General features: G+C 41.0%; 3 protein-coding genes and 1 non-coding gene across 4 annotated transcripts in view; 3 read left to right on the forward strand and 1 right to left on the reverse strand.

The window, feature by feature from the left end:
* Nucleotides 1-1,740, forward strand: part of LOC122396732 (la protein homolog) — a 2,217-nt gene extending 477 nt beyond the window's left edge. The window contains exons 2-7 of the mRNA XM_043395373.1: nt 68-421; nt 518-660; nt 739-823; nt 897-1,148; nt 1,232-1,367; nt 1,561-1,740. Coding sequence (XP_043251308.1) covers nt 68-421; nt 518-660; nt 739-823; nt 897-1,148; nt 1,232-1,367; nt 1,561-1,649 — 1,059 coding nt within the window. The 3' untranslated portion in view covers nt 1,650-1,740. The remainder of the gene's footprint in view (nt 1-67; nt 422-517; nt 661-738; nt 824-896; nt 1,149-1,231; nt 1,368-1,560) is intronic.
* On the forward strand, nt 1,413-1,492 carry LOC122397097. The gene has a single exon (XR_006259081.1). It is a non-coding gene; the product is annotated as a small nucleolar RNA U6-53/MBII-28 (small nucleolar RNA).
* Nucleotides 1,741-5,466: 3,726 nt separating the features above from the next.
* On the reverse strand, nt 5,467-110,009 carry LOC122396734 (neuroligin-4, X-linked-like). The gene is made up of 12 exons (XM_043395375.1): nt 109,895-110,009; nt 50,205-50,386; nt 27,909-28,237; nt 27,097-27,425; nt 20,354-20,651; nt 18,597-18,749; nt 17,599-17,799; nt 12,994-13,186; nt 11,450-11,891; nt 7,664-7,937; nt 7,219-7,365; nt 5,467-6,246 (listed from the first exon to the last, which is right to left on the reverse strand). Exons 4-12 carry the CDS (start codon nt 27,307-27,309, stop codon nt 5,600-5,602), a joined length of 2,568 nt encoding a protein of 855 aa, XP_043251310.1. The 5' UTR covers nt 27,310-27,425; nt 27,909-28,237; nt 50,205-50,386; nt 109,895-110,009; the 3' UTR covers nt 5,467-5,599.
* Nucleotides 31,630-33,862, forward strand: LOC122396735 (AP-1 complex subunit mu-1). The gene is made up of 2 exons (XM_043395376.1): nt 31,630-31,767; nt 32,124-33,862. The coding sequence occupies exon 2, from the start codon at nt 32,141-32,143 to the stop codon at nt 33,407-33,409; it is 1,269 nt and encodes a 422-aa protein (XP_043251311.1). The 5' UTR covers nt 31,630-31,767; nt 32,124-32,140; the 3' UTR covers nt 33,410-33,862.
* Nucleotides 110,010-144,179: the final 34,170 nt, after the last annotated feature.

Here is a 144,179-nt window from a genome sequence, read left to right on the forward strand (position 1 = left end):
TACATCTATGCATATAGCAGAAACACTAATATTGTAATCATGTTAGTAACAATGTTGTTGTTTGCAGTTTTACTTTGGAGATGTAAATATGCAAAGAGACAAGTTCCTCATTGAACAAACAAAGTTGGACAAAGGATGGGTACCGATGTCCATTATGTTAAAATTTAAAATGTTGGCTTCTTTGAGTAAAGATGCCGATGTTATATTAAAAGCCTTGGAATCAAGTGATCTTATAGAAATATCGGAGGACAAGAAAAAGATTCGTCGTTCTTTGGAACATCCTTTGCCAGTGTACAGTAAAACATATAGGAAGGCACAAGAAGCCAGAACAGCATACGTAAAAGGATTTCCATTGCACGATACGACTATAGATAAGCTGAAAACTTTTTTTAATGACTTTGAGCCCTATGAAAGTATTATCGTAAGTATCTTTATTTTATGCCTAAAAATTTTTGGTATAGCCTGAAGAAGACTGGTGGAAAAGTATTTAGATTTTTACAGTTTCCTTGTTTAACAGTTCAGAAAGTATCACGATAAAGAAAAAAAATTGCACTTCAAGGGATCCATTTTCATACAGTTTAAGACTCTGGAAGACGCGAAAGCTTTTATGTCTAGAGGAACTGTGATGTATGAAAATATTGAATTAATTAAAAAGTGGTCGTAAGTTGATAGTACTATATGTTACTTTGAAAAAATTATTTAAATTGTTTAAAAGTTATTTAATATTTGAATTTTTAGTAACGACTATAGAATGGAAAAAATGAAGGAGAAACAAACTCGTAGACAACAGAAATACGAAATGAAAGCAAAGAAAAACGAAAACGTTAGTATAAAAAAATTAGTTTAACATGTTTACAGTAGTACAGTACTCTATAAAAATGTTGAATTTTCGTTAGACGAAGGGAAAGGAGGATGAAGAGAGTGGAGAAGACGAGCACGAAAAGGACACTACACTACCTAAAGGTTGTGTAATTCATTTTTCCAATGCATCCCAGAAGTGTTCAAGGGAGGATATCAAAAACCATCTAGGTGGATTAGAAGCTAGTATTGCATTTGTTGATTTTAAGATCGGCGATTCGGAGGGGTGGGTGCGCCTTGAAGGGGAAAATTCTGCAAAGTCTGTGGTCGATAAAATGAAGGACGGCAAAGTGAGTAATTCAAATCTGTGTACGCGTGTTTCCAAGGCTTAAACATTATTTTACTATGTACATATGTTATTTCATGTCAACAGTTAACAATCTGCGACAAGGAAGTTAATTTCCGCGTACTTGAAGGCGAAGAAGAAGAGACGTACCTCGCGAAAGCGAAAGAGAAAATGGACATTTCGAGGCAAAAATTCACTAAAGGAAAACGTGCAAACAAAAAGGGTAAGCTGATAAAAGTGAAACAATTTTTCTCTATTTTTAATACCGTTATAATGATGTTCTGCCATGCTAATACTGAGGGATTATCTGGATCTCGCTGAGTTGATCTCTTCTATATTCTGAATATCGTTTGATTAAAAATTTTGCTTACTGCCGAGACACAACAAATATTTAGTTCGTGGAATTTATTTTCCAGGCCGCAATGGACAACGGGCTCAACGAAAAAGACGCAACAGCGAGAACAACGATGCGCTTCCTAACAAAAAGACGCACATCGACGAATGATTCGAGACGTGTATTTAATTTTTAAAAGCCAAAAAAAAAAAAATTCCATATTTACTCTTTTATGTATGTTAATCATATTTTTATTAAGCGGTCACACATGTAGAGTATATAAAATAGACGTTACACTGCTATTTGTTCAAAGTAGGTATCTATTTTAAGTGCATATTTTTTTGTTATACTTGACTTGAAAGCAGTGTATTATTTATAAGATAAATAAGTACAATACTGTTCATATTTGCAAGCTGTATATTATTTTATTAAACCGTAATGGAACCCTGAAAATATTTTTGCAATACCTGGCACCGAGAGCGGAAAATCAATGTAACGATTACGAAGATCGTAGAAATCTGAAATCGAAATATATTTAGAAATCAGCATTTTATTGTTTTACAGTGAAATTTACAAAGTTTGGTGATCTAACCTGCTACTTAAATTTCACTGTTACGTGCTTGATATCCCATTCACACAATTAACCGACAGTCACAATGAGTTGACAATTCGAACCATTTTTGGACAATATTCGACGAATTTATGTTACGGTGTATTGAAAGTGTCCGAAATCGACAGTACAATTACGCAACACCATGCATATTATGCCGCTACCTAAGTACAACGTTATGTCCTTAATGGTACCGATACGCTTCCATTACTTCGTGTGTCTCGGGAGATGCGTATAATTGATTAAATATATTAAAATATATTAAATAGACGTTACTTTTTTTTTATATGGCGATTGAAACGACACGACGTGACGTGGTTTGCTGAGGTTCGTAACGTTCTTCCTACAAAGTAAAGTTTCATAAATCTTTTAGTAGAACATTATTAGGTTATGAAAAATTTCATTTCTAATTTATTTCCTTGAATTAATGGTATAAATAACATGTTTTGTGCAAATATTGATCAATGCAATAAGGAGAAGAGCAAGGATCGATGTGATTTTATTAAAAGTCGTTGGTATAAAATTATATACCACACCATTTATGCTTTACAAATTAATAGAAAAGAGAAACAAGTACGTATATCGGGTGAATATATTTAATTGAACAAAGTGAACGAAAAATAAATGTCTATATCGGTTTTTGTTGCTCGATTTTTTTTTTAACTCGTCTCCAAGCATGATGACAACCGATCGAGCTTGAAAAATTTTACAAAGATGATTTATAATCGTGTAAACGTGAGCGTAATCCCGCCTTAGATTACTTGGTCGAAGAGGAAATGGTACGTATTAATTTAAGGAAGGTTATTTCCCGTTTTATGATTATATTTTGAGCACATATCGCGACCAGGACGATCGACATTTCCCACAAGTGCTGTGTGAGTCTCGTAGCTCGGGATCGTGAAGTTCAAAAGTTAATTATTCGATATTTGCGCATTAGTTTCATTAATTTTAATCTTGAGCTTGCACAAAGCACTTGCGTAAATACTTACGCGAACGCGAACTGGTCTTTTGGGTTCTTATCGATATCAGTGCGTAAATACACGTCTTTTCTTTTTTTTTTAACTTTATTGGCGAACGATGACATCGAGATGATAAGATAACGCAAAATCGATGGAGTATTTTAATATTCTTTCTTTTTTAACCGACAAGGTGGGTTCAGAGGTTAATGTCATTTGTTGAGATGACTGTACACGTTGAGTTGTTACTATCGTAACATGTAAAATACTTCACTTTAACGATTATTTATAAATAAGTAAAATGTTACTTGAAATAGGTATCGAATTTCACGGGTATATATAAATGATCCAAACGTAAGATAATGAACTTTGTTATTAAATATATCTGAAATCAAATAAGCTAACCTCAAAAGATCGAAAGATTTACATTCAATGTCGTAAGGTTTCTTGCGATAGGAAGTATTCTACGTGTTACCATCGCTTGACTATGTCCATTTCTTTAAATTTCTCTTGCGAATAAATGTTTACGCAGATGTTGAACTAGAATGTGTACATTAGTACACTTATGATAGAAAATTTGTTTGATCGACTTTTGCAAATGAAACATCTAACGAAAGAAAGTTCTCATATTCTCTAATGGGAGATTCTAGAGCCAAAATAAGTCGAAAATCAAGAATACCAATTTGTTGATGGAGGCTTCGTTAAGAAGTTATTAACGTTTAAAGTTCCACTCGTACTGAATTTTTTTCTAGAAAATGGGTAGGATTTCGGGGGTATGTGTATTGACCAAAAATTATTGTAACTGACCCCTGCAACCAAAAATAATTTTTTTAAAACGATTTGAAATTTTTTAATTTCGTCGACTTTCATACTTTCTCGAATTTTTTTCTCGGAAGTGGGTACGATTTCGGGGTTATGTGTATTCACCAAAAATTATTGTAACTGACCCCTGCAATCAAAAATAATTTTTCTAAACGATTTGAAATTTTTTAATTTTGCCGAAAAACTTCAGCACCTACTCGAATTTTTTTCTCGAAAGTGGGTAGGATTTCGGGGTTATGTGTATTCACCAAAAATGATTGGAATTGACCCCCGCAATCAAATATAATTTTTTTAAAACGATTTGAAATTTTTTTCGCCGAAAAATTTAGGCACTTACCCGAATTTTTTTCTCGGAAGTGGGTAGGATTTCGGGGTTATGTGTGTTCACCAAAAATGATTGGAATTGACCCCCGCAACCAAAAATAATTTTTTCAGAATGATTTGAAATTTTTTAATAACTTTTTAACGAAGTCTCATTCGAGAAATTGATATTCTTGATTTTCGTCTTATTTTGGCCTCTAGAATCTCCCATTAAAATTTCTCCCATAAATCGAATGAATTCTTTAGACATACAACTGCTACGGTGGTTTTGTTTAATCCGTAAATTTTGTTTACCAGTTTTGAGCAAATCAGAGAGATCAAATTGCTCGTCGTATCAGAGCATCAATAAAGTAGATCCCGTGAATCGTTATCGCATAATTTTAGTAATTTTCATAGCAACACGGATATAATTCTCGACTGTCTGGCTACAAATCGCGTAACGTAGATATTATCTAATTGATTATCTGTGCAAATTCGTGCACGACTTTCGGTAGTTAAAATAGAAAAAGACACAAACGACCTCGAAGTTTTTTAGTGTAAACAGAATTAGGAATATTCCGTGTGACTAATCGTCAGCTATACCAGAAATTACCCTAATTGTATGACCATCAATGCCTAGATCCTGGATGTCAGCTACGAGAAGAACACTTGATAGAACACTGATTGTGTTGTGGCGATAGGCCCGACGAGGAATAGTTATAATACTCTCTCGTGAATCCTTATAGTGTTTTGCTTACTTACAGTCAGTCATTCGCTTCGATTAGAATTTCATTCCATCGTAAACGCCCCGTTACACTGATATTCGTGACAAAATACGCATGTATCTCGCGAGGTTGCATCGCAATAAATTATTCTGCAAGACATCGTATCGACGATTATGAAGCAACATATCGATTTCCTTAATGTCATTATCGAGCCACGGAGGAACACTTTCATTGTTCGGCGAGATGGCAGTTGTATTACACATCGTAGTTTCTTTATTCTTTTATCGTTATATCAATTAGTTACTTAGCCTATATAAATGATTTAGATTAATTACCTTCCGATTTACTCTACAGATTCACTTCGACACAAACGTCACATTAAAACCCTTAGAAGAATAATCACACTCTCAATTCGGTTAAACGATACATTATCGCAGCTCACTTTCTTGCTCTGTATGTATATCAACAAACTATTTCTTTATATTCGGTGACTCGGAAGTAACTGCAGTTCGAAAGGGCCCGTCCAAGTAATTCCTCGTTCGCGTCTCAATTTCGATCCAAACATCTTTGTCCGCATATCATGATCTAACCAAAGACCTTCTATTCTTGCCAATTACTCCCTCAGAACTTGGACTCGGTGGTGCCCTCAAAGTCCACGAAAGTCACTCTTTTAGCTTTTGCGTTGCCCTCTTGGGGCAACCCCTAATGCTATACAGATATCTCCTGTATCTGCACGCGTTTCTTGATGGTGTTTGTGCCACCTGTGGTGCTCAGCGAACTGGTCGTTCTCGTGGGTGGTTTCGGTGGTATCGGATCCTTGAGGATGGCGTTGCTAGTCCCGTGGCCAAATTTTGGATCGTTTCTGGCCTGCTCGTTCTCGTCCAACGATTGACACTGATGCATCTGTTGGTGTTCCTGAATGGAAGGACTCCTCGCGAGGGTGGTGTAAGACGGTGGCGGTTCCTGCGACGGTCTCGGGTTCTCCGGTGCTTTTATGGATGATCTGGTTGTCATTGGGAGGGATTCTTGCCCGTTGGGCGTACAGTCTATCGCTGCCCTCTTCTTGTCGCGGTCCCTTTGATAATAAATACCGGCGAATATCAACATGTTGAGCACCAGGAGGATGCAACCGACGCCCACGGTGATGGCCAGGGCGGTGGTTGTGCTGTAGTAGTGTCGGGAGGCTAGTCTTTGCAGCAGTTCGGCGTCGTCCTCCGAATCGTCGAAAACGGAAGTGATGTCCTCTGCAATTACGTCTTCGCCCGTGGACGTGCTGCACGCTGTCGTCGACGACGCGCTCGTTTTTGTCGTCCCTACCAGCGGCAATGGCGTATACCACTCGTCTCGAACCGGACCTACAACCAAATACGGTTCCCAAAATTCGACATTAAAGGCTTTGATTTTAATTTAACTCGTGTAGGGTGTTCGGCCAATTTTTAGTAATTTTGTTTGACGCCCTACGGAAAAGTTGTCTAATACTTTTTTGGAGGTACTCATGAGCTCTACCTCAGAAAAAAGTTTCATTGAAATATATTCAGTATTGTAGGAGTTATAGCTGTTTGAAAATTGGACCATTTTGATGGGGTTTTTCTCACATTACGGGGTTAAGGAGCAACTTTCCGAATATTTTTCGAATTTCTATATATTCTCCATCAAAATACGCGTCGTTTGCCGCTTGAAACATTAAAATCCTCCAAATCGTTCAGAAGTTATGATGCTTTAAAGATACGCATGAAATTTCAGTGAAACATATCAACGGTATGGTCAGACATCACAATTTTCGGTTATGAATTTTTTTCTCGAAAACGCGTAGAATTTCGTGGATATGTGTATTGGCCAAAAATGATTGAAATTGACTCCCTCAACCAAAAATAATTATTCTAGAAAGATTTGTAACTTCTAAATTTTGTCGACAAAGTCCACCTTCCTGAATTTTTTTCTCGAAATTGCGAAGGATTTCGTGGATATGTGTATTGACCAAAAATGATTGAAATTGACTCCCTCAACCAAAAATAATTTTTCCAGAACGATTTGAAACTTTTTAATTTTATCGACAAAGTTCACATTCCTGAATTTTTTTCTCGAAAGTGGGTAGGATTTCGGAGGTATGTCTATTCACCAAAAATGATTGTAATTGACCCTCGCAATCGAAAATAATTTTTTCAGAATGATTTGAAATTTTTTAATAACTGTTTAACGAAGCCTCAGTCAAGAAATTGATATTCTTGATTTTCGTCTTATTTTGGCATCTAGAATCGACCATTAAAACTTTTCCCAGGTGTGGCCGAACATCCTGTATATCTGTTTGGTATTGAAGATTATTTTACCCGCATAAAAGTGGTCGCCCCTTTCGCGAAAGTGATGATGTCGCATCGAGACGTCGTCGTCGCCTGGCCGATGGAGTTGCGGTATCAAGTTGAGCCAAACTGCCATCTTGTGACCGCGATAGTGGCTTCTCATTCTTGGCTTCACCGCTAAAAACAATTGGAAATGTGCAAGGCAAACCCAAATTATGGATTATGAAGGGTTCATAGTGCAATCCTATGTGAAGTCAGGGGCGGTTCTATCCTATAACTAATGAAGTTTGACCCCTTATATCGATATCTTAATTCAAATAAGGTGATAAAAATAGGTAGATCATGTAATACACATTTTAATAAAACATTTCAGAGAAGGAGAGGGTTCCTTAAATCAGTACGTTTCACGTTTCGATAAGTGTAGATCCGCCACTGACGATGAGTAATAGTTCGAATCGTAAGACACGTAACGCACCAAATGTTAGGTACTGCTGCGTGCCAGTTTCATATTGTTCCCACGTGAGATCCTGATATCGTGTTTTCTCCTTCGGTGTGCCATAATCCACCGACTCGATTTTGTACGGCTCGTTTGGATTCCCGGTCTTCGCGAAATTCGTGAAATAGGTGAGGACTGCCTCCGCGACGCCTTGATCCTGACGAGAGTAATTCCTAGGGAAGAAAGGCCCGCCAGCGACCAACGGTAGCCCGAAAATATACGGTATATCCTCGCCACGGATGCTGCCCAAACGCTGGAACAATACATATCATTATACCCGTCAGTGGAACGTTTTGTCAATGATTTTTTTCCCATACAAGTTTTTAAGGTAAATAACAGTGTACTAGGGAAACTGTAGAACTCTTTCGAAAGACAAGAAATTCAGGATTTCCTTCGAAGGAAGCTTAGCTCGGGGGAACAGCTATGTTAGCGATTCGACGGGCCAGCTGCTGGAACTTGGCAATTGTAATTGCAAAGCGGCGCGTATCGTGGAGACGTGCCCAATTTTGTTTGTGTTCCACGGTACGCTGGGGTCACGATGCAATTCCCGATAATTCGCAGCGCAAGCAACTGAATGTAGTTAACGGTCGTGTTGCCCTTTCATCTGTACACGCGCGGCATCTTCCTGGATATGCTACGGATTTGTGTACAGGTGCACACGGACCTTCACACCCGGACGACAGTCGAAGAATATTTGGTTAATGTTCGGGGCTTCGTATACATTCGTATTGAATACATTAAACATATTCGCGTTCCTCGTTTCACGTTTATTGCAGACGAAGATATTGGAATTGTAGGGCTATGAATTGTATGGGTTGTATGATTGAATCAAACAATAATATTTAAATGGAGAATATTTAGTCTTTGTTGTAAGCATGAAGATATATTTTAGAGAACCGTTCGGTCTGAAATCGAAAAAGAAAGGGACGAACTCTTATCTTTGTATAATAAACACCATGAGTTTGTAGACCCCATGGCCAAGATAGGAAAGAAAGTTCAGACATATTATATCGTCACTGGATTTTTGTAACATCACGAGATGGTTAGGAAATTGAACAGAAGAACTAACGCGAATCACGGCACAATCGAGAGTTAATAAGTTTCGCCCGGGGGTTACAGTTAACAGCAATTTACTGCGTCTATTCACCATGGCGGTCAGCTGCGTAGACACAAAGCGAAATTTAATTAAACCGAGAGCATGTCGCGCGCGAAAGGCGGCCTGTTTAATAAGTTTTCTTTGCAACTTCAGGCATTGCCATAATCAACGCGTTCTCGGCGAATTTAGAACCCCGGTTGGGGTGCAGAATCGGCCGTGAGTTAGGGCCGCGTTAAGAACTGGAAAATAGAGGGGGGGGGAGGGTATAAAGAGCCGAAGAAAGAATGCGGAGGCTGGAAACAGCAACCTCCAGCGAAGGAAAAGAATTACGGATGGTAATTGGAAACACGCGAGAGAAAAGCAGAGATATTAATTTTCAATTAAATGAACAATTTGTAATCCAGTTTTATCGCACATTAGTCGTATGATCGATAGGGATTGTTGAAACTTCCTTGGGTGCATATTGTCAAAGTAAATGTGAAATTAAACATAGAAGGGAGCATAAATTATAGCAGTTGGTATATTCGTTGGATAGGGGATGATATGCCCTTTAAAACGAGTGTTTGAACGAGTCGATAGCTTTATTAGTTCGGGAGATATGATAATTTTTGTTTCAAGTCGAGCGTCAAAGTAAAAGTCAAAATAAACATGGAAGATAACATAAATAATAATAGTTTTTACATTCATCAGATAGGGGATCAAATGCCCTTTAAAACGAGCGTTTGAACGAGTCGATAGCTTTATTAGTTCCGGAGATATAGCGATTTTAATTTCAAGTCGATGCGGTGGCTAGTTTCGGAGATATAAGGGTCCGAGGCGTTTGTTTACATTCTTACTACGGCCTTGTCAAGGTCGTTGACCGGCACGTGACTCGGAGAAACTAGGTCACTCGGCCAACTCGGTCACGAGACACGTGCGAGAAAGAGAGGTCCGGCGCGACGCGTAAGACAAAGACAGCGATAGTCGAATTAAGAAAAATTACCTTTTACATAAATTATGATATCTCGAAAACGGAAAGTCTGATCGTCAAAAACCAAAAACCATTTCAAAGAGGATGCTTTGCCGCCGCTAACAAAGTCTTAATAATTAATAAAACACTAATAGTTTCGGAACTGCACGCGTCTAAAGTTTTAGTATTTATAATACGCGCGAATAGGCTATTGTACGTAAGCCGGACAGTGAGATAGTCGAAATTGAAAAATTACCCTTTCACATAAATTACGATATCTCGAAAACGAAAAGTCCGATCGTCAAAAACCAAAAACCATTTTAAAGGGGAGGCCTTGCCGCCGCTAACAAAGCCTTAATAATTAACAAAACACTAATAGTTTCGGAACTGCACGCGTCTAAAGTTTAACTATTTTTAACACGCGTTGTAAGGCTGTTCTGAGATAGTGGAGACTGAAGATTGTTTCCTTTCAACCGGTGATATGACCGAGCGTGATAGGTTTAGCGTAAAATATTAAATTAAGACGCATATTAAGAGATACAGTCGTTTCGTTCATTTAATTTAACCGGCTTTATGTTTCTATCGTAAACGATAATAGGGGATGCAAAGTACAATTGATGGCAATTATTGAAAGAGATTGATATTCGTGTATAGAAAGGGGGAAAGATTGCCGCATTAAATAGATGTAAATTTATTGTCGCACGCAATAAACAGGTATAAATTTATTACATGGATAATTAAGCGGAGCTGTCCATTAAAATTCATAGGCAACGTTGTCCTCATGAAATAAAATCACACGTGTTAATCGTAGTTAATCGACAGTGTCGGTGAATGCAAATTAAATACTTCGCATTATTTAAGTCACCGTTTAGTACTCTGCCGCGATAAATTACTTCCCCCATAGATTATATCTCTGTTTTTCGTTTATAAGTTCACGTAATAATTTTTTCTCGAAGACAATGGTCGACGCAATTCCCCAAATAAATATAGATAAAACGCGACGACTAATTCTAATCAAATTTCTGTATTTCAATTACGAAGTAATTCGAACGTGACGAGAAACAGTTTACGAAGCATTATTCTCAGCTACTTTCCACGGACTCGTTTTTATCGGCGATCAAAACTCACGAAACGATCGGCCAGTTATTTTCCCATCCCCGAAACGGCCATTAACGCGCGAAATCGACCAATCTTGGCCAAAAGTTCGCGGTAAATCGCCGGGAAGCCAATCTCCTATTCAAAAACCACCTCGTTCGCGTCGTTTCGGCCGGCAGGAGAAAGGAAGGGGGGGTTAAAAAGACGACTTAATATAACAGGAAATTTCGAGAATCTAACGACGAAACCAAGTTCAGTGGATAACGACGCGTTTAATTTACACCCTCTTCGTCGGGGATCTTCGCGGTAATGCGTCGCCCGCGAGCCGCGGGGGAGGCGTTTGATTAAATCAGTAGCTTCATTGTGGAGTCATGGGTAGCAGTTAAACAAGGACACGGCCGCGTCATGACGAAAACTCGAAGCGAACGATGGAATCTGTTGCCTCTTACTCTACTCTTATTTAACTTCTAAATACAACTTTCTTCCTCCGTGAATATTTCGTATCCTTCCTTAGAAAGGATCTATGGTTTATCCCAGTGTCTAGAGTCATCGATTCCAGATAATCAGATCGTCTATTGAAATCACTATTCGACGAGGGGGCACGAGAGTTAATTTTCTCACTGACCTGATAGCCACTGTCCTTCGTCTGATGGCTAAAATGGTAGAAGTAGGTCTTGGCTCCCCTCCTGGCGTGATAAAAAGCGATTCTCATGAGCGGAGCCACCGTGTGACCGTCGCTGAGCGCCTCCATCGTCGAGTCCCTTATGTTGATAGGATGAAGGACAGCCTTATCCCAGTCCGTGTACTCGTTCCTCACCGCGGAGAAGATCTCGTTCAAGTGGTAAACGTACGCGTTCCTGATGAACGTTCGTAAAACGCGATTTCTATGATCCTCTTCGAAACCGTACTCGATGTCGTTCGCGTTGAAATCGAGATTCGACTCCGTGGTGGAGACACCCAGGATCAACGGCACTTTGATGAACGTGTCACTGGCCCTTTCCATGTCCACGCCCGGATCTGGATTATTTTGGTCCACCGGCAGACCGGGTCCTATACGAGGCACGAACCTGCGACATAAAAATTTCATTCATCCTGGCGATCACAGGAGTTAACAAGTTGATCAACGCTCGGGGTTCGTTTTAGTTCGTTTAACGGGGGAACTGTATACCAGGGTGATTTAATCGACCGCTCGTCGCCCGGTAGTTATTTTGATGGGTTTAATTTCGTCCCGTTCTCGCGACCAGATTTTTATTTCCCGCTGATTTTTTTACAATACATCTGTCAGTATGTTCAGGGTGGGAAAAATTTTAACGGGAGATTCTGGAGGCCAAAATAAGACGAAGATCAAGAATATCAATTTCTTGACTAAAGCTTCGTTAAAATGTTATTAACAAAATTAAATTAAAAAATTTCAAATCATTCTGAAAAAATTATTTTTGGTTGCGGAGGTCAATTACGATCATTTTTTGTCAACACACATATCCACGAAATCCTACGCGTTTTCGAGAAAAAAATTCATTACCAAAAATTGTGATGTCTGACCATACCGTTGATATGTTTCACTGAGATTTTACAAATTTTATCAAATCGTTCTGAAAAAATTATTTTCGATTCCGGGGGTCAGTTGCAATAATTTTTGGTGAATAGACATACCCCCGGAATCCTACCCATTTTCCAGATAAAAATTCGAGAATGTATGAAAGTCGACGAAATTAAAAAATTTCAAATCGTTCTAAAAAAATTATTTTTGGTTGCAGGGGTTAATAACAATCATTTTTGGTCATAACACATACCCTCGAAATCCTACCCATTTTCTAGAAAAAAATTCGAGAATGTATGAAAGTCGACGAAATTACAAAATTTCAAATCGTTCTAAAAAAATTATTTTTGGTTGCAGGGGTTAATAACAATCATTTTTGGTCATAACATATACCCTCGAAATCCAGCGCATTTTCGAGAAAAAAATTCAGTACGAGCGAAACTTTAAACGTTAATAACTTTTTAACGAAGCCTCCATCAACAAATTGGTATTCTTGATTTTCGTCCTATTTCGGCCTCTAGAATATCCCATTACAATTTTTCTCAGGGTTGGCCGAACATATTAAGAATAATTTGATTTTATTTTACATCCTACGTTATGGTTGTTTTCGCCACAAGTCGTTATCTCACCTGATTTCCGGAAGTTTGACCGTCATGAGCTCGCGTAGGGAAACGCCGCGCAGACAGTCGGCGATATCTTCGTCGTTTTCCGTGGAGCATCCTATTTGATCCGCCACTTTTGTGCGTAGATCGTTTGGATCGTGAACGGTGGCCCACGGACTTAATCCCGAACCACTTGACAATACTACGCGATGAAATAGACCTGAAACACGCGTTTATATGCTGAAGCAGACATATTCGCGTAAATGTTACTAAAAATTGTAATCGTGAAATATTCACGTAGCATCGGAATTGGAATTTTTGAGTTAATCCCCATAAATCCATCTATGGCTTCCCTGTCTGTCACTAGTCTGTCAGTAATATTAAATTATTGATAATATTGTTAAACAAAACGAGTACGAATGTCAGCTAACTCGTCGATCGCGTCAAGTTATCAATTGTTAGCAATGGAAGATTTACATTGTAAACATACTGTGTCTCGAGAGCGGTTAGCGAGTTACAACAGAACCAACATTTAATTCCAAAGTACACGGAACTTCAACGATCGATCTGGCGCGCCTTAATTAATTAGCAACCCTCGATAACCTATCGGCGGGATCCCATTTCCGGTCCCTCTCATCATAAAACGGCCGTTGACTTCGTCTCTCGATCGCGATTGGTCCAGAACAGAAGGGAGAAGAGGCGGGGACAAATTATCGCGAATCGCTGGTTCCGTTCGAACGGAACAAAAATACGAAAAACGTTGTAAAACTGGGGGATCGAGGGGGCGAGGATTAACGAAAGAAAATGAAAGGAGTCGAGAGGACGCCGCGGGAGGAACTGTATACTTTCCGTTAGCGGGACCGGGAAAGATTAAATGCAAACAGAAAACCGGTGGCATGTAACGATAACAAGGAAGCTTTCATGATATTTGCGGATGACAACGGGAATTGGAAAGGTTCGATTTTAGTTCGAACAAAATGAAACGCAAAAGTTGGACTGCGGACAGCGTTTATGCGTCGAAAGAAACGCAAATAATATATGTATCGATGATTCCTAATACCTAAGTATGCAAACTTAGTGATATAAAAGAGAAGGATATTTATAATGCAAAAATTAGAAGTACGTTGCTTCGTGAAAGACTCGTTTAAATCCAAAGGGGATAAGAAGGACAGAATTTTCTTTGTCGAGGAAGATTTGTGGATAGGTAAAGTTCAAGAAACGTAGTCCTAACAAACGCATTCTGGGCGAGAATTACCTTGGAACGAGCCATGGGGGATCAAGTTTATGAGAAAGCTTTCTAATTTCGCAGGTTGCTCGTGGCTTCCCTCGCGGTGGATCGAAAGTAAATCAAAGTTCGAAAGGACGGTGGCCCGATATCGGAGCTGGGATCCAATTTATTGCCTTTATTCCGAATATTACACCGTTGTCTAGACCAGTTCGAGATCGCCTCGTATCTCTTGGCGGCTCCAACGAGCTTCCCGGAGCTTCTTATCGTTTCGTCAGCGCGATTAAACGTCGCATCCTGCATGCAAATTGCTTCATTCGTCCCATGAAAATTTTACAGCAGGCCATTGGGAACGTCGCGCGTGGGAACGTCGAGTCGTCATTACGCCTTAGAAATGTAGATTCGCCAAGTTTCGGTCGCGGTAACGACACGCGTGAAATACAAAATAACGGTCTCGGCTCGGTCACGTCTACCAGCATTATGAATCTTCCAGACGCGACGATTCTTGAGTCGATTTTAAACTACGGCCGACCATATTGTGCAGATATCAGATTATTCAATAAATTTTTCTTTTTGTTAGTCCAAAGGGACTTGAAGAGAGTTACGGTACAGGACAAAAGTATGACATTTCGAGTACATCTTTCTGTGAAAAATTCGTTTCCACGTCGACGGGTTTCATATTCTGTCATTATTCATCATATTTCGAGAAAAAGGAATACCCTTTTCCCGTCAGAATATTCGTAAAATATGTTTCCCGCCGGTTACAAGCACGGTACCAGTTTTCAGGCCAATTAATTCCACGTTTTAAGCGTACCATCTCGTTAAAGAAATTTGATTTGCTTTTCAAAGTACCTGGGCGCTGTCACGGTATACCGTTTAAAATAATAATCCTCAGTTTTGTACGCAATACTGTTCTACCTAATTTCTATTTACATACAGTTTTAACCCTTGTAAATTTCTGATATATTTATGAATATTTACGAAATACGTGGGCTGTAAGTTTCTTTGTATCTTTTATCGAACCTGATGGTTATAAAAAACTTTGATTTTGTAAGTTTATATAAACACTCTGTATAAGTTCCTACCAGAATTTTTGCCATTCGTTTGTTTTCAATCTTGATACATTCCAGCAGCGAAAAAACGTCGTTTCTTTAGTCGCAGCAGGTCTAAGATAAAGAAGATCGAAAGCAGGGGGTTGCTTGGGGTTTGTTCCGCTGCTTGGCTATTTTTCTGAGCTTCCGGCCGGACCGGAAACGCAGCAAACAGTTTACATCTTGAGAGGTTCTGCTCGCCCCGCGGCTAACGCGGTGTCTCCGTTTCCAGAGTGGGCGCAGGAAGCGACGAGCGAAACGGCTCCTCTTCTTCGTCCGAGGCTGCGGCTTTTATCCCGCTCGCTCTTCGCCTCTTTTTAATCCTGATACCACGAACGCCGGACGACTAACTTCCGGCGAACGGGAGAGAGAACGAGGGCTTTTCGATCCGTCTGTGGAAGCGCCGCTAGAATGCACTCGAGTGGGGTCGAAGAGCACGGAGGAAGTTGATGCTCCCGACCGGACAACTTTTACTCCGGTTCCCTCCTCTTTTTGCAACCTCAACGACCGGCATACGTCTGTTCGGCCACGAATTCCAGCGACGGGCCAGCGAATTCGTCGGAACTTTGGCTAAATTACCTCGTTGGTTCATATCGAAAGACCATGTTTCGCCTTCTGCTTCTTTTGTCCCTTCTCTTTTCTCCTACGTTTATCTACCACCCCCACCCTCTCAAGACTGCTACACTCGCGTCAGGAAATGTACGACTTTTCGAAACGTCTGATGCAGCCATTATTTTTTCTTTTGGTAGCAAATTATTTGCTGAATTCTTTGAATCTGTATATTCAGAGGATATTGATTATAATAATCTGACCAAAACTACCTTTTTAACTCTTTGATCTACGATTTAATGTAATTTTTCAAACGTATACTATTTGATTTTGATTAAATTGGATAAGGAATGGGCACGAAAAAAATAGATTTGTTTTACGAGTATCTTCGTGAATTTAAAAATTGTGGCCTCATAATTGTGAAACTTGACATCGAGAACTTGCGACGAATCAGACACGTAATTGTATGGCAAGGGGTTGATATGAATATCTCTTGATATTGGCGAAATACGACAACATTCCTCCTATATTTTTTGAATCGTGTGACTTTATTACGACCATAGTTCCATTTAAATGTACCACATTCATCATTTGTATCGCAATTTATAACATAAAGACGACCGAATGGACCTGTGGAGTTTCGTTTACGTGAATTCGCGTGTTTACATGATCACGGTAACAGAACATTAATCAGAAATTCGGCAGTCTTCGCTTCGTTAGAGCGTAGCGATAACAAAGATACATCGAGCAGTGGTGAGTAACATATGCACGCGTTAAATTGGCCCCAATTATGCATTGATTACCCGCTAACTCTGCTTTGGTTCACGGGCCGTTGTTCGTCTTCGGAGAGGAATAATGCTCCTGTACGTTGCAACGAGCCCGAGTAATAATATTATAACGTCACAGAATATTTACACAGCAGCCGCCGCGACGTTTCGCGTTTATTTTCACTCGATAATGCCGGTTCCCCCGTATCGACGTTGCCCGTTTCGCGTGCAACTACGGTCCCCCGTACCGGTGAATTTTAATGCCAATAAAAAACTACATTCTCGTTCCTCCAGGAACAAAACGAACCCACGCAATTTGTCACCATCGCGCTAGATCGATACACGCAATTTTTCCTCTTTCGTTCCCTTTCATTTTACGTGATGTTCCACTATCTCGATTGTCGGCTCTCGATGGTTTCCCGGGGCTAATCTCTCGCCGATTAATCTATCGAGCGTCGCGCGTGCTGGATCCTCTAATCGTAACCGACAGAGATATTTCTCCTCTATTCCAAATCGATTTTCATTCGGGTCCGTTTGTTATTGCACGGTCCTTCGTCATCCGCCGAATCAAATACCAGATTCAAGTTTAATCGACCCTCTTAGGCGCGCGATTCGTCAAATTTATCCAATTCCAAGGATCTAACCTTTGCATTTCGAACTGGAAATCGTAATAGGCCAGCAACTATCAAGATTAAATGTTTGCAGAAATATTAAGTGTACTAACAATTACTCGCAATTATCACAAATGTTACATTTGTTTTGAAAAGCCAGAAGATTGCATACTAAGTATTTTGTATTCTGAGTAAAAAATTTATTTTTGTTAAAATGTACGTGTGTTCGTAGTTTTGCACCTTACTGTACGTTCGTTTCGGGTCAAAGGTTCTCAATGGCTCACACCCTGTGCGTGGCCCCAGTTTGTTTACCCTATTCACGACTTTACCCCATCATTTTCATAAATGACAGTGCTTTTACGATATCTACGACTTGCAGAGCGTCTCACCTTTGCTGTAAGGGGCGAGCAATAGAAAATTCACCAACGCCGCGCCGGTGTCGTGTCCCAGTAAGGTGATATTGGTCGGATCACCGCCGAAAGCAGCGATGTTCTCCCTAACCCAACGCAGCGCCATCGCGATATCCTTTAAGGCCAAATTTCCGCCGGATTCTGGCGTCTTGTCCGGGTACGGACGAGTCCTCAGGAAACCTGGAACATCGCCAAGGCATCGTTGAACCGACGTATACACCACGACAAACGGAACCTGACAAATATTTTGGCCGTTTCTATTATCCTATCGAATCACTCCACGGTCTCCGATCTCCGTATCGCCTAACCCCTGTTGTTTCAGTTTACCGTTCTACAAACGCAAAACCGACGCTGCACCAGGAGGGAATACAACGTCGAGGTCCGTTGGTACTTATATCGCAAATGAAATCTAGTTTTTATCGAGGTACGTTTCGCAATACAGTTGTTTACGTATCGGACATTCGTGGGTGGTTCGATTACAGGGCATCGCAGCAAGTATTTCTACGTTACAGATACTGTAATTGAATACAGTTAGAGAACCGTGAAATATTAATCCCCGCGCAGATTTATGCACACGACGGCCGGGAGTAATTATTGCGTAGCAACGGCGCTCGTTTCTGGTACACGATTCAACGGAAGGAATAAATAACTGTTGCAAGTGTATTCGAACGACACAGATTATTCGTTCGTCGTCAGGTAAATTTCTTATTTAGTCGTCGTTTTGTTTTGATCGAGTTTATTTAACCCTATCTACCGAAACATGCAAATTCCAAAATGTTCTAAAATTCCTTTCTTTGCAAGAATGCTCTATCTGTATTGGAAATTAATAAATTTATTTGATCTCAGTAACACGTAGTATAAGATTGAACCCAACATTTTTGAATACCTATAAAGGACATGCATTTAATTAATATAATATTATTATTTAATATTGAACTCGATGTACATTCCTTGTCTTGTAAAAGCATGATGCATACCCAGGATTCCTAGTCGATAGTTCAGCGTGATCACTATAACGTGGCCAGCACTGGCTAAGACGGAGCCATCGTAGACGTTTCCTGTTCCCCATTCGAAACTTTCGCCATGAACGTACACCATTACCGCGTACGGAGCTGCTTCCCCACGAGACCCTATAAAAATTCACGATTTTTATTACCACAATAAATTTGACCCCGGTAAGTACCGATGGTGCAGAAATGGAATTCTGCTGACACGAATTTGACAAACATAAATCCGAATGAGAGTCAGAGGCGCGTGTTAAATCCTGTCGATCGATACAGAAATTACGTTGCATAACTTACATCCCTGGTCGATCGATTCCAAATTTAATTGTCGTAATAGAATCGATATTAATAATTTTGTCGAAGGTCCGAGTGTCTGGTTAAATTCTATTCGTGTTTCGTGCGCGACAGTAGAAGAGATAAGCGCACGGTCGGGCAAAACAGTAGAACCGGACAGTGCTTGAGCGGACCAGTCAGACCGTCTGTCTTGTAATTAGTTGCTCTTGCACGAGACCCCCGCTATAACAATTGCGATTACACTTGACAGTGTCGGGAGAAACGTACGCGAGGCTTGTCAAGAGAAACGTCACGGGCAAGAACGCTCGCCGGGGCGTTCAATTGTTTAAATTAAAATAATTCAGGACCGAGAAATTTCGGTCGAGAAGTCGTAGGATCAGAGGAATTAATTTCCCCTGGCAACGCGCCGGTGCGCAGATCATATATTTCTCACAGAATATTACCCCGACCTCGTTCCTTCATTTTCTTCCTTTGTCAGGGGCGATATTTGAATCGGGAATACAGTCGTAAACAATACAGTTTGCTTCAAAGTTCGAACGTTGATTCGCGAAGGAATGAAAAAAACATTCCATTCTTTCTCGCTCGAACATCGTAATTAAATATCGCTGCATTTCACACGGAAGCTTTGACGTGTTACGTGTCCGTAACATTATCAATGTCGCGCGGGAACGCGATCACTTTGTATCTTACTATAGACGAGCGTAATCGCGCATTCAACGAAAGAGATTTACCGGTCAATTGGCCGTCCTCGTTATGCAGTTTGGCGGTCTCCGTAATATCTCTCCAAAGTATCGTTAATCCTGCTTCCATCGCGGCTAAATATCGCTCTTTAATCGGCGGCTAAGCGGAAACGAGCACGGCGCGATTAGTACAGAACGTCGCTTTTATTGATTTCGTCGAAAATTGAATTTCTCTATCGCGTGCAATCCGTTCGGCCGATTTAATTCGTAGCGGATCGCGTTTGTCATTCGCGTTCACAAAACCGCCAAATAATAACACGAAACTCGCTAACCGATTTTTACGGATGCGTTCGAATAGGGAAGAACAGAATTCCCTTGCCTGTGTCTACCTTTCCTTATAATCGTAGAAATGCTATATTAAAAATTATTATTTTATTATTGCTATCAACACAATTTTTTGTTATACTGATATCTGACTTGTCATTCTGCGATATTTATGCGACCATTTTCGATCGAAAACACCCGGATAAAGTATGCTATATGCAACCAGTAGATTATAAATCAGAGATAAAATTTCCGAATAAAAACAAAGGCTTCAATTATATAGCGAAATAAATTTCACACCGAACGTATCAAAAAACTGTTCCATCGGTGGTTATCTATTTATTAGGATAGAACGTGGTCTCTGTTATGAACTGTTTGCATACCAGGTCGGTACAATTTTTAACAGTATATTTTAATTTCGATCATTCTCACCGCTCCCAGGTATGTATAGATTCAGAAAGAGGCAGTCCTCGCTTTGATTCATCAGGAGCATGCGTAACCGTTTCAGCTGGTGATACCTGTCCAGAGGCATTTGCAGCAACGCGGCCGTGTCATTGGTGACGTCTGGAAAATGTTGGGGGCAAACCGCGCCGAAGGAATCCGCCAGTTTGATACCGTTCCAAGGGATCGGCGAGATCGGTGGTCGAAATCGTAAATCCCCCAGGGGCGGCGCCGCGTATGGTATGCCTCGAAACACTTCCACCGGTTCCAAGTGTTTGTTGTTCAGCTCCTACAACACGAAATCGAACCTTACGCAACGATCTCTGTCAATTTGCGTGCAATAATATCAGGTAATTTTGTATTACACATTGTTCAATGCACGATTTACAATTTAGAGTCTTTTGCACAAATTGATTCCGCAAGGCGGTTCTCCAGGGAACGTGGCGTTTATAAATTCGCGCCGTTCGAAGTTGCATCGATGAATTTTGGGTGGTTAACGGCGACAAAAGTGCCTCGTTGCTTGAATCGACGCGCGGAGGTCTGATAGGGCGAACCCTGTCAGTAATATCTCTAACAGCCGCATCGAGTTAGGTGAAAATCCCGTATTTATGTACATAAACGTAGTTGGGATGCCTGTGTTGCCGGGTAATTACCTAATTACCTTCTGCGTTTCGATTATCTCTGGTTTACGAGAGCTTCACTGGAACGCAATAATCCGCAGATGCTTCGGCACGGTCGTGCATCTAAATAATCTACACGAGGATTTCTCGATTTCGCTCGTAAAATTGATATTACGAACTCGTTACGTTTTAATAAATATCAGCCGGGATACTCGCGCGCAGCTTTAATTCTCTTAGCGCTTAACGCGGGAAACGCCAGTCGGGCGAGTTCGTGTCACTCGTAGCAAATAAATGTTTCACAATTTTTGAAGAACATTTTCGAAAAAAACTGGCAACGAAAAGGTCGAGCGATATATCGCGCGGCAGTTCGTAAAATTTTCATTTCCCGTGTTTGAATTCGAAATAATTAATCCAGCACTCCAAACAGTTTAAATCGAGCGAAATTAATTATTAATCTTCAGTTGCTTTTATCAGGAATATCCGTATATTTTTTAAACGCTTGTTTACGAACATCGTTTGCGCAACGTTGGCGTAAACTCACTCGAAAATAACGATTTCCATATAAATATTGAACTTGTTATTAACGAATATACTCTTCAATGTTCGATCTTCTGAACGCAACGCGCGTTTAAGGTGCCTAGAATTCGTGCTAACGAAATTAGATAATTGCTTTCGTTAGATGTAATTGTACGGGAAAAAAGATTGCCGTTTGCTAGCTTCTTTGGAAGCAATTATGCCGGAGAGCTAATAAATCTCGTTTGGTACGCGTTGACGTTAATTGCACCTTCGGGTGCTGGGAGGAAAAGATGGTTCCTCGTCCTCCTTTTCTTCCTGCATCCTCCCATTGAGAACGACGATGGAGCCGCATCGACTTCAAAATCACGAATTCCCATTAACGAGAGGGCCCGTGATGTGACCGGGGGAATAATAAAGAGGGCAAGGGTGAATTAGAAAGACGTGACAAAATTTTTGCCCCGAGGCTTTATTCTTATACCTGAGCACTTTATAATTATGACATTCCCACTATGGATCCTGAAAGAATTTTTCATCGAACCCATTTTTCAAGGTTCCATAATATTTTAAAATACTATCACCAAATGGTACTCGGTGAGAAAAACTTGTAATTTCTATAAAAATATTTATACAAATATTACTTCGAACCTAGCTCAAATCCGTTTCAATAAAAAGTTCTTGTAAGAAAATTACATAATGTTGGAAGAAGAAACATGAGAAGATCAATAACAGAATGTTTTTAAATCATAGTTCTGTTGTACGTCGTTATAATTTTACCGAGAATTCCAACATTTTTATTCTAGCTGAAAAACTCGGTAAAAATATCAATTTCCAAAAATGCTATCTGTCGGGAAACAATGTTACAAATTTTAATTAAATAAAATAACGGAAATGGTATCAGAGGAATGTGATAGGCAAATTCTCTAATAACTTTTCGAAACGTCAAACGTGAAATATAGAGATAAAAGTTTTCTCTTGAAACTAACGCTTGCAAAATGATTTTTCATTACTATTGAAATCACGGGTATCTAAAAAAAATTGTTCGTGGTAAAAATCATAGCAAAAGAGGGAGCTAGAGAAGGACAGAGAAACGGGGGAAATATTAAAAAATTCCTTTCCCCAGTGGATTCGATCTCGTTTACGAGTATGTTTTTCGAGCGCGTTAAAAATTAACGAATTCGCCCGGTCGTCAGCGTACGTTCGTAAAAATACCTATGAAGCAACGGCGTTGATGCGTTATTTATCCTCGCGAGACCAACGATTTCCCACGTGTCACCACGATTGATTTCTGATACGTTGCTACAGTTCTTGATGGTTCGTACAGTTATTGTACTTTTTTTTACATTTTCCGCCCCGGGTTCCAAACATTTTTTTCATTCCGTAGCGACGATTTGCTCGAAGAATTTCTAATATATTTTCACATATCTTTCAACGCCACTGCACCCAATTTCTGATTTACTGCGAAGTATGCGCTATATAGCTCACAGTGCCATGACCCGTGATTAAAAATAAAAATATTGAACTCATTCAGAATATCGAGAACTTCAGAAATATGTATTTTTAACTATTAAAGCGTGGGATTAAATTCGAGACGAGAACGTGTGTAAAAATTGCTGTTCTAGAAAATAGTGCAACAGCTACGTAATCGTTCGACGCATGTTAACAGTTTGAATTTCGAAATTTCACGCGAGAAAAACCGCTCGGACCGCGGAAGCGTTAAAATAATTTGTTTGGATTGCGTTTTTCAGCACGGTCTTGCAAGCTTGCCAGTTACGAGGCCGTAGGTTCGTAAATATTTGCTCGGATCCGCGACAAAATATTTCACTCGCTGAAAATATGCTGGCAGCCGGCATTAACGCTATTGTGGAGGGAAAAAGGCGAGCGCGTTCTGTAACTCAGACTGCATAATGCACTTACCGACGCATGAACGCTCGACTGGCCGCACTTAAGAATTAAAGAGCAGATCTGGGTCACGGCAATAAATACATCGACTAGAAAATCCCAGATGCTGGTGCTTCGTTTATAGAGAAAACGAGCTGCATTCTACCGCTCCGGTTCACGCAAGCAATTTTCCGCTAATGCTTCCGTGAAAGAAGGATCGTACATACCGCCATACCATGAAATTACACTGTTTCGCGAAAATGTTTTAGATACCCTATCATCGTCGATACCTCGTAAATTCGATTCTTGAAAGAACGAGCAAAATTTTTTAATCGATAAGAAAATGCTGCAACATCGAAACTATCAGATACTGAAAGACACGGTGACGCTTCGAGCAATGTTAGTTAGGTATATATTTATAATGTCTAATGATTATAATTGTGACGTTTTCATTTGCAACGCGTTTTTGGTCGCCATGAAATCTCCGACTGCCGGCAGCTGCCGTGCGATTCCTCGTGTCGCGGACAATTGCCGTGTAAATTGCTAAACATTTTATTACACCGACCATTGTTGGTCGTTGTACAATGTTCATCGTTTGGGAGGCAGACGTAATATCATCCTGCCGTAATTATGGCAGCATTGCCTGCCGGCTATTATTATTGCCAGGTTGCTATAGAGAGTGCATATATGGAGGCTGTTTGAACGCCCAACTAACGCAGCTATGATTGTCCCGCGATTAACGTAATACCATCGCAAGATGAAAGAGTCCTGTTAGGGGCAGAGTTAGGGATCTGTTTGTTTTTCACGCATCTCGTCGTCGAACCAAAGCCCTAATTAGTCGGTCATTTTTCAACTCCCTGATACGCGAAGGGACTGCATCACCCACGAGTCATTATAATCCCTTTCAGGGCGCGAACTCTGCCCGAAAATCAGTCGCGGACAGATACGATCGTAATTCTCATTATCACCAGGTCACGGATAACTTTTAGCTCCGCCAGAGGGAAATATTCTAGCGCTGGAAGCTTCGGAAAAAATTGCTCGACCCATCCCACTGTCGTACAATAAATTGGAGAGAAGAAAGTATTTAAACGAGGGCCGCAGAGACTCGGGGAAAAAACCTAACGAGTTTGTTCGCGGGTGCATTCGCTGTCAACGAACGACTGCTTTCGATCGAAGCTCAGGAGTGTACAGTTAACAAATTTTTGTTTTCGTTTTATTTCAATTGAAAGTTCTATCGATGTTATTAAAAATCCCGGTGGAAATAAAAAAAAATCGCTGACCTCGAATTTCTTGACGTTCTGTCAGCAGGTACGGTCGATCGAGTTGTCTGGAAGCCATGAACGTCGCGACAGATAGCTTCGTTTGCACTCAATATAGAATCTTTGTTTGCGCATCGGTGCAAGCGACGACCGATGTAGCGAAACGATTGACACAACAACGTTCTCTCGCCAGCCGTACGTAGCACTCAATCGCGTGAAATGGACCGAAATGGGCGAACGAGAAACGACCGGTACGAGCTGCGCCGCGTTACGACGTAATGTAAAGGCCACCGGACGTCCCAGGCGAAAAACTTTTCTCGTTATCCATCCATCCGCCTGGGGGACCGACGAGACTAAAAACGCTCGGTGAATTACTGATTCGCAGTTCACCGAAAACGGCCATGCGTTCGACCTTTCGTCCCTTTGCATTTTTTTTTATTGCACGAAATATTCGTGCAACGAGCAGACCGAAGTACAGCAGAACTTCCATTATCCACAAGTCTGTCATCGATATCCAACGTAACGTTTTTTGTAGACTCTTAGGAAACGAAGGGGGTCTGAAATTACACAGCAATAATGATGTTATTGATGACTATAAAGAGAATGAGATGCGACCGGCAAACACGTAACAGATTTACGAGAGTAAATACACGAGTTGAGAGAAACTAATGAGTGACGAAATATAGTAAAATCGGTTTGCTACGGTCACTCGTTTCTAACTTTAACACGCGCGGATACCGCTGGCCGTGAACTTGGCTACCACGAGGCATCGATCCTCGGGCCAATGATCGATGCGCGCGCACGTCAATCGTTAACAGATGCCCAATTTCGGCGTCGAGCGTATCTTCCTTTAATTATTAATTAAAACGTATTAATTACTTCTCAAACAATTCTATTATTAAAATATAATTACTATATACCTATTAGTTTTAACTACAACCATTGGTTTCATCAAATTTCTTTTCTTTTGTCCACTGTAGGCTGCTCTTTGAAATCTATAATTTTAACTTTTATCCAAGTAAATGTACGCGTCCAAAATTCTTATTTTAAATTCCATTTAAAAGCTGCGAACTTTTTACTTTTAAAAAAAGATTTTTCCTTGGTACGGCGGGAAATTTACCGTTCCCCTTTCGTCGCGATACCGGACCTCTTATAAAATCATTCGACGTCCATCGATCCTTCCTCGTGTCGACATGAATATCCACTAAACGCAATTGATGTCTGCCGGCCGGCGTAGCGTTTGTCGCAGTAAACGTCAGATCGGCTTCGTGTTCAATAACGGATCGACATCGCGAAAATGTGACGCGGATATTTCGTTTCTAAACGAACGGGGGTGATTTGTCCGGCAATGGTGGCGATGCTCCACGACTTTCCAAAGATTCATAATTTCAACGTTGAAAACCTGTTCCTCTGTTCTTTATAAGTATTGTTAGAAACAATACCTTCCTCGATAACGTTCGTTGTCGCGGACCCGAACCAGCGAACATTAACGAGGGATCACTGTATCCTTTCTCTGGAATTTTTGTATTCATGTTTCCAATGTATCGGATACTCAAACTTTATCTAGTAACCGTTCCGTTCGATAATGTCCACCCTCCAGCCGTGTACCTAAAATAGTAAAAATCGATACACTAAAATATTCCATGAATACCACGGTAAAAGATTTTCGAGTGTAAAGTACGAGCACTTATCAGAAATTATTTATTCCATCGGACACGTGTTTTATGGTTAAAACACGGTCAATTTCACCCTGTCGTACGTTACACGTTTTCATATCGCTCGCTCGCAGGATTTAACGTTTTAAGCATGCGAATTTTATTCGCTGCTTGATTCTGTTTCCATGACACAATCTGCTCCACGCCCATGAAGCCTTTGATATTCCGTACGTACACGCATTATGCATTCAGTATGCAAACTAAGCCGAGTGTATGATGGATGCTTGTCGCTTTTTCATTTTTCTAAAGATATCCTACGATTCCAAGGCAGCCATAAATGCAATTTTTTTTACGTTGCTGGTTTAAAATACCCTTCGTTTAAATTTCAAAGTTGCAAAAACGACCACCTCCGCTTGTGTACTTATGTAACTTTTTGTTTTTAAATTAATATGTTTGGTCTAAACTTGCGTTAATGATCCTGTAGGGGGTTAAAGTGTAATAAATAGACTGCGGATCTTCATGCAAATTCATATTTTTATTAATAAAATTAATGAAATTGGAGCTTTGTAGAGGGTTGCCTCAACCCCTAGATATAATAATTCCTACCTTACTTTAAGTATTTCTTATATTCTTGCATATTAACTGAATTCTGTAGTTTGTTGAAAATTAACATTTCCCATAAATGCATAAACATCCGCAGTCTGGTAATAAATAAGCGTCTGATCGCAGTTCGTAATCGTGCACGGAACGTTCGGGGTTCGAAAGAATGGGTTCGTTGCAACGAAGGAAGGAAGATCGATACGTACCTGAAGAATTCCCCGTATCTGTCCGCTCTTAGTTTCGACGATCCGCGAGGCGTAGCGGATCTGCGAGCTCGCGCGCGACCCCTCGCAACCGATCTGAACGAAAACAGCTATCAGGACGAGGCAGCCCGTCAGCGACGCGGGGATCGTTGATCTGCTCAAGGACCTCGTGGCCAGCGGCCTCTTCCTGGCCGCCGGCTGGCATGGCAAGAGCATGACAGCATTTGCTGGCGGCCACCCGAAGCGACGCCAGAAGCATAACCGTGGAAGGTGACTTTAGCCACAGCCGAGGATCAGCTATGAGGTCGCAGAGTAGATCGTCGCAGGTAGCGCTGTATTTCAAAACGATACAACAAATCAGATCTGCACGACACAAATGTCTCTGTCATCTACTGTCTATGATAGGGGTGGATGTACCATGTAACTAACGAAGCTTTAGGTTCATGCAATCGTTTGCAATTTGATTCATATTTTGCACATTGACAGATTCCGTTCCCCTATTTACAAAGATATCAGGTATTCGATATTCGATATTCCGATATTGACGAGGATAACATTTGTAATTGAATAGAGAATAAATAAAAAACATGAATTGAACTTTAGACTGGAAAGATATATTTTAAAAAAATATTAAAACAAGACTAAAACAGTTCGCAAGGAAACGAATGTGAGTTTACACTGAATATCAACGAGACATTCCCCAGAACAATTCTAGAAAGTCGCTATGGTGCATCTTGCAGCTATAATATTCAATGCGTTCGAGCGTCATGGATTCCATACGCCCCATAACATCGGAAGATTGGACCCGAATATACCTCGGACGTGCTCGTCACCGGAAGGGATGGAAAAGTATTTCCAATCGTTGGACAGGAACGACTTTCCAAGCTATTCCATAGGCAATCCAAGACGTCGCGGACGAATCACTTCGTAACCTCGTTATGCAAAACGATGCCTCTGCGCGTCCTCGCGACTCTTATCCGGCCCTCCGTTTTCCTCCGTGGCGCAAGTTGAATTGCGCTCAAAACAACTCGCGAACGATAGAACGCGAACCAAGTCGAATACCGTCCAGCTTCGAGCGTAGTTCCGACGATTGGTGGCGGTCGCCTGTTCTTGGCGAAGCCGATGCAGCCGCTCTTTCTTCCATCTGAAACCGTAAGAATTCGAGCGTGAGACCCTGGGCGTCGCGTATTGGTAGCGAACGAAGGAACACAAGGGGACGATAACGCTGTGGGTGAAAAGAAGGACTCGTAGAGGGGCAGGTTGATCAGAGGGATGGCCCGCGGGGAAGGCAAGCTTCCTCGGAGTAATCAGTGGCCTAGCGCCGCGTTCCTGTTTCGACCACCTACACCACTACCCCCTAACGTCTAAACCAACGACGAGCGCATTTTCCCCTTTCCCCGTTTACTTTTTTACGCCCCTAACGATTCGGGATTCCAGGGTAATGCGCTCCGCGTTCTGATTCTCGGGAATCTCTGCTACCCGCGGGATAGTGGCCGCTTAGCTTGATAGCATTTTTGGAAGGTGTACCGTGCAGGCGTGTTGGAACATTCGTGCGCTCGCGAACACACACGGACAGGATAAATCTTTAAAGTCGCCAGTCTGGGAAAGGGGCGATGGATTAAACAAGACAGAGACGAAGCTGTGGTCGAACGACGATGAGGATTTGGCGCTGTGGCGGCTTCTTGCTCCACGGAGGAAGAAAAGGAAAAGGGGGGTAGGGAGAGAGTTTCGTAATATTATATACCTTACATTTAATCGAGACCTAAGTTAGAATACAGATTCAATCAATGTGTAAGGTAATCAGAGCGATAACCACTTCGCATCGAATCACTTTTAATTCAGACAAATCACACTAATCGAGTTTCGGTGTAAAATTCACACAGGACCGGGCCAAAGTGCTTCAATCGCCTGTGGAATTGCATTATATGAAAGTCATAAACTCTGGAGCTTTACCGTCGTAGTCGGACATTTCACCGCCACATCTGCAACCATTGGCTGATGTTGCACTTTACGAAACGGAACTAATGGCGTGTGAAAAACTTTCAACTTAAATTTCTCAAAAACGAAGGCCCACCGTGACAAAAGCCATCAGGGGTTTTTAATACTCGGTTCGACGTAAAACTTTCATATAATGTCACTTTAAAAGCGATTGCAGCACCTTAGCCAGGCCCTCGTCAGATTAACCTAGTTTTAACTAACGCTTCGAGCATGATTGACTATTCTATTTTACTTAATATAGAATTAATCTAATTTAAATTATTCAATGGTTGGTTTAATTTAATATAGAATTACAGTAAAGTTCGGATTATCCGAAATATTTTTCGACAAAATTAAACCATTTCAAATCGTTCTGAAAAAATTATTTTTGATTGCGGGGATCAATTACAATCATTTTTGTTGAATAGACATAACCGCGAAATTCTACGCACTTTCGAGAAAAAAATTCTTTACCGAAATTATTACCGAGAGATAAACAAAGAAACGTTTTATCTTAGAAGAAATTTTCTCAAAGTTACCAGTACGCGCAATAAATTTGTCTTCTTAGACTTTCGTAGATTATTCCACCCTGGAGATAGTTTCCATGATGGAACCTTTTTAATTCGATTCTTCGTCCCATCAGAGGGTCCGACGCTTCCTTGAAGAGTGAAAGCGCTTCATCCGGCGATTAGATCGAAGGAAAACATCGATGGAAGTCAACGCGTTTATAACTAAGTCGCACGAGGGATGTTCCTCCCCCCAGTCGAGGAATCGAAGTTCCGCTAATTCAATTTCGACTCTCAATTATCGGTCGCGTCAGATTCCCTAGGCGCCTCTAACTTTCAACCCTTGACGCGCTGTTCCCCGAAGAGGGTTCGACTCAACGATCGCCAAACGCGTAATACAGCCGCGGCGTTTCATCCCTCTATATTCCACCGTTTTATCTTCGGATTGACGTTTCATCCGCAAAAATCGACAGACCGAGAACCGGTAGGATTGCTTCTGTGCCCGCGCGTCAGTATCGGTCGCCGGGGAATAAAGCGAAAGAAACAGAACGACGCAAGAGGGATGACGGATGGAGGCAACGGAAGAGGAGAGACGAAGCCCCGAAACCGGCCAACGGGGAAACTAAATCGCAGGCGTTTTGGGAGAAATTCGAAATTCGATGTATGCTGGGTGTTTATAAATTATGGTTGCACAACTTTACATATAAATGAAACTCGCTGAAATGTATTCTAATTACGGTTGCGTGGTTCCACCGCTGTTGATTCACAACAATTTCAGTAAACAAGTTGTTTCGCCGCGCTTGTTATTATACAACCGTGTGATAAATTTCGTGAGCTATTATAAAAAATTCCCAAGAACGGTGATAGCAGGACTGGTCGAGTTTTCTTTTCCCGTTTCGAATCTCGATTTTATACTTCGGCCAAATGACCATAAAACGACATCGTAAATTGCGCTTTAATTAAAATCGAAACGCTTCGATGACTGTACGTAGCTCCCGGCAAGAAGAACGTGACAGCTGGCAGCGATCTGTTCCACACCACCTTCTCCTTTCTGTTCTCCTTCCGAAACGTGCAATCAAACGAGGTTTAATCAACCCCGGGTTCTTTTATAGGTGGTGCGTTCCGCGAAATGCGCCTATGGATACGCTTTTGCGCGGAACAATTACCAACTTCGAAGCACTACACTTTTATTACGTAATATCAATGACCATTGTACAGCTACGTAATATTGGAATATCTGCGCTATTTCCTGGAATTCGACGGTATACGATTTTTTTTCCCGACGTTGCATCACATCAAACATTGCATCTTTCTTGTTTAATGACGTTCAAATACGCAGTCTACTCTCTGTTTGACTTTGATCGAATATTATATTACATATTTCAATTTAAAAATGATTAAACAATAATTTACAGACGCGTTATTTCTGAATTTCGATTTTAAACCTTATCCAAAATGCAGAGTAATTTAATTTTAATAAATTCTAAATATAAGTATGTACGAAATTTTACTCCTTTATTTTCAGATTATAGAATTGAAATAACTCCTTTACTTTCAGAGATATCGCGTAAATGTATTACGTAGAGCCGTTCTTTTAGGTTTACGAGGAAGCATTTAGTATCAAATTTATTTTGCAAACGAAGAAGTAATTTTTTTAGTAGATAATTCTACAAAGAGCCAAGTTTCTATAGCGCTGTATTATAACCATTTTGCGTAATAACAAGGAAACATGAATAATAATATGAATCAGTAAATTTAAAGTAATAATAAATTTCAGGACTCGTTTCACTTAAACTATGGTATAATGGATTTAACAATTCGGCTGTGTACAGCTACGTTATTTCCTTCCGGAATCTGACTATTAAATTACCTTTTTTATTGCGATAACAAAGCCAGGATAATATCCGGTTATAACATTTTAAAAAATGTCTGCTACTAAATATTGTCACCTATAAACCGTTCGAATGACGCGAAGAAAAGCGGTCGATATTCAGCGCGAAGTTGGCAACGCATGCGCTTCGATAGCGCGAGGCGCGAGGCAACTTCAGTACGGTCCATAGTGGCAGTCGGAAAGTTGGGTGGGGAGGGCCTTTTTGTCAATAAAATCTCTACTCTATTTTTTCTCAAAAAGAAATTTTCTTCAATGTAAATAATTGAATAAACATCGTTCCTCGAGGAATTGGAAGGGCATGTAAGTACTTAAATATATATAACACATTTTCTATCTAAATTTAATTGACATACATTCGACTGTCACATTGTATCTTCTGTAAATTTTCTGTTTCTCGCGTTTGTTTTACATTCCTCTAAGCTGTTTTTACGATATCAAGTTATATTTTCGTTTGTTCACTTCAATTTTAACGCTTATATTCTCTGTTCAATAACCTAACCTCTATTAGACGTTATCGATTCTGAGAGATAATTCTGGTGAAGGACACTGTAGTTCCAATTCTAGTACACGAATTTTGTTACATCGAATCGCAAATTTGTAAAATTTAATTCTATATTTTAAGCAATGGTACAAAATTGGTTTTATATTCGTTGCAGTTTGATACAGTCTCAAGATGTCGACATCTGCAATATATATTTTAGATGTGAAGGGCAAGGTATTGATCTCACGAAACTATCGTGGAGACATAGAAACCGGGGTGATAGAAAAATTCATGCCTCTTGTAATGGAACGCGAGGAAGAGGGCAATCTAACTCCGATAATCCAAACTCTTGAATGTACATACGCGTACATAAAATATAATAATCTTTATATCGTTTCCACTACGAAAAAGAATGCAAACATTTCATTAGTATTTGTATTCTTGCACAAATTGGTTCAAGTTATGCAAGAATATTTTAAAGAACTAGAAGAGGAGAGTATAAGAGACAATTTTGTTGTTATTTACGAGCTCTTGGATGAATTAATAGATTTTGGTTATCCGCAAACTACGGATAGCAAGATTTTACAAGAGTATATCACCCAAGAGGGGCATAAACTTGAAATACAACCGCGCATTCCTATGGCTGTGACTAATGCTGTATCTTGGAGGTCTGAAGGTATTAAGTATCGTAAGAATGAGGTTTTCCTTGATGTAATAGAGTCTGTAAATCTTCTGGCAAATGCTAATGGAAACGTTTTGAGCTCTGAAATCGTGGGTGCCATAAAAATGAGAGTCTATTTGTCAGGAATGCCAGAATTGAGGCTCGGGCTTAACGATAAAGTTTTGTTCGAGTCCACGGGACGCGGTAAGTCCAAATCGGTAGAATTGGAGGATGTTAAATTTCATCAGTGCGTCAGATTGTCTCGATTCGAGAATGATAGAACAATTTCTTTCATTCCTCCCGATGGCGAGTTCGAGCTAATGTCTTACAGATTGAACACGCACGTGAAACCATTGATATGGATAGAATCTGTAATCGAACGGCACGCTCACAGTAGAGTAGAGTATATGATTAAAGCACGATCGCAGTTTAAGAGGCGTTCTACGGCCAACAACGTAGAAATAGTAATTCCAGTGCCAAACGATGCAGATTCACCTAAATTCAAAACTACCATTGGTAGCGTCAAATATTCTCCGGAACAGAGCGCTATAACTTGGTTTATCAAGTCATTTCCCGGTGGAAAAGAATATTTGATGAGGGCGCATTTTGGTTTACCATCCGTTATCAGCGAAGATTTGGAGGGTAAACCGCCGATTCAAGTCAAATTTGAAATCCCGTACTTTACTACGTCGGGCATACAAGTCCGTTATTTAAAAATCATTGAAAAGAGCGGCTATCAGGCTTTGCCGTGGGTACGGTATATCACACAGAACGGAGACTATCAGTTAAGGACAAACTAAACGTGAGTAAATTTTTGGTAATGAAAGATTCGTCTTAAATGATTCACGTTTTCGTAAATAATATAAAAGTGGAAGCTAGTCGGTATGCTATGCTTAGTATGCTTCCAAATTTTTAAATCTACCTTTATAGCTTTTGTAACAACTGATTGTGATCGATATGAAGATCGAGATGTATAGAGTATAATAAATAGTAATTAGTATTCCCAATATTGAGTAATCGTTTCTCGATATTGGTGCTTGTTTTACCGAATAATTTCAATACTTCATAGTTACGATGCTCTACAATATTTCATATGTATAAATCGAAATAATATTTTTAGAGAATTTTGTTATTTTAAATCGTGTGAAAATACAGAGTACTTAATTCATTTAAATATGTTTCATTGATGCCACTTTCCTCTTTATTATAGTATTAGTATTTTCTATATACAGGGGTTATTATATCGTTCGCTAAACATTATTTCGATATGAAAAGTTGTAAATATATTGAATACCATTATATCACAACACTTTCATGGAATTGTTAACAAATTAATAGACGTTGATTGTATTAATTTAAGCTCTAATAGTATTACATCAGATTTATTGTATATCAGTATGACAATAGACATAATACTATTATTACTGTATATCAATGTATTAGTAAAGTAAGATTTCAAAACAGGTGTATTAAATTTTTAACTGAAATAATATGTCTTCTTCATTATTTATCCCATGTATACTTGTCCCATGCGTATCCTCTGCGTACTTAACAAACTGTGCTAATATATCGTTTAAAATTCCAAATATAAAAATAATCAAAGAGATTAAAATTCCGGAATAACAGATCTATTTCTTCAAGCAGACGAATTTCGAATAACGGTAATTAAACTCATGAACTTTGAATCTAGTGGAACTTCGATTCGAACTGTTTGAATTTCGTAATTGAACTTATCGAACTACTCGCACTTTGCCTAATTCCGAATTAATCAAACTCTGAAATTCAACGAACTGGTGCTTAATTTCAGTTACCTCGCTTAATTCAAATCCGTCAGGAAGAAATTAAACTTAACGGGACCGGAGTTTCCATGCATTTTATTTGCATGCAATAAAAAAACAGCATTATTTACATGTTACGTACGCGTACTCGAATTTTTGTCATTCTATTTTCCATCTCGTCGTTACAGTTTAATATCATTAGCCTCGCTGCTCCGCGTTTTGCTGAAACTTGTAGGCGTATGCCCTCTGGTCCTTCAATTACAAGCTGGCACGATATGAAAGTAGAAGTCACGCTAACCGTGAAATTAGATCGAGGAAGTGGCTTTCAACGGCGAATTCAGTTTGATCGTACCGTAGGTTAAAAAAGAAAAATCTCTTCGAAAGAACGCGCGAAAGAGAATTATTGCAAATTCTTCGACGGCTCCCGCGAAGATTGATATCGTAGACGTTGCAACCCCCCGGTTTGGCGTGAGACGTTCGTCCCGGAAAGTCGGTAAATATTCCGGAAGAAGGTCGAACCGCGAGAAATAGACCGAGCAACGTGGAAAACCTGTTTAGATCGAAACGCTGCGTGGCTTTTTTATGCGCGCGGCTGCGACCCGGTCACGGTATGCAAATTTTCGAGGCGGCCCCGCAATAATTTTATGGAAATTTGTGGCCCTGCAAGGAATTTCGAACCCCCCCGAGCGAAAACGCATCTACCCGAAGAACGTGCAAGCGTATCGGAAAATGATGAGAAAGGGGGGATCGTCGGGCGCCCTGACCAGAATAGCCTATTCTCATTCATACCGGGAAAAGAGGCGGACTCTATATTTATCCGGTGTCCTGTTTTTTTCTTTTTTCGCCGCCTCCTGTTTATATTTCGGTCGACGTGGCCACAACGCGAAACTAGTTTCGTACGTGTTAGCGCATTACGAATTAGATACGCGGCTGAGGGCAGATAACGAAACATGGTCGGAAGAAACAGTCGCCGGCATGGTAGTTACAGATAAAACACTTTGGAATAATTTTACAAGTCCCGCTTCGTTTATCGTGCTCGCGGGAATTGTACTTTTATGATCTTACATGTGCAAATTAGGGGACGGCAGTTTCATTAATTATGCCATTTTTAACGATAAATGTAATACGAAACAGCAGTGTCTGGTTAACTGCGAGTCGTATATATTAGCAAAGGTCCCATTAACAAAATATAAACAAATTTCACATCCTGTTATTTATCCCTCGTACGGCGTAGCACGGCTTGTGGCTTTCCGGGCATTGAAAATCAACCGTGCTTTTATTCGCTGTATATTAGTCGATGGTAAATTGGGAATGTAACGTATTACTTTTTGTAGGGAAAATTGTTTTGCAGGAAAAACGATTTCGAAAACTCGCCAACGGCGTGCACGCGACAGAGCGTAATTAAAGTCGTGGCAGATTTGTATGACTGCACCTGAAAACAATCATTTCTAAACAAAACGTAAATGTAAACGGATGGCTTTGCAGTGATCGGTGTGCAGAGTATTCGATGTAATACGTACTGTGTCGTTTAAAATAAAATTTGTTCGATTTACGTTCGCGTTCGATGATCTACGACGGCGCTATGTGTCTTAAAAATCCGAGTAAATTCACCGACGTCAGGCTGTTCCACCCTAACATAATTCCCGATAAAGATAATAAATATTCTAAAACCGTCAACTGTTTCCTTTTTCTCCTTTTCTCTCTCGCGATGCTTCTGGAATTTATGTGTATCAATTCACGGCTGCGGCTGCTACGTCGGCTGGTATTTACGATAATGCATTTATCCAAAATTTCCGTTTTCTACGTGTACATTGGCGGTCTTCGGGGCTGTGATCTGATCAAAAAAGGTCGACGTATCCTCTGAAAGTTTCTTGCCGCCCAAGAGCAATTTTCAGGTTATCGGATATCGCACGTAGATGCTTGAAAATCTATATTTATATACAGGGAGAAGATTCTTTATTACCGGGATGGGTAATTTATAGTTGCTAGCCTTTATCGTGGCGTGGAGCTATTGATGGATGCGCGCTATAAATTTCACTATACTTTCTTTGTAGCGATGCTCCTCGTTTCCAGATAAATAGTTCAATATTTTCCCTTTAGCCGTCGTGATCAACAAAATCAAAACTAATTTACCGGGGTAGCGTGCACGAGACTGTATTTAAATTAATGTTATCAGACGTGATTGCTTCCTTTGTACGTTGCTGGCACGGCGGCTTTGAACAGCGTGTTAAGGCAAACCTTAATCCGAAATTCGTTAAAGGTTTCAACTTGTTGGTCGAAAATAGATTTTATTATTACGAAATCGCGTTATGGTCGGAGTGACAGACTAAAATTTAGTAATATTTACCACCTTGCTGTTATCAAGATTGCTAGATTTCCTAAAAATTAAAAACAAATACTCGTTTAAATTTGCTTGATCCTCGCGCAAGTCAATTTCGCAGATTTGTCTTCTTTCAAAGCAAATTTATCGCCAAAAGGGTGGTCGAGGAGCAAGTAATGGGGATGCGTGCAAGTAATTCGACAACTCGCGGTTCTTGTTCTTGTTCCGAGCGGCACCAGTTCCGATTGGACGTCGCATAGCGTAAGATTTCGTGAAATTTTGCCGAGAGGTCGATTTAAAAAGTTGCAGCCGAGATCTTGTTGCGAAATCCACGGGAGACGTCTCGCCGTCTCTGTCGCAGGATATTAAAACTTTGTCGTGAAATATATAGTGGCTGTCAACTCGACTGGATACGTACGTCCAGGGACGCGAGGGCGGCTCGAATAAAAATGTGACTTAAAGTATATACGCGGGGAAAAATGTATCTAAAGTTTTACGTCTGCCGCGTCGAGCCGGAGATTTCGCGGTCGTCGTACTCGAATTGCGTGCACGTCAAAATTTTTTACGGACATTTTGGGCTTCCACGCGGCCTGGAACCTTTAAAAATTTCAAATTCGTGCTGATATAATTGCAGAATTTAGCGATCCACTGAATCATTTGCTTTCTCCGCTGCTTATGTTTCTGATTGTGGTTAGTGGTTGATATTGCTCGAGGTTGTTGATTTGCTAAATTCCCAAACTCGGAGGATAATTTTATACAGCGGTTTGATAGCTTCGAGTCGTTTTCAGGGCGGTCGCAGTTTAATCTAAACCCAACCAGAATTTAATTCCGAATGGGAACAATTTAGCCGTTTAATCACATAAGCAATTAAATGGGGCAATTTGCACAAAGGTTCGGCACCGTAACGTTCCTTTAACCGAATAATGGCCTTTGCGGGGATTCGAATTAATAAATACGACGACGTTATGAAATGAACCGGCGAATATTAATTTCGGTCTAAATTCTATTTAGGCACGGGTAAATCGAGCATAGCCGCGTCAAACGATCTAGCTAATTGCCGGGCTTCATTGAATTACAGAAATATGAGTCGTAAAACCCGAAACAACTTCCAGGACTGGCTGGTGTACATACTTGCGGAAATATGTTCCGGAGTTTGCTGTTCGTAATTCAACTCGAGTTTATGTTCCTTGTGTACAAAGTGTTAGCGTCAAGTTACATCGTAGAAATACTCCGTTATGAATCTCGAAAGTTATTCCCTTCTGGGCGGAAGTGTACACCGTGCATACGTTGGCGTATCGTACGTGACGCGTGGTCATGTTTTACAGATCTGAAACTGTCAAAACTTTGTCAGCTGCTCCCCGTTTATTTGTCTTTGTATTACTGTGTTGCCAAAACTATGGTGCCTGTCCTTCTCTTTGACTAAAACATTAATTAAAGTATCAAACAACTAAAAGTTGTTTTAGACGCGAAATGAGAACCGACAAAATATTAATTTAATCAAAATTTGCTACATTCGCTGGATGTAGCTTCGTTTCTTTTTTCTCATTCTATAAAACTTACTGGATATGGATTTGATTTTAAAATCGAAGGCACATGCAAACGCGATATTAATTTTTAGCTCAAAATATCGCGAATCGAGAATGTCAAAGGCTCGTCGTCCGTTTAACGGGATTCTTTTGATCCGTTCCAGCCAAGTTCGGTTTAAAGTAAAATTAAACAAACTGGGACAGCGGAGAATATCAAAGAGTCAGACAGGGCGTGAATTAAGCGACGTGTACGTTTTACAGGGATGTGTTCTTGAGGAACACGTTTCGTTTGCTAAATGCGCTGCCGCGGCCACGATAAATAAACGTACACGTTTAAGTTTCAAACAGCGACCTGAAACGCGGTTACCAGCCGCAGAATGAAAGGAATTTATGTATGCGTGCTTGGGCGTGTAAAATCGGAGAAAATGCGGGCCGCGCGTGCAGTTTTGCTCTTGCTGCGAGAATTCTGAATTACAGCCGTTTGCCCCCGAAAAAACCCGCCCTTTCCTCGCGACGACTTACAGAGAAACGAGACCGCCTTGGAGGCGCGCGGAAAAATATTGCCGAAAGAAAACGAACTCCCTAATTTCCTGGATCACGGAAAGATTTATACGGTCCTGGAAATGGTTCTTGATTCGTGTATTATCGTGACTCAACCTGCGGTTTCGATCGCGAGCGGAGCTTTGCCTTGAAACGAGATTCGAAATCAGGGGATGTTCCGGGAGAAAGTGGAGTTTACCAGAGTCATTTAGGAAGAGGCGAGGCCACGAGTCGACACGGGGCCCCCCTTGATTTATCTTCGAAGAAAAACCGAATTCGTGAGACGGGTGTTAAGCTTCCACGATAGGGGGTCGCGTGTCTGGTTTCGAGGAGTGACAAGAGTGACAAAATGCCACCTCTTCGGGGGAGACCGCGGGATCCGTCACTGGCTTCGGGCCAATCGGGCTTCCTTGTTTTCGTTCCCCGACTTCGACGTCTGATTGCAAATTACATCCTCGGAGGCGGCGGCGTTACGAGACTAGTTGTCCCGCTATCCTCTTAAGAGATCGATGTTTCCCGAAGCGATACGTTTTTCTCCGCGAACCGCAGTCGAACGGAATAATCACGAACGCCCCCCTCGCGATCGAAGTACTTAATTCGGGGATTTTGGAAATTTTTGGAAGATCGTGGAAAGTTTTATCGCGCAATTGCTCATCTTAGATGCGAATCAAGTCTTCGAGGTCGGGTGAATATTTCAATTCGTATATTTACCGTCGACTGAAATGCATAAAACGAAATTAATTCTAAATGAAATGGTGTTAAGTTTGGCTATAATTCATAGACGTATAAATTAAATTTAACTCTTGGTCCACTTGAGTAATATGAGTATGATCTCAGTTCTAATTAAATTTCCTGTTAGTACAAGCTAAGACAAATGAAATTCTAATTAGGTATTCGTTAAGTTTGCGTTTGGTTTGTGGTAGATTAAATTTGTATTAGGTCGAATGAAGGTGAGTTGTACCTTAACTCTAATTTAAGAAGCATTAAGTCAAGCTTAATCTAGATTTGAACAAAATAATTGATGGACCGATACGAAGATTGAAATTGCACGCGAACGATCCTTAGAAAACGTTATTAAACTAATACGAGATTAAAATGAAGGGTTTCAGCGCGGAAATGTTGTTTCGTTTGTTATCGTATCTGTTAGCATTTCAATAAGCCGCAGTAATAGTAAACCGTAAAGGAAAGCGGCTTCGAACAGAAGTCAGGAATACTGTAAAGACTCCCCTTATTAAAAGAAGGGAATTGAACTTTCCGGTATCGTTCCAACTTCGTACAACCGCGTTCTTTTTCCTTTGTCGAACGTAAATACCACGATGCTGCGTGTAAAAATATTTTTCGTAGTTTCTCTTGCTAATGGATACGTTGCAACGAATACCCAGGCACCGTAGAACCCCGTAAAAGCTACGCCAACGAAAATATTCGTACAGTAGAGTATAGATAGATTTATTTCTTTGTACAAACAATCAGTATCCGAATATTTTCGTTACTCGCTGTATCTGAAAAGTCAAATTGCAAATCGATCTATTTCTCGACTGCCATGTCGCAGCAAACACAACCAGAAATTTTCCAGCGAACTGTTTTCAACCAATTCCTCGATAAGAAGACCTTCACGTGGCATGTGTCATCGTTAGGCGATAAGTGGTTTTGCAGATACAGCGGCGAGCAGGAGTGTGCAAACAGGTATTGCACGGGGTAAGAAAGATCAATCCGCGGTTAAGGGGATTCGGAACAGCGTCGAGCAATGTGTGCTAACCAGAGAAGCACTTAACTTCCCCGCTGTCGATTTTAATCTACTTTTGCAGAATGGTAAATTACACGCTCTTGTTACTATGCACAAACTGGCGGGTGCAATGACTCGATTCTTTTAGAGATGCAAGCAACGAGAGTTGGGGAATGTACGAGGCGATTGTAGCATCCAAACCAGGATATGCAGAAACTGTAATTCTAATGGAACTGTCCGATATTTTGTTTCATAAATCGTAGGAAAAGTAATGGAAAGGTTAACAGAAACTCAATATTTCAGGAGATATTTAATTATTTCAGAATATTATATCAAGTTGGTATTAAATGTATCTCCTATTCCTTTTTAATAGTTTCGATATTTTTAAATATAATTGCTATTATTCTTTCACATGGAATCACCCTTTCCTCGGTTGTATCATACTGGGACAGTTTGCGTGTCGTAAAGAAGTGCCCTTTAATCGTTTCGACCACAATAAATTCGTCTCGAGAAGCGCGCAGAGTTTCACGTTGCAATTGGATTTTTCAAAACACGACGTAACCGATCCGCAGCACTCGCGGCATTTGCCTCGCTTTCTCGAGGCAGCAGAACCACGGACATTGGGAAATGCAAATAGAGGGTAGTTTGGAGACGACGATGTCCCTTCGACGTTAAGCTCGGGTGGGTTAATGCATTCGAGTATCGCGGTGCTGGCGTACGCGCGTATGCAAATACGCAGCAAAGAGGTCGAGCGCAGAACACGCGGAACGCGGTAATGTCAATCCGTTGATTGTCGACGTTCCGACGCGCGTTATGCAGATAAATACGGCGCAACGACGCCCATCGGGCACGGCAATATTGCAAATTATACGAGCAGATAATCATTTCCGACGGCGTCGTAACGAATAGACGCTTTCCAACGACGCCGTTTCCAAAAACTTCTCAGCTTTTCGAGGTCATCGAACAGATCTCAGAGACCACTCTACGGGTGAAGAATTCCATATCTCGTGTACGAGCCCTCAAGGTTCCACAGGGTGATTTTAGAAATTGGTACAAGCTTTAGATCTCAATAATCGGAAGGTTAAGGAAAAACAAATTATTCATAGGAATAGAGAGACAGTATTTCTGGCAATTCGTAATCCTGGAAGGTTAAGAACAGAAGCAAAAATGTCGTTGAAATAAAATTAATACGTTGCGACTTCGTCAGTAAAATATTTTTGTATTTTAATTCATTTTTCATTGTCACGGACAAAGGATAAAAATATATTTGAGAATACGTTTCGTTAGATCGACGATTCAAATGAGAATTGAAAACTGAGAAGCGTGTCACTTGTCCCGATCTCACCTGCACTGAGTTTCGCAATGGAATGTACGAGAAACGAAATTTTTACGCGGTATTTTTTTTATCACAGCATCGAAGTTGAATCTAATAAAGGTTTGCAACGTTGGAGGGATTCATTTGTTTCCATTACCGTCACGGTCGATTAGTGGAAATTCCATCCAGGCCAGGTTAGTTATTACAGGTACGCTGCCAGATAATCGAACTTTAGATAAATGCAGCTCCAGCCGGCCATGTACCACCGTGTATATTTGCATGTATGTAAACGCCGACAAATTACCTACGCCCGAATAATGTGTAGATCCACGTTAAACATGGGAATTGTGGAGGGATCTAGCTTGCAGTAAATTTGCTAATAACCATCAGTATTCTATTGATACTTCGATTTATCAATTCGATCGATCCTATTCTTTATGGAAGACAAATTCTGTTTTTCTTTGTACCTGGGCGTATCATTGTCGACCGTTTGTTACAGTTCGATTTTAATACTAAAAAGCTGTTTAAAATTTGTTATTATATTCATGGATCAAAACAATATAAAAGAAACGAGAAGTTTTTACATTAGATCTTGGATTTATATTGTTCAAATCATATCCTTCAAGAAAATGTAATAAAAAATCGACTTTTTTTCAAAGGTTTGGGAGAACATTAACCCCTTGTTTTTAACCCATTTTTACATTCACGAGGTATTCGTAAAACAAATTTAATCAAAATTAGATAGTATAGGTTTAAAAAATTATTTGGAATCAAATTGTACGTCAAGGGGTTAAACGAATAGAATGAACTTTTCTTTATCTTTAAACTAGACAAGTTCCTCAAGCTACAAGTCGCTTTAGACAGCCGTATTAAATTAATTTACGTATGTGTGTAGGTTCGAGGCGAAGTGCACGTTTTGGATAGAACAATTTCGCCCTGAAAAGGGACGACAAAGATGTTTCGTGCGATCAACGCGTCGTAACAGGTTTCCGTGATCTTCGTCCAAGTACCAGGAGAAAATTCACCCCGTGAACGCACTATCAGAGGCACTCGGAAGCGGCGGTAATTAAATGGAGTGACGTAGCCGGGACTTTGCACGAAGGTTGTAGCTTACAGCGCGCGTAAGGTCGACGAACCGCGTTGCTTTCGTTGCACTTGAATGCATTAGCTCAGCTTAAAGTTGAGACGACGACGGCGACGTCTCTTTGCATTTGCATTTACTGCGGTGCCCACACGCATTTGCATTTAGTTACGAATCATTGCCGCGCGCCTAGGCGAACCGCAGAGATCTTGCAGCTTTTGATAAGGCCGGGCACAAAAAAACTTGAGCGTGAAATCAACTGTTCCTCGATAAATGTTTCGTACTTCATCGTGATAAATGTTCTACGATGATTTTTATTGGAATCTCGCTTTCCACGAGAACTTTTATGAAACGAGAGCTTGATATTTTTAAGCAAAATCAAATTTAACGAGGTTCATCGATTTAGTGGTAATTTTTGTCATTTTTTCGTAACAGTGATTTATAAAAAATAATCTTATTTTGGGAAAAGACTTTACGAAAATACCACGCGCAAATTCTGCAACATTTTCTGAATTAACTTAATACGGAGGATTGATTTCATTGTATATTCAATCGGGCACATTATATAATAGAGGTCCAATCAGTTCTCGTTACCAATATTGCACGAGAAATGCTCGAAAAGTTTTTCGAGTACGAACGGTAGAATGAATTTGTTCAACATAATGGGAACGGATAGAATTCCACGCTTCGAAAATTTGAAATAATTTTGCGTTGAAGTTTTTCAATATTCGACAGCAACCGCTTACGAATGTTCCGCGTTTCTTTAATTTCTCAAAAAATATTATTCTCGTAAGTTGCAGTGTTTGTTCTGCGAATGCAACATTGATCGGCCTTAATAATATTTTCATGGATAACTTTTTTCCGAGAATAAGTTGTCGGGATTCGGTATACTTTCTTTTCAGTTCGAGAGCGGTAAAGCAATTAATCAATTCCGCAATATGTTTTGGTATTCCGACTGTATTTGTTCTCTAAATAAAACGAATGTACCTTTCTAAATGGAGCCGCAATCAGCGTTCAAAGCGGTTATTGTTATGATTCGCTATTCGTGTTTGTTTTCTATTAATTCCGTGCACCTTCAAACACATTTTAGTGGCTGCATCTTGCGTTTACGAAAGTGTATTTACGCCTCTTATTTTCTACAGAGAGTGATTGTATTATTAATGCATTGACTCGAATCAACGTCTTCGGTGCTAAAGCTGCTTAAAATATAAAATAATAAATATCTCGATAAAATGTTCCGCATTTTCCACACTCTTGGCAAAATTAAATATCCAAAACGAGGCAAAATGCGTACCTTTCCTTTCAGATTTTTCATTAAAACTCAACGTGTACCTTTTAACATACTACACGAAAAACCAAACATCGACTCTTTTTGTAATTTATTATACGTTTCAATAAGAACTCTACAAATTATTTTCAACGAAGCAATCGTTTTTCGTAATTTTAATATCGCGTGCAACGGAATCGAATTTATTCCCGATCGGGAATTGTCATTTCGATTCTTTGATCCGTGAATCTATGCCTTTAGTTCTCTCTCTGTCTGTTTTCAATAATTTCAAGGAAATGATATTTTTTAATATCGGACGACGCACGGTTGTATTCGAGAAGAGACTTTCCATTTCAAGCCGTGCCGTGAAAGCTTTCAAGGCGGCTTCGAATGTAACGCGACATTAATAACGTTCCATTCGACCAAAGAAAGGAGTTCGAGATGTCGTGTCGCCAATATCTGTCGTTCGATTTCTAAATAACTGCCTCGTGCGCGAGGGTGGAGGGGTCTGGAACTTTCAGCACAGCATATTTCATAATTGTCAAATATAAAATTAAAAATGTACCCGTATCTCGTTAATATATTTCTTCCCTTCGTTCCCAATGACAGCGACATGGTTTTTCAGTAGCATGAATGTATTTTACGAAGTATCTGATAACTGGAAATTATTCCATTCGAAAATACGAGTAGAAATATGCACAGTAACATTTTCAGTAACCGTAACTGAACTTCGTTTATCGTTTAAATCATTATTACGTTCATGCGCGCGCCTCGCGAGTTTTTAGCATCGATTTTTTTTACGAAGCACATTTTCGAGTTATTTTTTCAGAGTGACACTTCTCAGAAGAAACTAATTAACTTAGTTTGCAAAAAGTAATACACTGTACGGGGAATATTCGATATACCAGAGAGAATAATCAATTTTTCTTGTATTAAATACACAGCAGTTTTACTGGCAGGAGTAAGTAGTAGGAGTTTTTATAGTAAATGGTAATTTTTTATTTTATACGTTGAGTATGCACGTCAACTGCATCGTCAATAGAGCGATTGGAATTTGGATTGACGCGAATACACGTCGAGAGCAGTTAATTGGTTAAGCGTACCTATCACGAAATAACTCGAGTATCCTTTGAAAAAACAACTGTGTTTTTTTATACAATTAAAAAAAAAAATTTGTTCCTATTGCAGTTGAGTATTGTGATTTACGAAACGGAACGTATATAATTATCAAGAGATCGACCACCAATTTACTCATTCATCTCGACTATTAGAAACACGAAACAGGGTTTAACGATTTAAGCTTTTACGCCAGGTAAAATTCAGTGGTCTTATTAAAATCTCAGTACGAGCTTCTTTTTCTTTCTCCCGGGCGTCGAACAAAGAACGGGGAACACGAAGGTATCGTTAATTAACTCCGTACGTCACGGGAAGAGGAAAAGTTCCTACTCTCGCAATCTCGAGCAGGGTCATACAGATTCGTACAGAATGTTTCGCGGTTGATTTTATAGCCGAGAACAAGACCGCTGCGTTAACGTCAAATTCGAAACGTGGACATTGAAAATTTGAAAATTCTCTCCGACTGTCTCGATATTTCTGTTAAATTTCACTATTGGCAGGCTACTACTTTTAATTAGAATCCAACAGGGGAACACTTCTGAACGCTTTGTCGGAATCTTCTGTGTCAATGAATATACAATTGTGTACAACAAAGGGAAGAGGCAGAGAATAAAGAATACTTGATAGAATTAATTGCGTTTTCCGTTAATTAGTTCGTCTCTTTTTAAAACGAGTGGAATCCTCGCATTATCGTTATGTCCTCGTTTATTCATTTTTATTTTTGGAATTGTATACGCTCGAAGAAAACTGTCGCGATCATACAATAATATTATTCTTCATAAAACTGTCAACGTTATATATTTTATTTTTTAATTAATAATAGGACAACTTAAACAGATACTACGCAATAGAACCCATGTTTATATGAATTTTTGTTATTGTTTTCTTACGTAGTACCCATACAAGATGCTGTTTATATTCCATTTATCGAGCACAGAGGATTCTGAATTGATTCCTGAGGACCTAACGACAGTACATAGATGCACAATACTTTTAACGAAGCTTAAGCGACAGTCTTAACAAAACGTCTTGATTCCTATCTAAAAGGACACGTTTTTCTACCCGGAAGCCAGAGGGTTGTTTTAATTGTAAGTACCTCGTGCGGTATCGCGAGGAATCTAACGTGACTGTGCACGCGACACGTTTCGACCAAACTCGTTGCTCGCGTGCATCTCTCAGCCCTCCGAGTCGATCCATGCCAGAACGAGAACCTATTTGCCTCCGCGAAAGTGTCCTAAGCAAGACTGGGATCGGTAGGAATCTCATTTAGTTTCGAATTTCCCTTCCATCGCGGGGGCAGAAAGAGACAGAGCGTCGATTATACCGGGCGACGCGACGATCGCAGTTAAAGCTACACGGTGTTTCGCAGTGTAAACGTAGGCCGTCGTCTCGAAACTACTTACATCCCCATCTCTGTTCCAGTGCCGTCTCTTTTGTCGATCCTAGTAAACACCGGCTTGTTTGACCGAAGGAAAAGTTGTCGGGCGACACGAGGCTCATCAACGGCCGTGACACAAGCTAAAGGATACGGGCGCGGAGGACGGCGACGCAGGACGAGTCCTTCGAGTTTCTTTTATTTCCAACCCTTTCTTCTCTCGTTTTTCTTCTTTTTCCCACTCCCATCCTCATTGCAACGACGAGTATTGTCCACTCGCGAACTTTCCCGAGCTCTCGTTCTTTTCGCCGAGAAGAGCCGGGATAAAAAGGAGAAAAGAAGTGGGAAGAGATTGATTGTGAGTCCGCGAGGCACGGACCGCGCACCTCTCTCACTTTCGCTGCTCCCTGACCCTTTCTTCGCCTCTTCTTGTTGCTTTCGGAGCCTCCATGAATTTATGATAACGTTTAACGTTCGATTCAGCGATAATTGGTACAATAATATACCGATTAGTTGGGAATTGATACGTTAATCGATACACTGTCAAATCCATCAGTTGCTGCATCGAATGCCGTATTAAAAATAATTGTAAAATATTTACGCGTTTTGTTTCTTCAGCCAATATCTCGTAATTTCTCGAAATCCTTGTTCTTCTCGAAGACAGCACGCGTAAGTAATTCAAGCAGATATATTTCGATCTCGTGTACTGTTCGTGCAGGTAAAATGTTCATATTTTCACCTCCTCTGTCACGTTCTTCTTTTTGCATGTCTCTTTTCCTTTTCCTTTTCCTTTTCCGCATATATACACGTTCAATATGCATGGATCTCGAGACGCGTCTCTTATCCAGCCTTTACTTCTTTTCTATTGTTAAATATTAATATACCTTATGGTCCCATGGAAAACATGAATCTTCGTGGAAGGAATACGAACCGCGTGGAAATCCTCTAACGCAATCTTGTAGTTTTTCCGCGACAAGTCGAAAAATAAAGAAATATCACAAGTTCATCGATCTTCATAATTTCTTATAAAATTACCATTTGAAGTACGTTCCCCTTAAGTTACATTACTTTTCTCCCGAGTTTATGGATTAATTCGGAGAATATAGGTCGTTGAACCTGTTTCAAAGTGTTAGGAACAAAGGGACAAACCTATTCTTTAGCTCCTCCAACGCGCAACGGATGGATTTACCACGACAATTCGAAAAATGTTAAGAGATCCTCTCCGCTATCCTAACCATTGACGTCGCGATCTCTATTTCTGAGAAAAAAGATAAGAACGAATGAAAAGCCCATGACCCTTATCTTGATTCGCCGCAAAGCGGTTTCATTTCGGATTGGACGAAACGTATTTCCAATATTCCGACATAGATCGATCCCCGTTCTCGACAATTTATTCCCCCCTCTCCTCCTCCCTTTGTCGTATCAGCGAATTAAATTACGCCGTGGAGGCGTCCGACCGTTTTCGTTTTTCTTTTCCCGTTGCTCCATCTTTGGTAATTTTCATTATTTACCTCGCGTTACGAAGGATCACCGAGACGGCCGCGATACGTCGGATCAACGGAAAATTAACGCGTCTGTTGGTTTTCTCTCGGAAGCCCGGGAAATCTTCCGTCGCGATGATAAATTGAAAGCAGCTTTTTGCTTGGAAAAAAATGAGACACGGAACGAAGAGCGAAACTATGGAGATATATTGGATTTTAAATATTCTCTTGCTCGAACGTTGACAGCGACTTATTGAAATTGATCGCGCTTCTGAAATTATTGGACAGGACGATTCTTTATCGAGAATGTTAATTTCTATTTTATATTACAATAGTAATGTAGAGTATTGACTTGTCATGGTACTCAAAAAAAGACCGTCTTCGTATGAAAAATAATATTTGAAACTTGAAAGACACGATCAGAAACAATTAACAGGAATTGTCCACGGAAAACCAAACTCGTTTTCACGACGATCGATATTGGCGATCGAACGAAGTTATCATTCAGACCGGAATAAGGGCCAATAGTCTGTAACTGGTAATATTACAGACGTAATTTCCTCTCCAGGTTTTCCTCCGTAAACTCCGGGAGACTCCAGCCCTCGCCAGAGAAGGGGATTTTCGGGAAGATGAGGAGATAACGTAAATTTATTATCCGGTTGTTTTCGATTCCGCCGGCTACCCTTACGGGATTTAACTTCGTTTCAATAAACGCAACGAGTTCCATCGCAAGCTTGCGGTTTATCAAGGAGGAAGAATATAATCTTTCGTTTACTGGAGAATCTAGTCCCCCGTTCCCGTTGCCTTTATGCCATTCAGTGAAAAGTGAAGAAACAGTCGGAGCTTTATGAACCAACGCGGGGCGTTTCCTTTAAACTTTCCTTATCATTTTCCCTCGCGAAATTGTGAATCTCGCATTCGTTATCGGTAATTCCGTGTGCTTTCTTACGTCGCTATCAGAAAAGTCGGAATAGAATAGTAATAGATAGGGGCATTAAATACGAAAAGTTGAAGAGAACTTTCAATTTATGTAGATTTAGTTGAATGGGACAAAAGAGAACGCACCGAGCTCTGATAGCATTCGTTTGGATTGCGATCTTAGCGGTCCCGAGCCACCATTTTAAATATTCTACGACGATTCTATGAAAATCTATTGCTCGAACAACACTTTGACAACTGATAGAACATAATTACAATATAATGACGGAAATATACACCGAAATTGATGAATTTCGAGATTCTAAAACTGAAATACCGGGAGTATTTTTCCGTGGCAAGTTAAACAGCAGTATTCGTATGGTCGTGAGCCAAATTCGAGCCTTGACTTCAGCTTATTGTTAGTCGCCTCTGAATATCTGTGGAGTAAAGCAGATAGTTTCAAGCACGGTAGCAGCATTGCACCAAATAAGTCTAGTCGTGGGCGTAAACTGTAACCGTTAACTGCATCGGTTGTAAACTTCGCTCGTAGTAAAAGACATAAATAACGAAAACTTCGAGCTACAGATAATGCAGCGGTTTAAATGTGTTTCCGCAATGCCAGTGACAAGAGATAACTGTAGAACGTTGCGAGCAGAAACGTATTGCATAAGTTGGACGCGAACACGACTGACCGTTACTCCAAATAAGTTTACTCGTCGCTAAAGATCGTTAAGCGTCGTTCATTTACTTTTTTTTCAAGAAGAATATTTGAAAGATATGCAAATCCTTGGTTCAGGCTACTCTGTCTCCATCTTAGGGTTACAGAGTGTTAAATGCGAAGGATTGAGATTGTGTAAAAGGTCCTGTGAAATATTCGACTATGCGTTCGAACGTTTGTCGTAAAGATCTGAGCATGGAACGTAATTTTCTATGGTCGTTCGACATTCCTGCCGGCGGCCAAACCCGACGAAGGAAGCGGCGAATTGCTCGGAAGACTCGGGAACGGCGAAATTTACTGCTGGATTCATTTCGGTCCGCGGAATAAATGGACACTTGTTTGGGAACGATGTAAGCTTGTGGGAAAAGACGTGGCTCCCGTGGTTTATCACCGAGGACAAACAGACCGATTAAAACAGAAATAAACGCTTCGCTTACCGGCGTCATGCGCGATTCATAAAGCTCCCCAAATGTCCATTACGCGTCATTAGACGTGTCAGACATGAGAAATAATCCGTGGATTTTACTTCGATCTTCTTGGGTACATTCGCCTCTGTTGAGAATTAAGTGTCCTTTCAGGATCTACAAGAGCTTAGCCTCCGGTCCGAAGGTTTCTGCACCTGCAAATGAAAGAAACGGACCGGTTATTCGAGAAAATGAGAAAGTAATAGTGATTTGTAATCAGAACGATTTTAACAATGAATAATTAAAGTTGTTAATAATACCGGTTGAAATATTCTTTCCTCGTTCTATTTAAATCTGAACGATGGGACGTATTTCACTTTTTATCTGAAATTCGATCGAATCGAGAAATAATTACTCGCGAGACCCTTCGTGCCAATTTCATCGGTTAAAGCAAAGACACTTGAAATTTAATCCGAATACGATGTGTCGGATACCGTAACGCGTCACCTCGAGAGCAAACTTACATTTTTTCCCCACCCTGTGTACTTAATCAATATTGATGTTGGATCAAGCTACAATTCATCCGACGTATTCTCCTTGCCTTATATCGGATATTGGAGAAAGTGTCAGGTTAAGCGTAGTTTACGACGGCCAGTAAAGGCGTAAAGTACTATAGGTGCACTCGGAAGGTAGAAGAACGAACACCGATCGGCGATTTCACGATAAATCGCGCGAACAACGGAATATTACATTAAAAACCGTCTTATATAACATAATGCGTAAGGCTCTTTCAGAGACTCAACGTAAACAGCTTTTCTGTAGTGCTTTTTAGTGCTATACGCCATTAAACACAATCATATTCCAATTTTAATTATCATTACATTACATGAAAAATGTTTCACACAAGAATTAAATGTTTACATCACCTATTATAGCAGAACATCCTAAATTTCTATATATTTTGAAGTACGTCGGTAATTCTATTACAGGTGCGCAGTGCCAATTATTGTATCGATTCAGCATCTAATCGTGTTCGAATGCCTCTTCCCCAGCGCACCGGGAATCGACGGCAATCGATATAATTATATACTTCTCCTATCCCCTTTCCCAGACGGACTAATTACCAATCGATGTTTTAGCAGCTTCGACCAAATATCAGATTCTAACTGCTTCTTTCGCAACATCGTTTTTGTTGGTCAGTTAATTTCTGCAGCTACCAGTAATGGTTTTTAAGATGAACATCGTTTCTGAGAGAGTTTCAATAACGCATCTCGAGTCGACGAATTCTCTGCGGTTACACCAAACGCAACAACGGCCACGAAAGGGCTCGGGGACCACATTGTCGATCGCGAAAATCGATCACAAGCCTCGTCTTCGTGCCCTCTCTCCTCTCGATAAAAACTTTCTCAACGACTCTTTTCCATCCTGCATTCTACTTCACGTCTTCCCTCTCCCTTTGTTCTTCTACAATATCTTTTATACTACGACCTCGTTTCCTCGAAGAGCTCGTACCGACGCGACGGTGAACAAGGAGAGCTCCGAGTGAACAGCTGAAACATTAAATTCTAAATGAAAAGGCAGCGCGAGCAGGACTTTGGACTTTCAGGTCGCGAAGACGAAGAGGAGAGGAAAGGAAAAAAGGATTGGGAGAAAGATGGAAAAGAAGGGACGGTGTAAAAGCGAAGCTGTAAAACGTGGACGGAATCCCTCGGTTGATTCACGGGCTCCTCGGCCACCACGGTCGAAGGGAGAAAAAATATTTCCGAAATACTTCGCCGAATCTGCGGGTTTATTCGACGTACGGCGCGAACGAAGTTGCCGACGGGACGTATATTTTTGAGAAAAGCTCGCTAAAAAATAGGTCGCCATGGGTACGTCACGAGACAAATCGATACGGATGTGAATCACGATGGATTGACGCGACCGAATAAAAAAGTAAATAGCACCCGATGTTTTACTTGTACTCTCTTTTTTCCCGTAAAGGCTCTAATTGAAACCTGATCGCTGTACAAATCCCCCAATCGTTACCAGCTCTACAATTTTAGCATCGTTCATTTTTATTCTGCAGTTTTTTCACAATTAAAATGTCTATTTTCACCGCGACGTTAACGACATATTCCATACACGTGCACAGGTTTTAAAAATGAAATTTATTTAAACAAAGAAGCACGAGGAATTACAAATACTCTGAAGTTGGAATTTTCTATGAACGATGTTGAGAAATCTTTTTTCTCTATTATTCATCGCCCCGCATGTGAATCATTATCCCGGGAGACCGACTTTCCCGTCACGAATTCCAAACTTCGCGGTAACACCTATATATTTCTTCTATACCGCGCTACACGCAATGCATACAGAAAATAGTACTTTTCTCGACAGGGAACTTTTCTATTGATAACAACTGAAACTACCAACTCGTTCGCGTCTATGTGTTTCACCGTTCTTGTATGGCTTTTCTTTATTGCGCGCCGCGAATGTGCCCCGTGTGTGAACGAGTTTCTCTGCAACGTTTTTGTGCGAACGGAACTGTTCCTATTCTGTATTGACGTTAATCATTGCTAACACGACGATTTACAGATTGTTCTTTCGAAACGTTACAATCCCCTGTCGAAAGGTTTTAGTTGGACAAAGGAACAGAAAGCCAACTGAAAATAATTCTCTCAAAAATATAATTGCTGTCGGTTGGCTTGGTATTTCTGTACCTGATCAATATCTCTTTAAGCGGTTTAAAAAGCTCTATTGGAAAGGTAGAAATATATAAAGTTATTAACAAAACTATTGTTACAAATTATTAATACCGCTTGAAAATTGGACCACTTTTATGGGGTTTTTCTCACTTTACGGGGTTGAGGAACAACTTTTCGTATATTTTTGGAATTCCTACATATTCTCCATCAAAATACACGTTATTTGCCTTTTGAAACATTAAAATTCTCCAATCCGTTCAGAAGTTATGATGTTTTAAACATTTGAATGTAATTTCGGGCCAGATGTTATATTTTCAGTAATTAATTTTTTTCTCGAAAATGCGTAGGATTTCGGGGGTATGTTTATTGACCAAACATGATTGTAATTGACCCCCACAGGTGAAAATAATTTTTCCAGAACGATTTGACAAAATCTATTTCGCCGCAAAATTCTAGCACCTACTCGAATTTTTTTCTCAGAAGTGGATAGGATTTCGGGGATATGTCTATTCACCAAAAATGCTTGTAATTGACCCTCGCAACCGAAAATATTTTTTTCAGAACGATTTGATAAAGTTTGACAAATTTCAGTGAAACATATCAACGGTATGGTCAGACATCACAATTTTAGTAATTAATTTTTTTCTCGAAAACGCGTAGGATTTCGTGGATATGCGTATTGACAAAAAATGATCGTAATTGACCCCTGCAATCAAAAATAATTTTTTCAGAGTGATTTAAAATTTTTTAATTTCGCCGAAAAATTTTCCGGGTCAGTATGGAACTTTGGAGTTTCATTTTTTTTGTTTTCAATTCTCAAGCCAATTAGTTTCGTTCCAGAGGTTGTCTTTTCCACATTTCGAACTATACTCTCGACATGTTGAAGGCACGACGCGAATTAATCGATGATAAAATGCAGGAACTATTTTTACGAGAAGAATGTTTCGCGGCGTCCTTCCGGTACCGCGCCAAGAAAAATTTCAGGAAGTTGGAAATCAGTCGTGTCTTCCGGCCGCGTTATCGTGGAGGAAACCAAAGGGGGTGGGGGGTTGCGATCGAGGGAAACCAATGATACAAGTGGACCGAGGTTTCGTCCGGGCACCTAAGACGATAAATCATGTGGTTACGGCATGTCCATGCAAATGCGTGTATGCATGAATTACGCTCGCGGTTGTGCGTGTGAGTACGTGTCGCTACACAACTATATCCGTGAAAGTGTGTACAGTGTTTCCGTGCAATTGAGTATGTATACTGGGTATTCTGTAACGGGCCGTTAAATTTGATTATTGTTAAATCGATACTATTTTTATTATCCTGGGATATCTGGGATATCACCGAATGAAAATAAAATCAATCTTGGGTCAAAGTGAGCGTGGTACCACGGTAGAATGTGGACAGTGACAAATAATTTTTGATCAATTATTAATCTTTCGTTTTACCATTTACCACTGTGCAAAAACTGAACCATAAGCGAGGGTCGTAGCCTGAAACCTTCCCTGGCCAGGCAATATTTTCTACTTGCCTCGGTGTACTCAAGCTTCTTGGAAAAAATTGCATTTGAAAGAGAATGAAATTGCTATTTCTCGGCGTCGTCGTCGCGCTTCGGGGGACGCGCAGCGCGAAATTAGAACTCATTAAACCATAGAACGTTTTTCTTTGCTCCTCGTCTCCGCCTTCGATCACGAGGAAAATATTCCTCGTCGCAGTTACGTGACTAGTTCCGTGTACCATAAAAGTTTATCGCTCAGCACGCATTTACGCGACAGTCGTGTATCAGATATCTCCCCGATATTCCTGGCTTCTAGGCGCGTAAGTTCGAAACCGGCCGCGCGAATAAAACGAAAAATGATAAAATATCGGATAGCGCGAATACCGAGGCGAGCATAAATCCACTCGTTCGCGTCTGTCCTCCGGACACGGGTATTTCCTACAGTATTAAAGTTTCTCTCTATTATTTTATCAATTTTTCGATACGATTTCCCACTCCGCGTCGTATTTAATTTTAAATGAAATCCCAAACATCGACGGGAAAAACTCCCTTATAACGTGGAAATTACAGATAACAGGTTCGTGCTGTATTTTTATTTGGAGGAAGTACCCAACGCAGAGAGATTTTACCGCTAATTCAAACGTTACCACGAGGACGCAGAGCATCCTTTAAGAGAGTCGTTGCGGTTAATAAATCGAGCGAACCAGAAAGAACGTACCCGCATACCGTACGTGCTGTACGTAGAGCTGACTGGCATGTACGAGCGTACGCAGCAATTCTCTAGTCCGTCGTAAGGTTGTCGGGTCTCTTCCGCTATTTCGAGTCGCGAACTTCCCCTATCGTTAACGAAATTGATATCGGTCGTCCTCGGGAAGTTTCGTGCCGCATAAGCTGCCTTTATGGTGCTCGCGAGAACTCGAACGGACTCGACCGTGGAAACGTACAGATATGCGTGACCAACTACTCCTGCAACCGGCAAATTATTGATGCACCAAGTTCTGCAAGAGTTACGATGAAGTTCAGCGGGTGTAGTTCGCGCGAGTATTCGAAGGGATAGAATTAAGGGGCTAACGAGCGATCGCGATACGTAGGGCTTCCCTCCGCGTCGAATTACGTTCCAGCCAATGATACGTTTTTTTGGAGGAAATTGTATGTTATACTGGCAAGGTAACAGCGTATCTCAATTTTGTATATATTTAATTTCATTCGAGAAACGTCTTTTTGTGTAAAAGGGTACATCAAGACGAGTTCATGGTCTTCGAGATCATGCAAGGCTAGAAATAAAAGGAGTACGTTTACCGTAATACTGTGTTTACTAGTATGTTATAGTGAGATAACAATAGGTTGTGATAACTTTAAATATGCAATATTTACATTAATTTCATTAGACTCTATTAAAAATTCGAAACTGTAATTTTAAAGTGGAATAAGGAACTTATGTGGAATCGAGAAAGAGAAAGAAGAGGAGGAAGGGGGATTCGAACTCACGACCCCTTTGGATTACTGACTAACAGTTATGCGGGTAGGAACTCGATGCAATTTCGTAGGAGGCGTGAAAAGGAAAGGAGGGCCTAGTGGACTCATCAGTAAGGCTTTCTAGCAGGCCCTGTCTTAGACTACTGTTGAGAAGTCGTTCAAGGAATGTATATATAGCGCTTGTGAGAGCGCGACCCCACTGCATTACTTATTATTTATGTTCTGTAGCTTGGGAATCTACGATCTCACGTTTATTTAAGAAATTTTCTAAATTCCGGGTTCGAAGTGCCCGCCTCGTTGCTCTTTCTAAGATTAATGATAATCTATTTCGAGGTAAAGAACGGGCTGGAGGCTCGTGCAGAATACTAAACCTTGCGGTTACCTTTCTAGCACCCGGTGCATGAATGGGGCCGGTTCGATAGCGGGCGGCATTGTTTCCGAATTCCCATTATAAGCGCGTTCCGATTCTGGCGAGTGGCCGGCTCCTTTGTCGTCGACGCAAGAGCGAACTTTCGTGCGGAGCTTTTCGTCGCATCGCGACGGGCAAGAGTAAAGGAGGTATGACGGGGGGTGGGTGGGAGGGAGGGACAGAGAGGACAGGGGGAGGGGTGGTTTGTTATGCCATGCAACGATGCATACCGAGGGCATTAAAATTGCGTACACGGCTGGGTTGCGGCCATAATTCCCACGTCACTGCGAATTATCGAATTACATGGAAAGCTTTTCTTTCACTTTACGAGTGGAAGGCACAACAGCCCGGCTACAAAACCTCGTACCTCACGGCGCAAGAAAAATGGGAAAGTGGAAATCGATGTCGAGGTCCTCGAGGCTTTCACGTTCCGGGGGGCTTTTCCAGTCAAACCGACGGAGACTTTCCGCGAGCTGGCTGTATATTTAATGACGTAACAGATTCGACGATAACAGTTGTCGCGAATTCGATAGCTGTGTACCTTCGGCCCGATTGCTCGCTACATGTTTAAAAGCTTAACGTCTCGGACGGAGATTGATTGGCGAAAAACGATCGTTGCACCGGATGACGTTTTTGGGTAAATGGATTATAATAAATATTTGGAACAGGGGGCGTGGTTCTGGTTCGAATGACACTGGAATACCTTGACAGGGGACATAATTTTGTATGGAAAAATATTTCCGATACTGGATATCGTGTTCGGAATATTTGGGATAAATTCAAGGTTTACGTTGTGCCCTCGTCAACGTTTTAAGTATTCGACCTATTCCTATATACACTCCTTGACCGATGAGCCCACTAGCAGGCTCAGGACGAAACGTAAAAATTCTTACCGAGAGAACCGAATTATAATCGAAGTATAATACGTCCTTTAAGTATGTCTTCTTGGACAAGGGAGACGATAGCCGATAGAAGACTTGGTAAAACGGTTGTCTCGAGGATGGAGAGTGGCAACGAAATGCTCTGCCGTTACGAGGCGTCGTAAAGGGATGTGGCCTGAGAAGTTTTTGCGAGTGCCTTGAAGGGAATTAGAACGGAGGCGGAAAACGATGTCAAAATTGCTTCCACGACCCGGAACGGATATCCCCGGCATCGTGCTTGTGTACGCTTCTCGATTCTCTTGGCCAATAACGCGAAAATAAACGCACTCCCCGCAATTTGCAGTTACCCGGACACATAACTGACGTCTATCGTGGTCATTTCAGAATTACGACTGCGGTTTCTCGAGCCATACAATTTATCTAAGCAATACACTCGCGCTCACGACAGCCGTTATTACGAGTATATCGCCCTGTGGTTAAGTAACCGCCGTACTTATTTACGCTTTCGTTCGAGCGAGTACATGATTTTCTTTAAATGGAAGGAAAAACCGTCTTTGAGACGAGGAAACGAGCGACGAGACGGTACTTTTGTGTTGCGTTTAAAATTGTACGTCCCGAGAGAGGAGATCGGAAATAAATTATTTCGGAATATTCCATTTCGACGCTGCGTCTCAGGGATATTAACAGTCTGCTCACGAAACGTCGACTAATAAGGAGCCTAGCTCTCATTACGAGTATATTCATGTCTTGTAACAAGCCATCGTATGGCGTCTATAAACGTTGATCTTCGCGTCACTGAACATCGGAACCGGTGATCAGATACCATCTGTGAATAGAGAGACGAGGAAGCCATTGACACGGATCCCCTTTCTGAACTCCCACCGTTTCTGATCACGACCGAATTTCGAAATTCTCTAAAGTCCCACCAAAGGCTCGTAAGGATCGATTTAATCAACGGATCGCCATTCAATATCTATTGACTCGATATTAGTCACGTTGGTGACACGTGTCCTCCAAAATTTATATTTACTTTATCGCGAAGATTGTGAAACGCGGTCGACGACCTAGGAAATTTGTAACGAAGTAACTAGAGTGGCTAATTTCACCATTTCCTCTTTTGTTCTGTCGTACAAATCAGCAAGCGTAGTATCTGTGAAACAGAAAGTGATGTTGAGCGGTAAATTGAGTTAGATCCGACTGTAATACGTACAAACGAACGTGGAGGGAAATTTAAATCAGTTTCGAGGGATATTAGCGCCGTTAAACCTGGGATTTACAACTTCAAAAGGATTTCTACCAATGTTCACGCCAGTATCATTGGCTCGACACTTTCTGAGAGAAGGTATTTTCTCTCGTATTTCGACACCCATTTGATTTTTCTTCACAGTGAAATTACTCAGAGTAACATACAATTATAATTATAATTTTGTAAAGAATTAATTAATGCAGATAGTAACAACAATGATATATTGTTATATGTACAGTACAATATCGATCGAAATCGTAGAATGAAATTTGTTCATACGATGCGGTAGAATACGATTGGACGTAAACATGAGTGGAAATGGCAAGAAATGGACAGACGCGCCATGCAAACAATATTCACTCGGTCGCGTACACGACAAATTTACAAATTCAATTATCCGAAAAAGGAAGCCTCGTACGAGCAAATTTCATTCCACAAGTTGTTCACTGCGCGCCTCTAACAAAATATTTCGATATCGTTCGAATCAATGAGGCGGCCGTGGTTCCGAATAACCGTCAAATTGTATAATTCTCGAATTTTGAGGAGCTAAAAATTGGGAGTAGAGGGGGTGTGATCGTTTGACACGCATGGTCGGTCTTGAACTCGTAGCCTGTTGAACGGCGGGATTATCGCGATCGCGGTAAAAGATTTACGGGCGCATTCGCGTCGTAAATCCGATCAGTCAGTCGAAGTCGCGACGCCAACGAAGCCTTGGTGATCCACGGATGGCCATAATGCATGCGATTGTCGGCAGAGAGAGACGTCGGTGTCCGACGATGCAGTCGCGTGTACCCGAATGTTACCGGGCTGACCGTGCCAAGCCCGGAAGGAACTATCGATCGATTCCGTACCCACTTACTTCCGGTGTCCCGGACGATGCTTCCGAACGTGGCCGATGCGGATGTACCGTGTGAAATGCGGCCTCCGCCGAAGTCGGACACTTGGATTTCACGGAACCGGAATCGCGCTGTCGCTTAGGCAAATGCACAAGTTCCCTCTGGACAAACCGATCCTCTATTCTCCGCTCGATACTCGGAAATCAACATTATAAACAATTTAAACGGACCTAATTCTCTGAAACCATCCGTCAATCCGTAGTCGACGCACGAAACGTTTAAACAACACGATTATTTTAATATGTTCAACATTATTTCACGCCGTTAACATTGTACTGATTTATTACAGGCGCGATTATATTTATGAACTGTTCTATATTCACGGTTTAAGAAGTAGAAATTTAATTTCTGATCGTATAATACAATGGCAAGCAACTTGTGGCTCGCGTGTCGCATGCAGCCCGTGCAAACTAAATTATTGCGGCTCTTGATCCGACAAGGAGACCCTACAGCTGTCACAGTGGAGATTTTGACGATAAAATACTTGGTGAAATAGTAATAAAGATTGAACGAAGACGTATTGTGAAATATACGTATACTTCCAATGGACGGTTTTTATAAATAATTCTGGTTCATAATAAAATTAAATAAATTGCGGTAATAGATTCGCGAACATAGTGAAAATACTATCAAACAGAAGGAGAATTCGTGGAAGTAATTCGTCGAGAGAAATTTTAAAAATATATCAACCACCCGAGTGCTTTTAACGAGCACTTCTGCCGGAACAATTACAATCCCTTGTTCCTGTAGGCGAAAAATCGAATGTCAGACGGAAAGAATGAGATGTCATTGTTTCTTGGCTGATTATTACGCCACGCAGCTTTATCTCCGAGGTAATTGTCTGGATGACGGGGGAATATTCGCGGAATAATTAATAATCTTTTCGTAGGAAGTAATTTCGGTCCGCGATATTTTGTTGTCTGTACACGAACGGTCCTTTGCATAGAAATTACTGAAACGACAATAGAACGATGAAGCGTAGCGCAAGGCTTGGGTGAAAAGCGTCAAATTCAATTTCGTGGAAAACATAAAAATATCGTCGACGTTCGCTCTGATTTACCCATAAAAAATTGATTAAAAGCACTCGGCGCAAGAGAAACTTGTTTCAAAGTTGGATATTATACGAGCTACGAAGAGAAAATAATCGTCTGGTTTCGTATCGCTTCAGAGCGCTCGAGACGAGAAGCACGAGGATCGTTTCGCATTTTTAAACTACCGGGGAAACAGCATTCGTTTCCGTATCGTTTCGCGCAAGGTTAGCCGGAAGTAGAGACAATACCGCGAAGGATATTCACCCGTCGCAAGTTATTCGTACTTCCGACAGCTCGTGGCACTTTCACTGGTACATACTTGGCGGTGGTTCGAGGTGGATGCAAATATGGAAAAACTTGAGTCGATTCGACGCTGTTTGCCATCCTCTGGACGACATGCGCCGCTATCGTTTCGCGATACCGATCTCTCGTAACTGCTAGTAGTTGTTTGGCTGCACAATCCTATTTGCCAAGCAATCTGCCGCCGCCGGCAATTCGTGTAATCTCGAGGGAGCGGCGCTCAGTTGCGGTGATACGACCGGAAGCGACACCGAAAACCCCACCGATTTTCAGGGTCGTGGCTCATTTTAGCGTCACGTCGAGTCCCATTTGTCTTTGCGTTCCTACGATACCACTTTTACACGCCCCTGACTACCGACGAGAGATATTCACCAACAAAAAAACAAGCTACCATCTCCGTTTCGTATCAGCCTCAAAGAATTCTAGAAACCTTCATCGATTTGTCTATAAGATACGATCAATAAGAATATTTTAAAGTTTGCATTTTAGCTGCAATCTATTTTTAACAACGATTCCAACGATGAAATTAATATTGTGTTCGATTTGTTTATTCGTTTCAAGGTAGTTATTAAGGTTACTGTTTACGTATTAATCATAATATACGAGCAACTTTGCAATTTGAACTTCGCGATAGATATTCCTCCCCAATTAATCAACGTTCCGATAATTGATGTTCCCCTGCATGTCATTCTTCGTCATATAATTTATGCAAGCAACCAACGAGGTCTTTTTTCAACGTGCTATAGTTTACCAGATAAACGAATCGGTTATTCATTTTCCAATACGAGGCGCACTCAGTCTGCATTTCCTGTAGCCAGTCGACCAAGAAGGAGCCTGATATTTTATTTAGTCGCGGAAGAATTTAATCAACGAGTCGAGCGTAATCGCCGCACCGTCGAAACTGGTACACCGACATCGTCGCTACTCGAGGCAACGTTGTTACGAAATCTAACGAGTTTTTCCATCCCAAGGTTTTTGTCCATGGCAACCTAAATCTTCGAAAATATGCGCATCAATTAGCGAACAGACCAAACGAAAATACCGAGGAAAGGCGAGATGAGAAATATGCATGAAAATCGATTACAGGGAGACTACGTCTAACCTATCTCCTGTATACGGATATACAGTTTTGTTCAAAACACGCGTTTCAAGCTCGGAAAAATTAACTTTCAAAACATAAATCGAAAATGATGAAGTGATGATCATCACACGTTTGCGATAATAGACAATAAAATGGACATTTTTGTGGGTGTATAACAAAGACAACAATAAAACAGAACTTTTTGCACGAAGTTTCATTTTCGACACTAAAAAGTCGAGGTTAGGTTTCTTCAAAGAAATGTAATTAAAATGATACGGCCCACGCTTTGAGAGACACTTTAACGGACAAGACCAAAAAAGATCTATGGGTGTCGTTGATCAGCGGTCTCTACCTTGATCGACGTTTTTTACCATCGTTGCAATAAAATGATCGTGTAAACGAGCGACGAGATCGGGCGGTGAAATCGCTTATTGATCGGTCGTAGTTAGCCAATGACCGAGTATAATTTAAATAACACAGTATTTTTGAGAGCGAACGAGGCTCAAAGCAATCCGGCCTCTGTACACGCGTTAATTGTCGTAATTAGATCCGCGCCGATTGCATTGGGGATGCAATTAAAATCTTGTTCGCGTAATCTGCGTGCTATCCACGCGACGATGCGTTATAACAGGATCTGTATTTATTCAGGGAGGGCGGAGAGGGACGTGGACGAGGAAACATGGCTGTGTGTCGGATGTTTAGATGAGAGTTTTATTAATACCGTCGAACGGTTAATGAATACCGTACGTTTATCGATACCAATTACGTATACGCCGATATGGATCGCCGATCGATGAACTTTTTGCTTTGAAATCGAGTCGGTACGAGGAGGCTACTCTATGAGGCGAGTAAGTCGAGATTGTTTAAAAATAGGCGAGATTTATGCCATCGGTGAATGAGCGGTCATTGTACACCTATCCGTTTTAACAACGTAATTTAAAAGCGTAATATAAAGTCTACGTAATTGATATTGCAAAAACATTTTTACTGTGGAAGAAAATGATCGAAAATAGAATATTATTTTGCTTCCATTGCAATCAAAAAGAATTGATGAAACTTCTTTGTATAGGGTAAAGTAAATTTCAAAATAAACGTGGAAGACAGCATAAATTATAGTAGTTGGTATAGTCATTTGATAGGGGATGAAATGCCCTTTAAAATGAGCGTTTGTACGAGTCGATAGCTTTATTAGTTCCGGAGATATGATAATTTTTGTTTCAAGTCGAGCGTCAAAGTAAATTTCAAAATAAACGTTGAAGACAGCATAAATTATAGTAGTTGGTATAGTCATCAGATAGGGGATGAAATGCCCTTTAAAATGAGCGTTCGAACGAGTCGATAGCTCAATTAGTTCCGGAGATATGAGGATTTTAATTTCAAGTCGATGCGGTGGCTAGTTTCGGAGATATAAGGGTCCGAAGCGTTTGTTTACGTTCATTGAGATGAATGAACTCGCGCGCGCGACAATAGTAAACAGTGCGTAGTAAATTCTTGGAAATACTACGCCCGGAACTAGGTCACTCGGTCACGACTCACGTGCGACAAGGAGGTCCGGCGCAACGCGTCAGACGGAGACAGAGATAGTCAAATTAAGAAAAATACCCTTTTACATAAATTACGATATCTCGAAAACGGAAAGTCCGATCGTCAAAAACCAAAAAGCATTTTAAAGAGGAAGGTTTGCCGCCGCTAACAATGCCTTAATAATTAATAAAACACTAATACTTTCGGAACTGCAGGCGTCTAAAGTTTTGGTATTTTTAATACGCGTGAATAGGCTATTATACGCGAGCCGGACAGTGAGACAGTCGTATTAAAGAAATTACCTTTTACATAAATTACGATATCTCGAAAACGGAAAGTCCGATCGTCAAAAACCAAAAAGCATTTTAAAGAGGAAGGTTTGCCGCCGCTAACAATACCTTAATAATTAATAAAACACTAATAGTTTCGGAACTGCACACGTCTAAAGTTCAACTATTTTTAATACGCGTTAATAGGCTTTTATAAGACGGAGAGTGGAACTTTAGAAATGACCCCTTCATTTAAATAACGAAAACAATTTTATTTAAGGAGCGTACGCTTAAGGAGCATCCTTATCCTGAAAATTACTTTCAAATACGGAATATGTTTTGAAGTATGGTCGGACATAGTTCGTAAAATAGAAACGCGTACAATTACGTACTAATACGTCGCGGGGCGCGTGTGCCGAGATATCCTTTGAAGATGCAACGCGAGCTGAGCTTAATAAAGATAATTACAGCAATTTAATGGAACGGAGGAGCAAGAAATTTCTTCGAATAGTACGTCATTTGGGCTATGCACGCTCGAACAAATTAATTGCAATTATATTTCACCAATCGATTGGAGCGGCGCAAGTTGGCTGGAAAGAAGCCTCGAAAACTTTCTGCTCTGATTAACAATTACAATCGTGGCCATGGAAAACCGACAACTATAATTAGTCAAAGGCATTTCGAGTGTCAAAGAGCTGCTATTTCTTCGGCTCGATTTATGGAAATGAGGATTTTAATCAAGCGACGAAGACGACAGCGTAAATTCACAAGGTAAAAATAAGTACCTGAAATTCTCTTTTGAGAATTTAGATGGGACTTAATATCCAGAAAATCATTTTAATAGTGGTCATTAGCGAGTGATCGTAGTATTTTATTTCTCTGATAATAGTACGATGTAGTGGTAACAATTTAATACAATTTTCTCGATTTATAATCTTGTTTCGAAGCAAATTCTCAAGGCGTGCTGTTGGTACATAAAGCGAGACTGTGTATAAAAGTTTCCCTGTACACGTCTATCTTTGGAACGATGAAAGTTGTACGCGTGCTATTATTTTTATGCAATGAAGGATGAATAGTGCCCAGACGTTCCACTTCGACCTGCCAGCATCCCCTTTGGCGCTGTCTTATCCCCTCGACTCGACATCCCGTCCTTTATCACCACCCTTGTTAGCAGTTTTCGCAGGGAGATTTTAATTATTATGCAGTTGGCCGTTGTCTTAATTAATTTATCTCAGAAGACTGCGCAGAAGTACTGCACGATTAAACAGCTTAAAGTGTCGCTGATGGCCCAAGGAATTATTAATGATTCGTTGGTTTATAGATGGGTCACCGTTCCCCTCGAAAAACGTCAGACGAATGACAAATAACCGGGGAAAAATGTCTACCTTTCGATATTTAATACGTTTCCCCTCAGATTTTTTCCAGCCTTTGAGATTTTCGATTGTTTTACAATTTCGCAAAAGAAATACAACGGTTCACCAAACCGGAATTCGTCTCCCCTTTTAATATGTCCCGTCGTTTGCATTCAATTAAACACACGATAGATATTGCGTATTTATTTAATGCCGCTGTCGTGCTCTAACTGCAAAATTGACGTTTATGGGAAAAACGACCGGGCAATGCGTCGAAATCGGAATATTTTAATTTCCATTAGTCAGGATCCGGGATATCGATGATTTATCGTTCCGTACATTTTTCATGACGCCTTTAATTAGCTCGGTCGGTCAATGTGTCCGCGTTTTAACGTATTTGACTGTACTTCGGTCCGGCTGTTTCCGTACCGAGCTCTCGACTAATTACGGAATCGCAGTCGCTCGATGATGGTCGCTGCGAGATAAATTTATCATTGAAATAGCCGACACTGTAACGTTGCATAAAGACAATCGATCGACGCACCGACCGAAACGCACGTTTGTTAACACGATGTGATAAATTTTAATTAAAACTAGGATCACAATAATAACTATTGCCAACCTCAGTCATTACTTTTGCGTGGTCGCAAGTATAAATCTTCTATTTTTCTTACGTTCATCTTAATTTTCGTTTGGATTAGTATTCGATTTTACTTCTTTAAAATCAACGAGTTAGCGACGTTTAATGGAAACTCGTCTGGTTTGATAGATCCTATTTTTATCTGTCAGACCATAAACACCAGACGTTTCACTTGTTTGCAGAGGTACCCGCGACGTTCTATTTGTCGTTAGGTCTCCGTTTGATATTCGCTTCTGCCGTATTGATTCAACAATTTATACACGAAGGTACTCGGATGCAGATAACGCGGAGCACATAACGGCAAAACAACCCGAAGACGGGAAATTTATGACTGTTAGTTTCGACTGTCTCGACGCAATTGATCGCGCGGGCCAGAAGCATCTCGCGTACGAACGAGAACAGACTCGGTTTTCAATGATGCTCGTCGATCAATTAGCGATTCGCCCATTAGTCGTAATGCGATTGTCGACCCGGTCCGGGTTTACTTCTAAAATATTCAATCGGTTAAAACGAAATCATGCCGATCGCGAGACCGGGCCGGTTACAGCCGCGAATCCGGAGCGCAGATCTCCAATCCCTGATTGCTGCCGCATAATGGACGAATGTCGTCGGAACGAACGAACAAACCCGACTTTTACAGCGGTGTAAATAAACGTTCCTGGCTAGCCGCGGATTGCGCATAATAAATGCCAACTAGAATAATTAATTCGTCCAAATAAAATAATGTCGACTGAATTTCGCCGGACGGAATCCCCGATCGGGAAAGGCACGAGAGTTTTATGGGTGGCTTTTGCCAGATCGAACGATACGATTAATTGATCAGAGCTGCATGCTAAAATAAATAATCAAACACCGTCGATTTTTTTCGCGATATTAACGAGCAAATCTCTCTTCGATCTAATAACGCGCGAAATTTAATTATAGGTGCAACGTTGGAAACCGGATATAATATAATTAATGGGATTATAAAGCAAATGGTAAAGCTACAAAAGGACACTTTTCGATCGATACACGTTACTGGTGACTGGAGAAATTTGAGAACGTAACGTATCATTATTATAATAACGTCGAACGTACGTATCGATTTATTTTTATTTTCAGTATCAATTTACTAATTTTAATAGTACCTTTCGTTCAAGAACCGGACGAAAGAAAAACTTGTTAATTTGTTTCGTTTTCTTTCATCCCTCTTTTCCAATTATCTTTTGTTCGATGCTCTCGCATTAACAAACGCGATGCAACAAAAACCATACGACCCTTCTCCGTGTAATTGCTAGTCACCGTTGCAGCGTTGAAACTATGTTAGAAAATAGTCGCGTAAGCGACTCGACTTTGTTCGTAATATTTCTTGCCAAGCTCTGGCTGCCAATCAAATACAACGTCGATGACGTATCATATTGACGTTTAATATCTTACGAATTTAATCGACAATGTCGATGACCGTATTTTGCTACGGTGATTTCATTAAAAGGTTCTGCAGAGAGACCGAATCGCAATTCAACTGCTCCTGACATTAAATCCAACACGAGTACCAGGGATTACCGCGAAGCCCCTAAATTTCCTGCAACCGGAAGTTCGGCGTTTTACACCTCCCACTCGAAATTAAACCGTAACTTCCAGTTCATCGAGCCAGACCGACGTACGCGCAAAAGAGACTCGAATTTTTACGCGAAACGGATCAACCCTACAACGACGCTTATTACCTGAAATTTCGTTTTCTAATCTCGACGTCAACAATTACTGAGTTTTCCTTATAGAATAGAATATGTAGAATAGTATATATATTATTTACATAGAACATCCTTTTATCCTAATGTCTACGACCTCGAAATTTAGAAAAATATATATTGTCCCTTCGAAATAAAGAATATTTTTCTATCACAAAAGACAAGTGCAATATTTACGTTGGATAGGATACACTTTTTGTGAAAGAAGAAAATGGTACGTTATATACTTTGTCGTTCCACGGATAGTCAGAAGGGTTAATTTGTCGCGCGTCGCGAAGATTAATCGATGGCCTCTCGAAGCCGAGAGGATCTGAAAAGAAAATCGGCGCCGTTGGCTCGCGACAGTCTGCACAATTTTCCGCGCATACTCGAACTTTTCAATGCAGCTCGCTACGCGGGTTTTGTGAATCTTTTGTGGCTCGGGGTCTCGCTGAAAAATCTCGTCCCACCCCTCCCCCATCGACCTCTTGGTACCATCGATCGACCACAATGACCGGGTTTCGGTAAACGGACGGGGGTCATTCAGGAACTTCAGTCGCTCTTCAGTCGTTAACGGGAATTTCACCTTAACGACTGAACCGACCTCCGCTCCGCCTCGTCCCGATAAATTTCAATTCGATCCAACTCTCGTAGGCCCGGGTTCTTGGCTGGATGCGCCGTGTAAATATGAGCCAAGTTGACCCCAGGACGACGAACTATCAGCGGAAAGCGGCCGCGCTCTCTAAGCACCCTGGAACGTGAACTTCTGCGCGAGTTTGTCTTTGGTATAAACGGGTTTTGGTACAGAGGCCTGCAGGGCCAACTGCTTTGGCGCCATAAATTCGCCCGTCCGCCAGCCGTTCCGTTAATATCCCTCGCTCGGAAAGCGGTTTACGAAGTTCTCGAAACCACCCTCCGGGCCTTTTCTTCTATTTATTCTCCGTTCCGTGGGCTTCTTCGAGCCGGTTTGTCTGTTTCCGGTGAATCGGACGATACGCACTCGGTCGTCGGACAGACCTCGCGTTTCAATTCAGGGAACGTGTGCTCCCCGATCAACCCTTTGACGTACGATTTCATTTCAAATAACTTCTCGAACGTGTTGATTTTCATACGGAGGGTCTCTCAACGTCGGTGGAAAAACAAATCGAAAATAAAGAATGGAATTTGCTCATTCGACGCTTCGTTGTCGAAATATTTTAATTTCTAATAAAGTCATACTCTTTTTTCTTTCATTACCAGGAGAATTACTAGAAGACATTATTCGCAGAATTGACGAATTTAAAACACTCTAAACAATGCAATATTTTTGAGAGTATATCATAATACTAGAGCGTACTGTTCAACAAGTTTGAACGCGTCTACCTTGAAACTGAGTGTTCCGAAAGTCAGGATGTATAAGTTGCTCGACTCACTTCAATGTCGCCCATAACAGCGTTTCTCAACGTATGGGCCTGCGAAATGTTAGTCTGGAGCTGTGGTTTCCGCAATCGTGGACACGAATGCAACCAAACGTATCGCTCAGAAGTCGTCGCTGTATAAACTGCCATCGAAAGTTCAGCGGTGATTTTGAAAAATCGTTCGCGTTTACAAAAACCGCTGTCCGAGTTGTACGACTATCTCAAACAGCTGGGAACACATTCAAGCTGTTTGAAACGATCGAAACACTCCTGAGCCATCCGAATCCCTCGGCTCATCCTCACTTTTATGCAGTCAGTTCCTGCGATTTATTCAGATATACATAGATTCAATATTATCGTGTTTTGTATTTAACCGAGATTTGGTGATATTAGTATAGAAGTGTTTGTCTTTTGTTAAAATTTATATAATATTTTTAAAGAAACAAAAATGTTACGATTAACTGCACTGCTAAGTAGAGGAAAATCTCAAATTTTAACTTGGACTTAACTCTGGATCTAATTTTTGAATAATTCATCAAAATCCTTTTATGCATATTTTGTTTACCATATTTTTACCTTACGTATAATATTTGGTTGCATCATAAATTCTCTTGCAATTAACCCAAGTATATTCATAAGTTTGCTAAGGAACGCAAAACACAACAGTAGGTAAATTATGTGCCAGATAGTTAACAGCGTTCCTCGGATGATTCTCGTTTAAACTGACAGCAAAATGCAGGAAAACTAACAGGACTTTACCACGCTTAGTAGTGCAACTGAACGCCAACTATTTCGGGAAACAAACTACTACCGGAAGATGGATCTGGTAAACGGAGACTGGTATACGAAGTTCTGTAAACTTCCTATCCTCTTTGTTACGTTCACCTTCAGTTTGTCATTTTACATTGAACGTAATATTGTTATCCTGTACAGGAACGATTAATTCTATCTCAGACGAGTACGTATACAGCGAATAAAAATGTTTTCTTCGCGGGAATTAAAAATAAATTATCTTTCGAGTATATAAAGAAAAAAGAAAACGTTTGCACTTATAATTCGTGAAAATTTCGGTTGATTCGCGTTCAAATGGAGGTTGGAAAGCCGTTAATATTGTTCTCGCGAAACTTTAAAAGCAGTTTCACGCCGGGTGCGTTGTGAAATTTCGCCCCGAACGTGCATACTTCAGACAAAATAGTTCCCGGCGTTATTCAAATCGTTCTGGACTTTGACCACACGTGTATCAGAAGCACTGAACGTATTCAGTGTCAGCTCGTTAGGAAACATCAAGCGCGCGAACTATGATGGCACTGGCATCCATTAAATTAAGCTCTCGTTAGTTAACAGATTGCCCAGGAACATCGAGGATCCTCGACGTTGTAATAATTTATGCGCTAATTATGTTCTCGTGTTCCACCTATTGTTTCGACTAATCGTGATTCGTATCTTCGCGATGCATCGTCGCGGAACACGGAAACTATAAAGAAACAGCAACTTGGATGTATCTTGGAAAGTACATTAAATCAGAAATAATTAATCGAACGTGGAGCATATTTTCAAAACTGTTTGCCAACATTTAATTTTGAAAAATTAATTATCACCGTGTTTAAGTTTATTATTAAACCTGTAATTAGCACGATGTTAACGTTTATTATGAAAATAGAATTTATCAACTGTACGAACAAAGTGAAGCGGACTTGTTTATTCAAAAAGAGACGAAAATGATGTTGAATTTTTAAAATTAACATCCTCGAAATTAAGGGAGAATTGCAAATGAAAAGAAATATGAATAGAGAACGTGTTTGTAAATGAGAAAATAATTTTTGTTAATTTCATGTTACGATAATAATAAATTATACAAATATCGGAGTTTCGAAAAATGTTGGAGCATCGGTATTCGTTCGGATCATTTAGCTTGTAAGAGTTTCTAGGAGAACGATGACCAGAAACGGAAAACCATAAAGTCACGCACGGCGCGGCGTTTCGTTTCCACTGAATTTATTACCTTGAATGAAGTCCTTGCTGTTCATCACTGTTTGCGTTCAGCGCGAAATTAGTTTTTCGAAACGCAAATCGCACTTTCCGGAGCAAAATAACATATGGACGCATCAATATTCCGCGCCAGTTAATAATTCTGTCCTCCACGAGGGGCTTTTCGCAAAAAAAAAAAACTGGCTTCTCGTTCCACGACCGCTGTTGCATAACGTTGCTTTCGAGTACCGTGCAAATATATTCGTGTCGAAGACTTGTTCAAAAAATCCTTTACACATTCAAGAATTAATAAAACGACGAATAGAAATAATCTCGAATAAATAACTCGCTGGACGAATAGAAATTTCGTCGAACGACGATGGCCGGAAACTTTCTCAAAGCGTTTTCTCGAAGTTGGTCTTGTGTATTTGAATTTTTTTCGATCCGACGATCTTGCAATGTACACCTTTTCACGGATTCCAATTTCCAATCGCGCTTCCACCTTTAACTGCGAGCGGTCAACATTATAGGTTTGCGAAGGAATCGAGAGGAAAATCGTCGTTTCCTTGGAAACTGAAGTGCACTCGCCACGGTATCGAAAATCTTGCAAGCGCTCTAGAAAACTCGTCGAGCTCGAGAAACGATCGCCCCTTTCGAACTTTCGTATTAAATTGTTCAAAGATCGCTGTCTCTCTAAAACGGGACCGAGTTTTACGCTACTTGTCACGGATAACTAGATGTTCCTTGATTCTCAAAGTGGCTCTAATTAAAAGGCGGTTGGAAAAATTTTATGACCCCTCGACCGAAATTAATCTCTGCTCGTTACTTACAATGTTAATTCTTAACTTTTAGAACGAGTGATAATATTTAAATCTCGTACCTTCGTCGTTCATTCTACGCGGATTTATGCAACATTTTCCCCGTAACTATGAAAACAGTCTTGTATGTAAGTTACGTTGTACTGAATTTTACCGAGTCATTACGAACTGAAAAGTTGTCAGGAAAATTGCACTTTTTCTTCGTATTTTCAAACACATTGCTCGTTAACTTCCACAAAGTTAATCGTTAATCCTTGGTATAGGGCACAGGACAAGACAAAAGGCGCGAGACTAGACGCAAGTAAGAGACAACGAAGTCGACACGCGTAAATGTCGACGTTTTGTCTTGCGGGTAATTATGTGTACACAACGCGGAGCTCTGCGTACGAAATATTGTAAACGTTTGCACCTAGCAACCCGTCGCAGTCGCGTCCCTATTATTGCAACGCAACGTAACTAGAGCATTAAACATGCCAGCGTGAATCGAGGAGCAAAGTTTCCGCTTAATATCACCTTTGAGCAAAGAGTTTGCCAAAGCTAATGAATTATACGCGAAATATTAAATATAACAATTTTGTATCGAGCCTTTTTATTTCACTCAGGCAACTTCGATACTGGCATAAACGCATGCGCGTTTAACGCGACGTTGTACTTGGTTGCTACAAAAGCAGCAGCGAACAATCGGGGGCCAAATTGAACGTCGAAAAGGAACTTTATGGATGGAACTGTGCGTTTCCGTAAATTGTTTCGCCGTTACCATTATTAAGCGGCTGGTTCCGATAAATTGACACGCTCGTACTAACAAAGTTACGTCGTCGAACCGAACGTCAGAGGGTGGTATCAATAAATCGATCGCACGATCGTTCGACGTTAACACACCGATGCATTCCAATTTCTTTGAAAATAGTATACAGAAGCATTTTACGTCGTTTTAACTGTAAAGTTCCATCGACCAGTTTACGAAACACGTTTATGAATTAATAATAAGTTCCCTGCTTTGTTTCGTTTGACAGATTTTTCGACACAATATTGCCCTTATCTTCAACACACCAAACTTATCCTACCGGATATAATATAGAAATCTGTTACAATCGAGCATGCTCCCTAACGGGCGAAGTTAACGATACTTAACACTTTCCACTATCGTTACGAACTTCTAATTAAAAACTAATTTACCGAGTTCTCCTAGCTGCACTACTTCCCGCCTCAATTCCCGTAACACTTGGTTTACTCGAACTCTCTTCTCGGCTCCCGGTAACGCGTGATTCATCGTACTTTTCTCCTCAGTTGCCATAGCGCCTGCCTTGGTTCGCCCGGTCTCCATTGTCTTCCCTCTTTGTCAATGATTTTCCCCTGTTCGCGTTTATCTTTACAGAGGAAAACTTCTTCGCGCGTTTATCACCGCACAATGACGACGATACTGGACGATAAAGGGCAGCTTCGCGTTCTCATAAGCTATTTCGCACCGCTGGCTGATATTAAGCGGAGGCTTCCGGTGAATTTATGCTCGTCCGATTCAGGGTATTGTGCAGCTACTCGGTGAAACAATTTTCTACGTGTCATCATATTTTCGAGAACGAATATACGAGGATCGATCGATAACCAAGCCCTCTAATTCTATAAAATATCTTTGAGATAAGAGTCACTGTTATATTTTTTTAATGAAGGTACTTTTCACTTCATAACATCGTAGGCGATATATAATTTCGGAAGAGCGTCGTGAAATACGTTTGGGACTCGACGCGACGAAATAAAATGGCTGCATGTTACGTAAATAAGATCGATCAAAGTTTCAGGACGACGGAGTTAAGACGAGAAGTAAATAAAAATCAGATTCGAATAAAGTCACGCCGCGGCACGGACGTTGACGCTTTCATGCCGAGCTTTCGATGCTTTCGCCTGGCAAATTGCGCAGAATTCGAGCAAAAGGTACACTTTTAGACGTAGCTTCAAACGCGTACACGCTTCGCGCCGACCTCGGCGACGCGTTAAAAGAGAAAGTGTGATAAAATTTCACTCTGGTCGGCCAATTGCACGAGCAAAGCTAAAATTCAGAATGCAACGTCTCACCCTCTTTTTATTCGCGTTCCGTCCTGTCGGGACTACGCGGAAACGCGGCTTTAAAGCGGCCTTCCGTGAACTTCTTCCGCGTGGGCGTGGTATTAAGTGGAACCCTCGCGTAAATTCACTCGACAGCCTGAACGCGACGAGTGACGAGCGTGATTTTTGTTTTCCACGGAACGTCGCGTCGCTGCTGCTCTCGCCTTCCACTGTCTGTCGACTTTATCATTCGAACGACACGACGCTGTAAAATTTTTACGGTTCGCGCTTTAAAGAAACGGCGCTGATTGTTTTCACGGAAACGTTTTTAATCCTTTTCACATTTTTCAGAAAAAAAGACCAAAAGAATGAAACTCTGGACTAGAATAATATCCTTTCAAGCTTTGCATTGACTATTAAAGAAACTGAATTTTCAATTCACGACACAATGAAAAGTTTCGATTAATTATTAAAACCATCGCGCGTTTTGCCAACTTTGTATGGATCAAATTTCCGAATATTCCGTCTCGGAACGACTATAGTTCCTAAAGTCGAAAGTATGATCTCAAGTTGTCTCGCCATTGTGATTCGAAAGTAACTAGCTCCGGTGTTCCTAAAGTGTTCCGCGTTGGTGAAATGATCGAAGCGGCGAACGGAGAACGCAATCAAGATTCTGTTCAACGGGATTCCCCGAAATTCGCCGGAAGCTTTTGTCTAATACCCCATAAAAGGAAGCAATTTACGAAAGCACGCTCGTTTATACGGTATTCTGCCAGTTTCGTTGTTACGTTCCTGCACTCTCACTCGGTATCGAAAGCTCTACATCGAGCAATAATAATCGGACTAAGCGCTCGGGAAGAAACTGTGCCACCACTCTGACGAGCAACGACAAATTGCATGGTAAATTAAATCCCACAATTCTGTTCAATCTTTCTGTCCCTGTCTTCGACCGGAATATACCAACGACCCGACTTGCAAGAAACTTTAATTTTATAAAGATAGAGAAAATGTTTTGAGAAAAATGTGATTAGAAGGTCTTATAACGAATTTTTCCTTATAGGTTGGAAGGTAAAAATGAAGGACCAATGAAATTGGATCCAGAATCTGAACTTTATCGAACCAATTTCTCCGGAGTTTATCAGATCCGGAAGAATACGATGAATGGAAATTGTTTACCTTCCGAGTTCGCGATTTCCATGAAAATCGTGGGATTAATTTCACCAGATGCTTCGGAGATTGCGGCGACGCGACACGTAGCGAAGAGCATAATTCAGACCGAAATTCTTGTCGACAGATTCGCTTGAAAACTAAAAAATAACTCTACACAAAACGCTATCAGGTAGACGAAAAAATTCATGTCCTTTGTTAGTAGAACGGATCCGCCTCTGACCAGAAGAATAGTAGAATGAAAACACCGTTCACGATTAGACAAGCAGAAATACAAGCATCCCCCGGTTTGGACAGGCAAAATGAAACCGTTTCTGGCCAGACAGATATTTTCTATTCAATGAACGAACGGGAGAAACGCTGGCTAGCATTTACGAGGCACAAGTTTCGTCGCTTCTCAGCATGTTCATCGCACGCTTCCGAGCAGCGAACTATACGTATTTATAGGCTAAAATGGGACAAGCTGTGCGCGGTGTTAGTTACATATACACGAGTTGGCTGCATCAGCCGTTTATCGTAACGACAAAATCTTCGACGAGGCTCGGGATCGGGCGCGAGGTCTACGGCCGTTATCTCTTTTGATCGAGTCTTCGTTGCTCATCCAGGATGTAATGTTGTTAGTATGCACACAAGTATCAAGTTATCGGAAGCTTGCAGTTAATACAGCCCTTAGTGTTGCAGTTCATGCGGAAGCATCCAGTTTCTGCTTGCTATTAACCAGACCTGATATTCAATCTTTGTGTTGCAGCGCGGATCTTTGGGAAATACGAACAACGTTCGAGATTGAAAGTGTTCTCGAGCCAGGGGAACGTTGATAATTACGTAAATGGATGTATTCTACCCGAGTTTCTCGATACCTTTCTAAACGTGTAAGTTTAAACGATTGAAACCCCTGGACAACCAAGAAATTAGTAACTCGAGCTGATAGACGCATTGTGGCGTTCAGACTCTGTAACTTTAATGTTCGAAAACGGCTATTGTTGATATTCGTTGAAAAAGAATCTTTTCTACCATATTGGCAATATTGTAAATTTCAAAGAACAGCAAAACGTCAAAATAATTTCGACGCGGAGCACAGAAATCCTTGAAAGCTTGTTTTCGATATCGTCCAAGACAAGTCGGTTTTTAGACGCGGAGCTACTTTTCACCGTGAAATTCCCTTTCGATCGAGTCTTGTACCGTCAATTTACCGCTGAACGGTTCCTTCAATCTGGAATAATAGACAGCTGGAAAAGGCGGATGGATTGAAACGCATCCCAGAAAATTCAACGTTGCTAATGGCATTTCTTGTCAATCACCAGTTCCATCAAAAATATTAACGTCAGACCGCATTTCGGTATATTATCATAAATAATGCTATCAACGTTTCTCTGGACATTTTAATATATTTAAAAAAAAAAAAATATAAAGAAGCCTCGAATAAAATTAATTTATTATCGTTTCTAACTCGTGTAACATTCTTCAAATTATTTCGAATTTTAACCACGTATATGTAACAGATATTCCATAAAGCGAACATACCAGGAATTTCGGGAAAACTATTTTCCATTTGTATAGATGCTTCGAATATTTATTGAACAAAGAGGTCAGTAAAATTTAATGTAACGCGTTAATATGGTTAAGTGATAAAATTAAATAACGATAGCCACCAATATACTTGATACCTATGTCTGGCGAATATAGATGGAAAACATTAATTTTCCATATAATTCTTATTTTGATGGATCCGAGTTTCGAACATTCTTATTTGCGCCCTAATATTTTCCCTCCACGCAGTTTCCTGCCCCCGAGGATTCTGCAGCGCGACGTAAAAAACGTGTTACGTGACATTTTCAGATATCCGATCGTTGGGAAACGAACGGGAACGTCCAATTTTCATTTTCAGCCGTACGCTGCCGCGGGCAAGATGCAATTTGTCAAGAGTCCTCTCACAATCTTGTCTAACGTTCCTGTCGCCATGGAATGTCACCAGTGGAGCGAGCAGGGATAAATTCGTCAAGGAAGTTTCTCCCTAATATCGTCTACGCACCACCCTGACTACAGGAAGAAACTTCCTTCGGGCGGGCGCTCAACACCCCTCCATTCGTGAATTAATTCCACGAAAGAAGACGAGATTGGAGACAAACTGCTCCGAAATTTTAATCAATTTTCAACTGCAACCGAAAATTAGAAACTTGCAAATTAAACGGTACGTTGGGGCCGTTGAAAGCAAGTTTGTTTCAATCTCGAACGAAGCGTCGCGGCTGTTCAAAAACCAATCAAAATGTAGATTTTGTTTTTTTTCATAGAAACAAACGCCACGCTGATACGAATGAAAATATTTTAATTATTTTCATTGTATCATATGTCACTTTCGGAATCGGACTCGATATATTATCTTTCTATCGATAATTCATATATCTTTTAAAATGTGAAAAGCGTGTTTGCTCGTCGCTGCACGTACAACCAACGATCTTGTCTTCGATGTTGCGCAGCAGTGACGTAACAACACCATTGAGCACGCGGGCATAAATTCGTCGGTGAGGTTCTCGCGTAATATCGCCTACGGGGAAGCAGTTTACGAGGGTCGCCGCCCGGTTCTATTTCTGCATCCGTTTCCTACCGCTTGTCCCATCCCGTTTCTCACCCCGAGATTCAGCCCGAAGCGATGACGAGTCCGGAACTTCTGCCGTAAACCAAAGGGGAATTGGACCGACAGAGAGCCTCTCTTCGGGAGAAACTCCGTATTCCACGTTTAGTCACGTAGTCGCGACTGAATCCACGTGGCTTTGTTAACCAACGATCCCCGGTACTCGGGTGTCTCTTCTATCGCAGAAACGTAGGACACCCTCGGGGAAATACGCCCAGATCGTTCGATAATGTCCGTTACCGATCCTCTATTGACGCTACTAAAATTTGTACACAAGTCGACAGCGAAACGAGTACTGCAATTAGTAGCGTAAGCCCTGGGTGAGCGCGTTAACGACGAATACGTTCCAGCACGCTTCGTTGGATTCGAGGAACTGATTCCGCGTCAATAGATATAGTAATGGCAACAACCTCGCTTTGAATTGCTATGAATTCGAATAGGGCAAGAGGGGAGAGATTCGAATAGTTTCTAATATAATTGGAAATGGAGAAGTCTCGACAGTCTCCGTAGTTTTGTAAATAAAGTATAGTCATTTGAAGATATGGGACGACCTAATATTAATAAAGCTTCTGAAAAGATCTCTTCGAATCTGGCTAATTACTCCTTTTCCCAGCTTTTAACAATTTTAACGCGGGACCGTTTGCGTTGAAAAAGTCTGTTATTCTAACCACGGTGAACTGTTTCAAGTCTCATAGACAGTGCTACAAGACGGTAACGTCCAAGACGCGCGGGTATAGCCGCATAAAACGGATAGAAATTATTTCGTCTAAGGAGGAAGCAGGTTGCCTGCCACAGTGTCGCACTTGAGCGTCATGGAGCGAATCCTCTTTCGCTGAAAGCGGCGGGGCTCATATTCCAAAGACCCGGAGACAACAGACGCTGGTAACGTAAGAGGCGAGCCAAGAAACACACGTATTAAGAGGTCTATCGAGATCCGTTCCGTTATTCCGACAGTTTGTAGGTACTCTAAGCCCGGCGGGTCGTGTTCTGGCACGGTAGACTGCAACGAGCAGCTTTCAGGAGGCATTGCAACTGGGAATCAAGCGGTGGATTGCGGTCTGTTAGTATGTAAAGGAGCGTTCACAGCGGTGGGGCGGGCCGTAACGCGCCCAGCCGTCTTTATGGTCCCCGTGAAGGATGTGGACTTAGCTTAACGGAGTGTTCCCTTCCGCCCGCGGGATCTACAGTTTCCTTCGCCTTCTTTTCTCGACGGTTCTTCTTTCGCGGCTCTCTATTCTCTCTGCCGCAGCCCCTCGTATCTCGCGCCGGTGCCAACAAAAGACGGCAGTAATCTGCAAACGACCCTGCTTATATCTAACGAGGCAACACATTAGTCACGCTGGTGATCTGTATGAGTAGATATTACGCGTGATGCAATTTTATTTATGACGCGCGATTACGGCCAAACGTCCCCGACAATTCACCTCGGCCAGCGTTCCCGTAATCGCGTTTTCCCGGTCGCGACGTGGATTTTATTAAATGCTCCCTACGACACACTGTGTCCCGCCTAATCCCGCTCAAGACGATTCGGTAACGTTAACGCGCACCGGAAGCCGGATTTATCGCAACGGACGTCGCGCGAACGGACGCCAGTTACTTTTGCGCTTTTGGTAATCGCATGCACTTCCAGCCGTCTTCTTTCCTCGTGATAATATGCGTTGACGTTTCGCGATTCGCTGGTTTACATCGGAAGCTAATCAGAATTTGATATTAAATTTTTTCTACATTCGTTCATGTTTCCTCTCGAAGTATGTTTGTGGACGCTTCGTACAAGATGTTAGAAAGCAATTTCAAGTTAGTGTTGTCGGTGTAAATGCTTCGACGAGTCATTACTCTCTCAATTTTTTATTTCGTCGTGTAATCGGAGGATTACCGGTTCCGGAAGCGGACGGAGAATTTATCTGCAATGTCCGGCTAAATTGCGTGTGCACGATTCAGGTAGGTGAGCACCTAATAGTTCGTAGACAGTCGGCACCGCGTACCTGGCCGGGATTTCCAATCGTCCGACCAACTACGGGCTGGCTCGGTAAAGCTTCGTGTATTTGCGCTCTATCCTACGTTCCCCCGCAATGATTTGCTGATCCAGGAACAGCACACAAGATTAAAATTTCCGCGATCGAGAATCTGCTTGAATTTCACGTTCTTTTATGTAGTAATGGATGTTTAAATACGTTCTCAATCAAATAAATCTTTGTCAACCGTAAGTTTAATCGTTTTATTTTTATTTGAAAAAAATTGTGAACATTCGAAAAGCATAAATAAATGTGTATGAAAAATGTCGAAATTACGAAACATATTTCTTTTGAAAAAAATCCCCAAAAAGATAAAAGTGTATTCCTTTAAAAATGTAAATATGACTCGAAAGAGTCCGCTAACTTTCACGAGAAAAAATATTAGCCGTATCGCCTTCAATGGCCATTGACGCATCGTAAACCCCGACGTAACGGGAAAAGAGTGATGAAATATGGGCGAGTTTCTTCCAGATAAGGTCTCTTATGCAACGTTCTTGCGAACCCTCTATGCAGGACGATGGTATCATGCACAATTTGGAAACCACCCTAAATTGAGTGGTACTTCTTCTGTCCCCGGCATATCTTGGAACATGACTTGAATCGTAAGATCGTAGAGCTTAAGAACTTTCCAACTATATTAGCATTTAAACGTTCTGTACAGATATTTGAAATTTGACATATTTTATATAAACTCACAAAGAGAGGGGAAAACTTGGGATTCCAACCATTGATTCTTTTGATCGTTATAAGTAAATACAACGTTTTTAAATAGAAACAAAAATCTCTACAAAACGAACGAATCAAATTGATGTTTTGGTTTTATTTTTACACAGCGTGTAACAACAAATTAATTTCAAGGTTCCCTGTTACTCGAATTTTCATACAGTTCAAGTAATTGCTCCGACTATCGCAAATAGTACGATACGCCACAATTTCCCTCGAAACCCAATTTACTTGCAACCGTGGAATTCAACGAAAAGCTTTATGCCCCTGTGTGCATTGTATTGTTCGATCTGGGAATTGCAAAAGTCATGTTACGAGGAGAGGTGACTGGCGTCATAGAAAGCTAAGGTTGCCCGGACCAGCCAATAGCATAGACCCGTACGAGTAGGCTGTAAAGACTCCATAATTCGACTGTGTTGATCTTTCAATGCTGCCAGAATACTTTGGCACGGTCTATTAGTGACACTGGATATAATAGATGCCGGGCACAATAGCATCGAAATACGCGACCCCATGTTTCAAATGCACAAGAACCGTAGAAAGGTCGTTCGTACATTGTTTTCGAGAAACTATATTCCGATGCTCGTTAACAGGCCTTTCATCTACTGTCTGCGTTTATGATGCATTTGACGATTTAAAGATTTGAAAACTCCAAAATAAAACTCGGAAATAGCTACTCATTGTTAGTCGCTCGAAAATACATTATCATAAATGATCATTACCATAAATCTGGTTGACAAAAGCACGGCCGCCTTGACAGCTGTGCCTTGACTCTAATGGCATGGTAAAATCAGTTTCCACTTTTGAAAAAATACGAAGGATGCCATGCCATTAAAGTGCATAATAATTTCAAAGAATAAAAACTCTATAAACGCGTTAAATAATCACGCGGAGAACGTAACAAAATTCAGATTTGATTCGTCTTATCGGCTCTGGAGGGAATAAAAATGCAAAAAGCTACGTGGAACATTCGATTACTATTTTGCAAGCAATCCCTCGGAGCGTCGAATAAAGCAACCATCTCGCCGGAAGCGTGAAGCGAGCCCGTAACGAGAGGCACGTTAATTCGTTCGGAAACGGAGTACGTAAAACGAGCGCGATTTTTCACGAACGCTGGAAGTTTTACGACGCGCGAGCCACGCGGAATTGTTGCAACGCGTTCGCATTGAAAATTTCAAGCGCGCAGAAAGGGGCGCTGCGAATGCACGCGTTAAATCGAAAGCGCACGTTTCGCATAAATTCAGCCAATTTTTTTCCGGGATCGGGAGCGCAATAAACATCGATCGGGCTCGTTCCTTAGCCAGCGAGACGCTTGTAAAACGGCCCAGAAAAGAATTCAAAAGTCGAACGCCGAGTCGAGGGGCTCTTTTGTAACTTTTCCATGCCAACGAAAAGCGCTGCTTTCAGCCGCGCACGTACGCGACGTGGAAACGCGTCGCTTTCAGAGCACCCCTTTTGGAGAAATCTTACTACCAGGCTGAATGTGTCACGATAATCTTGACGTTAAATATGCATACTCCTATAGAATGGCCCGGTGGTGATGTGTCAAATGTACTTCGTAAATGCGAGCGATTTTACGGGGCACCGGTCGTTTGAATAATCTTAGCCGCGTTTAATCCCGCGAACAGTTACGTTACCTTCGTCTTTACAGCATCGGGGATGAAAAATGACAGATTGTTAACGCTACCGAACATTATCACGCTTTACGAATTTCGTCCTGCGTGTTGTGGATTTCTCGCGAGCGGTACGATGTTGGGGAATATTCAAAAACAAAAGCGGAGTGATGACCCGCAGTGTTTAGAGTTTAGAGTGCACTTTGTACGTCGCGTTCGGGTGGCTTTATGTTTCGTACGTATGTTCTTGGCGTTGTTCTATCGTTCTGGAGCACACACTTCGCAGAAGAAGGTTCACAAAATGGAGTGAAATCTTTCTGCTTCGCGAATGCTGTAATAATTTATTTTCATGGTTCCAGAATCGTGCGTTTATTTCAGAGAATTCATTTCTTCGCTATTCTCATTTGTATTAATCCGATGAATTTTAACTCAATTTTCTACTGAATCGAGACGGAAAATAATAAATTAAAATCTGAAAATTGAATCAAGCATATTTCGTGAAATATGAATTTTTTTGAAGCGTAAATTCCGCTGCTGAATAATTTGAACGTATCTCTTTTTGAGAATTTGTACATATTTTCTTCCTTATTTAGTTAATTGGCGAGTCGAAATTAAATTTTATAATTAAATGGTAATACGTGAAAATTTCAATTTGTCATGAAAATAAAGTTACGTATAATATTGTGTTTTTATCAAATAAACCTGACATCAAAGTGAAATATCTTGTGTAATTTTTTAGAACCAAACAAGACGAATTATTTGTTTCAGGACGAAACAGTAGGATTAATACGGTTAAAGGGCGCGTCGTTGAACGTTAGATCGATCAGCGTTCGATCCCGAATCTAAATAACCCTAAACTAAACGCAACCATTTGGAGAACACAGTCAATCTGTTACTGGCAACCATGTAGGAGTGTCTGAAATGCATCGAATACGTCTCGAGACATCGATTCGCATTGAATTAGCTGGACATCTGAAAATTTTCAGTATCCAGATGACATGTATTGGACTCTGTTCAATTACAGACCGCGTCTGAGAATTCCCGTAATCTGGAATCGACCGAATTAACCGGAATCGTCGCTCGGAATTCATACTATATCGTACGACAAGAATTTTTCTGCAATTTCCGCGGACGTGGAATATGCACCTAATTTCTCAAGTTTTTACTCCTCTTTTCTCAAGAGTTTAGGAATTTATTCCGGGGATATTTTACTTATGATTTTCGTAAGACTATACCTCTAATCCCTTCTGTAATTCATGAACAAATTGAATTTGCAAGGGGAATGTCAATAGCAAGATTTGCCAATTTCAATACAATTGATATAGGTTTGTTCCTTCTGTGGTTGCTCTATAAATTCAATTCATAAGGAGAAACGAAGATATCTAAGTTATGTGATCGTCTTCTATTAATGAAACAAATATTTTCGCGGAGGTTGAGTTTACGAAACAAAAATTTGGAATACATTAAAAAAATCGAAGGAGAGAAAAGTTTCTTTGCTCGGACGGCGAAAAGTGCCAAGTCCTGTATTTTGGACTTACATCGACGAACTCTTACACTTACGAACGACAAGTTATAATTCCCGCCTGGTCACATGGATTGTAACGTGTTTCGATTCGAAGGAAATCCCTGACATCGGGGAAGGAAAACAGTGATCGATCTGGTGTGGAATGACCCGAGCGCGGATTGCGCAGGGTTAGCCGAGTCGCGGCGAGTGAAAAAGGCGAGCGCGCGGCAGACTTCTCGAGAGAAGCAGTTCCGCTGGCTGGTTAGCAACACGGCGTCGGCGTTGAATTGAAAGGAGGCCGGAAACCCGTAGAAAGAAGTCCACGCGAGACGATTGCGAGACGACCGCGGTTAAAAACAGATTACCGCTGTTAAGTACGACAGCTTCTTAATGGCGCTTCGACGTCGCGGCGAACGCGTACCTTTTCCACCGGTCGACCGTCACTTTTATCGCTCGATAATCGAGTTGTACGCAGGGCGTCGAAACCATTGTTTCTGGATTCCCGGCGAAGGAATCGTTTCGACGACGTTTTCATCGTTGCGCCGAATGGGGGAGATGGGCCACAGCTGCGAATCGAAGCGCACGTTTCGCAGGGTTACGTGGCGTCGAATCAAATCGTGATATTCGCGTTGTAAATCACGCAGTTTTGTTTCTTTTCCCATGGTAAATCGGTTTCGCGCGGAGCGTAATGCGACGACGCGGACTGACGCGGTGATCTTGTACGGAAACTTTACGATGAACATGTCGGGGAGATACGCGTTGGTCGGGCGATGTTTGCTATAGGAACGTTCGGATAACTGAGAGTCAGTTTTTATTGGATAATTGAACGGTAGTTATCTTTGATACGTTGTAAAACTCTGAGCTTCTAAATATAATTTTTAATCTATTAATTTTTATATCTATTTTTCTGCAATCTTTGAAGAAAGACCTCTGATACAAAAACGACGAAAGAATACGCGAACATTAGCAGCGGATACAAAAGTTAATTTTTAATCTCGGTAAACTTTCCATTTCTCTCTGGTTTAATAACTCGTTCCGCGAGTTCGTTTCTTGGCCAAATATAGTACAACAGGAAAGGTATCCAGTTATTCGCGATGAAGTTTCTTTGCCCTGGTTCGCCCAAGCCATAAATATTAATTAAATCTCGTTTGGATGTTATAAATAACCTCGGTGCACGATGTAAAAATATTTATTTTCCCTTTTCCGCTTTTCCTGTGTCTTTCATGCCGTATCGCAAAAGACGTAATTGGTCTTGAAATAGTGGTGGTTAGCGTTGCTTCGCGTTTCGACGCTACGTTGTACCCGGGGCTGTCTCGTCTGTACTATCATGTCTCCAGAAGCAGGAAATCTACCCTCTGGTCGTTCCACACCAGGAGCCATAACCCATAATTATCAGCCCCCTCGAAGCTTTTTCATACCACTGAGGAAGGGTACTTGAACGACTTTATCTTGACTTCGAGTGCCATTGCAAGTAATTACGCTTTCTCTTGGGCCCTCTTCTTTCTGATCGAGTATATAATTTAACAACAACATAATCAACGACAAGACTTTATTTCTAGGTATGATGGCACACTTCCACAGTACGCGTTGCTCAACAAAATAAACGTACAAAACATTGCAGATAATACTGAGTATTTTGTTTCGTTTGCATTCTACATGCAAGTATTAAAATGTCGTAATTTGTTCAGTTCTGCTCTTTACTGTACCTAATAGTCGACAGGCAAATGTTACAAGATCTATTCGATATAAAGTGAAAACCGTACGAACTTCTGGACCAACCTAATACAGTTATACAACTTGTTTCCAATACAGGATAATATCTTCGAAAATTGCGCAATCGTGGCACGGATACGAGCGAGAATATTCGTAACGAAACGGTTACATCACATTGCGTACCGTGGAAATGTTTACCGTATCCGGTTATGGATGATGTACGATGGTAAACTGATAAAACCAGAGAGGAATGTATCGGTGCGTATCTTCGATGCGGTAAATCAGACACACGCAAAAGGGGATCAAAGCTATCCGACATTTTCCAGCTGCGTGATATGATTAATCGTTCGTTCGTTGGGCGGACCTGTCGCTGTGCACATTATGGAAATACGACTCTCGCCAGTCATACGGTATTTTCACGGCACGAGAACACACGATCTCCCCCAACGAGCTAGAATACTGTAATAATTGTCGAGTACTGTGGTTAGATTTCCGTTCGAGAGCACACTGCTCGCAAATCCTTCTCGCAATTTGCTTCGATAATGCTGCGTTGATTATACCTATCTGTGTCTATCACAAAATGTTCACGCAGTCGTCGAACACCCTGTATATCTGTTCCTTATGTTTGTAATATTTTTCGAGATAATTTTATATGAATTCAAGAACACACGAAGTTGAAAAATTGTAATAACGCGTTGCTTCAATAGAGATTGTGAGTGCTTTTTAAAGATTTTAATTCGATTCGGGTTACGTTACTTATTTAAATTCCCTATATCTATACATCGTTTAAACGTTAGAACTGTATCAAAGTTTTGTTACTGTAGTAGATACCATACAATTAAATCACTGATGATAAGTTTGATACAACGATGAAACACAAACCTGCACGCTGGAAGTTGCATAATGAATGTCGAAACTTATGTAATTATCGAGTTGTGGAAGTGCATAAGTTTTGAGAGAAAATGACATCAGTTGCGCCAAGACCTATACTCTAATTAAACTTAGAAGGTGCCAGCGATCCACAATATAAGCTTTGGAGGTACATAAACATATGTACAAGGTACAGACAAAACTTTCTATGATGATTGCGTTTCGTAATTATATTCTTGTAAAATTAAAGCATGCTCTTGCGAAGCAATATTAGCAAAAATAAATTGATAATCTTCGTTCAATTTATTTCATAGACAATTATATAAAATAAAAATATTTTATGTGGAATAATGTTAAACTCAAGTTGAACAAATTTTCACGTGGTTGACACGACACGAAGCTCTCGTTTATCTATTCCTATGGTGAAGTTTAAATCGATTCATTAACAATACTCTACAATTTTAAAGCAGATGCTCACCGTCGATAAAAAAAAACTCGATTCGAATGGAACGCTTAATGCAATCTGGCTGGAATATCCAACGCTATAGAGTCGAAATCGTTAAAGTCGTGCTAAATGGGCCAATAAGAAACGCCCGAAGATAGGCCGAAACGATCGTTAGCCTGATTCTCTGACATTATTTTCCCTGGAAAAGAAGACCGGCATTCCTGCCGGAACTCGATAACATTTTCCAGCCGCGTTCGCGATCGTATTTCCTTCGCGACCTTTCGTCGAGACAACGCCGTGAAAGAGAACGCTTAGGACGGCGACTTCGTCGACGATTCGTTCGGTAAAACATTAATTTAAACGCTGAAGCGTAAAATGGCGACCTCTAGAACCACGAATGCCTTCAGACTGTCTGAACGACGCCAACCAAGATGAATAAATATATTGTTCGGTCCACAGAAATAACAGAGGTGAATACACGATGCGATTCGCTATGCAGCATCAACATTTCAACGTTCCAGTTTTTATTTAAAAAATAAAATATCCGCGAAATAAGGTGTCATGTTATTTGAAACAGTATTTCATGCAACTTAATACACGCGATTGCTATTGTAGACGAAATTTAATTACGAAATTGTTCGAAAGTGTCCATCTCGGAACATACGTCCGTTTCACGACGCGTGTCGTGTGTCGCACGGAAAATATATAACTACAGAGTGTCTTTTTGTCCCAGTTGAATTGAAAAGCGCATTCCAGCCAAGGACTGAACCCGAATGTCGAGCTGTAGGGGTTTGGCTACATTTTCTTGCGACGGGATTTAAATTATGCTTCGGAAGTGAATGAGAAACGGAATGTGCACCCTTTGTGAGGAAATAACGAGACCAGACGCGACCGGTTGCCGTCCCTGAGAAAAGATCTCGGTGTGCCTGAAGAGCAAATATTATTCGGCTGGCGTACTTTTCCTAAATAAATTAAAAACTGAACGAAATACGCTCGAGTGCAACCGTGTTCGTGACATTTCGTGCATCGACCTCTGCTCAGGTGGCCAGAATTGAATTCCAACCATTCAAACATTCAACCCGACGTAATATTTAGTAATTCTTGAATTAATCAGAAACTACTACTATCCCCGTTTTGTGTTTTACATTTATAATAAATTTACCCCTTTTTATATGGTACGATTTGTTCGAAGATAATTTGTATATCAGTATTGTGTACAATATAATTTGATTAACGATTAGCCGTTACGAGTACCGTGGAATTGAGCCAGTAGTGATTGATTATGATTCTCGAATAATCAATAATTATGACCAATGAGTAGTAAGAATAATGAGGTGAAAGGTAATAATCAAACATGATTAATTAATTCGTTATTCATCACGAAATAACTGTACGTCTGATTACGATTAAATCAATTAGAGTGTATTAAAAATATTTTTGCAAAGCACATTGATGCGTTCTTTTGTAACTGTATACTGGTGCCAATAATTTTAAGACTCGCTGTACGTACGTTGTTAAATTTGTCCAGAGACATCGAATAATTTCTGGTACAACTTTCTTTTTACGAAGAATAATAAATGGATATTTTTAAATGCTGCTTGCGTTTACCACTATCGTGTTAGTTTCTTGGAAATTCGTCGTTTAAGGATTCCACGAGTTTCCTAACTGTTCTGGAATATTTCGTTGATCCCTTTACATTTACAGATTGTTTCTCTAAGAATTTTCTTGGAAACGTAATTGAAGATGTCGGGTGCCAACGGCATTCTGAAACAAAATTCTTGAGATTCAATTTTAATTACCGTGTTTGCGCTGAAGATGGAATCTGTAACAGAGATTTTCAAGGGAAAGACGTTCGTCTCCGGTCGAGTAATGCCGTTGAAATTTAGTTTTCTCCGGAAGTGAACGGTGATTCGATCTGGTTACGACGTTCCTCTTAGGGGCTTGTGCTCCGCAATGAATCTGGTACGATATTTTCGATATTACAAGCGAGATATATTTACATACTGCTTCGTAAGATCGCATTTACGACTTCGATTTAAACATTATTTTTCTCAGCTTTGAATCGTACAAAACAACTGTATTTTTAAAAGGACTTTTAACCGCATAGATTCTCAAATCTTACATTACGGTCAGACTACTAATGCCCAAAGGTCTATATTTCAGCTGAATTCGTAAAAGGAACTACATTCATCAAGGTTTATTTCTTCTTTAGTTGCGTGAAACGGGCGAACAAAGACCTGGAAATATTAATTTAATGTCAGGACGAAATTATGCGCGACACTAAATCAGGACCGGCGTCTTTCGTTGGAAAAGACCCCTGGCTCCTGAATGTGTCGTCTTTCATAGTTAAACCACTGCCAACGGTAATGAAATCTCGCGACGTTCTTCGATCAACTAAATAACAAACCGAGAGATCGGTTATTGATCGCGTCATATTTAAAAAATACGTGAACATTTTATTTTTTTAACTAAATTCTCGAATCTGAAATCTCAACTTATAATATTTCCAGTTCTTCGTTGCTTTATTCAAAGGTGCTCTGTGATCCAGACTCAATAAAATTCAATTAAATTCGCGCAAATAAAATTTACTAAAATTCACGCGAATGGAAAATTTAATTGAACTTACGTAATGTAAATTCAGTACAATTCGAAAGGACATTTAATATATATATATATTTCTCCATTATTTGCTTTAGCAGTACACGTTTTCATGCAATCTTTAGACGTACAAAAAAGCAAGTGCCCACATTGTTATCAATGCGTTTCATGATCAAAGGAATTGTTCATTCGTATATAGAAGCATGGTTAAATTAATATATGTAGAAATGCAAATTTATTTATACGTAAAAGTACTGCACGAATCGATAGAGTTTGTATATACATTTTTACTAACATGCATGAGTTTGTTTATTCAACCATATTACGAAATTTTAGCATTACGATGCGATATAAATTATTGGAGCAACCTTTACGAAGTCTTTGACAAATTAATTGTATCTTCACGTGACGCAGTCTAGATTATTTTCCACATACTTTAAAAGAATTTCTTTTCCTTCATCGAAAGGATAGTAGGGATGACTACCGTTCACTTATCCGTTCGAAAAAGACTCGCAGAAATTAGTACGTATCTATTCGAACGTTTATCGAGACAAATCGAGGGAAACTGGTCGCTTCTATGGTTGTTCAAATTTTCAATAAATCAGTTTGAGCAGTGACAGACCTTCCCCTAATTCAAACGGCGCCATGAAATTTGAAGTGAATCCGAGACAGCCGGTACACTACACAGATACGTTCCAGTTTTAGCTGCGTGTCATTATACAGAACTCGTGGCTTACATGCAAATCGGTTCCTCTTCAGTAGGATTTAATTGATCCAGCGTGATATGCTAATCCGATACGAGTATGCGTATTTCCAATAATGAATTAGGGCCGTCCTGGATCCTGAAACCAATCTAATTTCCAAACGTTTCTAGACGCTGTCGATGATGTTGTGGCGTCGCCTCCCATGCTCGCCACCAGAGGGGTCGCGCTCTCACAAGCGCTCGACCGACCCCTTGATTACTATATTGTATAGCAATCTCTCCTACAAATTCTCGCGAGATCCTAACTGCAACGACGCAGCGCCACAATATTATCGATGAAAATAATCCCTCGCTCCAAACGATATCATTGCTCATCTTCTCACTTGATAAACTGTCTATTCGAACGTAACCATATTCTACGTTCGCGAAATTATTCGCGTATTAATAATATCGTTGCAGTTTCTATTATCCGTGCTCGTTATTTTATTTTACAACACGTTATGAATACGTTCCATACAGTTTATTTTACCTCTTTTAAACTTCAGCTACATTTGCTTGTAAATATTCTGTGTTTATTTATTGGAACTGGTAACTGGGAATTCGTCGGGTTTGAATCCAATCGTGTTCCCGTTGGAACAATAATTTCATGTTTTCTGTATTTGTTTTCCCCAAGGAGCATAACAGACAGTAATTGCAAACGGAGATCATTTTTTGACGAAGGACCTGTTACATTTGAACCTTCGGTTTTAAAACGAGCTGCGCTGGAAACTCGAGAATCTTCCGGCCGGGTCTTTCGCAAGCATATCGATTTTCCATCGAAACTATAGTCTGTTCGGTATACCTTCCAGATTCGACGACCTCGTTATCGCCGGTTAGGCCGGGCAAATCTGAACTCAGCCAAATTCAAATCGAATTTCCTTTTCGCTCGAACGGATTCCCCGATTTCGAGTGATTTCCGGGCCAAATACAATCGTTTACGTCCTTTACGCCACGACGATTTCAACTGGCTGGGGCCGTCTGACGGCCCTTTCTCAACCGTGTTTATATTCCTCTTTACATTTCCTTTTGAACTGCGATTGTTGTCTTTCTGCTTTTTAAATTCCGTTATTCTACAGAGAGAGAGTTTCGAAACCATTTCAGGATTCAACCAGCGAACGGAACTCGCGAAAAGACACGAGAAATTTTAATATATACGTATACATCAGCAAACTAATTATTCGTCCAGATTTGTTTTTAAGTAAAGTTACTTGGTTCTTGGTTTCACGCTCGAAACTTGGCCGAACACTCTGTATAATCAGGAAAGTGACACTGCAATGGATATGTTTGAGGCAGGCGTTGAAGCTCGTTTAATCAAGTAAATACATTTTAAAATACGGATTAATCGCACGCGAATCCATTAGGAATGTAGTTAATATTTCGCTGTCTCGATAATGTTACTCTATTCGATATAGATACGCGCGTGCGATTATTACGACGTTGATTTAAAAAATTAATTACGTAGCAGCTGGACAATTACCTCTGATTAATGTACCGAAAGTAATACGAATTACCGAAATTTATTGTACTGTTGTGTGCAGCTGTGTAGTTGCCGCGATAATTACATTATAATTGCCCCGAAAATCGAGCGTATACATCACGAAAAACTAAATCGAAAACGAGGCAATATTCGGTACGATGGAAGTTCGAAAATTCTCATCGGCGTCGTATCGCTGTGATAAATTTTTTGGAAAAAGATCCAGGAAACTTCTTCAGCCTATCGATCATAAACTTTATATTTTTATTGCAAAATATCAAAGCATTTGTTTTCAGAGCTTCTAGAAAATTAGCTCGCGAATCAGGAACGGTGTCTTCCGACCGCGAGATCTCTATAATAAAAATAAATTCCAAGCAGTGGCCATTGCTGGGAATGATCCCATGCAAATCGTGTTATTTCTATTCCATCGCGTACCATTCAACGTAATGTATTCCGGCGGGATTTATGCGGCTTTGCAGTATAATACTCGACTTAATATATTACAGCGAGGATTTCGCCGGTACAATAAGAAATTCGTCGGGGATGATCGGCTGTTCTTAGATCGTACGGGGTTCCGACGTACGTTGAAATTCAAAAGAGGATCGACGTTTAACGAAAATGAACGTTTCTATCGAAATTTCGCCGGGCAGCAATTACTGTATGTATAATAATTGCCTTTTCGAGACAATGACGAAGCGTCAAAATACTGGCTCCGATTCAATCTGCTTTACGACTGGAAAGGCTTAACGACCGAAGTGTAGCCAATAATGGCGGTAATGATGCCATCAAAAGACGATTGTCCATCGTCGTAACCGTTGAAAAGAGCATTTGAATAAAATAATCGCGAAAACGAAGAAAGAAAGTTAGTTGTTATTGGAACTTACAGTAATCGTTTGTCGTTTTAAAATTAAAATTCGAAGTTCCTTCCAAATTCTAAATTCACTGCGCCACTATTCAGAATTTCAATTATTTCTATTAAATTGATGTTTGCCTCGTTTGCCAAACTTACGTTCTTCGCTATCCGTTCGCGTGGACAACATTTATGTCAATAGCTTCCCGACTGCGACGAATGTACTCAATTCCGGAACAGAATCGTACAGAATGTAATTAATTAGTAGAATATAATTTTCGCATAATTAATTGCTTTCCGTGCGTTCTGTTGTGCCTATTAACTGAGGAAGTTGCATCTCGCTGGTAATTACATATCTCTGTTTCTGTGTCGCAAAATGTTTTCCTCGCCTCGAGCCCCTCGCCCCGAAAATTGGTTAATCGCCCCACCGTCTCGTTCGATCCAAGGAAGCGTCGGGTAATCGATACTCGGCGGCGGCGGGAGTTCCGTCACGATCCTTCAAAAGTTTCGTCCACGAAATTGAGAAATTAACTCAACAGGATCGCAGGGGGATTGCCAGAGAGGTTTGTGCGCCCAGTGGGAGGGGTTGGGGGTGGGTGGGGGTAGTGGATCTTCCGGTAAGGAGCGTGGAAGGAGACACACTGGTCGGGACGATAGCAGATATGTCGGTAATTTATCTCGTATCGCGTCAATTTGAATTACAAATTGTCCTAGATTATGGTTATACCTCCGCTCGGCTGTAACAGATGCGTAACCTGAAACGCAGACCGTTTTCAGAGCCACGATCGCTGTGCCAAACACGCTGTAATTTTCTGTGAAAGTTCAACCCTTTAATTTCTGATGACAAGAGAAAACAAATAAAACTGTTCGCGATTACGATTTTTTACACGCTTCTGTAGGCTAAAACTATAATAGAAAATAGTTAGGTTCAACGTATTTCGAGTTATGTATTTATAATTGTTAGGTAATTAAACTCTGTAATGCAACGAAATATAATTTAATAATGCTGCATACGTTTTTGACTTTTAACTAATTTCTAACCATAATGTTCTATATTAAAAATATGTACACCTATTACCTACTCCTTTAAGGTGAACCAGTTCCGCGACGATATTAATTAAACTTTCATTAGAGTATATCATAGATTCTCTTCATCGAATCAGGATTAATTAATTCCTAACAAATTAAATACACTAAATATATTAAATACTATCGCGACGACGCGATCTGCGCATGGTACACAGAGGAATACAACGATGATCAAATGGGTATTTTATTGCTCGCACTAATTAAGTTATACAGAAAATATTCCATGTCTTAATTAGTGTCCTATCGAATACTTGCAACTCATTATTTCAAGTTCCAATTAAATCTGTATTAAACTCGTCGGCCGTTTATTATACATCCTCCAGCAGTTTTCAATGGCGTGTTAAATGTTATTTAATTCTGCTGGCTGGTGCGGTTATTCGTTTCGAACAATTTCCTAAATGTAATTAAACATCCATTATAGACTGATTATTCTCTTTTGTCTGTACAACGCGAGGCACAAAAATCTGACCACTAATAACAAAATAATCATGTATAATGTTCTAGTTTTGACCCAGCAACGCTTTCGAAAATTCATCTGTTATTATAATACTTTTTGAAATATTTAATATGTAGTTAGTGAACAGGAGGCTCTGAATACTACTACTAAGTTATTACTAATAACCAATTGTTCTACTTCGAATCGACAAAAGCCAGACTTTGAACATCCCCTAGATTTTGTGTTCCAACAACTTCAATTCCCTTCTACAACCGACTGCACTCGATCTTACGCGCTCCAAACTTAGGATTTAATACCCTATTGCATACGTTTGCTTTGTGGCGATACCTCTCGTACTCGCCAGCAGAGGGTCATGCTCAACCTTCCACTCCCACAAGTACTCGATCGACCATCTATTCCAATATACACAGGGTGTTCGGCCAAACTTGGAAAAAATTTTAATGGGAGATTCTAGAGGCTAAAATAAGACGAAAATCAAGGATACTAATTTCTTGATTGAGGCTTTCTTAAAAAGTTATAGAAACATTATTACCCATACAGTATATTTTCGGTAAAGAATTTTTTTCTCGAAAATGGTTAGGATTTTGGGGATACGTGTATTCACCAAAAATGATCGTAATTGACCCCCACAAACGAAAATAATTTTTTCAGAACGATTTGAAAAATTTTTTAATTTCAGTGAAACATATCAACGGTACGGTCAGACATCACATTTTCGGTAAGGAATTTTTTTCTCGAAAATGGTTAGGATTTCGGGGGTATGTCTATTGACCAAAAATGATTGTAATTGACCCTCGCAACCGATAATAATTTTTCCGTGAATGATTTGCAATTTTTTAATTTAATTTTTTAATAACTTTTTAACGAAGCTTCAATCGAGAAATTGATATTCTTGATTTTCGTCTTATTTTAGCCTCTAGAATCTCCCAAAGATGGCCGAACACCCTGTATACGCTCCTGAAAGTCCCGGCGTCTCCTCTTCCCTTTCCTTTTCTTTCCTCCTGCTACGTCGCTCACTCACTTCCTCCGTACAGCAAACCGCGCCCCACAGCTTCATTTAACTATCCGCAGGCCATTCTAAATCGCAGGACATTGGAGAGCCCATAAAAGTTCCCAGAGTTCCACGAACGCTTTCAATAATTATATCGAGGCTAGTTCGGAGAAGGTCTATGCCCACCAAAATAAAAGAAAAAGTAAAAAAAAAAGGGAAAGCCTTCGACGTACGCGATCAAAGAGCTCTAAAAGGTTAAAATCTACCAGCATTCTGGCAGAATGCCTGCGCACGCACGCACCCACACGTTTGCATCTGGCGCGCGCGATACCACATCGTGGAAGCGTAATTTAAAGCGTCAAGAGCGACGAACAGAATTAAGCCCCGACACATTAAAATGCGACAAGTACGGCAATAAGAGATTTACATAGCAAAGTCGACTATATTATAGTGTCACAAGTAGAGTAGGCTGCCTGCTCGTTTTCTCTCTCTGCGCTGCACCGGTATTTACACTGCCATTAACATTCCCCGGATACCGTTGATATAATAGCGCAAATTTCCTGTTACCCGCTCCGCTATTGGAACAATATTTCGCATTTCAACGTTCTTTGATAGCGCTCCAACCGCTTTACTTTGCCCCGGGGCTGTGATTTGCTTAGATAATTACGAAACGCGGGCGACTATAAACTAATAGCAGAATCAATCATGGTAGAACGCGTTCGAATCGTTGCAATCGATCGATGCCATATGCTTAACACGTTCGCGTTGTCGCTGCAATTCGAGTCTCTCTCGCCAACGGGCAACTGCGTTAAATTTCAACCATATGCCTCATTTTTCATAGCTACCGAACAAATTTAACAAGCTACATATTTGATAGTCCTCCATGACAAGCTCTTGTTTTCGAGTAGGTTGCAGCCACGATCTTCAATCTAGTAAATTCACGCTTCGATAATGTACCCACAGAAATTTCAATAATATTTGATGTTACAAATTTGATGTGTAAAATAGAATGTACTCGTACGCGAAATTTGCTTTTAATTCTGATTATGATCACGTGCAAGTGCGCATTGATGATTGCGTGCCGCGAAATACCGTACAATATTAAATTTACGTCGTATATTTGAAGTTGTTATTATAACGGACCCTGAATCACGTCGGTGCACGATGAATATTTACGTCGGAATAAAATGTGGCTGTCGGTGGACGTAACTCGTACGAACACCAGATAGATCGGGAAAGCTTTTTTTCTTTGCTCGCGCGACCGACGCGAAACTTTTTAATAGCCAGACAGACGGACAAATAATTTATTTCGATGCGCGAGATCCGCGGTAGCGTATCGTACGCGCGACAACTAATTACGAGTTATTACTTCGTAAGTAATATCGTTAACGGGATCACGAAAATGGAAAACTTCCCCCGGCGATGCCCACAAAGTATAATTCACGCAGAGAACCCATTAACGGGTGACGCGATGTTTAATTCTTTCTCCTATTCGGTTGTATTTCGCTGCACTTGTAATGTTTGGGTCGTCGATACTTTCCCATTTTCCTTCCATTCGCCAGCAGAGGGCTAGTGGAAACGTTAACGTGCTTGGAAATAAATTTTATCGAGACAAACGAATTCTGGAAGAGAATTTTAGAATTGGGGAAAACCTGGAAATTCCAGTTTTAAACATTCATATGTTCCAGGTGAAATATGAATGGCTTATGTAAACACAATAATATCGAAATTTTAAAAAGCTGAAATCGAACTGATAAGTGGATTTAGTCGAAGGAAATATTTTGCAATACATTTCGCACGTGCTGCCTGGCACGCTAAAAGCACAATTTACAAATTTTATTTTTATTGGAACTCGCGTAGGAAATGTTTTGAGCAGAACAGCACACAATACAACATATGCAAAGAGAAAACAATAAAGAGCGTTATGAAAAAGCTATTCGGTCAAAGTACACTAATTCAATGCTATATGTGCGTTACGTTCTTCAATATGCAGTTTTAACGAAAACATATTTTCACGAGTCACAGCAGGGCATAGAGGCACAAAAATCGATGCGCGAAATGTACGATTCGATGACTCTTCGATTGTGGAAAAATTAAGCGAATGGAACATTTTCAAACGAGTCTCGAAATTCGTTTCATTCGATCGTTTCGATCCTTTAAAACAAACGAGAGGGGTGAGAAATGGACAACACCTTCAAACACGGAATTTAAATTCACACACCCTCTGAACCCACTTATATCTCGACTGGCACTTACTTTAATGTATGCATCGCTTTTAGCAATAACATTTCGAACGATAGAAATCTATCAATCCAGGAAATTGATAAGCATCTCGCTGATATTAATCTCGTCATCCAATTTACCATCTAAAATACAGTACCTGTGGTAAAGCCCTTTGATTTAATTTGTGAATTGTTCGTATCAAGAATTTGTAGAAATAGAAAAACCGATTCTTTTACCATTTGAAATGGCAGAAGGGCTCTTTAGGAGAAACAACGCAAAACGACATAGTAGAATTCGGACATGTTTCCAGCAAACGGATTCACGGTTTTATGGGTTTCCGGACGACGGATCTCGTCGTAACAAGGGACCAATAACGTGTTAATGTTTTATGGGTCGCGAGCGTGGGCTCGTCGTAGTATCGTTGACGGAGATAGGGACCGGGAATAGTGATAAGATGCGAAACAATCCGTTGTTCGCTCGCTACTCTCGAGGCTCATGTTCGCAACACGCTGAAGCGGTCACTGTTTCAATATTTGACACACCGCGCCGACCACCGCGACTGGCTGCTGAGTAAATAGCAGCTCAGCGGAGTGCCTAAGTGCACTCGTGTTTTATCTACATCCTGCACTGACTGGGTTAAACAGTTCCCGCGTTCGAAATGGAAGAACAATGCGTACGGTTGATCCGAGAAGTTTAGGATGGAATTAGCGCGATCATACAGGGTCAAATTCCAAATATATACTATGGTTTCATTTAATAATTTCGACCTTTAAGTACTCCTCGAGAGAAATACTATGTATCTTCATTTAATTATAATTTAAATATAAACGCGCGGTATCTAGAAATGTGACAAACGTAGTTTCGAGAAAAGCAGCTTTAAAGTTTGAAATAAGATCAGCACACAATGCGATCGTGTTTCTCGAGCGTAAAACTCTCGTAACTTCGTCAATTTTTCGAAATTCGATCAGAAATTTTACGAGAACATTGAAACGCGTTATCATCGATACAAAAATGCAACGAAAACGTGTCGATGTTTTGGCACCGCGAAATGTAAAATGTCCCCGTAACATGTTACGTTGATTCTTGAGAGCAATATATATTGTTTTAACGTCATCCGTCCTGCATATTAGATTTCACGGAACACACCCTCTATCCGCTCAGTATTCAGTTCGCCAGTTAGAAGCCGTGCTCAGAGACTTACTTGTCCGCCGTTTTCCATACACACATTAGCGAAATTACCGAGAAAATCCCTCGCTAATGCCGAATCCCTTCCGTGGCGTGTCTGCAAAGCGTCATCGCGCGATCCCCGAGGAATGCGAAAGTCAAACTCGGAGAAGCCCGAGAACGGATCCGACCACCTGCACCGCGCAGCTTCGCACCAAAGGACGCTCTGCCTCGCCCCGGTATAAGCGTAGGTCAAACATGCAAAATCCATCCGGGCACGTGAGCCGCATACGAACGTGTCCTTGCAAGCCAAACTCCGCTACGCGCTCACCTAATACGTATAACGAGGGTCAAAGTATACGGAGGATTGCGGGGGTCCAGGTGTGAAGTTGCATCCCTCTCCGGCACCGGCTTATCTTACAAAGAGATAGTCGACCTCTGATCACCGAGACGCGAACACACCGATCCTCGAACGCCTGCGAACAGGAGATTAAGTCGAAAACATTGGCTACATCGAGTTTCCCGATTGCCCAATGTTTCCACTTGTCCGACCGTGTACTAAACTTGTTCTACTCGTTTCGCGTAGAATGGTATGCACGTATAGGAACGGAAGCTTGAGCGCTTGCGAGAGAGACAAGAGCTTAGCCCTCTGGCGGCGAGTACAGGAAACGTCGCCGCGATTCTAACGATAGTCAACGATCAAGCATGTTCAGAACCTATCGAAACACAATTACAAGCATACGATTAACGTTTGAATGAACTATCGTAATCGTGGCTCCAAAGTGCTTTACAATTGCAAAACAAAAGAAGCAATTATTCAAAATCTATTCGAACGGAACGCGTTTGTATATCTTCGAGATCGAATGAACGATGCTAAAAGATTGAATGAGCGTCGGTTGCAAGGAAATACGTAACGCGTGGGTTTTAACGAACGAATTGTTTAAATATTCACGTATTTTCCGCGTACGTTTGACTTATTTAATTTGCACCACCGGTCGTGCTGCTCGTATGGGGAAAATTAGATCAACAGACGATAAAGAGATCGAATCTTTTTTAAATATTTTATGTTTTGTGCGTGGAACAATAGAACCAAATGGATTGAATCGGAAAACCGAACTGTGAATAGTTCATTTTCCAGTATTCGCTTTTACGTCGGTGAAATATTCCTGCTGCGCTATTCTCGCCGCAGAAAAAAAAGGTTGAAACGGGGGAAAAAACAATTTGAACAACGTAAGAGCAAAAGTTCCTCGAGGCTGGCATTCCGAGTTACCATGTAATAATAGCTTCTTTATTTCTTAGTCACGTGCTAACGTTCGAGGGCGGAGCAATTCAAATTAGATCATATCCGAAAGTTGTGCTACTGCAATTACCGTACCCTTCGATAGCACTGGAAACTTTATCCATTTCGAAAAGGTAATAGCTCGATCTCTGATATCGATTATCGTCCGCGATAACTTTGCGTACCGTAGGTTTTATTGCCATTAAATGTTATACCTTGCGTCCAGCAGAATTAATTGAAGAAAATTCTCACGTCGGAATTATGTATGCTTTTAAGAAATTCAAGGCATGAGAAAAAAATCAAAGCCCTAGTTATACTAAAGATATTAATGTAAATAAACAAACGATTAAAAAGCAAAGACGATTTGCAGTTCAAAAAATAATGTAATCTATATATCCTCTGACTGGCTCAATTCTCTCTATTCTCCTGACCAAAGAAAGCACTTTGAAAATTCTTTTCTAAATTACCACAAAGTAAAATCATGACGACGATCGCTGTGACTCGAACGTATCGTTTTGGATCGAATGCCTCGGGTTGATCATGGACGACGAATTCCATTTCAATCTATACCGGAGATTGGCGCGACGAGAGGGCAGTTTCATGGGGTCCAATCGTTTTTAAGAATCCCAGTAGACACGTCCTGGGCCATTCTTACCAAACGGATGGGTCAATTCTCCCGGGAGTCGGCAGAAATGTATTTTCGAGATTGAGCCGGATTTAAATCCAGAACCCGGGTGCGTGTATACACGCCCACAGCTGTCGAGCTCGCAAGAGCGCCATTAAAATGGAATATGGAGATTCGAGACGAAGTCTGGACCCTTGAAAATCAGTCGGTCGTGATCGTGGCGTGCCGGTGTACAGAGTTTCATTAGGCGAACGATACGGCCGGATCGAGGGAAACGTCCTGCGGATTAAAATGTTTTACCATGTCCCAGATATTGCGCCCGAATTCCATTTATTCGACCCCCTGGCGTATTCTTTGCGCAGAAATTTTATTTCATTATCAATATAAAGTAAACAAAGTTTCTGCCAAAGTTTGCCAGACAGTATAGAAAATTGACCTAAAATAACGATGTGGTACGATGTAGACAGGAATGTATAAAAAAAAGTGAATACGTTTGTACAAATCACGTACGATCGAAGGAAATACTTGCATAACGAGGTATAAGAAGTTAATAGGAACGGTTACAAAAAAGAAGCGAAGTTAAATAATGCTCCGTCGAGGAACAAAAGATCACTGTATCGTCTGAACAATGAAGAGAACGTTACAAAGCAACTATGAACAAATGTGGGGGGAAAAGTTGCTAGAAAAGTTCAAATATTACTGTGCTTTGTTTCAAAGTGCGTTCCGACGCGGGGTGAATCGTCGTTTCCTGCTCCGCCGGCCGATCGGATCGGGAATTGAACGTTCGAAACGCAAAAAGGCGCGTGAAATTAGTGCATTTGCAGGAGTTTCTCGTTCGTATCCGATCGATTGTGCGGATCACCGTGACCGGCGGATGACGCGACGGGCACGATGAAATGTCAATATCGACAGTGGCCAGAGGCGAGAAGTAAAAAGAGAAAAACGCGAGAAGGGGCAGGCGATGGTCGCTGCGCCGAGCGAGTGAATAATTTCCACGTTTCCACTGCGTGTCTACAAAGAGAGCGAATTTTCGAGCTGCTTCGTACGGGGCTCGTCGCTTCTTCGAACCGGAGGTGTCGGCCGACTCAATTCCCAATAAGCCCGAAAGCTGATCTCCGTCGAATTCCTCATTTCCATTTCCGTCCCCGTTGTCTGCGAACCGAGCTTCTTTGTCTAGCCGTGGGTATCAGACGCCAGATCCCAACATTGGTTCACAGATCGTGCTGTTTATATGAGAGAACCTGCCCGATAGTCCGCGGCTCGTGTTATATAATGAGAAAACAGTGAAAAGGAATTAATTTTCCAAGCTTCCACGAAACTTTGTTGGTTTATGGAACCGCGTAAAGTCATCTTGAACGGTCGAGGTTGCTCTTAGGTAGGAACTTTCATACCAATATTATGACTTTCTAAAACTAAAACTCAATCGCGATCGTGATTTGCTGTCCGCGAGTCTGGCTCGTGATATTCATGTTAAAGTACAGGAAGAGGCTAATATAGAATAAAATTTTGTCTCTATGTTGAACGACTGAACTCGTTTTTAGAAACAGCTTGAACGTATCACTAAATAATTTGAGCAGAACCACGGACGAAAAAAGTTAATGGGTTTTTGCGCAAAACGTACAAAAAAATGCTTCTCTATTCGACGTTTTAATTTCAAATCTGGTAAAAAAGACATCCGGGTTTTTTGTGAAATAATCTTGCGCGGTATATTATATTCCATTCAATATGTAAATATGAACGCATTGATCGCGTCGTACGATTCCGACTGGGAATCCCAATAATAATTATTTGCTGGCGTGCAAGAAACTACCAGCAGCGGTCGAATTGGAAGCACTCGCGGTCCGTTGTTTCCCAGCTTTCTCGTCTTCAATTTATAACTTCGGTTACGGCTTCGTTCCAGTGAGTGGCAAACACTGGACCACGCGGGCGAAGCAAAAGTTTCGACTGTGTTTAAATCCGAGAAGGTGAGTCAAACCAGGCCAGCGTATCAAGGCGGGATTTCCTATACGCGTCAGACGCACGCGACTGCATTTTGCGTCAGATACATTCGCACCGGAACAATTGAAAGCACCGTTCTGTTTTCCTACAAATGATTTTCGACGTTGCGTCGCGACATATCGCACAGTGGGCCAAAATCTAACTTTATGAGATACAGTATGGTTCAGATGAGTTAGGATATCATTAAATAACACTCTGAAGTATAAAAAAACAATACAAATTAGTATAAAATACTAATATTTGCATTGATTTAGATGACTAGGAAGGTAATGTAATTCTTTTGATATTTCTTTTTAGATTTTAAGTGTAAGATCAATGTTTATATATATTATTCGGGGATTAATAAACGCGCAAGTCTGACATCCGTGATCTTCTTTCACCCGACGATGAATACGTTTCTACTCACTAAAAACTGAAGTAGTATAAGAAAAAAGAAAAAAAAATAGCAAATCCACGCGACTGTGCATACTTCTTAGCGCGGGATCGCCGGTGGAAAAGTTGCTCGACTCGTGGTTGCAAATTCTTGGAAAAAGGAAACCTTTCACGTTTTTAACCGGACACCCGAGTAATTGACTTCCAAGAACTGGAATCTTGTCGCAAAGTTTCCTGGATTCCTTTCGTCGGTCGCGCGAGAGGATTTTTAAACAGTCGGAAGTATTGGGACGCTGGTCGAGATAAAAGTTATAAACTTTCGCGTATATCCGACGGTATTCTTTGAACTTCCTTATGGTAGAAAAAAGGAGCGCGAGAAGAAGCATCAGGAATGATATCTGGAGCGGGAAGTCTGTCGCGTAGGACATTAACGAAGACGATATAATCGCGAAAAGTTTGGACGAGCATAGGCGAAACATTTTTCGTGGACGGAGTTTACGAATGACGTACCCTCGGCACCACGCGTTGAAGTTTATGAAATTTATGCAGAGCACAGTTTTTGACAAAATATTTGACGTCTTCGCGAACAATATCGAGGGACTGGTACATATTGCGACTCTAACAATCGTAGATATAATGCTGGGTTTTGGTATCCATGATCCAATTAATAGAAGGACCAATTTTCTGATATGAGACCTAAGTTTACCCAATTTATTCGCTTCAAGATTAAAAACCACTCCAGTTGGCGCTTCGTGTTTCCTATTACCCTAACACGCAGGATACAAGAAGTGGCCAGCAGCACGCTACGATGCAACACGATACACCCACCCAACGCGCTGATTAACACAAACGTTCTTTTTCATAGTCAACTTCGCGTTTTTCAGCTCGATTAATACGAATGCTCTTTTTTAGAGTCAACTTCTCGCTTTGTTCGTTGCTACGGCTAGAAAAGCAGCCCATTCCTCGGCAGTCGTTCGGAATTTTTTGCCCCCTTCGTTCATCAACGATAAGCACCCACAGCGACCCGCGTCGCGCAGAAAACAACGAAGTAAAACCTCCGTAGACAAACTTTCCTTACACAATAAATCTTGCCTAGGCGACATGCTTTACGAGCGCGAACGATGCCCGTCAAGTTTCTCGTGCCTCAAAGAAGAATGTACAATAAGCTCGTTTCGCGAGTCACCGTCCCCGAATACCTAATTCGCGTTCTTTTTGCGGTGCACGGAAAATAAATCGCGAACCTTCTAACTTATCCGACGCATCAGCGCCCAGGACAATCGAGTTGAAATTCCATTTGCGCTACGTGCTTTCGTTCCCCACGAAATAATCTTTCTTTCGGCTTTTCTTGTTCCTTTCCTCTTAATAATTTTTACAAACAACGATGAATTTCAGAAACTGATGGACGTAATGTTCTTATTGTGTAGCAGTGAAACTCAAGATCTCACACGGAAAATGTTACGATGTTCGAGGAACACGGCCACGTGTGTTTGTTTATTTCTGGTGACTCGACTCGTCGAAAAACTATGGGCTCTTCTTGTTAAAACGTCATTTGCGTTGCGTCATATTCTTTCCCGATGAGAAACAACGGCCCAAAAAGCTGTAATTAATCATACTTGGTGGCTCGTAAATTTGATAAGAGGAGCTTGAAAGGGTATCAAAATTTTGCACGCGAAGGTAGTCAGAATAATGTTTAAGAATACTTGAGCACGTTTACCCGTTGACGTCATCGATGTGGACATGGGCAAGCGTATTGTAATCTCTAGATTTTCGTGCACAGACGTAAGCACGATGTAGGTACACGCGCTTGTTATGCATATCTCCGGATATGCATATGCGCGCCGAAGGATGCACGTGTAATCTCACGCGAATATGCAAACGTAACGCGATTACTCGGCAAGAAAATTCAAATTCGTTGCGAAAAAGGTGAAAGCTAATGCATTTTTTTGCGATAACCCGACACCGTGTTCGCGATATTAAATTTTACAGTACAAATTCGGACGAGTCGAGTCTCCATAAAAATTTCGAGCAGAATACGTCTCTCTTTTATTGGATTGCGTCGATGAATTTGTGTGTCCCCTTTCCGTTAATCAGCGTATCATTCTATACGAGAAACGAATTAACCGTGATGTCAGTGGACAATGATGTATATGTATAATTCTTTTATAAATACAAACTGAACTAGAACTGTTTCGATTGCAACCCACAATGTTGGAAGACTGAGATAATTTATTATTGTATTATGCGCAGATGCATGTTAAATAAACATTCATCTTGTTCAACGTTGAATATTGCCCTTTAGATTGCCGAGGGATGTAATTTGGATACTAATTTCACGCAGCTTCTAAAGTAGTTTATAGTTTTTGATATGCTTCAAGGTAAACGTTATAAGAAATTCACGTCGAGACACAGGAACCTAACTCCGAGGTTATCCAGGTCTTACATAAAGGAAGCGAATTGCAGTTTGAAACTTGGCGAGTTAATCTTCGGGATATGGCACGTTAATGCGTATGAAGTTGCGTTACAGTGGGAAGTGCGTTGAGTGCAAGCTGAGCTTCTGTGAATCGTTGGTAAGATTCAAAGACAGGAAAAGAGAATGGAGAATGCTAAGTAACTATTTCCAGTTGTAAATTTATTCGAGGCCGCTCGTCTCGTTACTTTACCCGGCCAGTTTTCAATATTACAAACAATTTGTTTTCATTAATCAAGGTGCAAAGGGCCGGAGGATCTTTGAAAATTAATTAAAAGCACGCGCGTTCACGGAAGAAACATGTTCTTTGCTCCGACCAACGCGATGAAAAGGAAACCAGCATTGTGAATAAAAAATGTTTCCTGCACAAAGAGGTTACAATTTCATAATTGCGACGTTTTCCTAGAGTCGACGAAACACGCACGAAACAATGCTCTCGAGATAATGTTACACGGTAACACTCGTGTTCCTTGTCCTCGCAAAAATATTGCTTTTTCGCAACCGCGTTGCGTCGCGTCGGCTCTTTCTGTAGCGTGTATTTTTTTCCCGAGTAGCGTTACCTTCCCTGATACGCGGCAAGACCTGCTAAAGCGATAACAGAATACAAATTTTTGCCCGACCTACGTTTCACGTCTCGTGAATTTGCATTGATCGTAATTTCCATGCGAATTTTTCCAGTGAAACGGTAACTTCGTAATTGGAAAAGTTCGACAGCCCCTCTTAAAGATTTGCATTCATTAAAATTGAAGAAATCTTCAGATTCGAATAAATATTTTCCACCGAAGAGTACAATCGATCGACTGTTATCGTTTGATAAAAATTTCGTGATACAGCCTTATTAAATAAGCGGTGCAGCCGAAATATATTGCAGCGTGGAACTTCGTAGTTTTGAAATTTTAGTTTTATTATTGTTTTACAATTTTTTCTCTATAAAAGTTTAATATTCATAGAATTTTATAATGTTAACTACTATCGTTTGATTTTATTCACATCACAAGTTTGCTTTTGAACAGTAACTAAAGGGGCAGTTGAAATTATTTGGTTTAACCATTTCAATATTAGTACTTATAAAGTATTCTTTAACACCCTTAAAGTTACGCAATGACATTCTGTTATTATTAAAATAAAATAATTACAGAAACAAGCTAATATACATACTATTTCATTTCACTGTAATTCCATACTTGCAATAAAATTACGTTACATTATTGTATCATATAACTTTCATATGTAGCTTAATAAAATATTCAAATATTTCCGGATATATTCCGGAAATGGAGTATTCCGAAATATTTAACTGATTGAAATTATACATTTGTCTCTATTATTAAAATAATGAAATGATAACGATTCAATTAAAATGGAATTAGTGCAACCAAGTATTTGTTATTGGTATTTTCCATGTCCATCGTCCATAGTACGTAAATCTGTTCTTTAATTGAACGATAGCACTATTGCTACAAAATAATTTCATTAATTGAAACACGTATCGATATCGATAGATCGATGTTGTGTATATTTCCAAACTACGTTGCGGAGAATAAAACGCTGAAACGTTTTTTCAAACAATCGTTTCTTATTTTCGTTTCAAATTGTATTTGCTCGGCTTTGCCTCCAGCAACGAGACCTTCGAGTATGTTCGAATAAATAATCGATAATACCGCTTAGATATGATCGTCTAAATCGGATGGACGGAGTTCGTATCTTACAATTTCGATAGAATCGCAAGTACCATGATGTGAAATCCTACGCATTTACAAAATGAATCGTGGGGCGGGGGTTGGAACGAAACGTTTATCCCGATGGATTTGTCGTTCGCGCAACCGACGTAATAAGGAGAAGAGAGTCGGTTTCCAAGGCTAGAAGATTAAAATTTTTCAAATTTCCTAGCGGCGAGCAGTATTTCGCGGGAATAATGACGGCGGAACGGCACTGGTTGGATGCTCGACTCGAAGGGCGCTGGAGTCACAAACAGATGGCTTTCCAGTATTAAATTTGGTTTGCGGTAAATTACAGGGCGCCCGGTCGGCTCTCAAATTCGCCGAGGGGCAACGAAACGTATAAGCTACGGACGTCCTATCTCCCGTGTCAACTTACAATTAAAAAGTTAAATTGAAATTACGAGGGTAACCGGCCTTCCGTCCGTCCAGCTCGCTTTCCGCCGCCGCCCGCGTACTACGTATTAAATTGAAATTTCCGTTAATGCCGGCCTTTCTCATTTTGTCACGGTTTCGTCGCGCGCGCGTGTCAAGATAGAGAACTACACGCCGCGAAACAAATCGCCATTAGCGACGATTTGGCGCTGGATTCTTTTCTCTTAGTGTGGTTACGTTATAAGGTACTATCTAGATATTGTTATCTTTGAAAATTTGTATCAAGCAATCCTCGCTTTATTAAAATATTCTTAACTCGACTTCCGTCCCGAAAAAGACTGAGAGACTCGCGACCATGCTAAAAACTCTATCGACGAACGGAGTTAATGGTTTCGTTTCATCGTTTTGCAACCGCAGCGCGGTTATCGCGACATTTCTTGCTGGAGGATCGATAAGCCGTCGATTGGAACTTCCAGAATTATCCGCGTTACCGAAATGGGAGACGAAAGAGTTCTCATAGATTATGAAGTTCGCCGATCGACGCATGCGGAAACTAGGAGGTCGACCGCGTTTCTTGCTCGATCGATCTTTCTCTAGGTCGAACGAAACGGACCGTATTGTGCGCGACGTCCCCAGTCGCTTCGCTTCGATGCTATTGGGATAATAAAAAGCACGAGAACAGTCGTTCCCGATCGTAATATCGAAACACCGACGACTACTATAGGGAGATGAGACGATGCCAGTCGATCAGTCGATCTAACAAATCCTTTCATTAGCTGGTCGATCGCTTTCCTAACTTAAGACCCGCAGGCAACGCGTGACAAAGAAGATAAGAGGACGTAGAACACGTTCGTCGCGGTATCGATTTCCTTTTCCGAACGCGTATTTTTAAACGGAGAGCAACGTCTTGAATTGGCACACTCCGCGACTAATTTGCGTCAATATACATCCTGACGTTTCTCCGATATATTTCCATCTCTATTCCGGTCTATCGCAAACGTAGGATTAACCCTTTTCGCTCAAAGAATTTTCTTTATTACAAGTATTTCTAAAAATTGGAAATATTAATGGTAAAAACTCGTTAATAAAGGATGTTCAGCCACTCCTAGGAAAAATTTTAATGGGAGATTCTAGAGGCCAAAATAAGACGAAAATCAAGGGTACAAATTTGTTGATTGAGACTTCGTTAAAAAGTTATAGGAACACTGTCGGCAATACAGTATATTTTCGGTAAAGAATTTTTTTCTCGAAAATGGTTAGGATTTCGGGGGTACGTGTATTCACCAAAAATGATTGTAATTGACCTCCACAAACGAAAATAATTTTTTTAGAACGATTTGACAAAATTTTTTTCGCCGCAAAATTTTAGCACCTACTCGAATTTTTTTCTCAGAAGTGGGTAGGATTTCGGGAATAGGTCTATTCACCAAAAATGCTTGTAATTGACCCTCGCGACCGAAAATATTTTTTTCAGAACGATTTGATAAAATTTGAAAAATTTCAGTGAAACATATCGACGCTATGGTCAGACATTACATTTTCGGTAAGGAATTTTTTTCTCGAAAATGGTTAGGATTTCGGGGGTATGTGTATTGACCAAAAATGATTGTAATTGACCCCTGCAAACGAAAATAATTTTTTCAGAACGATTTGAAATTTTATAATTTTGCCGAAAAATTTCAACACGAATATATTAACTACGTGCGTACACCTATGTTTTAGATACACGTAAGATGGGGATCTATAGTTTCGAACGTCTTAACGATAAAATAAGTTGCCATTATCTAAATTGTCCGGTACGACCACCGTTTTCTTAATACGTGGGATAGTCTCTAGTTTGTGGTGAGAAAGGTTTCGTCCGGCGCCGGATAGCGTTCGAGGGCCATTAAAATCCAAGCCGAGATTTCGTTTCAGGGCGAACGCTCGGCCAAAGAAGAAACTCCGCGACAGAGGGATGGAAAGCAGTTCGGTAGTATCGCTTTGGTTCGCTTTACAATTCAAAGGAGGTTCGCGACTCCGTTTAAGTATTCAGGATGCGGAATCGTCGTGGGAGCACGACAGTAAGCGATGGCGAGCTTTTTTCCACGAGGAGTGCATCGAGCCCGACTTGTCGCTCGTGACCGCCAAGATTATGTCACGAAGCAGAAGCATTGTAATTGAAATCCACGCTTAAAATGCAGACATGGACTCGCCTCCTTGAAAGAACGCGATGTCCCGCGACCTTCGTGAAAAATAGGATGGATGGTCGACGTCTCACCCTTGCGGTCCGTCGCTTTGTAACGAAATTTTTCCCAATGCACCGGAGAATTCCCAAGACCTTCTTCGCATTGTGAAACCGATCGAAGCGATACTAGAATTCTCAGGAAATTCGATCGATGATTGGTTTTGTGACGAAGGGTGCAGTTACTCGACGTTCTAGACTTTTCTTAGAAATTGTATTTGAGCGTTCGGGAAACAACGAAACTGATGTCAAGTTGAGAATGAAATGAGTACGTGACATATGGAAATAAATTTCATAAATCTCACTTCCGCATAAAAAGTTACATATTTTTCTACATTTCTTATTTTAGATACAACTTTTTTAAACGGGAATCGCGCGATCTTGCCGCAATATACAAGTAATTAAATTTAAACACAAAGTGCTTTTGTAAAGTGTCATTTACGACTTTTTTTCCGCTCAGCTCGTTAAAACGTTTCGTAATTTTTAAGGGTGCAATACGAATTTTACGAGGGATCGCAAGTACCGTAAGAATTCATGACGCTGTTATAAATTAATGACCAACGTCGCCCGAACTTCTAGACGATGCAGTTTTTATTGAAAACAATAAAAACATCCGAACAGTTAGCAAGTAGTTATCCAAGCAGTAAACAGTGCAGGATGTCGCGACTAAATTACGTCTACAACGTTCGAAGAATCGATTTTGTCAAGTTGGGCGAATAAATTGTACTGCAGACTCGTTAAACTAATCGATTTCTCAACGATACAAAAAATTCTGAACAGTGCACGTTGTGCCAAGGAATTTCAGAGAAACTAATGAATAGAAATAATAAATCTAAACAAATCGCTGCTGATTCGATGTCACGAATTTAGTGAATAAAAGCAAATCAACAGTTTGAGACATCATTACACGGATAAAGTCTACTGGAATAAAAATTAAAAAAAAATCCAAGAATAGGCGGTCCACAACTCGCAGCAGTTATTTATAGGTGCTTCGATAAGGAAGTACATGCGAAAACATGTCGCAGAAGATTAAGAAACGCAAGATTTAATGGTCGTACAGCACGAAGAAAGTCACGTATAAGGCAAACGATTAGAATTTGCTAAAAAATATATAGGAAACCTAAACCGATCGTCGAACCCTCTACCAGAAAATGTTCAAATCTGCATCCCAAAACTGATGTTGTTAAAACTCACCCAACGTTCGTGGCCCTGTCCGACGCTTCGATCGCAAAACGAATTACCCCGTGAATTCAACGTCCGAGTCGTGCTTCGTTTCTTCGCCGATTCAACAAGTCCAAGACTAGTGTCCTGAATCCACGAGAGCCTCTCTGCAAGAAGACCGAGGAAAGAGAATCACTAAAAGGGAACGAAAAAAAACTCGTCGCGACTTTTACGAGGCTGTTGCCGAGGACAGGGGTGGCAAAGGGGTGTTGTCACGACTTAATTGCATTTGCATTTTCGAGACGGGCTCCGGCGGTTTACTTACGAGTTCGTTGGTCGTCTTGTTTTATCGGTCGTCGGTAGAAAGTCGCACGAAACGAAAAACTGAGTTCCCGCGAGCATGAGAAAATAGTCGCGACAGCCGCCGAGACTAACTACTTTATGAAATTACGTGCATCCCGAGCGGTGGCAGGTCCTGCCTTCGTAGGACGACTCTGGTCGTGCTTGGAATTCACTCTTTCGTTTCCAAACCCCCATTCGCCTATTCGACTCCGCTTCAACTGCCCCCCACACCTCCCCCTTCAACCTCTTTCTGACAAGAGTCGCCGCGGTTTTTAGAATGTAGCCGAGCGAGAGAAAGAAATTCGTCGACGGTCACGGGAATAAATAGTCGCATTAAACGCGATGGTGCGGTTGAAAAGGATTCGCCATTTCCAGCGGCGACCTTTTCCGACCGTTCTTCCGTCCCCGTGATATTCTTCTGCCCTCTCGTTCGTTATTTTGTCGCGAGCCCTGCCGAGATTTCATGCCCGTTTAGGAACTGATTTATCGTCGCGGATGGACGCGTCGCCAGTAATTTATTCGCTGCCGCGCGGCTTGGAATGCGTAAACTCGTTGGACTCTTTGGAAACGAGGCGCGACGCGCCGGATAAACAGGTCTTTCACTGTCGCGAAATGAGTTTAGAATTCTATGATTCACAAAATAAAGTAAAACTTCTATTTTGATATTTATGCAAAGAACATGTTTTTTTTTAATTTTAAGATAGACACATCAAAATCTCAATGACATATTTTCGCGTCGTTTGGTAGTAAATAACACTAATGTGTTAAGAATCATTACTGTAATAAGTTTCGTTTTGCCTCGGGGTAGCCGTCGACGAGGACTGATCATTGTCCGTCTTTGAGTCTTGTTCAAAAGCTGGGACACAGGGACCAAGTCTAACGTTACGTTTACGAGAACGCGCACCGAACGAACACGTGCTGCCTTTGATATCCGCGATCCGTTGCAGCCGAATCGCAGTCTCATCAAAGAAAGATCCGAGGTTGCGGTTCGCCCATAGTGCTCGATTAGGAATCCCCAGTGTCGAGAACTGAATAGAATCAGCCTTTCATTAAGGGTTTGAAACGTTGAGCGACTGGGGGTTCGAGAACGTCACGTTAAACGATCTGTTCCTTTAAAACGGAAGAGAGAGCTTAAGGTGGTTCTGCCCTCGCCTTCATTCTTTGAGCAATATCTTATCCAACCAGATGGTTATTCTATTTGTTAAAGCAGACAAGGTTTTCATCCTGTCTTGCTGTCTGGATGTAATATTTCTCAAGACAGGTCTTGTCTGACCATTGAGATCCTTATTCCACTTGCCCGATGTGAATTCCTTATTTGATCGTTCTGGCTAAAAGAGATTCTTAATCAACTTGTCTGAGATAATCATTATCCAACTGCTTTCGTCAGGCATGGACTTAATTCAACTCGCCCAACGAATTACGATCTTTATTTTACTGGCTTGCTCAAACGTGGAATCTAATCATCTGATCCAAAGTGATTCCTCTACTCAACTGATCACGAACAGACGTTATAGAATACATAGTTTTGAAGATATAATTAACCAATGTTAGGTATCTAGCGACGTTCCATGAACATAGGTGTTTGTATTTAGAAGCTACGACACGCCGAAGTGCCATGTTGCGTGGCTTGTAAGTTCAGCGATCGAGACCCGTTTAAATGGCACTGGAAGTCCAATTTACAAGCCACGCAGCATGTCACTTCGCCTTCGTAGCTTCTACGATCAGACACCTATGTTCGTAGTACATTATCTGCTTTGTAACATTAATTAATTACAGCTGATATTCGACTTGAATATATTATTAGAAATATGCATTCTATCGTCCTACGAAAGATCGTTAAAATCGCGGTGGTAATTTATGGTAATCCTTCGGATTATTTAGAAATTATTCCATTAGAACGGTGCTTGATTCGCCATTGTGTACAATGCACAACGAGGCGCGTTCTGAGCAAAGAATTGAGCGTAGCGAGTAGCTCAAAGAGTATCGAGTCACCTGGCCATTCACGGCACCCCAAAGGCGACGGCGAGTAAATTAAAGAAGCGCTGATTTAGCGGCTGGACCGACCTCGAGTCCATTAGCAAAAATTAGCATACGCTTCTGTGAGACGCGTTATCGCGAGCAATGGTACGGAAGCAGGAATTATTTTCTCTAATCCAATTAGAGGGACGATAAAAGCTCGCGCCCTACTTCCTGTCCCGGGCAATCGGTCTTCATTAGCCCAACGAACTTTTCCTCGAGCTTAGCTCAAATTAAGCTAGCACGCTCCTGTTAATCGCGCGATAACGAATCGCTTCAGAAACGCGAGGGCGAGCCTCTGACGCTCGTAACCGTCGTATCTCCGGGAAACAACGTATCGAAAATCGTTTCAATGCGTTCGTTTGTGAGATACGGCTGCACCCGCGGCACGCTTCACGGGTTAATCCCCTATTGGCAATGTAAGATAAAAATGTACACGCTGCGCTCTTTCGGAATGTCGTATAGAATTGGTTACGATCGAGTCGCGTGTACCCATCGATATTGTGATTTATCGTTGTGCAATAAAATTTAGACGCAACAAACAAAGCTCGTTGCACCTTCCACGGTGTTTTATATGCTCGAGGTAATTCATCATTGCGTCTGTTAAAGAAAATGAAAGGAAACGGTATCGAACGCGTTATTAAATTCTACGTGGAACTGGAACGAAAATATTTTGATGTTGACGCGTGTTCGGGCACGCGAGACCGTTTCTCCTCGACGTTTGCGAGCTCCTTCAGGAATGAGTAATCGAAATCCATGTCGAAAGATTTCGAATCGAAGCACGATGCCCGAATAAACGCTGAATTTTAGTTATCTCCTGATGCGCAGTCGCGGCACCGTTCCCTTCGACTAAATTGGCATTCCCATCGACATTTAATTTCTCGTAACCCTGATAAACGTAAATTCACCCGGAGGACACGTCGCGGATGTTCCGCGACCTGTGACCTACCTGACACGGAAGATAATCGTGACGTATTTTCCAGTAGCCCCCAATAATTTCTTCATTTATACATACTTTCTATCAGTTTCTGTATATTCATTCAATCGCGTATTGTGTTCAGTCATTGATACTACACTGTCTTTTATTCACAAAGTACATTTGCAAAGCTAAACAATGGCACAATTTGATATCAGAAAAATAAGGTAGCGGTAGTGGTGGACTTTGTGCTCGAGCAGGCGGAATTGCGTAAATTTTGCGAACAACTGGTTGGGATAAATTGGCTAATCTTCCGAACAAAACAGTTCACTGCATACGATTAATTGCATTTGACCAATATACGAAGTGGCTCCAAAATATGTAATCTCATTTCGGTAACTGATATAGCCTAACTTGGCCCGAGACAATCAGAGCGTTCCCTCGGGCCAGCGTGTCCCTGATTGGAGCGGGACTAGCATCGTTTTCTTATATTTCGCTTTGTCAAATATTAAAATTATCGTACCTATGCATCGATCGTCCCGCAAGTTTGATGACGATAATTTAATGGTTTACGAAGCGTGCTTTAAGCTCGTTGAAATTCTGCAGGAAGACTAACATTTCTCCCTGGACAAAACGTACACAAAACATTTTAAACTAATTAGAAAGTCCGTTTCCTAGAACTGACCGCGTAAAACAAAAAGTATAATTGCAATTACGACGAAGTGGGAGCCCAACCTTTTAAATTACTACGTGAAAGTCCAAAATTTCTGTAAACTCTACAACATCGTGCAGCGACCAGGATATTTTATGTTTACTTCGCATTTACGTAGATTTGAATATACGGATATTTTCTTTAGAAATTTTAGAGCATTTCGATAACTCGTCGTTTGACGGGAATTACTTCGCGGGATTGTTCGCCGTTTCACAGAATTTCTTGCCGCCAAGCAGTTTCCTTCGGCTACAGACAAGCCCGAAAAGTGGGGACCGGGAAACGATTACATTTAAATGACAAAAGAACTATTCATTTTTGCGGGCCGGCCTACTTTTTGGCCAGCTAACGTGGACGCAAACGGAACGCAAAGTACACCGGGAACTTCTAGCGGTGCTATTGTCTCGCGATGGAAATTCCCCTTCTCCCCTTCCGACGGAGATTACAAAGGTCCGTAGTACTCTTTCCAAGTTCCGTTGCGCGTGTACGCGAGCTTGTGGGTGCATTATGCATCGTAACCGGGCCGCGTACCACTTTTTCACACAAAACAACCATAATATTTAGTTTTCTATTTATCCCATTCGTTCATTTACCTAACAACTATTTAATTTGGACACACGAGCTACGAGTAAGCGAGATCTAGACCGTGTACGAGGCGGTATAAAAAATAAACTGGACTCTCTTCACGGAATCTGAATTATTAAATTATTTGAAGCTCGCTGTATATTTTCCAATTTTTATACATTTATGACACCCATCAACGCGGTGATTTCCTTTGGTAACTGTAACTATTTCTCGCGATAGGTCGTTTGGTAGAAGTACGCATGCAACGATGATACGTAACGACGATACGATAGGGTGATATGCAACGACGATACGAAACGGTGATACGCAACGGCGATACGATACGAGGACACGCAACTGGTGGATACGCGCCTTCACATGCACTTGTTGGCGAATACCAAGGGTGGTAGAAACAAATTTACTAAATGATCTATTAGGATTGTAATCGTAAATTGGTCAGATACAAATCCTAATTAATCCCTCAACGACGACTAATACATAACGCAGAATCAACTGTGACGCTGTCTAGAATCTAAACGACTTGTACAGGGGTTATTTAGGGGTTTAGGAATCGCAATATTTAATACATATGGACTGAAAAATGAATTTTGCCTGCTTTTCCGGGTCTTTGAACCGCTGTACCGTTCGCAGTAAAAGTACTGAAAGTTTCGGAGCAATTAAGAAAAACTCGCCGAAGAACGTAAATGCTCTATTGTGATCGAAGCTTTTTATTAAAACGCGCGGTGGCGGGCTGTAAAAGTGGAAAATACTTGGTATTTTTTTACTATTTTTGTTAGTTTCGCGAGTTGACATACTCGACACAGTTTCGTCTCGATACCTCGCTGAGAGAGAAATGCTCGGGAGAAAAGTTTCTATTGTCCAAGAGAGTTTCTATTGTGCGAGAGCTCCACTTTCGAAATATGAAACGTTATAGAAGTGGCAGCGGTCTTTTCACGCGTGTTTCAGCTCGGTTTCCGTTTATCAAAACTTTCGATCGTATTTCTTTCTTGTTTTTTTTTTTTTTGTTAACTCGACGCTGTTTACACGTAAGGTCGACCGTTTGAATCGCTTTTTTAGAGAATGTACGGACGCACAATTTCGCTGCCATATTCGTTGCTTCTAATTAAAAATGTCAAGAACGCTTCGAGCCGAGAAAGTAAAATCCGATATTTAGTTCGTTGTCGTTGCCCCAAATCCTCAAATTACTTTCAGCCATGTGGATGCTTCTCGTAAACACACGTTCTTCGGTGACGTGAAAGACAACAGAAATATTTGGGGCGACAATTTTAGATACCTCATCTCGTATATTTCGAATGTTTATGTTTCCGTCGAAGTCGACGTTGCCCCTAAATCCTCGATGTTCCTATTCACATCAATTTGTGCGCGGTTCAAAAAAAAAAAAGAAAAAAAAAATAGAAAAATCTGGATCGCGGTATCAGCTGACCCAATTTCGCTTTGCAGGAGGGCGCGCAGGGAGAAAGTAAACGAACAGCTCGACCGTGTCGCGATGCAAATTTTTCTGGGGGTGTGCGCGGGCTTATAGAAACAATCAGAGCCACTCGTTTCGAATCGTAGCTGAAAATACACGTGGCCGCATTATGCGCGATAACTAGGCCCGTTACCAGTACTCCGGGGTTAAAGAGACAATCGAGGTCGCGTAAGAGACAGCGACAAAGAGGAGGAGGGGGTCAAAGAGAGACAACCGATCACCGGAGGGGGTTCGAAGAGCGGTTCCATGGCAAAATATTTGAACGTACGCTATAAACGTTTACCGTGCTTTCGTCGACAACGCGTAATAAAGCGGCGAAGCTCTTTCCCGATAATATCCTTCTCCCTTTCGAACCCTTCAACCTTTGCAGACCCTCTCGCAGCTTCAATGGCAGCCGGGCGATTATTGCCATTAGCCGGCTTGTCAAATCACCTTCGCAGGAAGCTTATTGGGGAATTTGTTGAACGTAGTTGAGAGAGGTTTACGTCAAGCACGGCGAACCGTCAACCAACCGGTGATTTTCTTTTGAAGCGTTCCCGTTAATCGCGCGAGATTGTACAGGTATCGAGGCACTCTCATGCACTATGGCAACAGCAAAGTACAGAGAAATATTTTATTGCGCCCAAGAGCATGTAAAGTGGGACGCAATCAATCGTACCGTCGAAGAGGAAATGATTTTTCGATGCAACATACATCAAAAGCTTTCGAGGAACGCGTCTCTGACTAGGTTTAATTGGAAACGTTGGGTGAACGTGATTGGAACCGAGAAACTGAATTTTGAATGTTTTTAATCTAGAATCGATAATTAACTTTCTAAATAACAAACGACGAAAAAGATATACACTGCACGACACCAGAAAACATTACATACAGAAAGTTTTTCTATAAATTAATTCCAAACATCGCCACGGAAATCGATGGTCCCCTTGAACGACTTCCCGCCGCATTCAACAGTTGCGAAGATAACATCGAAAAGTTGCAACGTCGAAGAATACCTTAGCTTCTTCGCCTCGACTTATCGCGGTGAAAAAGATTTTTATCTTCTGTTTTTAACCACTTCGAGAGCCTCAAAGTTTCGCGTAAATCGTAGGGGAACGGTTCGCCGATGCTCCTTCCAAGTAAATCAATAATCGAACGGCCAATAATAGATGAAAGTTTGTCCTTTTTCTGCGGCCGCTGATAATTTTAGTCATTAGCCTATCGAAATTTATGAGCGCCCGCTGTATCGATCAACGGCCACATTGTTTGCAGAGCAAACGCATTGGCGTATCGCGGTGCCGACGAAATTAGCCACGCATCTGTAAATTCACGGATCGCGGCGCGGCGACACGGTCAGGATGTGTGCCGAATTAAAACTTAATTAAAATGCCGGACGACAGCGGTGAAATTTTTTATCGCCATAATCGCCGAGAATGCCGCAGCCTTATAACTCCTTCCGTCGCATTGTGGGTCAAAACAGCGATTCTAGCTTGCCATAAATCCTATTCAACAGAGGCAACTTCGTATGTCAACTTTCATGATGCTACTATAAAGGGAAGACCTTATTTTTTAAATTTAAAATGAATTCTGGTGTCTTTAACCCTCCGAATACTGTTTGAAAATCGCGTAAAGCTAAAGTTCGTCGATGAGAACCTTCAATTTTCGATATTTTATCAGCCAGAATCGCTATTTGGCCCGCTACGCGTCGCGGCCAAGATCGTGAACGCAGCAGAAAGCGGTAGCACCGCTGTAAATTGATAACGTTCTGCCTCTTCGTTGGGACAAATTCATCCGGGCGGCGGTCGTTCCCCCAAGAAATATCTCGAAGCAATTTAGAAGCTCGCGCCGGGCAGACGCGAGAGTTGAGAGACAAATTGTGGCGGTTGCAATTTTTCCGAGGCGAGAGGAATAAAGTGGCCCCACGGCGGGAACCACGTTCCCAGGAACACTGATTAAGGGGTTGCGTCGCCTTGACGACGACAAGACGAACATTTACGAATTTTTTCTAATAACGCTATCCGTTCGATCGAGTTTAATTTTTTAACACGAACAGAGTATACGATCGAATATCCAGAAAATATTAAACAGTGACTCTGGAAGTGATGTTAAAACTAATGTCTCATCGATAACTTAACTATCGAATTTTGCAAAAATATCTGCTATATGTATAATAGGCAGCTATTTACAATGTTCTAATATCTATATACTCTGCTGCTTGGAGGATGTCAGATCGAGATATACTGGGGCGTGGGAAAATTAGGTTTAACATGTTACACACCTGACAAGACCACCAAGTGTAATCACCGGGGCATGGGTTCACGATAGGACAGCGTTAATCGCTATTGAGGGCAAAATAATTAGCATCTACGTGTGGACGTGGTCAACAGTAATTTAAACTGCTGGTCAAAATTATAAGTTCAATTTATTTTTGATTCGTTTAGTCCCGTGGTTAGAACTCAATTCATTGCTAAGTTGATGAAATAACTTCTAAATATTCTCAGCCGAAAACCTTCAAAAATAGTACGTTTCATTCATGATATTGCAAATATCTCAACACATAGTGTGACGAGTTTAGTTTTTAGACAATTTGGGTCAATTCGTATATGCAACGTTGTTTCGTGATAATCTCTGATCCTAATTTAGCTTATCGTCGTAATCAGACCATACCTCACCCGTCTACAATTAACCTACTATCGGGGCATCGAGATATTAATCTCACCGAGGTTGGCGCCAAATGTTTTGGCCGTTTAAGGCCACTTTGCCAAATACCGCCTCTTTCACGACATCGTTGTGACTTTTGGCTTTCAACGGATACAAATATTACAAATATTAATTGTAATACTTATGCCTTCTCAAACAATAGGAAAAGAGACAAAGGGGACAATTGGTGGATTCTAAACTTTCATCAAACGTAAGAGAAGTTTACGCCTTTCTCTGTTTTGTATTTTATAGGTAGACGCTGAACGATATTTTCAAAAAATTCAACGAGCAACACCTCGCGCGTTGGAGATGAAATGGACATTCGTGATCCGTGGCTTGAAGAGCATTGATGTATTTCGCGCTTACGAAAGCTTTCGAGCGATTGATCGATACCTCCGCTAGGCGGTGGTCGTGGTTGCGAGCGCGAGGTAACAGATATATCGGTTTGTCAGTGAAACACGATTAATCAGTACAACTACAAGCATTTTCTGCGGTAGAAAGCATCTTCGTGTTCCTTAGAAAAATTGCAGTTCTACATCTTCATATTTCGTTATCTCTGCTAATGTCACATTTAATATTACCACAGCGCAACGTTTCAAGGAAGCTTAACACTGAACCTATCTACAATTTATGTATACCTATGTTTAAACGTGTGCATTCAGTCGAAATTACCTATTTACCATTTCTTAAACTTGTGAAAACAATTTTTTATACATGTGTATGTTTATTTTAACGAAGAAAATTACGTTATTCTGAACCATGCACGGTACGCTGGTAATAATAAAAATAATACGATATATAAAGTATAATAAAAATTGAGTTCTATCCATTCCGGTACTGAGCGTTCCGTAGAATTTTCATGAGACACGTCCGTAGTATCTTTTTTAAAAGGCGAGCCACGTTCTAGTTTATATTTCTGTCGATCTTGATGGGCCATTAATATCGTATATAAAATCGAACACTTTATTTTTCTACGTTTCGTTCTACGTTGGACTTCGGTTTCCGCAGCGAAGCAACTAATCACCTAATATATTGCAACGAATAATTGGAACGAAAAAAACAGGTTATCAACATAAATTGTTTAACCGGAATGAGTACTTTTTCTTTATAAATAACAAGTTACATAAAATGTCAATAGCTATTGATACATTCCGGATAGCTTTCCGATGTCCAAAAAGTCGAAGTCGGGAAATTGTAGTAGAGAAATCGAAAAAAAAGCCTGTCAGTTGATCCGTCAGCAGAACTCGTTAAAATCGAAACGAACGTACATCCAATTATCTAACACGATCCTTCGCGAACGTTGGTGTCTATTTCGATGTTTCTTTTCCATCGCGTAGAAAACGGTGGTGATTGCGCGGAAAAACGAGTACGGGTGAACGGAGGTGGAAAGTTTCGTTTCATGAAATTAACGCGACTGTACGTTACCAACGAAACGAATAACAACCAGGAAACGAATCCGTAGAACGGCGTGCAGGAAGCGCACGCAGAATAGAACCGCAGCTACGAATCGAGAATGCGAGACGAAAGATTTGGAAAATGGGACAACGCTACGGGCGTTTGGGTTCCGGATTCCTGTGGCCACCGTTCCAACGATGGCAAAAGACGAGGCGAGAAACGACTCGGAGGAATGTCTGCGGTGCCAGCTGTGGAAACGTAATTTCTTGCTACGTTGCCATCGGCGAAGCTTCTCCGTGGCATCGCCTTGCCTCCGCGAACTAGCTCTTTCAACGCGAACCGAAAGTGTCAAGCGACGGGAATCGTTGAAACATGTCTTCTTTTTCACTCATCTGCGTTCCCCCTTTTTTTTCCATCCTCGTTTTTCTTTCATTTCACCGTGTCGCCTACCCGCGTGTACCTTGTCCGTTTTTTCTACGTTTCTTTGGATTTCAATTTCCCGTTCACGTCGCGCCTTTCCTCCCTTGTTACTCGCGCATTTTCTTTCCCGCGTTTTTTGCCCATTTTCCAACTTCCCGCCATTCTTTCGTCCCTCTAATATTTGACGCCGTTAGGAGGATTTGACAATTGGAGCGGAGTCGAATCGGTCGATGACGCACGTTTTTTCCACGTTTTACCAGCCGCGAGGCAACCGAACGAATTAACCGTATAACTAATTAGACGAATCGCTTGAAATAAATTAATGGTTCCAATCATGAAAGTTTTACAATGCAAATAGATACAGGAATCGGGTGAGGATCACTCGCTGTGACGTGAAAGTCCCGGTTAAACTCAATCGAAACGGAAACACTCCCGTGGGGATGAGAGGGGCCATCTCTTTGCACGTCGTTGTTATCTCTGGATTCCTCTGATCTACTGAAAGAAGATTTACTCGAGCAGAAGTTTAAGCTCAATTAGCTGTGATAATTACTTATCGATCAGGTAACTCGATATGTTACGCGAAGCATTTGGGTTGCAGTCTTTCTCGTTAACATTCGACGTTTCACTTTATTCCAACGCTACGTTGTACAATAATCATTCTTAAAATGGACCCCAGACATGATTCGTAAATTGAACATTTCTAATCCTCGCAACTGTAGGAATCGCCACTACCGTTCAAACGACCATTCTAAAAATTTCGTGTAGAATTTCTCGAGGATTTTCAATCGTCCGATTGAATTGAATTAGGATACTTTGTGTAATGATTTCTGACGTTGTATATCACGCGCGTTAATATCTAGCTCCGCCATCAAGCGCAGTAGACAAGTCATTAAATTATCGTGACAAATATTGATTCCTAAATATATTCAACAATGCACGTTTTAATTATCGGTCATCCATTCAGATTTATCAATATTTAAAGCACAGGTCGCGAATAACCCGTATATATGAAAACATATATTGAAATAAATGATTCCGAGCCTTCATCGCGATCGCTGAAGCTATAAATTATTAAATACGCGCAGGAATAATTATATAAATCGTTTCACGTTTTAATTACACAGTATGTAACAAATAAAATTAGAGGCCGAGAAAAAAAACGACAAACCCCGAGGCTTGTATTAAAATGAACCACGAATACGTAGAGCTTCGAGCAGTTATTTCAATCTTTTTCAGTCGAGTCGAAATATACTTAACATTTAATTCAATGCAGCCAATTAACCATTTTTTGTAAATTTTTTACCGAGAAAACAACAGCCTCTGCTATAGAGGGTGTTTACCCAACGTTTGCAAATATTTTCGTTTGAAGTTTTTCTGCTCTCCGGCCCGTAAAGGAATATATTAAAATCGAGAAAAATTTCGGGTTAATATTTATATGATATCAGAAAATAAAAGGGAACAAGTGAATTTGAAATTCTATCAGAATCCTACAAGTCGCTTTGGGAGTATATTAATCCGAGTTACAATGTGTCGTCATGTAAGAGTAAACTGATTACTTGGGTTACCAGAAACCATTAAAAGCCGAATCTAATTTGGGCTACGGTTACAGTTCCCGTCAGAGGATCTAATTCTAAGCTGTCACTTAATACTGCACCTCTGCGTTCGAAGTTACGCTGATTCTGCCTACGTGTGCGCCACATTGGAAACAGAGATTCTCTTTTCGGTTGTCATGGATATCGACGCGAGCCGATCGATCCCGGGATCGGAGATATCGATTTTCCGATGAACGTTGTTACAGCAGTGAAACTAAAAGGCCATTCACTACGTCGGGAACAATGATTATCTTCGCGTTACAGCTCCGTAAGGGGATCCGAGCCATCGTCAGCCGCGGTAATTGGGAAGGAAAGGAATTTACCCACTTCGATAGAAAATGAGTCTCATCGATCAAGAGAAACTTTCCTTGGTGCTGATCGTCCCCTTCCGTCCGCGGACCTACAAAACTTTTATCTTTCGGTATTGGCTACCGTTCTATTAAAAGTATGCTTAGCATTAACGAGGTTTTGGTACTTTTTACTAACTAAGAATATTAATCACGATGTACAGTGGGGTCACGAAAGTCCGTAAACATCGTTGCTATACAACTAAATAAAAAAAAAACGCAAGATAATTGTAATTGCATTTATGAATTGAACTTTGGTACGCGAACCGAAGATAAGAAAGATCATTAAAATAACTGTTCAAAGCGGATTTTTGTGCCACGGATGTCGTGAACTTTGGTAAAAGTCTTCCTCAGTGAGTAGCTAGAGCGATACACCCCATCTTCCTGAGGCTGTTACTTGCAGCCTGTTGTGGATCGTGTCATAGATAAGTAAAAGCAATGCAGTTCAAGTGGTGTGCCATAATCAGGCTTCCTGTTTTATGCAGAACGTGCCGCAAGACGTGGACGTTTCCTTAGAGCAGGATTCAGAGTGGGAACACAAAAGGAGTTCGTATAAACATTTATCTCCGATCAAGCGTAAAACGCACGCTTATCTTATACTATTCTGCAAAGCGTAATAACATTTGGGACGTTCCTAGCATCTTTCAAGAACCTCCGAACGATTATTTTTTACCAAAATACTACTCAGAGCGTGAACAAACAAATAGAAATTTATGTGTATGTATGTGTGTGTGTAATGTATGAACAAAATTTTCCGCTATCCAACGAAATAAAAGTTCACGATAGTATCTTGCACTCACTACTAAGTAACAATAGCAATAGTACGTCAGTTTTTCAACAGTTTTGACAATTTTCCTCTTCCTATCGATGCGCTTCGATATATCCTTTCGGCGTTGTTTTTAAATGCATTATCGAGGCTCATATTTCGCAACGCGGCAATACTGCGAGAGAGCGAAACTCGGTTATTTATTGCTCGCGAGTTGACTTTAGAAAAATGCGTTTCTCATTACTCTTTCCCCTCCCGATAAGTTATTGGAACGTTTGTTTCGCATCGCTTTAACGCCGGCCATGAAAAATTGGATTTCCTTCGGTATTATCGGTTGTGATTAAACAACGTATTTCTAATGACCGTTGAACAACGGTTTGACTTTGTTTTACCGCGTTCGTTCATCCAGCAATGAATCCACGTATTCGATCGCTTCTCTGATAAAAAGGCGCATCTACGCAGTTATAAATCGTTTACATGCATTTGGAAACAGAGTAATGCATCGCGCAAAGCTAATAATAAAATATCGCGGATGCGTATCAAAATTGTCAACGCCGGAGGGACGACTGATTGAATTATTTCTTGTTTTCCGTTGACGCTCCCCACATTCGGTCGGAAATTAAATTCAATCGAATATAAAATACCTCGTAAATCAACGGCGAGCGGTCGTTGCGAAATTTGATTTTAAAAAGTAACTTTTTATGCATACAAGTTGATTGATATTCTACGTCCGCTTGGCATCATAATTCATAAATTGAATTACGCACCGTGAGATTGATACGATAGGAATCCCCTCCAACGTGAAAATTTTTACTTCGCAAATGCTTAACCGTGTCTGTTGCCTTTTAAATAGATTTTAGGAATCGATTGAGAAATCATGATTAATGTTATTATTTGTATATTTTCGTTTTAGGCAATTTATGCGTCGAAAACATTTCTCCATATATTCACAAAATCTACAAATATACGTATACATATAAAGAAATTTTCTAATACGGAATAAGATGAATTTCATGAGTTTAATGAGCAAATAAAAACTCTGGAAATCTAAATGTAATTAAATCCAATTTCTCATTCGCGTAACAAGGTTTACCCGATTAAAAAACTTTCGATCGTTCGTAATTTCAAGCTACTGGTATATAAGGATTCGAACAGGACGGCAGAGGATTAATTTAATTCGTTCTTAAATAAAATTCGTTAACGGCGACCAACTAAAGTGAATTTCTCAGCGTCGTCGGACCAATTTACGGAGCAGAGGGACACGAGGCATGGATGCAAGGTAACAAAGAACCGAGGGAATAAAAAAAAAAAAGTCGTCCACAGCCGGCAATGCTTTGATCATAGAAAGATTCTTCAAACAAACCGTACACAAATGCACGCGGTTGCGTAACACACGTTGAAACTACAAACACATTAACGATATTGTCCCTTCGCCGGCAAGTTCTTCGCCGCTTTGGAGAGATCCGGCGTGGTCACGGCAGAGTTGCTCTCAATTGAATCTTGATGGCGTGTAATTGTACCTTAAGTGACTCAAAGAGCGACTACTGAAAACGGAACTTCTCTGCTCGCCACACTCGTAGAAAATACGATTAACGATTTTGATAGCCGTGCTTCGAATAAACGTTGCAACGTATGCGTTCTATTCGTTGATTAATCTTCGTTAGAATGCGCCGAACCGAGTCTGAACTGACTTCTGAAGTAACATTATTATTATTATTATTATTTGAGTTAACTTGAGCAAAGTAAATATAGCGAGGTAAGTTGAAACTGTCGCGCAGAACCATGCAAGAAAATGCCAGAAATGTAATGACGGGTCTGTTTGAACGCTCGCGGCGATTAAATTTTCCAAGGATGTATTATTTCGAAAATGGTGTACAATTTCTGAGATTGTAAATTCCACGCGTTCTTGAAGATAATCAAATTTCTCACCCGCGCTCTTGACAATCGCCTTCATATGCATGGCAGCAGGAAACCCTGACTCCGGCAATGCAAAAGAACGTTAATTACAAACTCGTTACGCTCTTCGCGCCGTAGCGACTCCCATGAATTATAGTTTACGTGGATGCGTTCATTTCGCGCGACGAAAGCTGAACTCGGGCAAGTTTCAGACACTTTCGCGCCGACAAGAAAGCATTTACGAGACTCGCAAGAAGGCCAGAACGTGGAAATCGCTTTCAAAATGAGACTCGATGCAAGTTGCAAAATCCTAAAAGCATTCGTCAAAATGAGGCCACAACAAATACAAAGGTGGCCTTCGCTGGCATCTTTAAACTCGAATTTCTCAAAAACCAGGCTATTTTAGGAGTTTCTAGCACTAGATTTATACAACTTGCATCTACTCTCGTTTCAAAAACGATTTCCACATCTTGGTTTTCCCTTGCCAGAGCGATCGAACACGACGAAGTTGACGTTCGCGTGGCATCTGAGTATTTGTGCAATGTTGACGTAGGGTGTTATCAACGTTCAAAAGTTCCACGAAGTCGTGAACGAGTTTCGTTGAGATTCGGAGTTCGTAGAAGCAGAGTTACCAAACTTCTGTGTTAAGAACATCGAATTTTCCGAGTCCAGAGATGCTGGAAACTCGAAAGAATTCGGGGCTCGTAGTACCTACGATTCTTTTAACCGATCTAGTTCAGCGTATAAATTTTAATCTCTATGCACAATGTTCTTGGAGGTCCGGGAACTGAGCGCGAACTTTCTCGGGAACTAGAGTATTTAGATAGGCTCCTCAGGACCCGAGAGAGCTTCCTTGACAACTATTAGCGCGATGCAAAGGAGATCGCAATCTCTCTAGCGAAAGGTTGTCCCAGAGAGTCGACAGTCCCTTATATAACTTGCAACAATGTTACAAGATTAATAACCCATTCTCAAGAACACTCGCGATCCTTCTCAAACGTATATTGTCTATCCCGCCCAAATGTATGATAATCACTACTATAATATTTATTGCATATTTGTAAGATTTGTGTACGTAGTACTTGATAAGCTGACTTGCAAGTTTGATGACACAGACAGAATTAACTCACATTCGTCGACGAGCTGTTAATAAACGATGTTCTATAGCAGCCACAAACACCGTTTTAAGTAGAACGAACAAGAAGTGGTCAGACGTGTTTGCCAAGTCGATTTCTAAGTTCGACCAACTCTTATCCGAGTTCCAAATAAACACTTAGCTCCTAGGATCCACGGAGTTTGAGTTTGATTTTTGTATGAAGCTCGCGTCTTATGAAATTCAACCGAAATATTGGCAAAAATAGCTAAACAGCCGCGTCTGCGTAGCAAAGCGACGCTTCGGTTTTAACGTCGCGAACAAAAACAACGTCTGCAGAGACGCGCTATAAAATGGCCTCGTCTCCGAGCGTGTACCAGAAATAATTCACAGATAGGAGGACGATACGCGAGAGGGAAGCGCAGAGGTTTAACGCGGCTCCGCAGTAACGGTGCCCATAAATATTTCCTTCCGCGCGCGCATACCGAAATCCGTAACGACCGCCGACCAACCGGTTTTCCCTCGGTGCAGCCGTGCACCGGTTCTTGCTCGAGCGAATTGCGGTGCGCTTTTTTCGGGGCCAAATTCAGGAAACGGCAGTTACCTCGACACCCCCTTCCCCCCTCCGCCAACGCGTAATAGAGCCCAGATAAATGTTTGCCAGTTGAATTTGTCGTGGTGCAATGATGCTCCGGAGTGTCGGTGGAAATGTCGGCGCGTCTACGCTGCCGGAGAAAGAGAAAACGATGAGGATGGTCGGAGGTAGAGATAGTTTTTTCGTTTCGAATCTCTGGTTGGCCCTATTCAGCGCGGCCGCCATTTTCTTCAGAGCCTCTTGTCTGCGCTGTTTTGTTTGTTTGGAACCCGGTTCTTTCGCCTCTGCCGATAACCAGTGCCATTCCACTGCTGTAACGTGCAGCCGCAAAAACCCATTAAGACGTTGTACAAAGAAACGTAGCCTGTTTTCGGCACGAAAGAGGTCCCTAATGCAGTAAGGCGCGATGCAAATACCCATTAAGAGGCTCCAAGAGAGTCGTTTTCTCGTTTTTTATGTGCCCGATCGAAATCAATGATTTATGTCACGTCGTTCGACATTCTCAAATTGACGGGGATAAAATTTGTCGATTAAAAACCGACTCCACTTTTGCAATCGTTCGAACCTTTGCGCGAACCGTTCTGTCGGCTTCGTTCTTTGCGTCTTCGCTCGTTTCGCCGTTCCATTTGTTTCGGCGAAGATCACTGAAACTGTGCCAAAGGCGGACCTGTGTTTTGCTCTTTGACTAGCGTCGATATTCTCTGTTTTTTTCCCGCTCTGAACTCCCGTCCTTGATTCGCGGCCGCAGTCGTCCGCGACGAATCGCCGCGAGGCTCGAAAACGACTCCTTCCATGAATTTGCACCCGTATCGTTTCGCCCGACAACCTTTGATATCCGTCGATGATACTGTCGCTTTTCGAGGCTGGTTGATCGACTTGGAACTCGTGTTTTCCTCCCGAGAAAATATAAAGCGCAATATCGCGATGCGTATCGTTGCAAAGCGTCGTCGATGGGAACGTTTACAACGCGGTCGAAATATTAATTGCGTACTTCGTGTATCTTGAGAAAAGAATACATTAAGGATTTTATTATTACATTACGTTTCGAATTGGGAGAATAATATTTGATTAATGCTCTAATACTCGATCGTACAAAGTGACCTGCCAAATTTAGTGTCAACGAGAAATTCAATTTTCTATTTATTTGTGTTTTGCTCCGAGCGGGCGTACAATATCGCGCAAGATAAACGCGAGGTACGCGTATAAATTTATTTTCGAACAAATTTCAAACAGCCAGCGGCATGTAAATTGACATTTATTGGGAAACTTTAGATTGATATTTCGCTGCCAGACGTCATAAGGTCAGCGTGTGTTCCATGCATTATCAATTTGACCTGCGTTCTGAAACTTTCAAGTCTGGTTATGCGCGTTCCGTTACTACTGCTTGCACACTGCGCATTAGTTGTGCAGAAGACCTCGCGACTTTACGGTTTGACCATCGTATATCTATATTCTTCAACCTCTTCATGTCGTACGAAATAGTCAAACATCCAAATTGATATTAACAGAAGAAGAAGGGGAGGGTCGAACAAGAAGAGGTTTACCGTTTTTCATAAAATTCCATAAAAATATTGCTTCAAGTTGTAGAAAAAAACTCGGCACGAACACGTGGGACGAATTAATAGTTGCACTCCAATATTTTTGAATTTAAAAATTCTGCGTCAGTAATTGCTGTCGGGAGGCTGTCGGAACAGCCATCGAAGCACCGAAACGAGAACGAAAAAATAGACGCAAAAATGCCGCGAGAAACGAATAATGAGGAACAAGAGGCTTGGGGCTGATGTTCGAAAATTTATCGTTCAACATTATGTCGTGTGGGGTTGGAGGACAAACCGGTGGCTCACAGCCGCCGCGAATAGCAGGACAGAGAAATAGCGACGAAACGGCGAGAAAGTAGACGCGGCCGAGAGGAGAAATTAAACGGACGACGTCGGGAATTGCCGGGTAATTGAAAGCTGGGCTGCAAGAGAAGAACGACGACCGACGTGCGAGCCTTTGTCATCCCAACACGAGAGAGCCAGGAAACTGGCTATGAAACGGAAGGACTGCACGAAGGGACGTTCGAACATTAATTCAGATATTTCGCGCGACGAGACCGGAATATTCGATCAATCATTCACCGAGGGACCGCCACGATTTTCTCTCCTTTTTTCCAACGCCCCCCGACTCTTCCGCCGCGTTTTTTCTCCAATTCTACCGCACGCCAATGCCTCGATTTTCTGTGTATTTCCACTCTCGCTCTTATTCCACGCGTTACCCTTTCGCGCCATTTTCTGCGCCTGACTCTTCGATCTGAACAATTTTTATTAACATTAACGTGTGCTTGACGCGTAACCGAAAGAAAGAAAAGGATAAATCGTGTATTTTCTATTATAATAAGAATGCACTTATCACTGATCGTTTATTTCCGAGTCTCCAGTTTTACGCCTGGATACGTATATCTCCCCTATTCGTCTTCATTTTCTCCACAGTTTCGTCGCTCTACTCGACACGCAACGCTGCTAGGTCCATCCATTGCACTACGTCCACGAAATTCTAATTGGTGGTACCACGATCCGAAACGCGAAATTGGCCCTTTATTAACCGTCGCGTGTCCCCGCCGAGTAATCTGCAGGTCGTCGCGGAATGGCACTCACCTTCGAGCATCGATTGGTTACCGACTCCCCAAATCGTGTCAAGTGAGCAAGGTGTAACCGGAATTTCAATTTAATTGGACGAACGATCGAGGATCGAGGCGATCATGCGAGAGAAAGGAACTTCAAAAGACCAGGGACAAGCAATTACGTTGACCGAATATTGATACTATTAACGATGTTGAAAATTATTTCTTATTTATGAATTTCATATGCAGGGTGTTCGGCCACTCCTGGGAAAAATTTTAATTTTATATTTGGTTAACAACGAATAAAGTTGTTAATAAAATCCTCGCCATTGACACAGGGTCACTCAGAACAACCACTGGAGACTCCCTACGAACGACTGTTAAACGAGCTCGCGATAATAACACGGCTAAGACGGGTAGCGATTTAAGTATATGTACTTGAACACGTGAGGTTTATTAAAACTTTCAGAAATAAATAAATATAAAATAAAAGCAATTTACTCTACATCGAAGACATTTCAATTTCATATCTATCGGAAATCTACCCTTATCTCTGCTGTGATTTAGCTTGGTCCGAGACGCTTAAAACGACGACATCGTCGACCGTATCACAGTGCATAGATCACAGCTGGTATAAACTTGATGCGAAACTGTAACCGTTCGAATAAGTTTTGGAATTCAGATATAGACTCGGAAACCGTAACTCGCGACACGCATCAACAGATGAATTTATGATCAATAGCAGTTCTCAAGTCACCAGACTTGGATAGGTTCTCCCGTTCTTGCGATCCTAATGCTCAACAACAATTAATCATCGAGATGCTCCCAATGTAGTTAGAAATTCCCGGCAATAAATTATGAAACGATCTCGCCCATAGCCATGAATCATTCTCAAAGTTTGACAGGGATACTAAGTCTTTGCGCGAAGCTGGTAATAAAAATGCTGTAATTGATATAGAAACGGCAGGATATGAAATCGAAACTTCGAATCGCGAATATACTGAAACAGTTTGACGAAAGTGACAGGTAAATTAACGAGAATTCAATATTTGGTCTCGTTTGGATGGAAAGAATATCGAACGTTGCGGACGGATCCTGGCGATCGAGCACAGTCGTGGGAAACTCATCTCCCTAGCAAGCGACTGCGATAAAGGCCGGAAGATCTCACAGATAACTTCCCATGTCGACTGTACGGCCAGATACTTATCTTGCGAACTGGGTCAATTAGAGGGGAGGCCGCGAAAAGCAGCCGAGGGCGACGGCCGGTTTTAGGCCAGCCTATTTCGAGGGAGAAAAATATCTTTCGGGCAGAGAGAAGAAAAGCGCGGAACGAAGGAACAGAGGAGAGGAGGCCAAAGAGGGCAGGATACCTTTCTTTCGGAACGGAGCGCGCCTCCCATCTCATTGGCCGGTTTAAAGGACCGGGCGCCGACCGTCGAACGAGCTAAGAAACGATCCTCCAAACGAGCTGGAAGAGTTCAGCCCGAGGTGAACGCGGGCGCGATAAGAAACGAGAAAACAGGAGCAACTTTCCGCCATCAAAGCTACCGTTCACACCCACCGAGGCAAGCCAACTTTAGTCTCGAATTCATCGGGGCACCTGCTTCGAACCGAGAACTGAACGAATACAGGCTGTCCCGTCTAAATCGATTCACGGAAACGTCCTCCAAACTCCTACTGATATCGAAACACGTTTCCGGACAACAGTCGAATGGTTTTGGGGGATGATATAATACGGTTATCGGTTGTTTCTCCCTAAACGGGGTTGTAAAAGTAAACGTTTCCCAAACGAAAACATATTGTTTTTAACACATGGATGTTCTAAGTCTATTTTTTATATTAAAATAAAAAAAAAACATGAATTAATAAATTACACGAGTTACACGCGAATCCAGTAGATAAGAGGCTTTTAAGAAATTTTCAAATTACTACGCGATCATAATGGATCGAATCTACTCATTCTTTTTTACTATATGGCTTTCGTAACTGTTGATCGTGGCCATATAAGCTCCTTATTAGCTCCCTACGGTGGGTTCCTAAGACTCAAGTAGTTCGAAATTAGAAGGAGAGCCCTTGAACAGCGTAATTAGAAGTTGATGAATGGTCGCGTTCTTTTCAAAGTTCCCAACAGCGCGTCTTATACTTTTCATTGAAGCGGTTATTCGTGTTCGTGCATGGATCTTTCGTAAACTTAATATCGGAATTCTAATTTCTTGAACTACTAAAATAATAACTGGGCATAATAGCAACAATAACGTGTCCCTATTTTCTATCAAAATATAAATCTAGTTCCACGACTCTTTCAATATAAAACCGGTATTTTGTAACGTATATTTTATTTTCTTGTTTTTTTACAACATAGTTTTTTTTACTAAAAAAACCTTTTAATACACTTTTGTATCGAGGTACAGAATTGAAACATGATACAAATTTGTTTTTTTGTGGATATACTGCACACGATGTGCCAATAACTCTGTCACTGAAACGCAGAAGTGCTTAAAGAACAATTTGTTTGGTTCGATTGTACACTTGAATCACTCATAATTATAAATGACACGTTGCGGGCAGAATTCACTCGCGTTAAAGCTGGATCTTTCGGATGAAATAAACGGAACTTCTAAACAAATACTGGCGTAGGAGCAATGGAATGCAGGTGCTTCGTAAGGGAACGAAACAAGAGGTAGAAAAAATGCGTCATTCTCGGGCATGCAACTGATATGAATAATTAATGCAGAGCGGGTGCACGGACAGCAGCTAGATTCGAGGATGTGTTCCCGGGGCGAGAAGAAGCGTTTCGTTCTGAAAAAGAATTACGCGGGACGCGACGCCAGCTAATTGTTCCATTTAAATTTCATACGCCGCGGTCGTATTTGCAATTGAAATTATTTTATTATGAAATAACGCTGCGGTGGTGGCGGCTACCCTTCTTGAAGATAAATGCTCTCGCGAGAATGCTTCGGAACTGACCCCGCTTGCTAAAAAAGAAATACGAGATCGACCTGTAACGATTCAGACGCAACTTCTGTATTCCATTTGATGCGGCAAATGGACAGGAAAAAAGGCAGCAGATTTAACGCTTTCACTTCTGAACTTTCTTTGCATGTTTTTTTAAATATAATGTGATTCTGTAATGAATACAAAAAACGTAAAAATTATTTTAAATTACGACAAAGTTAAACAGGTAAACAATGATTTAAATGTTAAAAGTCTATTGAATAATTTCTATTTATAAAACTTTAAAATTCCGTTCGGTCTCTGTCAACAATCCAGGTTGAAAAGTGAAATGATATTATGAAGCAACTGCAGTATGGAAGGCAATTTTGACGCGTTTCAGACGTATCGATCAACGTAATTCTCGCGATATTTCATCGAAAGTGACAAGGCGAAGTGATATATGTATCTCCGTAATTTCTTCCGAACGTAATTTCTGTCTTTTGTGTTGTTCACCGTGCACCAGTTTCGCTGTCTCGAAATCACGACGCGGCTACATTCTTTAGGAAATTGTGCGCGTGTTCCAAGTGCTACCCTGCAACTTTACCCCACCGCACGCCCCTCCCACGCTTCGTATCTTGAAGTTTTCACTTAAACACAGGACAGCCGCCACGACCATCGCTCGTTTCTTTTTATTTCGCGTGTTTCAGACGAGGATACTTGCCCCGTGCATTCACCCTTCTCCATTTCTCAATATTATATTTAGAATTAAATACAGTGAAGATGCTAATAACGAATAATATTTGGAAACATGGTTTATTATAGGACACCTTTAAGACGCGTTCTTTATTTTACGACCGTTAATAATACGAGTGCTCAAGACCCTCCGAATTACTTAATTACACGGAATTTGGTCATTTGGCGACCACGTTCAACTTTATCGTCTTACTACCTTGCTCGAAAATACAAATTGACATGTAATAAAGCCATTACGCGACATGCACTCGTTAACTAGTTTCCAGGGGTACTTTAGGTCCCCACGCACCCGTTTGGCTGTCCAGGCGGCAGAGGAGGTGAACCCCTACGTGGCGCAGCCCCAGGTGTCGGATAGGGGCAGCCGCTGGGATGGGATGCGGGGATTGAAGTCATCAGCCTGAGAAGGCTGCTGATCGCATCCTCGCATGGCATCCCGGAGGTCGGAGTGAAAGTTCCCGCGGACCAAACACCGGTATGAATGTGTGTGTGTGAGTGGGCTGGGGCATGGGATATTTGCCGCAGGTTGGCCAGTTGGCTGCAGGTGAGTGGGAATGCGGTGGGAGGTGTGCCTCTTACTGGGAGGGGCCTGAAAAGGCATGGCGCGGCGGGGAACTCTGTGATGGCTCACTAGAGGATTTCCATGTACAAAAAAATCCATGAGGATTTCTCCACGTACAAAAAAAAGGGGTACTTTAGATCCAGATACCTGCACCCTGGACATTGCGGCCGACTAATAACAGATTAAGACACCTGTTAAGAGAAGTCTCCACAAATTGATCGACTACGCGATTGCTCAGAAAATTTCAAGCAGACGACCGATCAAAAACTATCGATTCCCTATCAGCTGCTGGAGGCAACCTTCGAAAGGATCTAATGTCACACCATGACCGTGAACCATAGTTCCTGTGTCGTGAAACTTTGCGACCGTATAAAAGTTCGCTCTGAACGGTCGCTTCTCTAAACAGCATCTAGGCGACCCAGTTTCGAGTATAAACATAACCAGCACCGTTCATCAAAGCGAACGAGGAGAATAAAGTTGAGCTAATTCCGACCTGTTTTCCTCGAAAATGCTCGAGCTCTCGAGTCGACACAAGTCGCTGTTCCAGCAACGGGTAACGAACAGCCGTAAAAAGGCGGGACGTGGCGCGGGTTTCGAGGTCTCTGACTCCTCGACCTGCCCAACACAACCTCCCCTTCGTCGACTTAACACTAATTGATGTTTTGCTCCCCGAACGCTCGAATAAGCCTTTCGTGACCCTCTCGTCCCATCCTCCTTTGTTATCCTAATCACGGGAGTGACATCGTTGGCCACGCTTCTCCGAACGCGCACGCCAGCTTTTATTCGCTGGTTAATTTATTATGGTAATTAATTTTCCGAGTGGTACTCTCCTGGAAAGAGCCAGGCCCTGGTCGCGTGCTTCTCGCGACCTGGCGCGAGATTCGTTTTCGTGCCCAGGTTGCCTGCCTTCCGGTTTCGTCGTCGTAAACGTAGTTGGATTCTATAAGCGTCTTGGAGACTTCAGAATATTTTCCACCGTGTTAATCGGCACAAAAATCCTTTGTTGATGATGTATTAACGCGTGTACTTCAATTTTCAAAAATAAACAAAACACTAAATGACTTGGATGTACAATATTTTCTGAGCTATTAATACATTAGTTCTGCAGGATTCAAATAAATGGAATTAATTTATGTCGAGAATCCTGAGCAGCAGAAACATCGACGCGCATTAACAGTGAAAAGCATGCCGGTATACATCATGCGAGAAATTATTACCATGATGTTCCTATTAATTCGAGTACCTACTCTCTGCGATATACGAGCAATGTATTCTCTTGAAACCGAACCTCGATCCCTTATAATAGAGCAATAATTTTCATTTTCGTTATCCCCTGTTATCATTAATGATAGTAATTATCGATGAATTTGCGAACATTTCATGTAATAGATTTCGCGATTGGAAAGGACACACATGATGTTCTAGAGGCCAAAATAAGACGAATATCAAGAATACCAATTTGTTGATCGAGGCTTCGTTAAAAAGTTATAGAAACATTTCCGGCCACACAGTATATTTTCGGTAAAGAATTTTTTTCTCGAAAATGGTTAGGATTTCGGGGGTATGTGTATTCACCAAAAATGATTGTAATTGACCCTCACAAACGAAATTAATTTTTTCAGAACGATTTGAAAAATTTTTAAAATTTCAGTGAAACATATCGACGATATGGTCAGACATTACATTTTCGGTAAGGAATTTTTTTCTCGAAAATGGTTAGGATTTCGAGGGTATGTGTATTCACCAGAAATGATTGTAATTGGCCCCTGCAAACGAAAATAATTTTTTCAGAACGATTTGAAATTTTATAATTTTGCCGAATAATTTCAACACGAATATATTAACTACATGCGTACGCCTATGTTTTAGATCCATGTAAAATGGGGATCTATAGTTTCGAACGTCTTAACGACAAAACAAGTTGCTATTATCTAAATTGTCCGGTACGACCACCGTTTTCTTAATACGTGGGATAGTCTCTAGTTTCTAATCTCTAGTAGTTGTGTTTAAAGTAGCAAATCACGTTACGTTAGGAAAAATTAATTACATTTTTCATTCCGGATACATTTAACTGCGTCCCATTCGTAATATGAATCGTTAAATTTATTTTCTATGCGCATAATTTAATTGCGTTCCGGGCAGCAATGTTATTGTCATTCCACAGCACCGTTCATTTGATGTTCCAGACCGTAGCGCATATTCACGGTGTATTTTTGTTAATTACTTTCTGTTTTTGTTACAGTCTTTCTATTATTTTCTTCCACGCACATTTCTGCGCCCGCATATTACGGTAACATTCGTTATTAAACAGACAAATTTTTTATTTAACTCGAAAAAAAAGTTGAAAGCTCATAATTTTCCTGGCAAATTTGTTAATTTTCTGTTACTTCCTAGCATGTACCTACGTTTCGTAAAGACAAAACTTCCCAACGTGTGTACGAACTTTTGCGACTAGAATCGGTCTAGTCTAATTAAAATGCGTGGAAAAATTATAATTAGTACACAGTCTACTTTCAAGATTTTTTTGGCCTCGGTGACGTTTACTCAAAGCGTAGAAATATCTCAAATAAGTAAAACAATGTAAATTCAACGTTTATACAAACAATCTGTTTATTTAATTGTTTTGCAAACATATGCAAAACTATATAATTCGTGATTGTCCGTCCTTCAAACACGACTAACGTTATCCCCGAATGAAATGAGCGAAAGTTTGTCATTTGTATGAACAATCGATCGTACAATGTTCATTCGGCGTTTATAGAAAACGAACTCAAAACTTTTCCTTGCACATTCGGTCTTTCAAAAGTTTAACAATTTCGTAAAATTACTTCGAGTCACCGTCACTTCCCATTCTCCACGCTCGTTCGAAGTGGAATCGATCGAAGAAGTCGTTCGATTTGAAACTAAATCGACTCTACGTGTAAGTTGGAAGATGAGTAGAAAAGCGAAGTAAAACGAACTCGTGAAGCCATCTCAACTCTAGAAGTACAATATCCCCGTTGGTATCATCTTGAACACCGAGTATGATGAAATTTGTGTGAAACGGGTAAACAGCGAATCGTTGATCGATAATTTTTACCAAACCATTTGCGTTTTAATTTCAGTCCTATGTTTTTCTTGTAAAACAAACCACCGAACTACGAAGGAAAAATGCGTCACTCGCTACGAAGATTCGACATTAGAAGTTCGTGAGACTGAGTCGCAGGGAGCTCGAAAAATTCGAGGCTATTTAATATTAAATTATTTTAATGGATTCTGTGCACGGAGCGGTGCCTCGTTACTGGACACCTTCGAATAGAAACGAGCCAAGCGCGTGCGAGATCCTTACAGAGTTACAAAGATAGCATCGGCGACGAGAAGAATATAATTGAACGGCGCGTAAAAGGTTTCTCGCGCAGCGCCGGCAAAGGGATGACGAAACCGACGCCGACGTCCCTTTGAACGGGGGACGAAAACGATGTCGCTCGAAAAAGGCGAGTGCAACCTCGACGACGATAATGATTTATTAATAAGGCCGGGATAGCCGTCAAGTATAAGATCTCAAAGAGAGAGCGAGAGAAATAGAGAAGGAAGGGTCTCGAGAGTCAAAGTTGTCTTTGTGCCGCCGTCGGGATGCTTCCTTCCTTTTTCGCCGCAACGACAGAGCGCGGAGTAGGTCGATGAACAGGATGGCAGAAATGAAAGAGAACGAAGAACGCCCCGGGGGTTCTGATTTCGCACCGTGCAACGAGACATCTTACGCCCCTGCAACGGTTAACTTCATATTTGTTGATAGCAGGAAGCTAACGTGAATGGACCGGGTTGCCTCTGTTCCCAACGGATTAATTCTCGACTGGAACACACTTTTTAACGATTCTCGAGTCACTGACTCGGATGAACTCTCTCTCGAACTGTTTATTACCGTTTCTATACCAAGCGACTAACTACTGTTGAATTTTCGCGATGTTACTGAATACCGAATAAATTTGTTGAATATTGTTCTCTCGCTATTACACGTTTCGCCAAAAAGAGAAAAAATAACAAATATATACTGTGAATGGAAAACAACTTTCAACTTTTATTCCTGCTTTCTACTATTCTCTACGCATCCTTTAAGAAAGTAAGGTGAAAATTTCAGAGCACGAAGGAAATAAGTTCTAATTTATGATCATAATATCGTTGAAATATCACTCTATTCGAGGCTTGGTAATGAAACACCATTTTGGCTGTGGGCGGTGTTGTAAAATCTTCAGGCAACGCGATTGTCGTTCTCAAAGTAATGCGATATCGCGTGGTGCTCTTACAGAAATTGCGGCTTGAATATTACAACACGCAACCTAACGTTGTCATTATAAAATACTTGCGCGCCGTTTCGAACTTCGTAGACCGTTCGTTATATAAATCTCCAGCGAATTAAAACTAACAAGAATTTATTTTCCGACAATTTGATCACGGGATAAATTCTCCAAGTATTTTCTCCGCAAGTAGCCGTCTTTACACAATCGAATTTAAAAAGTACGAACTTGGGTTAAATTTTAAATATATTCTCTTTGAAAGACAGGCTGACTGTTTCTGATAAAAGTTTTGATATAAAATTAACGTCGCCTCTGGTGCAGCTGTTTATATTTCCTGCCAATTCTCGTTGAACAGGGTATAGAATACCTTCATAAAAACCGGTCAGGTCACATTGTTAAACTACCGCCTTTCTGGAAAAATTTCAAACCCCTGCGGTCGAAAGTAACCCCTCGATTCAGTCACACCGAGTTTCCCCCCATGGTTCCTTTGCTAATCTCGGAACGATCGAAGAAACGCGAAACGAAGGGGAGATTAAGCACGGCTATCGCGTGGAACTGAAACCTTAATTGGAACCACGAAAAGACACAAAAAATTCATTTAATGAGCGACCAAGAGTCGCGCTTGTCGAGACGCCGATTTCGACCGGTCCTTCCAACGCCGCGGTATATTTATCGAAGCAGAATTTTTCCAAGGGATTTTCCCCGGTCTAAATACGCTCCAATTTATTTCCTTCAATTATAGGACCCGGGAATATGTTCTTTCTTCCCATGGACTCTTTTATTTTACCCACTAGGACGTGACACGTGAATAATTTGAGAGGTCTGGGAATTTAATTATCATGACAAGGGAAAAAGGGCGTCAAAGTCTGTTCCATATTGAAATCTTTATCATTCTTTAGCGAGTTTTTCTAATTTACAGACAATATTAAAAATCAGCCAGTAGTTGTGCGTTGAACCAACAAAGCTAGAGACTATAAATATTTTGTTTTAGCAGCTTCCGCTTAATAGATTCCGAAGCGTTAAAATATCCTCTAAAGCTATTTCCTCTGCGCTGCCAAAAACAAAAAGCAACAGTACCTATTCGGTGTTTCGCGAAACCGACAACACTACTATAGTTTTGAAACGCGGTTATTCGCTCAACGATAAAAAATCAATTTCCCTTCCATTTCTCAAAACGTGACCAATCTCCATCGCCAGAGATCGCTGCAATTTGTGATTCCCATTTTTCTATCTTGTCCAAGAGCGACCGAGTTACTGTCGCATAAAAATATCATTGTCTTTTATATTTAGTACGTGTTGCAACGTGGCAATTATTCTAGCAATTTATGCAATTTAACGAGATCGCAATCAACGATAAAACAGAAATACGATTCAACAATTCAGTAAGCGATAATTTTCCTTTTTACATCGACTGTAGCATGGAAATTAAAATTATCACAGATATGATTTGGAATAACTTTAAAAAATAGATTAAGATTTAACGGACATGCCCTACAAGTTTTTATGGTGGATTTGCATTTTATTTTAAATTCAGAATTCAATGATCGTATTGAAACATTATACTTGTTGAGTTAGGAAGACTACGCAATATCGTAATCAATTAATGTGGCACATTATAGAGACATTTTATTATAAACATATGCAAAAGATTAACTGAACTGTATACATTTATCTTTCTATTGCCACGCCCTTAAACGCAAAATCGATTAACCCCTTAACGCTCAGATACTTTTCAAATTTACTGCGTAGAATGTACAATTTGGTTTTGCATTGTAAAAGAATAGCAAAAAGGTCGATTAGCATACTGGACTCAACTCTTCTAGTTAACGTCAATGGGGAACCGAGAATATTGAGAAGATCCGTCCCGGGGAACATGACGAATACCAAGATCGCGACAGGAATGAAAAATTAAATCGCTGTCGTCGCTAACAATCCGTCTCCACGCGCTGCAGGGTAGCGAACCGCGAAGAGGGAAAAAGAAACTTGTCGGAAAAAACATCGAATCGAGCGGGAGCAACGGGTCGTCGGTTGTCCAAGCGACCGGTGACTTTTTCTGCGTATTACCGAGCTTCTTTCCCCGACGGATGACACTGACGAATGCCCGCCCGCTGGAAATTATCTCGCATAAACTCCACGAGGAATCCTAACTCGCAAGGACCACCTGATGTTTCCCGATACGAATGGGCCAAGTGTCTCAACGACGTTTTTCCATCGCGCGTCTCAATCCATTTTGATCGTGTCAAGGAACACCAAGAATACAACGCCCGCTTTTTCCCTCGACGACACCCAATGAATTTCTCTTCGCGTAGACGTTTCATGGCTGGCAAACGTAATGAACTAGTGAATCCGAGGGGAAGCTAGCCCGACCCGAATACCATTTGGCAGGGCTTAAATGTATTTCTCCGAAAACGAGAGTCGTGACGTTTGAATATTTGTTACCATCCGCGTTTGACCCTTCCAAACGCGTGACCTTTTGCGTAATCGTAAATTTTCTCTGGCAATTTTGACTCGGACGTATAGTTTTTAAATAAATTACGAAAGGGTTGATCGTATCTTCCATTGTACCATCTCTCGCAGTTTCAGAAGCGAGAGTCGAATTCGAGATCGGTATCGCGTGGTCGGTTGTGCCTCTAACGAATCGTTTTGCTGTGTACAAAGCATTAACGCGGATCGTATGAGCAATTGTACGTTTCATCAACTCAATACTGTTGCCGTGTACAATAGGAATAGTGAATCGAGCTGTGTACTTTATCACTTTGTCCAAATGAGACGCACGACAGTGTGACACCAAAGGCGAGGAATCCTGCCTATTATCGACTACCAGAGTTAATAGCATATTTATGAGCACGTTGCTAGGTCTTACGTGTATCGACTTAGACGATCGTGGAATTAATACACGCGGACTACCAAAGTCGACGGAAAAAGCAGAATTAGTAGCGAGACTCGAAGAAGTAGATCCAGAAGTTTGGAATAACTTATACACCCGCCGTGCGGGAAAGCAACAATGCCGATATTCTGCAGGGAGCGAACAAAGCTGCACAAGAAGTCGACGCGAACGAAAAAGCTGCAGGGAGAAACAGTGCAGTGAATCGTGAACTCGAATTGATTCGTCGCGGAAGAGACCTGTTACGTCGCGAGCTGGATTCGGCAAGACACAAAATCGAAATAAGTCACCGTGTCTCGAATTCGATGCTAATAAGATCCTTAAAATTTTAAAATTTTAAAAGCCAAGTTTTAACATACTATCGAAAATATTTATACCTCAAAACTCTTTCGTAAAAGAATTCATTTTGCTACTTTTTTTAAAAATTGAACACACCCGAATTTACTAGTAACGTGAACCATTCGAAAATAATTTTCTCGCGAATCTGACATCGCGAGGGAGCCGGGATTCAAACAGTTTCGATAACCGTGAGCAAGGAGTTGGCTTTTCATTAACGCGGCGCAGCGTCAACCAGTCGATTAAGGAATCGAGTGTGTCCCTAATTAAACCAGTCTAATACCACTGAGCGGTAGCGTATTCGCTATTCAACGTGTTTGAGGATGAAAGGCTTCGTCGCGTGTTTTCCGCGTGGCGCGACTCGAACACGACCGGTGTGCGGTGTAAATATGAGTGTCGCGGTGCGTCATCGTATGAAAGAAGCCTTTTGAATTCCGAAGAATAAATTTCCTTTGAGCAAACATCGCGGCGGAGTTGCTTCCCGTGGTCGCGGAGTCTGCTTTCGAGTAACGACGAGCACGCCTTTTTCCGCGGTCGTTCGATTACTTCCGTGTGAATTATCCGACGTTCAATTTGGAGGCAAAGTCATCCGTGAGCGTACACATGGCCGCGCGCGACGGGCTTGTTTGCCCGGAATTCTCTCGCACTGTCGGGAAATTCCAGTTTCCGTCAAGGAAAGCAGTTTCCTTTGCTTTAAGCGATAGCTGTTTCGAGTCTCCGTTCCTGCGGAGCAACGTTTTTCGACGCCGTTGACCCCGCAAGTCATCGGCGTGTCTGTAGAATCAATAGAATCGGTCGCAACCAGAGAATACAATTTGCTTTCGAAAGTTCTAAACTAGCAATCGAGACGAAACGCGTGCCCGAAGAAAAGAAAGACAAGAAAGCCTGTTTAAAAATTCCTGAACCTACACATTTTTCGTAAATATTTTTTAATTATCAAAATTTCATGTTGCTAATACCTCGAGTACGTTATAAGAATTACATGGAACCCGTGGAAGAAACTATTCCAGTCGAAGAAAGGGAGTAGGAGAGCACATGACCGCGATCGAAGGGTACGTTTCACCGTTCGCAGCCGAGCACAAAAGGATCGGTCGAACATTTTTCGCCGTCGCGGTCGAAAATCGATCGTGAAAAATGCCAGGAGAAAGGCGGCGAAAAATCTCGCGGCAACATTCTCGATTTCACGCTCGCAATTCTCCGGTTCGAGTGAGAGAGAGTACTCCGTTATGCATATAACCGCCGCTGGTATTCAGGGAACGTAGAAACGTAATCAAAGTGCCAACGGTGAAGGATCGTCCGGTTGAAAAATCACGAGAAAGAGAATACAAGAGAGACAGAGAGAGACAGAGAGAGAGGATGATCGGAGTGCACATGTGCACTTCCGTATGTAAAGGGGGAACAAGTTAAATTAAGCCAGTTCCCCGTCAGACGTGATGTACAAAGGATAACTTGATATATACAATGTCTAGATATGCAAAGCGCGGAGCAACAGAGTGTATATCCAGACTGTCTGAAACGTTTCACGCCGCTGTTACGCCATATTTTCAACAACACGCCGCCGGGCCTTGGAATTAACATCGATAGGACGATTAATTCAAAACTAACGCGCAAAAGTACGTGGATAAAGTACGGACCGAAGCATCATTGTTTTATAAATTTTGTGAAAGAGCTCTGCGTTACGTATGAAAATGAAACTAAACGATTTGAGAAGATCGATCGTTTTTACAGCTGACATCGTTTTATTTATAATAAAGTAAAACCGAAGATTCTGTCGAGTACGATTCTCTTATATTATTCTTCGTCATCGTACCTCAAACTCAATCGAAACCAAAGTATATAAAAGGTGGCGCAGGAATATCAACAGCTTGAAGTTATATTCCAAAGTTTGACTTCCAATGTTCAGTTTACATTTGAAGTTCGACGCAGCTCTATTTGCGTTTGAATTATTAATTCAATAATAGTATTTCTTATTAAAAAATTATTCCCTGCATAAGGAATTTTTTTCAAACAACGAATTTAGTCCAAACATGATAAAATTTTCTTTTTCAAAGTAGAAACTGACAATTTTGAAAAGTGAAAATTTCTCTTTGTTTTTTAATTTGTTCGAGTTTGAAAACCTGACTTGTTCGTTGAGGGTCCTTTAAGAGTCTGTTTTCACGCATCTGTGTCTAACTTAAATATAAGATCGCACGCGGAAAGTGGCGGCCTTGTGTGCGAATTAGAGTGACTCAAAGGTCACAGCGCACGCCCATTCACTCGCGTGTGGAGGTGCCAAAATCTGGTGTGGAGGGGAATGGAGAATTCAGGCCCAGAGGGTTGCACAACTAGCACGATTGATCCTGATCACCCTTAAGTTTACAATGTGGCAATCGCTACTCAGAAAAAATAAACAAAGACCCGTTTCTATAGATTTTAATTCCATGCTTAATTGTTTTATCATATTCACTGTAGATTAGCCCCGTTGCAATAGCCAAAAGACAACGAAATAAAATAATTGAAATAATTACAAGAGGAGATCATATCATATATCGTTAAGATGGTATTGATTTTCAAATTTTCGATAACACAATGTTTTTAAATCATGTTGTATTTGTCACGACAACTGAGGATTCTATTCGTGTTAGCGCAGTTTCAGATGTCCTCGAATCCTCATCCCGCATCGGAAAGTTGAAAGAATAATAGAAGAATATGAGTTTCTTTATTGTCGCGAAAGTAAAAAGCACTTCTCTCGATCAATCGCGAAACGAGTCGCGCGACCAAGAAACTTTGGGAAGGCCAATGGAAATGGAGGGGAAAATTGAAGACAGTCGAAAAGTATTTCCGATATTGGAAAAGACGTAGGCACACGACAGAATGCATCCCGACTGGTAAACAAGATTGCCGTTCCATTTTCATCCGAGAAACAACGACGCTTCTTATCTCGCGAATACCCGGCAAAAGGAAGACCACAACAAAATAAGAGAACACGAGAAAACCACTGACTAGAGGCTGTTCACAAATCGATAATTTTATTAATTCACGCGTTTTGAATTTGTTGTTTTCGATAGAAGTTACAGAAATAATACCAGTTTCTTCCTAAATTTATTTGCAAAATTTGACAAATAAACTGTTAAAACGATTTTAGACCTGAAATGTGCATTTAAACCGTATAGTTAGA

Source organism: Colletes gigas, unplaced genomic scaffold (genome assembly GCF_013123115.1).
Source record: "Colletes gigas isolate AHSC1104 unplaced genomic scaffold, ASM1312311v1 Colletes_gigas_Sc00008, whole genome shotgun sequence".
NCBI lineage: Eukaryota > Metazoa > Arthropoda > Insecta > Hymenoptera > Colletidae > Colletes > Colletes gigas.

Bases quoted from the DNA above. Each gene is read 5' to 3' on its own strand.
- LOC122396734 (XM_043395375.1), bottom strand. From the start codon at position 27,309: ATGCTCTTGCCATGCCAGCCGGCGGCCAGGAAGAGGCCGCTGGCCACG. The intron at 18,750-20,353 runs GTGAGAATGATC...GAATTTTTATAG, and splicing joins TCTATACATACCTGGGAGCG to GGTCTCGTGGGGAAGCAGCT. The intron at 17,800-18,596 runs GTATGCATCATG...GCGATGTTCCAG, and splicing joins CTATCGACTAGGAATCCTGG to GTTTCCTGAGGACTCGTCCG.
- LOC122396735 (XM_043395376.1), top strand. From the start codon at position 32,141: ATGTCGACATCTGCAATATATATTTTAGATGTGAAGGGCAAGGTATTG.